At 40.0% G+C, this 144179-nt stretch overlaps 1 protein-coding gene and 1 pseudogene across 1 annotated transcript; both read right to left on the bottom strand.

Moving 5' to 3' along the window:
• Positions 1-9363: 9363 nt before the first annotated feature.
• WIF1 (WNT inhibitory factor 1) lies at positions 9364-85732 on the bottom strand. Its single transcript, XM_004602641.3, has 10 exons — positions 85318-85732; positions 84613-84752; positions 43275-43383; positions 30705-30845; positions 29673-29768; positions 28465-28560; positions 24298-24393; positions 16747-16842; positions 15621-15716; positions 9364-10216 (listed from the first exon to the last, which is right to left on the bottom strand). Exons 1-10 carry the CDS (start codon positions 85463-85465, stop codon positions 10095-10097), a joined length of 1140 nt encoding a protein of 379 aa, XP_004602698.2. The 5' UTR covers positions 85466-85732; the 3' UTR covers positions 9364-10094.
• Positions 85733-107804: 22072 nt separating this feature from the next.
• On the bottom strand, positions 107805-108637 carry LOC129399173 (ubiquitin-conjugating enzyme E2 S-like; annotated as a pseudogene).
• Positions 108638-144179: the final 35542 nt, after the last annotated feature.

A 144179-nucleotide genomic window follows, 5' to 3' on the forward strand; every position in this document is an offset into this window, starting at 1 on the left:
TTTGGTTGAAGGTCTTGATGTTACCCTCTTGAAACGCTAAATACTTTCCAAGAAGGAACCACGGTTTTCATTTTGCTCTTGACTGAGAGTAAATCGCATCCCTGGCCCTTTCTGCTCTTCAGTCCATTAAATCTCTCTGTGGCTTCTTGCTCCTGTCTCCCTGCTGTGTCCATTGGTCCCTTGGGAGCATGCTTTTTGCTGGATGCTCCAGGGCCATGCCACTTAAAGCAGGTGTCTTCATCCTGCCTAAGTGATATTCCACAGTTCTCCTGTACAGAATTCAGTAAGGATTATCCATTAACTCAGTTGTTTTTCCTAGTTTGGGCTTTTTATAAATGTCAGGTAAGTAGATAAAAGACCAAACTTGATAGCCTCTCAGTATCTATATTGCAAACCACAATGCCCCAAAGTTGAGTGTATGGGGGAAATAGTCTGCTGTAGAGGCACGAGGAGGGTTGGAAAGTGAGGGGGGTGGGGGTGGGGGGTGGGTGAATTTATTGATGGGGAGAATGTGCACTGGTGGAGGGATAGGAGTTCGATCATTGTATTGAGAAAGAAAGAAAGAAAGAAAGAAAGAAAGAAAGAAAGAAAGAAAGAAAGAAAGAAAGAAAGAAAGAAAGAAAGAAAGAAAGAAAGAGAGAGAGAGAGAAAGAAAGAGAGAGAGAGAGAGAAAGAAAGAAAGAAAGAAAGAAAGAAAGAAAGAAAGAAAGAAAGAAAGAAAGAAAGAAAGAAAGAAAGAAAGAAAGAAAGAAAGAAAGAAAGAAAAAGAGAGAGGAAGGAAGGAAGGAAGAAAGGAAGAAAAGAAGGAAGGAAGGAAGGAAAGAAGGAAGGAAGGAAGGAAGGAAGGAAGGAAGGAAGGAAGGAAGGAAGGAAGAAAGGAAGGAAGGAAGGAAGGAAGGAAGGAAGGAAGGAAGGAAGGAAGGAAGGAAGGAAGGAAGGAAGGAAGGAAGGAAGGAAGGAAGGAAGGAAGGAAGGAAGGAAGGAATGTCAGGTAAGCTGGACAATTGTGCCAACTGGACTTGATGAGCTTGATGAGGAAGGGAAAGCTGTTACTCAGGGAAAACTGGTGAAGCCAAACCTTAACAAAATGTTTTTCCTTGTGATCTATGAACTGTTATTGACAATAAAGTAGCTGAGGTGTGAAATCTATCTATGTACATTAGAATTTGAAAATATCTTCCCAATACACCCAAATGCTTTGTTATACAATGACCACTTCCTGACTGTGGTTTAAATTTTCATATAGTGTCATGTAGGGTATATATACAATATGCCTATTAAACTTTAACATTGTACCACTGACATAAACTGTCTAAAATGATGATGTTGAAATTCCTGCCATTGCATAGTTTGTTTGCTTTTTAAAAAATTATTTTTTATTAAGTCACGGTGAGATATGTAGTTACAAAGCTGTTCATGGTTGGGCTTCAGTCATACAATGTTCCAACACTCATCACTCCACCAATACACATTTCCCACCAACAATGACCCCAGTTTTCCTCCCTTCCACCCCCTACTTCCAGTCTATCTCTATGGCAGGCATCTCTCTCTCCCTCCCTCCCCCTCCCTCCCTCTCTCTCTCTCTCTCTCCTCTCTCTCTCTCTCTCTCTGTCTCCCTCTCCTTTGGGGCATTATGGTTTGCAATACAGAATACAGATACTGAGGAGTTATCACGTTTATTACTTTACCTACCTTTAGCACACAGTTCTTATACAGAGTGATAATTTCCAACTCTCTTTGTCATAGTGGTCCCTTCTCTATCCCAGCTGCCTTTCCTCCAGGCAATTGAAGCAGGCTTCCAACCATGGACCTATACTGTTTCTTGTCTTTTTTTTTTTCATTTTATTGACTCAGAATAGTCCTCAGAAATGACCATGTTTTCCATTTACCCAGTATAAAAACTGCTGCCTCACAGTAGCCTCTGCCCCTCCCACTTTGCTGATCAGCTATTATTTATTTGTTATTAAGTTTTAATCGAAGTCTCAGGGTTCACAATAATATTGAAGTTGTACAGTTGCAGAGCTACTACAGCAGTCCCTCCCCCAGTATCCCAGGACCCTTTCCCATTCTCCCCTCTCTAAGCTTTCTCAGTTCCCTGTTCTATTTATTTATTTACTTTAAAAAAATTAGGCACCATAATTCACAATACTGTTAATAGCAGAGTTTCAGGTTCATGATGTTTCAGCTCCAAATCCACCACCCGTGTCTGCATTCCTCTACCAATACCCCAAGCTTCCCTCCCATCCCTGCCCTGCCTAATTGCAAGCACATTTTTTTCAGTATTTTTATTTTATTTTATTTTATTTTTTAATTTATTTTTAAATTGAGTTACCATGAGAACAGTTACAGGACTTTTAGGATCGATCTCAGTCATAATATGCTCAAACACACATCCTTTCACCAGTGCACATGTTCCACCACCAATAACCCCAGCATACCCCCCTCCCACTCCCCCTCTGCCTGTGTGGCAGATGATTTTCACTTTACTCTTTCCTTACTTTGATTACATTCAATTTTCGACAGGAAACTCACTATCATTATTTGGAGTTTTTCCCCCAAACAATCAGACCTGTCGGAATGGCATCATTAGATTGTATGTTTTCTACTGTTGGTAACAAAGAGCATATGATGTTGCACGGTCATGAAAGCGGCCGCCCAGATTTGGAATTCTGGTATTAAGTCCAGAGGTATTTCTGCCAGCAGCCACTGCATTCCGAGATTTCTGTGGTGCTAGGATCATGGCTGTTCAAGAGTGGAGGAGTTGTTCATGGGCGACCGCTCGGGGTCTCATTTGGGCAGGAGGCAGTGCCGGTTCTGACTCCCCCATCGCCAGAAGAGCCCGGATTCTTCACTGTTGGTTGTGGCAAGACGGCACTGAAGGCAGGTCGAGGGCGTGACTTCTGAAGGCCGGGCGAATTGGAAACTGGGCTGGCGGCGCCCCGTTCCAGTGTCCCCTGCGGTTTGGAGATGTCCCAGTCCCGCACACCGGAGCCGAGTTAGTAGAAGCTCAGTGTTGCCGGGGCTCCATCTGGAGGAGGCGTGCGGGCTGTACCTTCTCCGTCTGGCACCCTGGTGTTGTTGGCCTGGTCTGGGGTTCGGAGCAATCTCTGGCTACATACACATTTTTAAAATGTTAACTATTGTAGTATCTAATACTTGACCAATGTGCTTATGTCACTTCCAGTGACACAACATTCCTCCTTGGCCCACCTTAGGTATTCTCAGTACTAAAACGCAGCACCAAAGGTTCGTCATTGGTACCTTCCATTCCCTTGTATTGCTGCTCTGGACGCCACAGAGGAATGAGCTCAATTTTACAACATTTTCTATTAAATGGCAGTTTAATGTGATCATGTCTGCCTTCTTGGAGAATATGGAAACAAATGATCCTGTCTGTTGTTATCCTCTTTGTAGTAGGAACCACTGCATATCACACGGCATTCTCACCTCTTTAGAAAGGCCCACGGGGAGAATGCTCTGTGGTGGCAGGGCTAGGCCTGTTAGGATAAAGCCCTGTTAAAATTGTGTTCCAGGACTCACTGTACATGGAACTAGCAGAAAAAAATTAAGTCACTGAAACCCCTTTTTGAGAGGAATACTATAGATGATTGAAAGGAATACTTTGGGAAGCCACTTGGAGAGATGTTCAGAATTTCAAGGGGGTAGGCTGAGGAAAATGGTTCAAAGGGCTAGAGCACATCCTGTCTGCATGAAGCCGTGCACCACAAGGCCCCTGAAAATCACAGGGTGGGGCCCTGGGAGCTTGCCAGTACCACTGAGTCTGAGCAGCACCACATCATGGGACCTGAACACTAAATTATCCAGCAGGGTGGGCCCGGAGTATTGCTGGCAGTGAGAGTGCCCCCCCTGCCAGGCCATTGTTTTGGAGGCTGTGCTGAATTAACAATGGTCTCAGTATATTTCCCTCTGAAAAACCTTGTCCGGGTTTAATAGGACCACTATTGTCAGCTGGTGGATGAGAAGCTGAGCCCTGTCAGCAACATTTAAAACCTTTTTTTTATTATTATCATTTAGGTAATATGGTCACAATAGTTATTTAAGTTTATAGTATTGATGTATAAAGTTACTGCACCTCACTGCGACTAAAGTGTTCATGATCTGCCACCTCTGGTTCCATCTTATATCTTCCCAGTCCTCTCCCTGCCCACCACTGTCAGCAACACTTTTTCCTCTTTAATGATTGGTTAACAGCATTGTAGAATACCAAGGTTAGCTTTACACTTCTGTTATGTGCATAAGACTCTCTCGACTCACAAGCAAATCTTGGGAGAGAGCAGCATGCTGAAGAGATGCCCCTGGACCCTGTGCCAGACAGATTTCACTGGGGAACCTCAGAGGGGAGCATGCATAGTCCCTCACCTGCTCCAAATGAACCCCGGCAGCCGCAAATCTCCAGAACCCAATCGAAAAACCCCGGTATGTGGGACCAGTGACTGAAAACTCCAGGCCTCACAGAGTCGGGAATGGGCTACCTCTTCCTATCTCCCCGCCCTTCCAGTTTCCTGGCTGTTGTGCCCACAAACTACTTCCGGGTGCCATTTAAGCCCATTAATAGCCATAATTCAGAGACTCACAAATGAATCTCGAAAGAGAGCAGCATGCTGCAGAGATGTCTCCAGACCCCAATTTTTTTTTTTTTGCTTTTTGGGTCACACCTGACAATGCACAGGGGTTACTCCTGGCTCTGCACTCAGGAATTACTCCCGGCAGTGCTCAGGGGACCATATGATGCTGGGAATCGAACCCGGATCGGCCGCGTGCAAGGCAAATGCCCTACCCACTGTGCTATCACTCCAGCCCCTCCAGACCCAACTTATTTAAAATTATAGAATTCCAGGAGTGTGCGGCTGCAAAAGCAGCCATATGACATCTCATACTATTCATAACAAGCAACACAAAATAAATTATTTAGCATCTGCCTGTGGGGCAGTGTTGAGTGGTGGTGAGAAAATTCAAAATAATGGTGGTGGGAAGGTGTAATGGTGGTGGCATTGGTGGTAAAATATTGAATGTAATCAATTATTGTGAACAACTTTATGAGAATAAAATTTAAAAATTATAAAAAAGACTCTGCATGTCTCATATACACATATATATACACACACACATACCCCCAAAACTCTTTCCACTACCAAAAAATCCTTTTACCCAATCCTCCCACACCCTGCTCTGCTTCTTTCCAATAACCACCAGTTCCCACCAAATTTAGCAATTCCACTTTTATTGGCAGGAGACACGCCTGGAACTGATGTCAAGGCTTTTTCTGTTAGGGTCCTAGCATTCTCACACTAGGGCTTATTCCTAGCTCAAGGATCACTCCTGGTAGGATTCAGGGGACCATATGAGATCCCAAGGATTAAACGCAGGTCAGCCCAGATCAAGGCCAACACCCTACCCTGGTATACTATCATTCCAGCCCTTATTAGCTCCTTTTGTTGAGAAACATTTTTCTTGGCCTCTACCATGTAGATCCTTTGTAAATAAATCTGAGAGATATATTTTAAGAACGGTTGGCTTGAAGGATTGTAAAAAGATGGCTTTCCACTGACCTCAGCATCTCAATCTAGTCCTAACGTAAGTTTCTTGTACAGTTGAATTTTTCCTGAGCAGCTACTGTTTTGTGTTTATGGTCTTTGGGACTAGAGCAGTCATGTATACTGAGGGACGGAGCAGAGCTCAGAGTTAAATGCACAGCTCACCTCTCACAATTGTGCTCATGCCTGGATTCATTTTCTCTTCTAATGTTTAGTTCCTTTTACTGAGTTTTTCTACTTATTATAGCTGATAAAATGGTATATATCTTCTCAGAGTGCCTTAATTCCTTACTACATAAGCATAGCAGGTGGCACCATAATCCATACTATTAACCTTTGTTTGAAGAGATCTGTCCCACTTGATGTGATTCTATATATATCAAAGGGTTACCAAAGACTGTGTTTTGGGTGAAGATTTAATATAATATAGATGAGAGACACTCAGCAGTGAAAAAAGCTGGCAGGTACCACAACACTGGAGAATTCTCTGGTCTCCATACTGAGCCGATACCTCTGGGACCCCCAGATGGAGCAGGTGCAGTCTCCCCAATTGTCCAGATAGAATTCCGGTGACCATGAGCTTCTACAAGCATGGCTCCAGTATGTGGCCACAGGACTATTCCTCAGAAGTGCATGGCCGCTTATGCAACTGCGTGACCTTTCATGGTATGCAAAGTGAGCAATGGAAAATAAATGATCTAGCGTCTGCCCCTGCCCAAAACTAGAGAGAAAGTGGTGACACTTGGGGCCTCAAGGGATGGGGGGGGTGGAATCAGCCCCTCTTCCCGCCCCTATGAGACCCAAGTTGCCTCCCATGAACAGCTCCTGGCTTCTGAACATCCATGATCCCAGAGGCACACAAAACAATCCCAGAAACCCAGAGGCTTCTGGCAGAAATGCATCTGGACTGAGCATTAAAGTATAGTGCCATGCTACCCTGGTGGGGAAAGGTGTTTGTCCCTTCCGCCTTTTCTCCCTGGCAGCATAGTGGCTGCCACCTTTTCAGAGCCTATTGGACAGCCAGGTATGAGACTGCAGTGATGTGACACTCAGGGCCTCACAGATAGGGGTTGGAACTGGTCCCTTCCCCGCCCCAATGAGGCCCCAAGTTGCTGCCCACGAACGGCTCTGGCTTCTGAATGGCCATGATCCCAGAGGCACACAAACCAATCTCGAAACCCAGTGGCTTTTGGCAGAAATCCCTCCTTTAGACTTATTACTAAAATATCAGAAATCCAACATGCTCTTCATATCAGCAATAGAAAACAAATTATCTAATGATGCCTTTTCGGCAGGTCTGATTGTTGGGGAAATTCCATATAATAATGGTGGATCTTTTGTCAAAATATTGAATGTGATCAAAGTGGAGAGAGAGTAAGGTAGAAATCATCTGCCACACAGGCGTGGGGATGGGTGGGATGGGGGGTATACTGTGGTTCTCAGTGGTGGAGGGTGTGCACTGGTGAGGGGATGGGTGTTTGATCATTGTATGACTGAGACTTGGACTGGAAAGTTTTGTAACTGTTCTCACGGTAATTCAATAAAAAAATAAATTAAAAAAAGGAAAGTAAAAAAATAAATAAAATAAAATATAGATGAGAGTGGAGGAGGGTGCAGATTATGCTTAATTGACTTGCCAAATAGGAAAGGCCATACTGACATACAAATAAATATATGTATAAATATCTTTAGGTAAATAGCAAAGAACAATTAACTATAGAACATAAAAACACAAGTAAATCATACTGCTTTTCATCACTGTCACTGTCACCCTGTTGCTCATCGATTTGCTTGAGCAGCAACAGTAATGTCTCCATTGTGAGACTTGTTACTGTTTTTGGCATATCAAATACTCCACGGGTAGCTTGCCAGGCTCTGCCATGCAGGTGAGATACTCTCGGTAGCTTGGCAGGCTCTCTGAGAGGGGTGGAGGAATCATCAATAAAAATTTTATGTAAATTTATTAAAAGCAAATCGCCATATAAATCTCCATATAATCTTCATATAATTAGTATTACTCATTTATAATATGACTAATAATTAGCAAATTATTGGCTTAACCTCCTAACTGTATTTCTAAGTGATTTTAGGCATTTTCACCAAGATGTCACCAAAGTGCTTTAAGCTCAAAATCTTCTGAACTGAACCCAAATGTGGAAATCTATGCTTTTGTTACTTAGGAACTTGCATTACCATTGGTCATCTGGTCCTGTTTAGTTTCGAAATCTGTGTCCCAATTATCTAACTCCAATGCCATTTCAGATCTTATTTCTCCCTTTATTTGAGGTCTGTCTGAAGTATATGTGTACTCATGGGTATCTATAAAACCATCTTGGTGTAAGTGAAAAATAGAAGAGATATAACTCTGTTCTAACTCTCCATCATTCTATTATTCATCTGAGTCAATACAACTAAATTCTGGGGTAAACTAGATAGCATATACGTTTGCTCTTGTTATTATTTGAACTATTATTTTAGACTCAAACTCAATTTTCTGCCATGGTCATAGAGCTTCATTATTGTGTCTGGATTTGTAGGGAAGGACGGAGGTGCAGTGTGCAGAAGGCCTGGGGACCCCAGTGGCAATTCCCTTCCACCCAGATTGTCAGTTCAAAGCAAGGTCCAGAGAATATGATGCTCCTTGGGTTCCAAGTGCCAGGGTACCTGAGCTATCCCAGTGATGATCAGGGAGCTCCAGAGCCACGCCCAGTGGTGCTCCGAGCACCATCTGGTACAAAGGGTTGAACTTCACAGCTGCATTTTCTCCCAGTCAGCCCCATGGATCCTAACTTAAAACGTAAAATAAGAAGTTTCTTACATTAAGATCTTAAGGTTAGCTCCCTGGTTCCAGGTCATCTTTACCATGTCTGTGTGACCTCAGGCAGAAGCTCAGGGCTCACACTTGTTAGAGGAGCGACAGTACTAGGATCTGGCACCCTGATAAGATAGGTTCACTTCACTCTCGGTTTCTCCCTTCATCACTTCCAGCACACACCATCATCATTTCCCTAAATCACACACGGACCCTGCCACTTGCAGGGTAAGAAAACTTCATCACATTAGATCAACTATAAAAAAGAGGGTACATTCCCTTGGGAGAATGAAGAGACTAACATAAATTGGAAAAGAGCTAGGATCTGTGAAGTTCTGTGCTCTACTATATTTACTGATAAAAAAGGAAGGAGAAGAAAGAGCAATGTTTGAAAGTTTCAGCCACATGATGTGGATTCAAATTCATCCCTATCACATGATGAAATGTTGGGAAAATTATTTATTGCTACAAACTTCAGCATTAAAAAAATCTGTAAAATAGTATAACAATAGCTCATAGGATTGTAAGACAACACATGTAATTTTTAACAAATGGCAGCACTTGATGTGACACCTTTAGAAAGTCTCTGAAAGCTTTTTCATGGATGAATTATTTATTTCCCTTGGCTGGGAATCCCGTACAGTGGGGGCAGTAAAATGCCCTTGGAAACAGCACCATGGTTTGAACTTGCAGCCTTATGCTTGCCAGACTAAGCCACTAAGCCAATCTCCAGACTCCTAATGAATTTCTAACACTTCTGGGTTAGAGAAGACTTGAAAGAAAAGATACCCAAACTGGGAGGGAATAGGAATAGAGTTTTCTATGTCCTGGCTGGAGCAGAAGCAGAACTGGGAAAGCTAAGAAAAGGCCAAAGAATGAAGTAGATGACTTTTTTTTTTTTAACTTCTCAAATGATACTGCAAAGTTTTATCCACCACTAATTGCAACCAACTTTATTTCCATAAGATAGCACATGCACAGACCATACAACACTCAGAAAACGAAAGCAGCACCTTTATTTTATACATACAAACAGTATAAAGGGTTTATTAAGTAAGGGCTGTGTTTTGTTTTGTTTACAATATATTATATTGCTTCAGCCAATGCAAAAACGTTCATACATTATAATCCTTATTTTACTGTTTTTACAATATATTATATTGTTAAAATGCCACTACCACAGTGTTATTTCTTTTTCTTCTTTTACTACTGAATTCTCTGGAATCATGATAAGGTCAAAATACACTGTATTGAGAGATTTAAAATAAGAGCAATTTTCAAATGTGACAAACATCTTCATACTTGACAATAAAATTTGAAATGCTGTAACTTCAGCATATTTACTGCTTCATTCACATCCCTGCGACTTATGCATTTTTGTTCCATTTACCTTCATTAATCTTGCCTCAGCCCCAACACCACAAATCCATTGTAATTTTGGAAAGTATCCACCAACTACACATTGAAAAGACAAATTTTTAACTTGATCAACTGACATAAGATCTGTCCCAAAGCACTGAAACAAGAAAATCTATACCATCATGCTACAGACATACTTAGAAAACTTAAAAGGAAGAGTAAATATCAGCCCAATGATTTATAATGAAGCTAATAAAATTCAGGCCAGTATTCTTAACTGTAATGAACATTATTTGAACATTCAACACATGAAAGGTTAACAAAGGCTATGAACTTGGTGTAACTTAAAACATTTCAGATGTCGGAGTTCACCAGACGTAATTGGATTCAGGTGGGTCCTGTCGCTCCTCAGCCTTTTTAACTGAAGGCGTGTACAGCCTGAGTCGGGTGCCGGCTGGCCTCAGGGCATGCAGGAGGCTGGCTCCGTATCCTGCAAAATTATTCACAGCTTAAAAGAAAAGAAACTACAAAAACAGGCTCTTCAGATTACTTATTAACCATTCCAATGAAATCCATTTTCCCTCTGCAACCTGAGTGCACAGCCACAGCGGCCACCAAAGGCTACCTGGAGACAAGATGCTACAGGTCCAGTATCTCTGCTGAGATCTCACAAGGATTTTAGTACAGGTGACCAAATTGTTCAGCCCCACCCATTATCCCACAACCATTCTTTGGCAACATTTCTGAAAAACAGGCATCGTCTACCGCCAAGTTTTGACACCAGATATGTATGGGGCAGGACAAAGGTTCGTCATTTGCTATGAGGAGAATCACTGATGCTGATGAGTCTGGTAGAGAGGCTGCTCTGACTTCCGAGTGCTGTCTCTGGTAGTACTGATTTTGGATGATAATACTTTGGGGCTTGAGTTTGTTAATAATTCTCATTTGTTCCTTGCCCTTGGGCAAACCAGTCAACTTATCTGAGCTACATACACTTAGGGATTCAGGCAATTTATCTGTTCCTTGAGAAAATTCTAGTGCTGGGATCTACCTTAAATCTTACTTCTGCCACTCCAAGTCCTCTGAAATTTCCTCCCAATTCTCTGTAGAAGATAGAACTTGAATATTCTCTTTTCTGGGGATCCCCTTTCTTTCCTCAATTATTGCTTAGAAGCATTTATCATAAAATCTTCCTAAGCATAAAATTTTCCATGTGTTAAAAGGGGAAAAAAATCTACCAGAAACAGAACATAATAGCTCAACAAATTTCTTGTCAGAATGGAAATAGTATTAACTAATTTAAAGGCATGGCATTTAAAAACTTAAAGGAAACCCATTTTATTCCATTAGATCTGGATTTTATTAAATATCTGAATCACTGTATATTTTGGCCTGGACAAATTCTTTATGCAAAACTTGTATGAATGTTTGGATGGCTGGAAGAATTTCTAAGAATCTAGCACTGAGGTCTCAAATGCAGAGATGCTTTTGCAGGGAATCTAATCATTGATCTTCTCACTGTGTTGCAAAGCCAGTTTTGTGACTCGATGTTGCAATCCAATATAACAACCCACTTATTTATATAAATAAATGATGTGGAGCAACCACTGAATTTATAGAAAATTGGAATTCTGTAAGAATTAAGGAACTTCCATTACATAGATTAGAAAAAGGTTTATGGCTTGAAATGACTCCCTTCAATTAGATTTGTGAGTTTCTTTCAGGATCAGCATGTAGGCTGGAGAAACTCAAAGGACTGGAGCACCACATCCTGAGTACTACCAGGAGTCACCCTGGTGCAGTCATCCTGAGCAATAAACCAAGATTAGACCCTGGGCTTCCCTGGCCATGGCCCCAAAGCCTCTCACCCCCAAAGGCACCATCCATTTCCAGCTTAAGTCCTAAGTGGAGAACTTGAGACTTTTATTCCTCTGTTTGTGAACTATTGGAGGCGCTCAGGACCCTGATTCATTCTACTGATTTCCTAAAACTGAAAAAAAAAAATCTGTCTCCATGTCTTGGTGCCTTAGTCAGGTTTGGCATTACATTTGTTCCCTGCGGTTTTTAACTGCATGTTAGCATGCCACTAACCAACGACTGAGAACAGAATACTTCATTCCTGAATGGGTTTCTTTGAATTGTCAGTATGTAGGCTAGTTGCGCATAGAATGGTCAAAACATGAGCCAACAATGCACTGGAATCAATCCCTCCCCTTCTGCTTGTCCTGCCACCCATGAAGCCCAAACCTCCCTCTGGAGTCTGTCTGCAGTCTCCTCCTCCCCACAGGATGTCCGGGTGCCTGGGACCTCCCAGTGTGTCACCCCACTGGGAGTCTGCTTTGTGCCACAGAGCTTCCTGTCACCTCCCTTGAGTCAAAATAAACCCTTTCTTTCAGCTTGCTTTCCTGAACTGGTGTACAGTTGGGTGGCCGCTCCTGAAGGCACACAGTATTTCAACGAAGTACCAGTTTCACCTTTTTGATCTGATGAGGGTACATGAGGACAAAAACCTTTACCAGCTTGGTTCATGGGAAGATGGAGATGTTCTTTGGGGACTGGTGAACCTGTTACACTTGCTCACCTTGTCTACTGAAGGGTCCCTAACTTTCTCTCTTTGGGGAAAAATGACCCGCTCTTTCAGCAGGAGGAGGTAATCCTGCAACCCTGTCACTCTCTAGAGTGTTCTCCAGAGGCGGGGTCCCAGAGCACCTTGAAAAATGAAGACCTGGAATGAGGAGTCTGACCTCAAGTCATATACAGCCTCAGGATTTCTTGGAAGTCAATTTGATTTCAGGAAAAGCCTCAGGGATTGTATCTGACTGAGGGCGGCACAAAGGGTCTGGTCTATTCTTTTCAAAGTGGCTCTAGAAATGGTGAGTTTTCTATAGGCCTTTTAGTACAAAGGTTTCCCTGTAAGAAATACATGTTCTCATGACTGGAGTTATAGTACAGCAACTAGGGCATTCGCCTTGCACGGGGCTGATCTGGGTTCAATCCCCAGCACACCACATGGTCCCTTGAACCTGCCAGGAGTGATCCCTGAGCACAGAGCCTGGAGCGTACACTGACAGCTGTCGGGTATGGCCCCCAAACAAAAACAAAACCAAGTCTTAACAAGGATATTATTCGACCACTAACACCTGAGTAGAGGGTTTTTTTCTAAAAGAGAGGCACTTCTGGTTAAACTGCGCCCACCTGCAGCCAATTTCATGTAGCCTGGGGGAAAAAACTCAAAACAATGTCTGAGTGTAGCCTGCAGACCAGATGTCAACCTGCCTTAAGTTAAACAAACAATTCAATGTATATACAGCTACATATCAATGTATTATATAGAACCATTGGAGCAACATATGGATACTGCAAAATTGCACCAAAAAGAAATCAGGCTGGGCATATAAAAATATAGCCTAATATATAGATAATATGTCATATTATCTATAATATATAAAGCACTAGCACTGTCATCCCATTGTTCATTGATTTGCTCGAGTGGGCACCAGTAATGTCTCCAGTGTGAGACTTGCTACTGTTTTTTGGCATATCGAATATGCCAAGAGTAGCTTGCCAGACTCTGCCATGAATATATAAATATATATATTAATAAATATAATTCAAACAATATATAAACATTACAGATATGGTTATCTATATATAGTTATAAATAAAATTTATTTTATAACTACTTAATAAATATAAATATATTTATTTATGTTTATAAGTAAATATATTTATTTTATTTAATATAAATATAAATAAAATAATCACTGTCACTGTATCACTGTCATCCCATTGTTTGTCAATTTACTCGTGCGGGCACCAGTAATGTCTCTATTACACTCAGCCCTGAGATTTTAGCAGCCTCTCCTTACTCGTCTTTCCCAATGATTGGAGGCTCTTTCAGGGTCAGAGGAATGAGACCTATTGTTACTGTTTTTGGTATATTGAATACGCCACAGGTAGCTTGCCAGGCTCTGCTGTGCAGGCAGGATACTCTCGGTAGCTTGCTGGGCTCTCTGAGAGGTATGTATATATTTGTTACTGTACTTGGGATATGAATACGCCATGGGGAGCTTGCCAGGCTCTCCCAAGTGGGCAGTGTCAAAACTATTTTAAACTGTTTTCTTTCAGCATCTGAGTGGATCATTTCTGCACTCACTAGAGCCCTTGGGACCCATCCTTTAAAGACCAGGATCTAAAAACACATCTAAGTGATTCACTCTACTGGAATCCATTTTTTCCTTGAGGGGACTCCCAAGTCATGTTCAGGTGACACTCCTGGCAATCCTTGGATAACTAGGCTGAATCAATGCTAGGCCTGGTGACATGATGCTTTTGGGTCCAGTTGTTCTGGGGACCTCCATGGCTACACATGGTGCAGGTGATCAAACAAGGGACTTTGCACATACAAGACTTGTGCCCCTGAATCCCATTGTATTTTGGAGACGCAATATGATGGATACAGTTTGGCCTGACACCTGCCTTTACAGAGGAAAGTGGACAGTGAGTCTACTCTTGGTACCCATCAAAACAATGTTTGGAGAGCTCTAAAAGTATTTTATAGATCTTGGATATTAACCCTTTGTTGGATGAGTGGTGGGCAAATAAGAACTGGTCTTTAGTAGGAAGCTTACCACTGGAGCAGGGAGTGAGCTGGGAGGTGGGAGGAATAAGTCAGGGAAGGGAACCAGGACAATGGGGGAGGGGGTAAGTGCCTGCCATACTGGCAGGCTGGGGGTTGGAGGGAAACTGGGGACTGGTGAGGAATTGGTGTTGAAACATTGCACACCTGAAAATCACTCATAGATATCTTTGTAACTTTGTTTGGGGAACTGGGGAGATAGCTTAGCAGTCAGGGCTGCATGCTTACCTGCTTTTGCATTGAGGCCTGCATTTGAACCCTGGCACTACATGCCCTCTCCACCCTGGTAGCCCCCAGCCCTGCTGGACTGAGCACTGAACCATTTGGCCCAGTTGGCCAACTATCAATGAGTGGCCTTCAGACCCCAAACATTGCTTAGGCAGCCTCCTCGGCAAATCCCAAACCTGAATGGCTAAATGTATCATGTTACATTTTGTGTTTGAAATAGGTCAATGGTTTATTACCTAAATAACTAGGTCACTTTAGCTGTCAGGACATTTGAAAAGTGCCAATTAGAACATCTTTTCCAGGCTTCATGAACCTTTTTTTGCCCTCAAAATAACTCATTTAAAGCATATCATAACCGATATAGAGATTTTAATGATAAAACTCTGTGTTTGAAGTTTGTTGATAAATTTTGAAAGATAAAATCAGAGTCAAGTAGACACGGAGTCTACATTAGATGTAAAAGCCCCAACTTGCCAGTTCTTTCTATGTTTATATACTGTAACATCAAATCAACCTTTATTACTAATTTAACCTAGAAAAGATTTGTGATAATATTTTACAGATGAGACATTTTTACATATGCTTCTCTTGATTCTCAAAGGCTTAGACTTAAAGTAGAGAAAGTTGTGAAGATGAGGGTATGAAAGGCAGGGATAAAGGTGGAAAGGAGAAGAAGAAAAGAAAAAAGAATGGGCAGGGGAGGAGGAAGAAGTGGAAGGAGAAAAAGAGGAGAGGAGGAGCTGAAGAAGGAAGAGGAAGAGGTGGAGGAGGAGGAGGAGGAGGAGGAGGAGGAGGAGGAGGAGGAGGAGGAGGAGGAGGAGGTGGAGGAGGAGGAGGAGGAGGAGGAGGAGGAGGAGGAGTTAAAAAGGAAAAGGAAAAAGAGAAGGATGGGTAGGGTGAAGAGAGGAAGAGGGACCAGTTGCTTTTACTGAAAAAGAAAGCAGGGCTGAGTCATGGGTTGTCCTTTAGCCTCCAGAGCCAAAACTAGTTAGGAAGTAGCAGGGCCCCCCAGCTGGCTTGCACTCACTTTTATTGCAGTGTCTTCCATGCCAGCCCTCTTGACATAGGCATTTGTTGGGCTCATAGCAGACTCCGTGTTCACCACAGTCAGGCTCACAGACAGCTAGAATCAAAAGAGATAAGAAGAACATTTCCAGAGCCTTTGTTTCATCAATAGAATCACACAGCTGCTAAAGCTCTTTAGAGTGTGAAGAGCCGAAATTTCCTGAAGGTCTTTAGAATGTGTTAGTCTTGGCCTCACCACTCCCCAATTTTTTTCCAAGTCAGTTTCCTGCTATAATCTGGTTGTTCAAAACTTTTGGAAAACCCGGTGTTTCAAAAGTTTTCCCAGGGGCTGGAGTGATAGCATAGCGGGTAGGGTGTTTGCCTTGCACGCGGCCGAACCAAGTTCAAATCCCAGCATCCCATATGGTCCCCTGAGCACCGCCAGGAGTAATTCCTGAGTGCAGAGCCAGGAGTAACCCCTGTGCATCGCCAGGTGTGACCCAAAAACCAAAAAAAAAAAGTTTTCCCAATAATTTTGAGAGAGATTCTAAACTAAGCTGGATACTTCTCTTTTACAAAAGTACTCAGGAACTTTAAAACTCCTTGGCAATGGAAGTTTATTTTCCTAAAGAAAACTCTTTATATGTGTGCTACATATAAATATGTACATATATAAACATACACACATATATGTGTATATATATTAAGGTACTGTGTTGTACAAAGGTGTTCATCATATAGTTGCAGTCATATAATGATCCAACCCCAATCCCACTACCAGTGTCAAGGCCCCTCCACCATTGTATCCAGGTTCCCTCCCACCCCGCGCCTTTTCAAGTTTGATTGTTGTAGTTTGGAGTTACTGACTCTGTGGTTTAGATGTATCCACGTGCCTCGCCTCTACATTACCCACATACCTGAAGCCCCTAGCCCTGCCCCTGTTATCTCTTCTTTTTTTCCTCTCAATTTCAGTCCTCCACTGTAGTTGTGTGTTGTTCTTATGTGATGGGCTTCATACAGTGCTTCGTTATAAGGAGTGTAAACAAGTCTTAGTGCAGAAGGGCCGTAGGGATGCCTCAAAAGCACGTGGCAGGCATGGAAATTACTGTGTGAGACACACATTCTGGTTAAGTGAAAAGGTTACTTACGCTCAGAACACAGGTCTCCTTGGTAACCCTTGGAGCACTTGCATTTGTTTTTGCCAATGCATTTACCACCATTCTGACAGGGTTGAGAGCATTTACCTGAAAAAGAAAAGAGTGTGACTAAGCAAGGAAATCTCTCAGAGGTAATTACATTTTCAAAGTAATTCACTGTAAGGCTTTGAGAGAATAAATGTTTTTTAGATGGTAGTAATTTCCATTTATTTTAGATATTTTCTGCTGTTTAAATTTCACTATTGGAACCAACAGATCAGTATTTTCACATAATAGGGTATTGTATATTTATCTTCTTTACTCTGATGGCCAAGTGCCACTATTTGTAGTCCGTTTGCTTTTATAAACTAAAAATAAATAAATGATGTATAATTTTTATAAAAACTGATTCATAATGTATCTAAGGCAACCAAACTTTAAGATCTGAACAGCCCTTAAATGTTCTTTAATGTGAGTTCTGACTTATGAATATGATTTTTACTTAAAGCAAACCAACACCTGGTCTTGAGTGTATCAGACTAGGATTCCCCAGAAAACTGGACTTACTGATTATTCATTCATTTATAAAGCACATCTATCAACCTTTAAAAAAAAGATAAATGTATATATTGTACATCCAGATAGCTCTAATTCTGGTCTTATTTGTTTATCCACAAACATCTCTCATGATCAAGTCCCTGAATGATGTTCGGCAGGTACCAGCTCTGATAGAAACCAAAGTAAATGCTTGAGGAGGTGAATCAAAACCTGAAGGGTGTAAGGTGTAAAACAGGAAAGGCAGGAGAGCCAACACACAAATGTGTCTGTGGTTGAACTTCAACAGGAGCCACCAGATTCCAGATTCTGCTGGGGCCTGAGGCACCATGTGGGTGGCACCTTCAATATGTTGGAAGAAAGAAAAGGGAACATTCACCAGCTTCTGTCTCACACAAGTAAGGGTCCTCCCATGGAATAGTACTTCTGTTCTATGACTGTGAATGGAGGCTATATTAACGTTCTTTTTCTTTCCTTTTGTCTTTAAGACTGGGAGGAGTCTCTGGGTGCAGAGCAAGAGAAGCTTTGGACAATTGCGGTATAGCCAGGCTCTGACTGACTGTGCCTAACAAATTATAGTAGTAGTGGCTGGAGTAAAAGACTGTTGAGAAGGATTTATGGGAAAAGACTTGATAGCACACTAATGCCTTTTCTTTCATGGGCCGTCATAGGTCCTAATAATCCATCACTCTTTCTTTTATCTCTGTGCCAAACGAATGGTGCTTGCTTGTTGTTGTTGTTGTTGTTATTTTGGTTTTCCTTTTAATCACAGGATCTTAGAGTTAAAAGACCTTTAATGTGAAAATTATATAACTTTCTTCTTTTGCACTCCAGAGGTTTTTCATGCTCCCTCCACAATGTTGGATTTGCCATCCCAAGGCTAAATTTTTTTTTAGATTTAATTTTTTTTTTATTTAGACACTGTGATTTACAAAATTATCCGTAATAGTGTTTAACACATACAGTATTCAAACAGTAATCTCACTATCAGTGTCAACTCTATAACAATGTTCCATGGTTCCATCCAATCTCCCAGCCTAGTGTAGAAATGTATATTATATATTAGTCTCGGCATATCCTTGCATACCACAAAAAATATATATAAATTAAGACAAATTCTGATATAAGTAAATTATGTCATTAACCAATTCAAAGTCTTACGTGATAGAATTGTAAATATTCCTAGATTTATGATAGAATTATAGCTTGACAAATCCATTGAAAAATAAAATATTGTGACTTGAAAATGCATGAATGCATCTAAGGTACTGACATCATAACTTAGCCTTAATATGCTCAGGACATTATATTAGCTGATAAAGGAATGAAATCATTTAACAAAAATTATTTTACAGTTAAATATTGATGATCTTGTGTATTTTATTGAATACATTATTATGGTAAGTAAACCATAAATAATGTAAAGCAAAACCAGAAAACATAGCATCAAAAAAATGTTGAATACTGAGTAATTACAGTGTATCAATTTTTTTTAGTTTTGCTTTATTATTTTGTAACATCTCCACTTTATTAATTTATTTTGCTTTTTGGGTCACACCCAGTGATGCTCAGGGGTTACTCCTGGTTCTGCACTCAGGAATTACTCCTGGCGGTGCTTGGGAGACTATATGGGATGCCGGGAATCAAATCCGGGTCAGCTGCATGCAAGGCAAAACCCTACCCACTGTACTATTGCTCCAGCCCCAACATCTCCACTTTATTTGATCAGTTATATTTTATGTGCCACATTTTATGTTCGCTGCAGTTTCTGAAGTCATTTAGATATCTCATCTAGATGATTCATCTCATCAATCAAATTGTCTTAATTTTATTGACTTCATTCAGCTGACAATGAGACTTCATTCATCTTTCCATAACTGGTTAGATTTTCTCAAACTTTTAATGCTTAATTTTTTTCTTTTTCCTTTTTGTTTAATTTCTAGGTATTTGAATTCTTTTCTGTTTTTTACTGTAATTAGTTCTTTTTTCAATGCATTGTGATCTTAGAGACTGGGCAGAATATCAATTGTTTAATCTCAGAATATTGTGACTTTTTGTGAGCTGCCACTTGAAGCATCTCTATTTTCTGTCACCATACATTTATTTTTATTTTTTAATATATATATTTTAAATGAATCATCGTGAAATACAGATACTACAAACTATTGTGAAATACAGACTTACAAACTATTGTGATTACGTTTCAGTCATATAATGATCAGGTACCCATCCATCCCTCCACCCGTGCCCATTCTCCACCATTAATGTTCCTAGTATCCCTCCTGCCACCCCTCCCCCCTCCCTGTCCCCCGCCTCACTTTGCCCCTGTGGCGGGCATATTCCCTTTTTTTCTCTCTCTCTCCTTTTGGGTGTTATGGTTTGCAATATAGGTACTAAGTGGCCATCATGTTCAGTCCATAGAGAGTATCATACTAAGTGAAGTGAATCAGAGAGAGAAAGGGACAGACATAGAATGACTATGGAATAGAAAGTAACATAATGGAAGAGCAACACCCAGGGATAATAGAGACAAGGGCCAGGAGGATCACTCCATGACTTGGAAGTCGGTCTCACATGCTGGGGGAAAAGGTAGCTGGGATAGAGAAGGAGATGCGTAAATTTGTTTTGGTCGGGGGGCATTCCCAGAAATTATTAGTACTTACTCCTGGTTTTGCATTCAGGGATTACTCCTGGAGGGGCACAGGGAACCATACATGGTACCAGGATTGAACCTGGGTTGCCCGTACGCAAGGCAAGTGTCCTACCATTTTACAATCTCTCCGGTTGGGGGCTACATTTTTTGAAGTATGAAGGATAAGGGATTATTCATTCCAGGCTGAAATCACATCCTGTGACAGGACCATCACGTTCCAGAGAGAGCAAACAGCCATTTTATTTAGGAGGTGGAGGAATTCAGACTTTTTTTTATTACTGTTATTGTTGTTCTTTCTTTTTTTCTCTTCCTTTATTTTTTTTATCTTAGCAGAATACTCTAATTATAAAGGCCCTAGGACATAAATAAATCTTTGAAAGAAGTGAACTTCTAGAGATTTTTACCAGTAAGTACTATGCTTTACATACGTGAAATGAAGTCCATATGAAAATTATTTTGCTACACTTTATTCTCCTTGTAACATATCTTAAAAGGATTTTCTTTGTACATAAATTGACCAAGGCAGCATTTAGTCCTTTTGGAAACACTATATAAGCAGAATATTGACATGTTAGAGTCTCTCAAAAATCTGGAATGGCATTAGATATTTAAGATTTTCTGATGTAGATGAGTTCAAGAAACAGATATTAACACATACTTATAATACATTGCCATCTTTCAACTGAGCATTAAAAATCCAAATAGGACCTTCCTGCTAGGATTGTGTACAAGAAAAACATTTACTATTTGATTAAGACATCAGCTCTCACCTCAAAGAAATACTTAACTTTCATTTGCATCAAACAAATGTCTGGCCCCATCATATACATGAAATTGGATCATATCACAGTACTCGGAAATGCTTTTGGGTTTTTCAAGTAAACAAGATGTGGGACTATAATTATATGGCAGGAAAGATAGAGTACTTATTGTGAAATACTTGGTGAGTCCGAATTTTCCCATGTTCAATGGGAGTTGAACTTGGCAATCAGGAGTAACACTGGGAGTGATGAATAGAGAGAGCCTTGTTCACTGACTAAAAAGATCTGTTTTGTTTTTGTGGCCATACAGAAATGAGGGTCCTTCAGTTTACTCTAGCCAGGATGGAGATATTGACAAAAATCAAGACAGTTGATTGCAGTTCTCCTATCTAGCTTATTGAATTGTAGGATAAAATTAATTTGCAAATCCAATTCTCATAGAAAATAATTTTTTAAAAAGGAGGGTGTGTGAATAGGAAATGTCAATAATGGCCATACCTGGGTCTTAGGATTATAGATTATTATTTTGTATCCACTGCTATAATTTTTCATTGTATTTTTTATAAACATATATTATATATACATTTTAGTGCCAGGAATTGAGTTCAGGTCTCATACATGCAAGGCAGGTACTTGATCACTGAGTCATATTCCTAGCCCCATCAAAATATTTTATATAGAGAAGTTTTATAATAACAATTAATTAAGTTATTCAAACTCCATCTATAATATAGTATAAACAATTTGTGTGGCCTTTAAGTTGAACATTCATTAAAGATGCTTGAGAAATCTATATGCTTTTAAAAAAAACAAGATAAATGTGTATTCTACATCCAAATGACTTCAGTCACAGTTTATTTGTTAGCATACAAGCATAACTCACAATCAAGTCAGAATGAAGTTTTAAAAGATATCAATTTTGAAAGAGGCCAGGAGGACAAAAAATATAAATAATAGCAGAATACATTTTTCATAACAAAAATAATGACAAGTGCTGGCAATGATATGGAGAATTAGAACCCTTAGACACTACTGGTAGGAATGTAAAATGGCACAGATGTTTTGGATAACAGTTTGGCAGTTTCTGAAAAATTAAATGTAGCATTAACATATGGTCTAACAATTCCACTTCTAGGTATCTACTGAAGAAAAACTTAAAGCATATGTTCATATAAAACTGTGTACATAAAAACTGATAGCAGAATTATTTATGATAGTCCAAAAATAGAAATAACTGGAAATTCATCAACTGATTTAAAGAAAAACAAAATGCAGCTGGCACAGAATATGCTGGAATACTAGTCAGTAGTTAAGAGGAAGTACAAATGTCTGCTACAATTTGAGTGAATCTGGAAAATATCATGCTAAGTTAAAAAAATGACAAAAGAGGTCATTTATGATTCTATTTCAATGAAAGGTCTGACATAGGTAAATCTGAAGAAACAGAAAGAAGAGCAGTGGTTTTTTGCTCTTAGGGGAGTGGGCAAGGAAGAGTAAGTGCTAATGGGAACTGTTTTTTGGTGGAGGGTGATGGCATGTTCTGAATGAAGGTGAAGGGGTCCTGCACAACTTCAGAATATATACTGAACACTGAACGGTATTCTCTTTTTTTGGTGGGGATTGTGTTCACATCCAGCTGTACTCAGGACTTACTCCTGGCCCTGTGCTCAGGGATCACTCCTGATAGGACTCAGGGGTGCCATGGACTGAACTCAGGTCAACTGCATGCAAGGCAAATGCTCTACCTGCTGCACTATCATTCTAGTCCCGAACTGTACTTTTTAAAATGGTGAGTTATTTCCCAGTTTAAAAATAAGAATACATAGTTCAAATTGTTGTGTTTAGTACATTTAGAAGCACTTTTTAACCGAGGACCATTTCCATAGTTTACTGGTAATGTGAGCCCTGGAACAGGAATAGGAAATTCCCTTTAGAGATCTGAGAACAACTTGTGATAGGGACAATAAGAAGTTTTAAATTCCCTCATTTTATGCGCAGTTATGATGTGGGGGAACCCCACAAAGAAGAATAAAAAAAAGTGCCTCTGCCCACGTTTAGCTCAGAAATCTCAAGGCATGAAAAGGTACTCTTAAAAAAAAAAAGAAAAGGAAAGGTACTCTTAAATGAAGAGAAACAAGACCATGAACAAAGATCCATAAACATGGACTGCCGAAGTATGTGAAGTCTGAAAGTAAGCAAGGGGAGAAAATTGAGGGGAGTTAGTTCAGAGATATCTTTATCAGGGCAGGGTAATTAATAAGAACAGAAACCACATCCTGACAATTAATTACATGTTCCATGGAAACTTCAGAGGCATTTCATTTGAACTCTATAAAAAAGGTTACTTCATCTACTAGTCATTAAAGTACAAAAACCCACAAATAAATTAGAGGTCGAAAGTTAAAATAGGAAGTCAGTTTTCAGTCTGGAACCACTAGGTTACAGAAACTATGGCGGGACTAAGCACCTGGGGTGTTTTACAGATATGGGCCAGCTGGAAGAGAGAATGCCCCGCCAGCCTTCCAGCAAGGCAGGAGCACAGAACCCTTGGCAGAGAGACACACACTCCTTTTCCTCTTTCCTAGGCAGAGTTTTAACATTATCTGTCCTGGATGAAAAAGCAATCTAAGATGGGGCTGACCCATTTCTGGGTTTACTAGGTTTCAGAGACTCATTGAGGACTATAAGGCTGACAGATAACAGAGGAACCATCAGTTTGCTATCCTATTCCGAAACAATGATTATCTACCAGTGCCACTCTTAGCGTTCAGCTCATATTTTGGATTGGAGCAGGACAGACATATTGAAGGCATAATAAGGGGTGGACATAAGTTTATGTAGCTCAACTCTTGCTTGATGTAAAAATACATAAATACTTAGGGGATGCTTTGTCAATCAAGATACAGACCATTTTCTGCATTCCCAAAGGGTTTCTTTGTGATCCCAAGCACAATTTTTTTTCTACTTTTATTCATTAATTGCACCTGTTTTTTTGAACCTGTGAAAATGGAATCTTCTTGCATATACTTCTTGGATAACTAGCTCCTTTGATTTAACATAGCAAGTTAGCAATTTATGCTATTTTGTGTACTATTAGTTCATACTTTTTTATTGTTATGCTCCCTTTGTTGTTCTTTTATTATGGGTCTTATTCTGCTGGATGAACAACAGTCTTCCTTGTAGTTTAGGAAACATTTCAGTCACAGAGAGAATCCTTTAGGCCTGTAGGTGAGTGAGCAAATCCCAGTTGCCCACTGCACTGGTCTAATTTCTACGTGAATCCTAGTGGTTCTGCATCATGAGAAGGGACCAAATAACTGGGGGGAAAAAGTCACTCCATGTGCTGAGTAGCCCAAACCCAGACCCAAATGAGTCTGAAAGTATTTGATGTGAGTCATCTGGCCTGGGTTAAGTCACTCTTTGCTCAACGTATAGCCAAAATGAGTGTCAGCTCAGTTGACTGGACATTTGGCTTAAGACCTCTGATGAACTATTCTTTCTCTTAGGTTTCAGGCTCTTCACTGACAACAAGAAGGGCTTAGAAGGAGTTCCAAGCCCCCCCCAAAGCAAGAATGCAGAAGGTCAATAACTCACTTATTTCACACTGTTCTCCCTCTAGTCCTGGAGGGCAGATACACTTTCCAGGGAAGAAACAGGTCCCTCCATTAAAGCAGGTAGTTGAGCAATTGGCTGTTTGGATGAATAGCAGAGCGTTGCATGAGACATTTGAAGTATAAAACAAAAAGTCATGTTAAGTAAGATAATTCTTTCAGGCATCTGCTATTTGCTGCTTACTTACCTTAGTAAATTAAGCCACTTTACAAATACAAGAATTGTGAATTCTTGCTATTTCAACAATATGATAAGATATCACATGTTTTACATAGCACTCATTCAAGGAATTAATACCTTAGTGAAAAAAGGGCACAGTTAATAGAAATTAGTTTCCAGCAAACATATATTCCTCTAAAGGGATTAAGCACATTATAAATTTAAGAAAATATCTTTTAAGACAAAAAAGAGGAGAAAACTTCCCTTGGAAGAGAAGTCATAAGTATTAGACTTAAAATATGTATTGGACATAAAATAGTTATTAGGCAAAAATTAAAATACTAGACATAAAAATTGACAAGGCAATACAGAAACTTTTTCCAACATAAAATAAATATTCATCTTGTATTGTTTGCATTTTTTTGCAGGGGGAACCACCCTCAGTGATGCTAAAGGAATAGGAACTGTTGGGGATCGAAGTTCAGGTCCTCGTCCAAGTGAGGCATATTACATTCTGCTACTTGAGCTACAGCAAATTATTCCCAGGAATATTTTTTGATAGATACTTATGATGTTTGGAGAAAGAATCAGTATACTCAGGAAAAGACAGATTATAGACACTGCGAGCTATCGTCAGTAGGGAATCAGCAGCACCCTGAATGAAGAAATGAGATATAGAAATGGGGGAATCCAATTATCTGGGCTATTCATGTAATAATTATATTGTTCATGATTCATCCTAAAGCTTCTCCCTTGGTCCCAACTTCTGGAACTTCAGTAATTATGGGGAGGAGAGCAAATATCTGAATACAGACAAGATGGCTCATTCTCTGAAGGAGCTGAAATGTAAGAACCTGAATTCTCAGCCTACTTATTCTTGTCCCATATGAAACAGGCCAAATTGGCTCTAGCTGAACAGAAACTGATGTTGAACTTCCTGTAGGAAAACCAGAAAGGAAACCCAAAAGTTATAAGTATATATTTTCTCCTTTTATGATATAAAAGAAATCCAATCAAAATGTTCTATAAGCAAATGCTTCTTTAATAATAAAAATTTTTGAGGGTTTTTTGTTTGTTTGCTTTTTTACTTTTTTGTTTGTTTGTTTAAACTCATAAGTATGGCCCAGCTTAAGCCAATGCTTCGCTGACTGAAGAAACGGAGCCTTTTGGAGCCAAACAGAACAGCAGCACTGAGGCACAGTGGCCCAGAGAAGCAGTTCTCTGGGCTTCCTTCTTGCTGCTGGCTACTGACTGACTAGGGCCAGACAGTTATTTCTGGAAGTGTGTCCTGTCTCCCAACTTGTCCCCATTTCTTCACTGGAGAAAAAGAGATGAGAAAGTGTTGGGATCAGTGCCTGCCCGGCTGATGCCCTGAAGCGACACCCTTCACCAACACAGTGAATACCATTGGGAACTTAACTGAAAGTTAGAAAATAGGACAGATCCAGGTCTAGGATTTGACAGTCTTATTATGTGTATAACATTTTAATATGCTGACCAAGCTTTTCTAAATTTCTGATGTGCAGTGTAACTCCCAATAAAGAAAATGAGTCTGAGATACTAAGTAGTTTTCACTGGACAGAGGTAATGCTAGGTCAATGCTTAGCTAATCTCTTAAAGTTTGGGACAGATGGCACAAGAATCAAGAGAAGTGAATCTTAAATATTCCTCAAATACACAGTGTTAAGGTCTAGTTTCATGCCAGCAATTAAACCACTTTGCAGACTCTCTAAAGTTCTGACTGGATAACAATTGTGTTTTGCAGGACTTTAGATTTGGGGGCCACATTTGGTGGTGTTCAGGTGCTACTCCCAGCATGGTGCTTGGGAAGCGGGCTCACTTGTACAGTGCTCAGGGGACCAGAGTGCCAGGGATTAAATCTGTGCCTCCTACATGCAAAACACATGCTCAGTCTTTGAATTATCTCTCTGACCTGCTATTTTTTCTGATGTTGTGAAAAACATTACTTCTTAATGTTCCCACATTTCCAATGAGTCCCTATGGAATGTCAGCAGACTCCTCAAAGAACTTCTTATAATGTCTAAGGTCTAACAAGTAGGAAAACCTTTCACCTGAAAGGCAAAATATTATAACTATATGATGTACTGAAATACAAATGTTTCTTCAATATATCCATGCAATATTTATGGTACACAGCATTACCAAAACATGGCAACTGACATTCTATTTTGCAAATCACCCCACAATAGCCCCCTCTATAGGAGCAGGCCTACACATGTTCCCATTAAATACACCTTCTCCTGTTATTTTTTTCTCACCTCGAACCAGAAAATTAGACCAGTGTCCAGTCCCCCTCAGCTATTTAAAATAATACTGAATAACCCCTGAGCATCACCAGGTGTGACCAAAAAACTAGAGGAAAAAAAGGAAAGAAAATATCATAAGAAGTATCTTCATGGTATATTCTTACAGGAAACCTTTATTTATTTATTTAAAATTTATTTATTTAATATTTATTTCTTTGAGACATTGCTCAGGGCTTACTCCTAGCTCTGCACTTAGGGATCACTCCTGGTGGGCTTAGGGGGTGATATGGAATGCTGGGGAGCAAACCTCATTCAGCCACGTGCAAGGCAAGCACCCTACCTACTATACTTTGGCTCTAACCCTATTCTAAAGTATCCTTCCACTCAATTATATGTATTTTTGAAATTTTATCATGCTGAGATACACAGTTACAAAATTGTTCCGGGTTGTGTTTCAATTATACAATATTCCAATGGGAAATGCACAGTGGGAAACATACAGCGGTGAAAGGGTGAGTATTGAAACACTGTATGACTGAAACCCAATCACAAACAATCTTGAAATTATCATTTTTGTCACAAGAACAAGTTCATTAGATACAGATACTTTGCAGAAGTAATTTAATTTTTTTCCCATGAAAGATGTCAACTGGGCAAAATAGATAAGTCCCTTGTAAGGACTATGAACAATCCAGCGTTAATATAAGGCGAAATATGAATTAACTTTCTGACTAAAAGGGTGTAGTGTCAAGGAGAAAAACACTCGATGTCTCAGGGATCTGATCTGTGAACAGAGCATCAAACTGGAGGTGGGGAGGAGGTGAACTTCTAGGTCAGACAGTGGGGAGCATGTTGTTTCATATCCTTCTTAGAAGCTCACCCATAAAATTGATTTAGGACATACCAAAACTGCATGTGGCAGGAACAGCTAAGTGTTCACAAAATTCACTCTCCCTCCCATAAAGCTGTCGGTGGGAGGCAGCTGTCCAGGCAGGAATGACATCTGTCTGGCGCACATCTGGATGGGACCATGAGGTTAATTTCTACAACTGAAGCTGGGTGGAAGTTTTGTGGGTCATTTCTGAGCAGGAATTTTTAAAAAAGCTGTTTATACTCTAATCTCTCTTCCTCTGCTTATTGACTGGCTCCAGAGAGCTCCAAACTCCCACGGGACTCTACCTAGATCTCTATGTCATTGTGGGGAGGTGAAACACATACCAGCACAGCCCAGTGACCAGTAATTAGAGCACTGGGGCATTCAGTGAGTGAAAAAAAAAAAAGCCCTCTAGTCTGTTACGATACACTAGTGTTATAGACGCAGGCCTAATCCAAGTGATGCACTCTATTTATAGAACTGTTTACAAAGAGCACTGTAGCACTGTTGTCCCGCTGTTCATCGATTTGCTCGAGCGGGCATCAGTAATGTCTCCATTGTGAGACTTGTTGTTACTGTTTTTGGCATATCCAATACACCACGGATAGCTTTCCAGGCTCTGCCATGCAGGCGGGATACTCTTGGTACTCTTGGTAGCTTGCCATGCTCTCCAAGAGGGACGGAGGAATCGAACCTGGGCTGGCTGTGTGCAAGGCAAACGCCCTACCCGCTGTGCTGTGCTATCACTCCAGCCCTCTGGGAGTTTGTTAACATACAAAGAGTAATGATATGTTAAATAGATTTCTTTTCATCTAGAAAAGATCCTTGTTCTTGAAAAGAAATTGGTACCTTTATCACAATTGATGCCATAGAATCCAGGCGGGCAGATGCAGAAACCAGGAGTAACGCAGAGACCGCCGTTCATACAGCGTGGTGTGCAAAGGGCTAGGAGGGAGAGACAATTTGTTAAGTCCAAACAGGCTTTCAGAGGCAGGACCATTCTAAAATTGTTTCAGTTTAATGGGACAGCATTTTTAAGTTCTGTAGTTGACTCTAAATGGGTTACTCTTAAGGGTTTTAGTAATCTTGATTAATGTGTGTGTGTCTCTGTGTGTGTGTGTGTGTGTGCTTGTGTGTGTGTGGTAACAATCAGGCTATTTTTTTGGATAATTTTCAAAAAGAGAGTTTTGGGCCTGTTATATTTGAATGACTTATTTTCTGTTTCTCAGAATCATTATTTGAACTAAGATTTTTTCCCCAGGACTAACATTTTTTCCCACCCCTTTTTTCTTGATATCCTAATTCCAAACAAGTAAATATTCTTCTTGAATATGAAAAGGTTATTTTACTATTTTGGCCAAATAAGGTATTGACACTTAAGCATCTTGTAATTAATATACATTTTATTGTTTACCTTCTTTTCATATACTTTTTTTTGGTTTGGGGGCCACACTTAGCAATGCTCAGGGCTCAGGAGACTATAGAGGGGGTCAAACCCATGGGATAGAATCCAGGTTGACCAGGTACAAGGCATGTATCCTATCCACTGAACTATCCAGCCCAAATTTCTTTAAAATAATTTTAGAGAAATGAGAGGATTGTACACAAGCGACTTTCATCTTTTTGAAGGAGAGAGCTAATAACAAGTGCTTAACACAAATGTAGACATAATTATAAATTAAGGTACATTTCATTGGAATGAATAGTTTCAAATGAATCAGAATGCTAACTTTTAAAATCCAATTTTAGTGGAAGAAAGAAACTCTAAAATTTTAATAAACTTGTGCCAAAGAACAGTGTATCTAATTGTAAATTTGCTGGGGAGCAGCTTCACAGAGTATAGCATTTGTGTCAAAGTTCTCCATTCCCATCACTACATATTAGATCTCACAATTAGAAGAACTGCTTTCTAGTTTCTCTTCTGTGGCTTTTAAAGATTTCACCATTCTTCGTAATGTGACCAGAAAAAATCACTTAAGGGGAGTCCTTGAAAACACTGGTGGAACTTCTGTGAGACCCATGTTGAATAGGATGCAATGGAGAGAGACTGGACTTACCTTTCTCACAGTGAGGTCCATAGAACCCATCAGGACATTCACAGACACGTCTCTCGTTACAAAAGCCTCCATTTCGGCACCCGCCTGGACATTCCGCTTCACCAAAGAGAAACAAGGTTTAAATGAAATGGAAGAGGAAAGTGTTCTCAGTCGTTTCCCCTAGTCCCAGTAGACTATCACCATTCACTGAACACCAATATTCCTACTCCAATTCCCTCTTACACCATTTATACTACTATTACACTGTTTTCTTCAAAGCAAGATTTTGCCTTTTTCAATCCTATTTCCAAAAGCAGAGACTCAGTGAAAAAGACAAAGCAAGCTTTATTAGAACTTCCTTCTTCCCTATAAACCAATCTTCCTCCCTCCCTTTCTAATCTCCTTAAATTCACACTAGACTAAAATGCATATTTTCCTCCGTGTTTACTTTCGGATGGTGGGATGTGACTATTGTTGAGAGCACAGAATACACTTGAGTTGAAATGCTGTGCTGTAAAGCTGTATGGGAATAGGGAAGGAAGCAGGCCTTCGGGCATGAGTGAGCATGCAGAGCACAATGATGGGGTGATTTCGCCTGATAGGGATTGGTGGCATCTGGTCCTGCATGGAAACCACTAAAATGAAACTTTAAACCAGGGTCATGGGTAGTAGTCTTACCCTGATATATGGCAACTGCTGGTAATAAGGAACCAGAGCAAGAAAAGGTGAAATTCATGACCACAGTTTGTGAGAGCTCTGGAAATTTCCAAAAATTGTACAGAAGGAAGAGAAGGTAAGAATCAGGAAAAGAGGCATTGTGAGGAGTATTAGGGTGCCTGACCTCATGAGTGAGGTCAAAGCAGAGAAAGTTTGTCTTAGTACTATTTTTAGAGCCTATGTTTAACATCTCTCACCCTACTGGTATGGCCAGAGTGGTTATAATCATGAAATTATCTGCTCTGTCAATCATTTTTGTGAGATTCAGATCATACTAGGTGTAGACCACACCTGGAAATCTCAGGAGTTCTTTCTTGAGTCTCCATCACCAATTACCTTGTTGACATGTTTTAAAGAAGATGGCATTTTGAGGTGTCTGCAGGATGGTGTTCCCTTCAGCATTCATTACAATCACATTCACTTCAAAGGCTGCCACTCCATCTTGTTTTCCAAGACAAGGAAAGCCAACTTGAACAACTAACAGAAAAAGAAAGGTTGGAAATATTTTATCTCATTGGGTCTTGTTTTAAAGAAATCTTGTAAGAGAAACAAAGTAAACTGTTCACATTTCATTGATATTTCTGAAAATCCACTGGACATACAATTCTATTTTGTTCATCTACACATTTGCACAGAATTAATTAGTTAATATTTTCTTGGGCTCTTTGTTATTAACACTTATTCACATTTTGGGATTCATATGGTTCCCGAGCACATATGTTGCTGCTGCATGCATGTGATGCCCCTTCATTGTCACCTGCATCTCGCCTCTTGAGATACATACTTTCATACCTTCACACTTGAAGACTGGGATGTGTACCACTGGGCTCTCTCCACTCTCGAGAAACCTGCATTCTCCCTTCGGTGAGTCTCTCTCTCTCTCAATCTCAATTTCTTTTTCTCCCTTGCTCCTACATGTGCGTGCACGCACACACACACACACACACGCATGTACGCGCGTACACAGGCACAAAAATTTAGAACTTCCGAATAAAATCTGTCTTTTACTTCACTGCTTGTCTCTTTTGAAATTCTTTTCTTTTTTTTTTAAACACGGCCATATTTGAGTCTATTTTTGCCTTAAATTATTTTACCAACTGCCTGCTTAGAATGACATTTAAAAATTTTATTTTTATGTAAAATAAAAAATTAGGGGCTGGAGTGATAGCACAGCGGGTAGGGTGTTTGCCTTGCACGCGGTCGACCCGGGTTCGAATCCCAGCATCCCATATGGTCCCCTGAGCACCGCCAGGAGTAATTCCTGAGTGCAGAGCCAGGAGTAACCCCTGTGCATCGCCGGGTGTGACCCAAGAAGCAAAAAAAAAAATAATAAAATAAATAAAATAAAAATAAAATAAAATAAAAAATTATTTTATTATGATTTTTATTTATGGAAAAGTATTTACAAACTTTTCTTTTTTAAAAAATTTTTTATTAGAGGGGCCGGAGCAATAGCACAGCGGGTAGGGCGTTTGCCTTGCACGCGGCCGATCCGGGTTCGATCCCCGGCATCCCATATGGTCCCCCCAAGCACTGCCAGGAGTAATTCCTGAGTGCAAAGCCAGGAGTAACCCCTGAGCATCACTGGGTGTGACCCAAAAAGCAAAAAAAAAAAAAAAATTTTTTTTATTAGAGAATCACTGTGATGTACAGTTACAAACTTACTAACTTTTGTGTTTGCATTTCACTCATACAGTAATTGTTTACCCATCCCTCCACCAGTGCCCACATGCTGGGGGAAAAGGAAGTTCCTCATATACTGGGGGAAAAGGCAGCTGAGATAGAGAAGGGAACACTTAGTAGAGAATGTTGGGAGGACCCACTCGGGTTGAAAGCTGCATGCCGAAAGTAGACTATAGATCGAACATGAAGGCCACTCAATACCTCTATTGCAAACTACAACACACAATAGGAGAGAGAACAAAGGGGAATGCCCTGCCTCAGAGGCAGGGTGGGGTGGTGGGGGATGGAATGGGGGTGGTAAGAGGGATACTGGGATCATTGGTGGAAATTCTTTTCTGAGAGGCAAAGGTGACATACCCAGAAGACCTGGGCAAGGTCTAGGGATGACTTTCCTTTCCAATAAGGAGCAAGGCTCACAGCAAAGTTTATCAGCCCTAGATTTCCTCAGCTATTCCCAGGGTGGCAAAGGTAGACAGAGAGAAAACATCAGACTCCCTTCTCAAGGCTGCCATCTCTCTCCTCCCCACTTTATATTAAGTCACCCCCACTGGCTTCATTAAGCAACATCACTTACTATCACTTATTCTCTAACGACAAGTCCAAATCGACACAATGAGTTATCATTTCATACCAGTGAAAATGGTACATATCAAAAATAGTAGGAACAATCTGTGTTGGTGGGGATGATGAAAAAGAAATCTCATCCACTGCTGGATGTGAATGTTTGGTTTAACCCCTATGGGAAACAGTATGGAGACTCCTCAGTAAACTTAGAATTAAACTGCAGTAAACTGCAACTCTGCTTTTGGGCATCTAACTCCAGGACTTTAAAAAAAACATTCATTCAAAAGGACATATGTGGGTCTGGAGTGATAACACAGCTATTAGGGCCTTTGCCTTGCACACAGTTGACCCGGGTTTGATTCCCAGCATCCCATATAGTCTCCTGAGCACTGCCAGGAGAATTTCTGAGTTCATGAGCCAAGAGTAACCCCTATGCATCACCAGGTGTGACCCAAAAACCAACCAGACAAAAAAGGACATTTGCACACCAATATTCATTGCTGCATATAGTACAATAGCGAAGATGTGGAACCAGGTGTCCAACAACAGATGAAGGGATTATGAAGATGTGGTAAATATATACAATGGAGTACTTATGCAGATGTAATGATGATATCATGCAATTTGCTGTAACCTGGTTGGAACTGGAAAATACTGTGTTGAGTGAAACCAGAAGAAAGACAAACACAGGATGTTCTCACTTATCTGTGGTATATAGAATAACTGGATGAAGAAAATGTATTGTAGTAAAGGGAAATGCCTAGATAGACCCCAGAGTTTAGAGAGGAGGAGAAAAATCAAGGGGGTAAGGAAGAAGAAGAGAATAGGAAATAATGGGCAAACAGAGATCAGTGCATCAATTATACTGGTGATGTGGGAGAAGTTATATTCACATATCAAAAACACAGACTCAACAACACTGAAAATATGAGATCCAAGCAGCAGCTACCAAATTTTATAATGTTCCTATCAAGCTGACAGGTGGGATAGGGGTGGGGATGGAATATGGGAACACTAGTGGAGGGAAGTTGACGCTGGTGGTGGGATTGGTGTTGAAATATTATATACCTAAAGCTCAACTATAAACATCTTTGTAAATCATGGTTTTTTAATGAAATAAAAATTATTTTAAAAAATTTGTAAAACTTGTTCACATCTTGAAGATCTAGAAGGGTTTAGCATTATAAAATAATCTCATTGTAGACTCATATTTAATGATAGGGGTTCTTAAGAACGGTACCTTGACAAATGTAGGTGTTGACAATAGATTCACTATCAGGAAGAACCAATGCGGCTTCTGTGCCGAGGGAGAATAGATAATCAGCTGGGGAATGCCCACCCGTCATTGAATGCAAACTGGCTTATGTCATTTACAGAGAGACTGATTATGAAAGTTTTAAAATTTCACTGGATTATGATAAAATATCCACTGGGTAAAACTGGTCAAATTAATCCACTAGACAGTGTTTCCTTTCAAAGTATAAGAAATATTGTTAGGAGTTAGACACATGAAATTTTGCTTGATGTTTTTTCAGCATGGCTGGCTATGGTTCTTGCAAACTTGGGGAAAAAATCATACCAAGCCAAAAACAATCTTTCCTTTTAGAGTTTTCATAAACATTTTCTCTAGGTTTATAAGAAGAAACAACCTGGAAATTGGTTTAGTCTTTTCCATAAAACACTACACACAGGCTGGTTATACAGTTTTTTTTAACTGGCTTGGCAACCAAGAACAACTCTCAGAGTTTTGGCATTGTCAGTGTTCACTAGTGTGCCATTCCCCAAATAATATGGATTTCCCCTCTTCTTTGAGATCTGAATATTATGATCATTTAAGTGATAAAACTAAAATACAGATATTTTATTATTTTCTTGTGTTGTCATTATTTTTGGTATTTGGGTCACAGTTGGCTGTGTTCAGGGCTTACTCCTGGTTTGGTGTTCAGGGCCCACTCCCTGCAGGGCTGAGATTGAACCTGGTTGGCTGCATGCAAAGCAAGAACCCTATCTGCTATACTATTTCTCTGTGCCCCTCCTCCAGGTATTTTAATGAAAATATAAAAAGAATAAAAATCAGAATTGTGTCTGAAGTTCTAAAACAAAATTGTCCCCATGAAAACTTTGGTTGAATGAAGTCTTACATGTGAAAAATGCTAATTAACAAAACAAAAATCCTGGGGCTCCGGGATGTGGCTCCTTATAGCATGCCTTCTTTGTGGTTGTAAAACTGTTTGATCCCTAACACTACACACATCTGCTGAGTGTGACTTCCCAGCACTGCCACTGAACTTCTGGCCACTACAACTGTGAACACCATAACAAACTGTATAATCCCTGAACATTGTTACTATGACAACAACAGCAAAAGGAAAAGTAGGGGGAGAATTCGTTTAGATGGTAACATTTGTCATGTGTGCTCTAGCACAAAACAAGTTTTCTTAAAGATAACACAAAAAATCCACTGATAAGAATTTCCATTTTAGAAGTAGGAGGGTCTGACAATTTCTTTCAATTATTCACTCTTCCATTGTAATTATACTTTGCCCAATTATAAAATTTTATTTATTTTTCCTATAACTTTTTAACATGGATAAGAAGGCTAAAAATTCAAAAAAATATAAATGGATAGAAAAACCTGAAAGGATAAGTAGAAAACTATTAGGAAGTCCCTCACACATACCATTGTTCTAACCATTCTTTTCTAGGTCTTTTTTCCTGGACCTTTTTCAGTCCTTCACTTATCAGCCACTTTTATAAGGCACTGCATATTTATCTTAGCATCCAACATCTTGGTAAATAGAGAAAGTATTTGTAAGTAAATTGTTCTTCATTTCTGCTCTTCAATATTGTGAAATTTTAAAACACATCTTAAAATTAAGTATAAAAATGTCTTACTTAGATATATGGAAAATTCAGTTACATATGCCCACTTTTCAAGTTTAAGACTTTAATCATTTTCTACACACTTTAGTTCCGTTCTTTCTTTTTCATAAATTTACCTGTAAAACTAAGAAGAATTATAATGAAACAACTTTGAAAAAGAACAAAAAATAAAAGTACTGTCAACACCAATTGCTGGCAAGGATGTGAATCAACAGGAATTTATTCAATGCTGGTTGGAATTCAGAATTGTATACCAGTTTTGAAAGACAGTTTGGCCTCTAAACATACCACAAATTCCAAAACAAACTTTTTGGGTTATTTACCCAAAAAGATTTAAAAACCTATGTCCATACAGAAGCACGTGTAAAAACACTTATAGTATCTTTATAAACCTTGAAATAAACCAAAATAAATTTTATTTATTCTTGGTCAATGGATAAATAAAAAGTGGTACATGCAGGCAATGGACATTCAGCTTCAAAAAGAAATAGGCTAAAAATAATGAAAAGACAGGGAAAAAACTTAAACATGTATTACTAAGAAAAGCCAACTTGAAAAAGCTACATATTTTAAAGGTAGCTGCACAGTTTCAATTTAATGACACTCTAAGAAAGTCAAAAGTATCAAGACATTAAAAAAGACTTGTTGACAAGGATAAGGGAGGAATGAATACAGAACACAGGAGTTTTAGGACAGTAAAACTTCTGCACATGGTACTATCATGGTGGGCACATGTGATTAGATATTTGCTCAAACTCATCTAATGTCCATCACCAGGAATGAAGTGCAATGTAAACTAGGAATGTTGGGTGATTATGATGGATTGAGACAGATTCAATTGTAAAAATGTTATCACTCTTGGGGTAGGTGCAACATAGTTGGGCTTTTATGGAAGGGCAGGAATTCTATGATAAAATTCTATAGCTTCTGTTTAATTTTTCTGTGATTATAAAACCATTCCAAATAAAATCAATAGAAATAAAACTAAACAAATACAATGACCTGATTTGACCTCACCTCATCTTCAGAAACAGCCCTTTGTGCCCAATGAGATCTCTCTCAGTCCCTAACATGCAGAATGCAGCCCCAGCACCACACCCAACTTGCTGCTTCAGTGTTCTCTTTCCTGGCCACTATCTACCCACTTGAGATAAAAGCAAACAATACTTGCTTTCTATAGCTTTCCCCAACACGCCTCTCTCCTGCCTAAAAGGAGAGAGGCGTGTTGGGGAAAGCTGTAAATATGTAAGTAAAATGAAAGTAAATCATTTTACTTTCATCTCTTTCTGATACTTCCATATGTAATCGCATGATACAGATTGTTAGAATTTTGCATCCTTTGCTCAGAAAGGCATTTTCAAAGGCAAGAGCAGTATCCTATTTGTTTTTGTAATCTCAGCCCCTAGCATTTGGTCTGTCACACACTGATACATACTAAGATATAATTATAGAAGACACACCCGTCTGTTAACATTGGGTTGTCCTTGCTCCTCCCGAAGGGAGCTTAAGGTTTACTGAGTTAGTTTTACAACAGTGTCCCTGAGACACACCCAATTCCATCAAGCATTAATAATCCTACATTGCTTTTCTCTTTCCTTTATGTCATTTGCATGGTTTAGCAATGTCCTTTTTGTATAGACACATGAAGACAGTTCATGCTATGCTTTTGTAACATGGGATTTAGTTTACTCCGAATGATATTTATTCCTGGGCATTCATCCGTATTTACTTGACTTAAGCCTCAGTTGCCCTTAGTTCCGAGGACTCCAAGAGAAGGGTCCCGACGAAGGGACTGGATAGACCCAGGGCAGGTGGTAAGCTCCTCTGGCATTGGAAAGGGACAAGCTAAGTGCCATAAGAAGTATAATAAATTAAGAGCATGGTCATAGGACAAACTCTGTCATGACCCCCAAAAAAGTAACTGAATAAGGACCCTACTGGGATTAGTGAAAATTAACCTGGCCTGAGGACTAAAGTTGGGATGTCCCCAGGAAAAGCCATCTTTAAGCTTAATATATCTCTAACTGCGCTCATAGAAAATGACTAGAAATATTATAAGAAGTAACATTTACTATGATTGTTTAAGTGGATTACTAGCTGAGAAAAGGATAAAGCAAAACACTCTGGATGGAATCCCGCCCTTGGGCGGATCTCCTGCTAATCTGGAGTGCTGAACCCTCAGATGAGATTTTGTCCTCTGATTTTGTTAATCCCCTAGAACTTCCCCTGAAGGAGTGACTTTACCTCTGTCATTACGACAATGTTCAACCCCACCTATGTGTATGCCACCCTTCATGATTGCTATATAACTATGCTGTAAGGGGTAGGAGGGGAGAAGACTTCGAGATCTACTAGGAGACTGTGATGATGGAACTCTGATGACTGGGACTGGGACTAAAACTACAACTGATTGTGCTGTAAGGGGAGAGATCAGACTACACTGGGGAAGGGAGAGAAATAAACTGACTATCACTATTGGCCAGCCTGGGGCTATGTTTCTCCATTACCCCAGTCCTTCATCTACCTGTCACCATGGGCCAGCCAGGGGAGTGGTTCTCAGCCACCTAATGCTGAGTTCCCTGTGCGCCCACACTCTTTCTTTTGGAAACTTATACTTACACATACATCCACATGCTTGCACAAATGCACACCCACACTCATATACAGCCAGAGACAACAAATTTACCATAGGCCATGAGGGGTAAAGATAAAAAGTATTAATAATGGGTACTCCAATGAGAGACATTACTGGTGCCCGCTTGAACAAATCGATGAGCAACAGGATAACAGTGACAGTGACTCAAAAAAAAACCTATGCATAAAGTAAAAGTGCTGTCAAAAGTGCAGGATATTGCTTTTGCAATATTCAGCATATGAGTTAAAAGCCACTTTTACCAAAAGCCAAATTAGGCCAGATGTTAAATCCAGTGGAGTCTAGCTTGTATAATCTAAATGGAGACTAACTGAAACCGCTCAGAAGAAAAAACAACATATTGAATGCAACTATTCTTAGGACATTCAAACACCTATTGCTGTGCAATTGATTACACATAAACAACTAAAATATGAAAGTAATGGTGACTTATTCTGCCTGAAAACCTCTTCCACTGTCAGGCAGAGAAAGAGCTTGTAAAGCTTTAGCCTCTGATCTTGGGGTCCGTCCTCCAGTGCATGACATTTGAATGGCAGACCAGACCTCATCCTTAGCACCGCAGGATAAACGGCTCCATGACTAGAAGTTGCCCAATGGAGTCAGTCATCAGTGCTCCCAACTGTGCTGGCAGCAAGTGATATTCTCAGCAAGTCTAACCTGAGGATCTATTTTGGGTTTCCCCTTTGCAGAGGACGGGAATCACCAGAAGATGATGACTCTTCCAGCCTTAGCTATTTCAAATTTATGACCTATTTTAAATTTCCTAGACAGTTGGGCTCCTGCCTGTCTTGGCTGAAAAATACCACAGCTCTGTCACTTTCATGGTATGACTGAGCCCATGTTCAAAGAGGCAAAGTCTTGGCTTTATGGAAACTGTTTTTTGTTATACAACTCAGTAATTTTACTGAACCACCCTGCAGTTATATTTCCTGTTTTTGTTCTCTTCAAATGCCAGAAGGCAAGCACTTCATAGCTGTTAAAGATCAAGCATTTTCTTCTCTTTTCGTTTCCTTTCTTTTTTTCTCTTTTTTTTCTTTTCTTTTTTTCTTCATGCAATGTTTAAGCATATAGGAGTCTGGAATAAAAGAATGGCTTAGCGGCTTGAGGGTATAAAATCGCCCTGTAGAGTAATGAACATTACCTGGATGCTTAGGAGCAAGGACACACTGATTTGGTTACTTTTTAATAATTCAAGGTAACTTCACTGTTCTTAGTGTGGCGACTGAGCTAATGAGGCTAATGAATAACTGCCTGGCAATGACTAAAACTCCCATAAACTTCTTGCACCTGCATCTCTGCAAACAAATCCTACATCTGCCTCCAAAAACTTCTGAGAGGGAGGTGGTATGGGTTAGGGGGAAGGGTTGTACATGCAAAATGTGCATATGTGCACAGATCATGTTGTTTCACAAGAATATGATAATATTTAAGATAATGTTTTTCTAAACATAATTAACTGAAATAGTGTCACATCACATATTCACACGTGTTTCCATATCCTGATAGGACTTACTATGTTTTTTTTAAACTGGATACAAAAAAATGATTAAGTTGAAAAGATTTAGGATACAAACATTAAATTAAAAATGCACAGGTATAAGATTGGAAGTTGAGCAGGTGTAATTGTTTAACTTAAGGGACAAAGTTTGATAAGCTTATATTACTTTAACAGAGAAAAACAGAGGAAAAAATATATATACCGAGAGATGCTATGGATTTATTTGTGACTGCTTCTACAAAAACAGCAATGCATATGATCCAAAACATTTTTTATGTAAAATTATCAACTGGAAAGAAATATGTGGTAGAGCATGAGACTGAGAGCCGGCCATGCTGTAAAACATGGGTCCAGAACATCTGTTTCATGCTGTAGTAAGCCCCAGCAACAACATCTGAGAGGATGTGGAATACTGAGCTCTCTGGAATAATATATCCATATCCATGAGCTACACATCTCAGGTAAAGCAAAACCTATGGCTTCCTCGTTCTTTCACACAAGCTCTCTTTCTTCAAATGCATCTCGATCAGAAGCAAATCTTCCAGCAGTGCTGATCCCCATGATGCAGCACTGGGATGATGCAAGCGAAACTTGATCAAATTGATACTTCTCCTGACTCCACCTTCTGTCTACATTGGCATTTATGCCAAGAAATTAGAAAAACTGCACTTAATGACACCAGATCTTATATTGCTGGGATTTCAGGAAGTAGTAGAAGATTACTGTCTGGGAAAAAGCTGACACTCACTGGTTTTGGGAATATTTTATGCCTGAAATTCTACTGTGAGTCATATAAAGCATTATGCCTTAATAATACAAAAAAGCATACTAAAAAAAGAAAAAATCACCTAAAAATGAACATTAGAAGAGTGCTAAAATTGCTAAATATTTCCTAGATTTAAATAATCTCTTAATGATATTTGCAGTTGATAAGAACATTCTGTTTCTCAATATGACTAATTTTTAAACAAAATAGACTTAAAATAACAATGTTTTAGAAATATAAACTATAAATATTACTTTATTAGGACAAATAAACTCTAAAATAAACTATAGGAAGAACTTAACGTAAAATTTAGAAGCAAATTTTAAATCAGTTCAACACTGTAAACACATTGCAAATACTAATGATACAGAAAAATCATTCAGTTGCAGAACTATTTCATAATATTGCTGAAATATACATTTAAAAAGTACTAGAAGCTTGTGCAAATTGTTACTAAATTGTTTCTTAAAATAAAAATAATTGCCAAGCATAAATATCACAAGGAAAATTTTACAAAGGAAAAGAGTTTTGGTAATAAGGGATGTTAAAGCCTCTATGGATCTCCCCTTTCAAAAATAAAAATTAAATATAAATAAGAAATTTGAAAATGCAAGAGAAGGTAAATAATAAATCGTGGGCTCTTAAAATCAATGAAACACTATTATTTCAATATAAAAGTAAGCATGTAATATTAGGAATGATGAAGTCATGAAATTTGCTTATAAGTGGATGGATAGAGACAGAATCATGCTAAATGAAATGAGTCAGAAAGAGAGGAACAGACATAGAATGACTTCATTCATTTGTGGAATATAAAGTAACATAATATGAGACTAACACTCAGGGACTGTAGAGAAAAGGGCCATGAGGATCGTTCCACCGTTTGGAAGCCTGCCTTATAAGCTGGGGGAGAAGGCAGTTGGAATAGAGAAGAAACTAAGTCAATGATGCTTGGAGGGATCGCTTGGGATGGGAGATGTGTGCTGAAAGTAGACTAAGGACCAAACATGATGGCCTCTCTGTATCTTTATTGCAAACCATGATACCGAGAGAGAGAGAGAGAGAGAGAGAGAGAGTAAGAAGGAAGGTGCCTGCCACAGAGGCAGGAGGTGGGGTGGGGGTGGTAGGAGGGATATGGGGACATTGATGGTAGAAAATACACACTGATGGAGGGATGGGTGTTCAATTTTTGTATGACTGAAGCTCAATCATGAAAGCTTTATAACTATATCTCATGGTGATTCGGTTAAAAAAAACTAAGCATGTACATAAATATTTTACATGTCTAAGAGATACATAAAGATATATTCTACCCCAATAGGAACTAAGAAATTATACTTTAAAAAAAACACTGAGAAAATGCTTTTCACTAATTTAAGTTAGCAAAATGCTTACCATGATTAATAACTTCTGTTGATAATATTACAGTTAGCAAAATTATCTCCCGTATTTCTGGCCAGGATGTACAACCTTAATGGAAGTGTAGAACTGTGTATTTTGGAAATTTGTTCTAAGAACCTTTTCACAAGTTCATAGTTCACAACTTTTGATATTCTATTTCTAAAAATTTATCTAAGCAAAACAATGAAACCAGTTCCATTATTTGGGTGCACATATCAATCCTGCAAGTATTTTCTGAATACCAGATCTGTGCTGGGCCCTTGTGTTGGCAGTCATGGTGAATAAAACTCTAGGCTCTGGGCCAGTGACCATCATCGCTTTAAAAAAGGATGCCAGTGATATTTCAAGTTTGCAAATCTTGAAAACAATCAAAGGTGAATGAGTAAATACATTGTAAGTTCACACAGTGGAATATACTGGAAGGGCATTAAGACAACTTTTAGAAAAATCTATTAGTGACACAGGAAAATGATTATATAAAAACATTAAATATAAAATACCACAAAGAAAAAACAAATGTATAGTATTTCCACAATTATGTGCACTATATATTCATCAAATAGAAGGAAATATTTTAACATGTTCACATAAGCTATCTCCATATTTTTCTAAAAGTCTGTAATCCTGGTTCTATTCTAAGTTTTCATCACTTACTACTAGTACCTGATCCAGGGAAAGTCAGTTAAATTTTATGCACTTTAATTTTCTAATTTTTTAAATGGAGCTATGATTCTGGTCTTGACTTCATACCAGAATTTGAATTTAAAATAATGCATAATGGGTACTTCATAAGTTGAAAAACTCTTATCAACTATCACATACGATTACATTCTTAGCAAGGAAAGATAATAGTTCTGAAAGCCAGATTCCCTTCTTCCATTCTTCTGTATCTCTTCTTTCTCTCAAATTCCTATTGCACACACTGCTTGTTTTCACAACTGATTCAACTTGCCTCCATGACTCATCTCGCCTCTCACATTTATTATAGAAACTACATGAATGCAAAATTACTGATCAGATATGTCTCACCTGTAAACTTCTTTCTTGTTTTAATCCAAAATCACTTGTGAGTTCCAACAGTGTAAGTTTTTAGAAAATTATGAAACTGCCATTTCTTCATTCCCATCTCAGTCTTTTGTTTAAAGAACGTAATGATGGGGGTGGCAGCAGGGAAACTGAGGACACTGGTGGTGGGAAATGTGCACTGGTGAAGGGATGGATATTGAAACTTTGCATGATTGGAACCTGATTATGAAAAACTTTGTAACTGTGTATCTCATAGTGATTCAATTAAAAAGATAAAAGGATGTAGGGACATAACAAATAAACCATACAAACATCAACAGAGCTTAAAAAATCACCCCACAATCCTTTTTCTGGATGATATCTGGGTCTTAAATATTCTCATTACCATTACATTTTAACTGTGAATCTCTCTCTGCAATGAAGACCACTCACCTGATGCTTCATGAGGCACTGTTCCCAACAGAGGGACATTAATGGTTGGATCTGCCATGATGCCTTTATCCAAAGAGCGCAAGGACAGGAATTCATAGAAGTATTCTGCCTATAACAAAAGGCATTGACATGAAGTGCCATGGAAACCACAGAGGGTGAGAAGGCATTTTCCAACTCATCGCTTCTCTGCAGGGAGAGGGACATGTTTTACTACAGGAACTCTGCAGCACACGTCTGAAATATGGCATAAGCACAACTCTTTTGGTTTTTTAGAACTCTAGAGTTAAATTGTTTGGAGAGAAGTGACACTTAGAAAATTCATCTTAGCTTTGTCAATAATGCTTTAATTTTTTTTTAAGGTTGAAATGAGTATTTTGACCAGAATTTAGAAAGTTGAAATAAATAAAGGGTATTGAAAATAATAACCAATCATCAAATAAAGATATGAAAGCCTAAAATCTACTAATTGTGGCTGTAACATTTATTTCCTTTTAAAGATTTATATGTCAGGCCAATTTAAACAAACTGGAGAGAAAATTCTAATACAAAATTGACTACCAAAGTATGACAAGTCATAAAACTCCACATTGTAAGCTTTTTTCACTTCCTCCACTGTTTGGTTGAGAAAATGATTACTGTTACCTAAACAGTCAAGAAATATTGAAAGTAGTGAGGTATAAAATTTCCCCATGAAGTTTTGCTGCTTAACTGCTTCTGAACCAGGTTACTAAAATGGATTTCTAATGAAAACAATATGTTCTTGCTTAGGAATTAAAAAAACAATCAATAAATAGTACAGATGCTAAAATGAGAGACAAATTGAGTGATGCTGCAATTATCTGTAGAGATATGCAAAATTTGAATGAGTTGATTAATAAAATGTATTACAGAAATATGAGCCTATAAGAGGCTTAAAAGAAATGATAGTCTCTTTTTATATGCAGTATCAAATTGATTTTTCAACATGGAAGATATTAAGACATACATTAGTACATGATTGCACAACTAAATTGCAATGTCAAATGTACTTAGCATTGAGAACTTCCTATGAGACTAATCATGTAGAAAAGATCATCTCACCTTCTATCAGGATCCTGTTAACACCTGGATGAGTCAGAAAACACTTTCTGGTTTCATTAGATTGAAAGGTACAAACTTTCTTTGACTAAATGTTCACTACAGCCCCTTCTCTGAGCTGTGGCAGTAATTGTAGAAGGCCACAGTGCATACTCTAGGTAACAGAGTTTCATGAATTAATTTTACTAAATTCACTCACTTGAAGTACACTAAGAATAAGGGTTCTCAGACAATTCCTACCATTTCTAAGAGTAGACAGTGGTTTGCAAGAAGTCTGATAAAGGCAGAGTCCTCAGGAGACATCATTCAATTTAGAACAAATTCAAGAGAATATAAAACCCAATGACTATTAAAAGTGGACTACTTAGATATCATTTGATAGGCCCGGGTATTTCATTTATTTATTTTTAAGTACACTGAGTAATCATATTTCTATTTGTTTACTTGTTTGTGGCATCAGGGATCAGATCCAGAGACTCATAAATATAATGCATTCTCTCTACTGCTGACTTTCCTAAACTCTAGTGTTTTCACTGACTTCTATCAGATGCATTTCCCACTAGATATTAACAACTAATATTTACCACTGAAAATTTTATTCCAAAACATACTTCAGTTGGCATCAGAAAATATTTATTCTTGGATGCCCCTATAGTAAATAAGATTGGAGTTAATTATATCGACAAATACTACAATAGCATCTAGCAATGATAACACAACAAACACCTGTGTGATGTGTACCATGTGCCAAACTTAATCTAAATATTTGAATTTACAATACATAGAAAACACTGGAAAAAGTATTATATTGGCTGACACATGTTGGTCAGGCACTGCCTAATCACTCTGAGCAACTTCAAGACCACCTTGAATGCAATTTGCAATTTACAATTTGAAGCTTTAATCTCACAATTGCAATCTCAATTACAATTTACAATCTTACTCCGGAACTCTATAAAGAGTCTCCCTATCAAGAATTCACTGCCCATCTTGTGAAAACCAAGCTAGAGTCTCCATACTGAAGACCCGGGCTCCAATTGTGACATAGGTACTGTAGATTTGAAAAAAAAAAAAAGATTCAGAAAACTTAACGAGCACTAACTAGCCTAGCGGATCCTCAGAAAATGGTTTCAGTAACACCAGCATGATATGTAACAATTATCACAAATTGACTTTTATAGATCTGTTTTAATAACACCATTTGCCTTTGTGTTGTAACAAACAATATGAAGTAAATTTGTTTGTGTCTATAAGGGGGCAGATTGGGGTGGTGGGTGAGAAACTGGAGACATTGGTGGCTGGAAGTTTACACCAATGGTGGTGTTGGAACATTTAATACCTGAAACAACTGTATTATGAACAACTTGGTAAATCACGTATTATAATCAAATTTTTTTTAATTAGGCAACTTAGTATTTTTTTAAGGAAGGAACTGGGCATCAGTTTCACAGGTATTTTAAAACAAAAAATTGATAAAGTAAAATACTTTATTATCCTATATTATCTAAAACACATGTTATCATGTAATGCCCCATTACCTCTTTGAACTTTACCATGTTATAAATGAGGCCTACATTTATATGAATAATATATAAATATCACATTTATACAAACTAATAATTTCAGAAAGTTTTAAAAATTATTTTTGTACTGGGTCTGTGCAATAGTACAGTGGGTAAAACAATTGCCTTGTCCTCAGCCGGCCAGGGTTCAATCCCCGGCATCCTATGTGACCCCAAGTATGCCAGGAGTGATCTCTGAATGCAGAGCCAGGAATAAGGCTCTGAGTACTACTGGGTGTGTCCACCCCAAAATAATTATTACAATTTTTTTGCATTGAGTTAAAGAACAAAAGACTAAAATAATGATTGTATAGGATTGATGACAACAGTTCTTTTTCTATTTTCCAAATTTTCTACATGCCTTTCCAATGAAATAAATTTTTTAAAAACAAACATTAATCATGTGCCCTGCTTTCAGATCTATGTGGCTAATGATAACCACTGACTCTATTTGTATAATTATATGATCATAGATGAAATATTCTTCTTGGACTTCTAGTTAGTGTTGCTGCACTCATGTGACAATTTGATTGAAATCTTGCATGTCTCTTTCAAAGTGTGCTTTATGAAAACAACACTCAGTACTAACATGGCTTCTGTGTCTACGAAAACCTTTTGATAATGTTCAAAGAGTGTGGAACTGAAAACACTTTACTCAGAGTACAGAAACATAATTTCACAGAGCCTTCAGATTTCTGGTTGTTGCTTTTAGATATGGAAACATGAAAAAGGCTGGGAATTGTGGGATCCATAATACACATTATCAGAAGGTTTATAATCAGCAGCCACTTGACTGCTCAACATGCTATGCCTAGGATTAATGGGCTTCTCTGAACAGCTAATACTTTGATCTTATCAATAACAAATTTCATATTATAGCTTCTCTTTGATTTCTTTGAGAATCCACAAACATATGACTTTTCTGTTGCAATTCTAAGACCTGTATCACAGAGCACAAGTGGTTCAAAAAAATTTCGTGAGTCTTATCAACAAAAGGAAGTGGATGGATTAAAATTTTTTTCATTTGTCTTTCTTATTGAAAAAAATTATGCTGTTACCTCTGAAATATATCATTTCCTTTGTACTTAACATAAAGGACAGTTATCCACGCCTTTAAAAAAAGTATGTTTGCATTGCCTTTAAAAAATGTCAACTTGAAAACCAATTATAAACTGACCCAATCCTTTGTCTCTGATCTTGGCATTAACTTCTTTCAGAGTTTTGTATTGTCATTACAGAGATTCCACCCATAATATTCCATCCATTAATACAAAAATATTTCTGCAAGTAAATTATGATCACCGTGAGGAAGAAATAAAATATTTTCTTCATGTAATTTAAAGGTTCTACTGTTTTCCTCAATGTCACAAAAACAACCGATGAAAAAAACGATAGATTTATAATGACATATTCTAACGTCTAGCCAGGAATTTCTGTTTTTACTTCATTTATAATATAATAAATATTCTTAGTCCCAAGATTCTCTACTGGAAAAACTTATTTGGGGGCAAATAAAACCTAAATTCTATTGCCAAAGAGAACAGAGAGCTCTCTTTAAAGTTTGGGAACAAGTTACACAAACTGTAGATTTATTACTTAGATAAAAGGAACTCAGAGCATAAACTGTAGCAGGGATGTGGCCCTTTGGAGGGTTTGAAACCTCTATTTGGAAAAAGTACATTTTGTTTCATTAAATGACACTAGTGGAAACTGAGGTAGATGTGAGTAGAGTGCTTACTTGGGAAACACATGAAAAGGTCGCCTTGTATTCAAACAAAGAATGAGTCTATTCAGGAGAATAATTCACTTCTAAATTAAGTTGCTAAAAAATTGTTTTGGCCTGATTTTCCACTCAGTAAATTTTCTTTTCATGGAGAAGTACAAAAGACACCCAAATATTATCAAGAGAGGAGTGCTAGAGGCCATCTATCCTGCTTTCAAACAAGTTGGCTGAGTATTAAGGTCGTTCCTTCCAGAAAAAAATGAAGACATCATTTAAGCAAAGAAAAAAATGGGACAACTCAAAAAAGGCCTTCACTGTCATTCTTGGGTAGACAAGGAGAAAGGAAGCAGAAAATTGCAGTAACCTTTGGGAGGAATGGAGAAAATCCAGTATTTCTTTTCCACCTTTGAAGTTCTAAGTTTATGGTGCATATTGAACCTAATAAGCACAATAATTGCAGTAACCTCTGAGTTAAGACTCAAAAGTTCTTCATAAAACCATGGTTCTCAAACATCTAACTTTATACATCAGGATACTGACCAGAGTATTCCAGAGTAATCACTGTGGGGGAGTGGGGGAGTCATATTTGCCATAAAGATTTCACATAATATGTAACAAAAAAAATCGTTGCTGTAAGGTTTGAAAAGTCATTAGTAATTTTTGTTTAGGATTTCTATACTCCAGTCACTGTCAATTAAAATTTCATAATAACCTACTATTAAAATAGAAGTATGTTAAGATTAACAGGACAGTGAGAATTACTGAATTACTGTAGCTACTACACTGTAGGGGAAGGTCAAGAATAAATAAACTTAAAATAAGCCAGAAAGGAAAACAGTTCAATGTTAAAGTCCCAAACAAAATGAATGAACATGTCTAATGCTTAAAATAATCTGAGGCCTGAGTGTCTAGACCAAAATTTGCCAGATCTCACATTCTTCCTTAGCATTCTTCTTGTCACCTCTCTACAAAATTTTTTTCTTCAAACTCACAACTCATTATGCCTGGGTTTCTGGCATTCTGATGACTCTTCTCCCATGTCTCGGTTTCCTTACATTTTCTCACTGACTCTCTTTTCAGCGCATAATCCTAGAAAACCACTAAGAATCAGGTCTTAGCCCTTTTCTCTTTACTCTCTTTTTAGTTGGCTCTTCTCTTTATTGTGTCATAAAGTTCATGTACTTTCACAGCTGAAATTATTTTCTTTTGGGCAATGACACTCAGTGTGAACCATGAACACACTTCATGGCCATTATTTGTCTACATTTGGAGTTGAATTCATTTTCTTCCTGAACCGTCTCCCCCCAAGAACAGGATGTTGCTCCTTGTTTTTTTCCCTTTTCTCCAATAACCAGACACCAAAATCTTATCCTTTCCCTTTCAAAATGTCTTTTGTCTCTATCCTTCCTTTTCACTCGCTGCCTCCAGCATAACTTAGACTCTGTATCCTCATATTTGCATTATCATAACATTTTAAAAATATCTTTGCTGCCTTATTCTTCAAAATATGTGTTTTAATTCCAATCAATACATCTAATTAATGTATCACTTTTGCTATCTCATTACTCTTCTTGTCTCCCCTTGTCTACAGGATAAAACTGATCCTCCAGTGTTGGTTTCAAATTTCCTTTATTTCTTATTATGCCCATTAGAGATCAATTAGCCTGCTCTGAAAAAGTCATGGTCAGAGTATAGTCAAAGGCTTTCACCCACACTTACCTGCAATAGGACTTACTCCAATCTGACCCTTGGACAAATACATTATTATTATTATTATTATTATTATTATTATTATTATTTTATCTGTGAAAAATTTATTCTCATGATTAACATGTATTCTTATGTATATGGTTGGTGTTACACTTTTATGATGCCATTTGATATTGTTCACAACAGGTTATTTAATAAATATTGTCTGGTTGAATGAATGATCTACTAGGAAGCATCCAAATGTGTAAGCTCAGCACAACCCAGAGCAAATTATAGTGGTGAAATAGCATTAGCCTCTGATTCTCTGACAGGAGTCAGCTTTTCTCTTCTAGCCATTGATGAACAATGTTCCTGGGTCAAGAGAATCTCTTTTTGCTTTGCGACTTGTCACCATAGCACGCAGAAGAGAATAGGAAACATTTCTGAAAAAACTGATCAAATGAATATTGACATTTGATATCCATCCAATCTGTGGGTAGAGTTTATAACTATTTTATGCTTGTTCTCAGACAAAACCTTGGCAATGAGATTGCCAGGAAGAATGTAAGAAAACAGTGTAAAACAAGATCCAGTTCCGAAACATCACTGCATCCAATGCTCTTCTGGTTTATATTTCTCACTTGGCTCTATTTCTAAAAATTGCATGTAACTATAATTATCTATAATTTATATGGTTTTTAAAGTCTACACATTTTGTGAAATCTCAATTTATGTCAGTTTTTTCTATCTCTAAGTCACAGTATATAATTACAGCATAACTGGGATTGTAAAATATTGACAGTGACTATTTCCTTGCCTCCTTTTGCAACTAACTCTATGAAGAATTTATTTCAGAAACCAAAGTGAAAAGTACCTTCTCAGGCAAGTAGTTATTGAATTATTTCACCATCCTTGCCTTAAATTGACTTTGAAATGAACGTTGCTTAAAGAGAAACTCTCAATCGGCCTCATTCTTCTGTTCTTGTAATTGTTTTTATACACACAGGCTAGACCACAGTCAGTGGGCCGGGTTGAGGGAGTCAAGTTATTGGAATATAATGGTAATATTAAAACATAAAGTCCAAGTCAACGCATCCGGGACCATGAGAGTTTTGTAAACTAAAACTGGCAGGAGATCACACAGTTTGGCTTCATATGAATCTAAAATATCTAAGACATTTTTCCATTTTCTCCTCCTAGGGTTTGGAATCATCTTTGCTCATGCAAACCAGAAACAGACCTGGCTATCTGACAAATCACTGGCTGGGGTTCTTCTCTCTTAAGATCCGAAATATAGGAAAGAAGTAGAGCACCATATTGTAACTTTGTATTAGACAAAACCTAACGCTCTTCTTGGTTTTACATTGGTTTTGTGTGTGGTTCTGTGTTTTTGGTTGTGTGTGTGTGTGTGTGTGTGTGTGTGGTATGTGTGTGGGGGGCATGATAACTAGAAAGAACGGAAAAGCACTGGGGAATAGAAAGAGTCTTCCACTTCACCCCACCAGTTCTCTCCCCTTTGTTGTAGTGATGGGTCAGAAATTGCGCATTAGTTGCCATGCTGGCACACTTTTGTTTGAAGTGCTTGCCAGGGGGTCGCACACCTTCAGCAGTGGTGCTTGCACTCATGTGGTTATAGCACACAGGAGACAGCACATGGTGTTGTGGCATAGTCAAGGGTCTCAAACAGCAACGCTCTGTGAGTTTACTTTCTGTGTGGGTTGGGAACAGGACTCATGTCTCTGGCCTACAAGGGAGGTACTCTATCGTCGGAAATATCCCTGGGCCCTGCAAAATATACTTTCCTTTTCAGTTTTCCTAAAGAATAAAATAATAATTAGTGATATAAAAGCAAAGGATTTACAGAAAAATGCAGCCTGGTTAACATCGCTTTCACCAGACTGCCAAAATTTTCAGTAGGAGACACGACGTTGGCAGCAGAGAAATCTGTGTAAGTCCCCCTCCTCTTCATTCTTCTGAGCTTTAGAACACGCACAACCTCCTCCACCACACTGCTCATTCCAGCATTTGAAAAGTTACATGTCAATGCCAGCCTGAGAACTGGGCACAGGGAAGGCAAGGCCCGGGCAGTATTGGGTGGGATAAGCAAAGGGAAAAGAGAAACCCACTCTTTTTGGGCAGTGGAGCGGCTGGCACTTCAGGAGCAAAGACGAGTCACAAGGGAAGGGTGGAGGGACTGGAATGAGCGGCTCAGAGTTTCTCGTAGAAACTGAGGAGAGTTATTGGAGACCACAGTGAGCTCGCGAAGCAACACTATTAATGCAGTGCTTTTCCAGAGGAGAGAGAAGAACGGTATTTCTGTTTTGAAAAAAATCAACCAAAATGGAATACTTGTTTACTCATCACAAGTTTTATATTTGAGTTTTTTTTTTTAAAAAAAAACTTCAGAAATAGCTATTGGGTAATCATTGATCTGGAGGGAAAAGAGAATTGTACTAAGATATGTTTCTTTAATAATTACTATAAAATGAAGGACTGGAGTGATAGCACAGTGGGTAGAGCGTTTGCCTTGCGCGTGGCCCACCCAGGTTCGATTCCTTGGTCCCTCTCAGAGAGCCTGGCAAGCTTCCAAAAGTATCCCGCCCACACAGCAGAGCCTGGCAAGCTACCCATGGCGTATTCGATATGCCAAAAAAACAAGTCTCACTATGGAGATGTTACTGGTGCCCACTTGAGCAAATCGATGAACAACGGGACAACAGTGCTACAGCGCTATAAAGTAAATTACCTTTATACTTCATTTAGTGCTTTTATACTTTGACAGTGTCTCATTTCCTTGTTCTCTCTTCTTCAAGCAATTCAAATGGCGATGCATTTCAGCACACCACTTTCTAAAATATGATATTACATATAAATGAGATTTATATGTAAAAGTAAAATTTGGTAACACTGGTAACTAGCTCTAAAGAAGAAAAATTAATGGGTTCTGGGGTGACCACATAGACAGAGATCAGGGTTTATTTCTGGTTCTGTGTTCAGAATCACTCCTGCTGGCGTTCAGTGGGCCATATGTGGTGCCAGATATGGAACCAAAGTCTGCCATGTGCAATCGCCTTATTCTGTGTTATCTCTCTGGCCCCAAATATTGCATTTTTTAAAAGATTCTTCATAACATTAAAGGTGTGTATTTATTTCATGTGACTGATAAAAAATGTGTCTGAAACTTTCAACTGACTTAGAAATATGAGGAAATATTCTGAATAATATGGACAACATTCAATTACTTCTTTGATAAAGCCAAGAAATAAGGGGCTAGGAGAGGATATACCAGTTAGAGCAGATGTGTAGTGTGCCTCAGACCCAACATCTATCCCTGAACCACATGGTCTCCAAAGCACTGCTGGGTCAGCTCTCTAGCAGCACCCCCAGCATGATGCCATGTGTCTTTGAGGACCCCCAGCACCAGCAGGATGGCGCAGGTACTCTCAGCCTTGCAGGGCTAGAACAGAACCATGTGCTCAGGCCCTCGTGCTGATCTGCCAGGTAGGTCAGCAAAGAATCTCCAGTAGGGGCTCTGGGCCTCCTGAGCACTGCTTTTGGAGGACAGCCCTCAAAAGCAAAAATAAAACTTTTCTACAAAACTTCATTTTGGAAAAAAATTCAATAAATGCAAGGTTATGGAATATGTCCTAATTTGACTTCTTTATCCACATAATGATAATTTCATTTATCAGAACAGCGACATATGAGATACCCTCCGGTGACCAGTTTTTTGTTTCTATTTAAGAGCAAACTAGGAAAAAGGAGTTAGTAACTGCATGATTACAGATTCTCAAAGTCCAAAATTTCAGAAACTTCAAATCACAGTCATCTTTCTACATTTTTATATTTCAGGAAAAGTCCTTGCCAAAAACCTACAGAACTATTGACCTTTTAAATTTTTGAAATCTTTAAATAATTTATGTTCTAAATTTGTGATTCACATGTGCATTTCAGAAAAAGAAAAACTGAGGCAGAACTGAAATAATTTATAACACTTATGATAATAATTCATAATTTGAAGGTGGTTAAAGTTAGTGGCCAATCCCCTGATTATTTCTTTCAAGCAACCAGTGTCTCTTTCTTCTTCCTATTCTTACTCAAGTTGTCACAGAAAATAAGACTGTGAGATACGGATTTCCTCAACTTTTCCTCTATCCACATACAAATAGACCACATTTACAAGCGGTACTACTTTCTTTCATACCCTCTGAGACTTTTTTATAAACTATGTCAATTTTCCTTGTATAGATGAATTTAACAAATTTTTTTAATTGAATCACCATGAGCTACAATTACAAAGCTTTCATGTTTGAGTTTCAGTCATACAATGATTGAACATCCATCCCTCCACCAGTGTACATTTTCCACAACCAATGTCCCCAGTATCCCACCTCCATGTCCCTCGTCCCACCCCTCCCCCTGCCTCTATGGCAGACAATTTCCCTCTTACTCTCTCTCTACTTATGGACATTATGGTTTGCAATATAGATACTGAGAGGCTATCACGTTTGGTCCTTTATCTACTTTCAGCACACATCTTATCCCGAGCGATCCCTCCAACTATCATTGACTTACTGATCCCTTCTCTATCACAGTTGACTGAAATTTTTAGAAAAGAAAATCAACCCTGCCCCTATCTGACTTCTTCCTTCTTTCCATGTTTCCACAGGGGTATGTACTTATATACTTGATTTCCTGCCCATCCTTCTATTGCCACAGTTATAAAGAGAATATTTTCATAAAATATCATTAATGACCTCTGAGTTGCTAAAGCGAATGAGCATTTTTACATTTTAATTTTTACTCACACCCTAAATTTTTACAAAATTAATTTTTGCAATTCAGCATATAATTTCACCTGGGTAAATACATATACCACACTACACTCAGCATCAAAGTTCTAGTACCATTCACTGCTACCAAGTTGACCACCCCCATCCCAGACTCTCATCCCCTTTTCTTCTCTAAGGGTACCTACTGTTTTGTTGTCAGAGTTCAAGATTTATTTTTGTTGAGTTTAGTTAGTTTTATTTGTTTCTTTATAGTTCACATGAGAGAATCATTGTAGCTGTCTCTCCCTTTCTGACTTGTTTTCTTAGCATAGGATGATGACATACAGAAGAATGATGTTAGATTAACATCTATGCACAAACATTAATGGACTTTCATGAATAATGTTAGATTTTAAAATGAGCTATTTTTTAATATGTTAGGATTAAAATTGGATTAAAGTCTTCAAAGTAAGACCCATAACCATAACACACAAGGAGGACATCCAGGCCCTACACTGCATGAGAATGGACCCAGAAAAGTCTTTGGGGACTCAACTCCAGTGACGGGGAAAAAAAGAAAAATAAACAAATAAAATTCTTTTTATCAAAGTTCACTTATATTCTCTTATTTTATAACCTACATATAGCAAGAGTTTCTGAATTTTCTTTATCTGACTAAACATTCTCTTTGTATGCGTCTCTCTATACATTAGAAATAGTGTTGAATCCACAATGGACCAGACACATATGATTTTTCTTCTGGAAACTAAATACTAACCTTTAACACATTATTTGATGAAGTCCAGAACTTAAAAAAAAATTTAAACAAGCCACCGACTTAAACATTGTTGTTTCTCAGAAGCAATTACTGGCCTGCTCCTCTTCTGTTCTGTTTTTGAGGCAACTTTTCCATGGCTTAAATTTAGGTGCTTACATTTCAATGATCTCTCAATTTTTGTCCCCAGTTTGTATTCTTCATCTAGCCTCTAGATTCAAATTGACAGTTATCTACTATGTATTTCCCCTTGAACTTATTTAAATCAATTTCCCTCTTTTGTAAGAACCTAGTTCTTATTTCTTGAGAGCACTGTAAACTTGGCTACCCAACATATAAACGTGGGAGTCTCTTTTTAGATTCCTAACTTCTCTCTCCTCATCCATCACCACAAATTCTCATTGACTTTTCAAATCTATTACTTTCTTTTATTTGCTACTGTTACTCCCCAATTTTAGACAGTTGTCACTCATTCACCCATGTATCCATGTACTCTTAATCTGTCACTATAAACCTATGGCCTCTAGATTTATCAACTCCAAATGGATATCATTTAGGGTTTTCTTCCCTAAATGTCTATTGTAAATGCCACTGTTCTTATTTAAACCCTTATTTGTAGTCATAGGGAAAAAGTTTCATTATGTCGCATGCTGGCTCTGCTCAGCAGAGCCAGTCTCCCGTCAAAAGCCTTTGACTAAGTCACAGCAAGCTCAGAGTTACTAAATCACTTACTTCCTCCTCTGTACCTGGAAATTCTATGTCATGCCTTTGTCCACCAAGCAAACTAACATTCCCAGGTTGGGGTAGAAATTGACTTTGGTAAAATTTTCCCTCACCCAGATGCTCTTTCTTGTACTCATTCTCTTAACTCCTGTACTTAAAGAAACAGTCTATTTACCTGTCTTTCCTATTAAACTTTTCTCTGTGGAAGAAACTTTGTCTTTTCTTATTTCATTTTTTTATTTACATTTTAGGGAGGGAGGTTGGGCCACAACCAGCAATGCTTGGGGCTTACTGCTGACTCTGTGCTCAGGGATCACTCCTGTAGGGGCTCAAGGGACCATATGGCATAAGCTTTGTACTATCTCTCCAACCCTACTTTATATTTCAGGCTTGGTTTTTATTTGTTTATTTGTTTGGGGGCTGCATTCATCAGTGCTCAGCGCTTACTCCTGTTCTGCACTCAGGGATCATTCCTGGTGGGGCCCAAAGACCATATGTGGTGCTAGGAATCAAACCTGGGTCAGCCATATGCAAGGCAGACCTCTACCCATTGTACTACTGCTAATCCTTTTCATCTTTTAATCTTTAGGAATAACATATTTTTGGTGGTTCAACACCTGTTTATAAAAAAATGCATGCAAGTTTTTGAGTCAAATGAGTTATATATCTAAATAAAAAAGGCAGAATATATTTTGCCACATTCATTCCAAGCCACAAAACTTCTAATTTTCAATGAAGCAGGAGCCAAAGTATACTTTGGAGACCTGGAATGGGAAAGGCAAACACTGGATTCCCAATTACAAGTCAGCAGAATATGAGAGCTAATGAACCTAACTGAACACTGATCCTGAGCTTATGATCCAGAAAGATGCATCACCCAAGTAACAATGTTCTCAAGAATTTGGGTGAAGTATGGGTTACATGCAGATCAAGTTGGTTTGCATTTTAATTTCACTACATAGGGTTAATAATCTTGGACATCTCAGCTCCTAGTCTCTCAGCACAAATGCACTGTCATCAGTAGTACTGTATATGCCTAATATTGTGAAGATAAATACAAACAGATCTAATTGCTTGTCTTTTAAAAATTATTGAGATTCTATAGTTTGCTATACTACTAACAATAATTTCTCATGCACATAATTCTAACACCACACTCATTTCCTGTGTACCTATCTCCCACTCCCAAGGACCCTTCTGAAACCTCCACTTCCCACCCCAACTCAATTGTGTGGAATAATTCACCCATTATATTGTTGTTGGACCTTTGTTGCCTACTTACCATGTGTCTTAAAGTCCCACATATGAGAGGGATAATTGGGATTCACCCTGGTGGACCCCAGGACCACTGAGTCGAAAAAGCATCAGGTTTTCAACACCAACCACTTAGATATCAGACCTGTCTAGCCAGACCAAGAATCACCAGGAGTGGTCTCCAGGTCCCCTGAACTCTGCTTAAGGACCTAGCTCCTCCCCCACACACCCCAATAACAACAAAAAGAAAGTCAGTGCAGGACAGAAAAGCAGGATTGTGATTGCTTAACGAGCAGGAGTTAGAAAGGTGAAAGGTGGACAGTGTTTCCCATGGAGGAAAAACCAGGTGCATGAAGGGCAGATAAAGCTTCAACAAGCTGAGTGACTGAAGGAGGAAACACCTACCCAGAGTCCAGAAGACTGTAGCGAGGGTGGGGGAAGACATTCGACTATGACTGAAGATCAGAACTTGACTACCAAAAAGAGAACATGTTCATTGCAAAGTGAGAATAGTTGTAACATGAGAGCAAACAGAATATTTTACTCTCTCCTGGGGACAAGGGACACTTCAGGATCTGCTTAAGGCAAACATCTCTTCTCGGGTGAACTTGCAGGGGAAGACTCACTGGCTGTCATCAGACATGGAGGCATTTTGCTTACTGACTCCAAGGTTTAAGTCTTTAGCTGCCAATCTAAAAAAAATTTTAGGGGGGGTCACACCCGGCAATGTACAGGGGTTACTTCTGGCTCTGCACTCAGGAATTACCTCTGGCAGTGCTCAGAGGACCATATGGGATGCCGGGAATCAAACCTGGTTTGACCACATGCAAGGCAAACACCCAACCCACTATGCTATTGATCTAGCCCTCTAAAGATTTTTAAGACCTAAAGAGGAGAAGCATATTTTCCATTTATGTTAGCAATATTGCAGCTTTCCTATTTGTGCTCTGAGAACATGCCAGAATATTAGGATTAATCCGAGCTCTCTACTGTTACTTTTTTCATGTTATTTGTTGCATGTGAGCATTCTCCTGCCTAAAGATTGCTGCCTGTGAGTTCCTGAGGACTCGCAGTCCTCTTGGATTTAAACTTAATGATAATCAGTCTCTTCCAAAAGCACAGTGGATGACAGTGCTTTACAGTTCAAATAAACGGTTATGAAGCAGCTCCCAGCAGACACCATAGTTAGTCAAGCTGATTCATTAGGAAAAAAAGGCACATTAAAGCTGAATCAACTGTCATCTTCTAGTGATGACTGCTGATCTGATGTGATGAGAGAAAAGTCCGTGCACGTGGATGGGTGGATGTGCTCCCGGACAGTCTGGAACATCATTAACTCATACAGACGGATTCTGGCCAGGGCTCAAAACTTCCAAGGCTTTGTTCTCAGGGCTCACAGGATAGCTTTGAAGTTCTGGATAAAGCTCTTCTAACACACCATTACCAAAGAATAACCTTTTGATTATGATCTCATGAAAGTATAATCAATAACTTACATAAGTTAAAACCATGGCAAACAGTGACGGTCCTGTAATTGGACCTTTATGAATTCCATATGTGGCAACCTTGGCATTAGCTCGAAGTCTTGCATAATACATAGATCTCTTCCCAAAACAGAGCCGTTGAACTTTCTTAAAAGGCTATGAAACTTTTCACAGCTACTGTCAGCCTTGAACTCTTCTGGTCTCTAAGCTTGGATATGAGTACCTAACGGGAGAATTTCTTAAAAGGGGAAATAAATATTTCCCCCAAGCCCAATCGATACTTACTTGTAACCAAAGTCAATAAAGTTTTACTTCTGTGACTTTAAAAAATATATTAGGGGAAAAGGCTTCCAATAAATCATTATTTAAAAGCGTAAGTGGAAAATATATTCATTTAGCAAAGTTGTGTTCTAATGGGAAGTTATCAAGTAATGGGGATCTAGCTAAGGATCAATGATGTCATTTTCTAAGTTTTATTTTTATATCTTTCTGTCTCTGTCTCTCTGTTTCTCCCTACTTCCTTCTTTCCTCTTCTTTGGCCCTCTCTCCTCTCTCTTCCTTTCCCCCTTTTCTTCCATCTCTTGCCCCTTTCTCTCATCGATGCTAATATTATTAGTATATTTCAAACATGTGTATTTAGTGTAGCTCAATTAACTTCACTTTGGGAGGAAGGGCAGCAAGCAAGCAAGAGAGGATTTGGGAGGAAAACCATCTAACTCAAGCCTATTACAGTTTTTGAAAAAACATAACCCAACAGAGTTCCTGGTCTATCTATGGAACAATGAAAAAGTCTGGAATGAAGAAATGTTTTATGACAGGACAAAAGATATACGAAGAAAATTAGTATCATTCATTCATTCATTCATTTTTAAAAAATAAATAGCAAAAAGGCACATGAAAAAATGTTCCACATCACTAGTCATCAGGGAGATGCAAATCAAAACAACAATGAGATATCATCTCACACCACAGAAACTGGCACACACTCAAAAGAACAAAAGCAACCAGTGCTGGTGTGGATGTGGGGGAAAAGGGACATTCTTTCACTATTGGTGGGAATGCTGACTGGTCCAGCCTTTCTAGAAAACAATATGGACAGTCCTTCAAAGACTAAAAATTGAGCTCCCGTTTGACCCAGCAATACCACTTCTGGGAATATATCCCGGAGATGCAAAGAAGTATAGTACAAGTGGCATCTGCACCTATATGTTCACTGTAGCACTGTTTACAATAGCCAGAATCTGGAAAAAACCCGAGTGCCTGAGAGCAGATGACTGGTTAAAGAAACTTTGGTACATCTACACAATGGAATACTATGCAGCTGCTAGGAGAGATGAATTTGTGAAATTTGCTTATAAATGGATAGACATGGAGAGTATCATGCTAAGTGAAATGAGTTAGAAAGAGAGGGACAGACATAGAAGGACTGCACTTATTTGTGGAGTATAAAATAACATAACATGAGGCTGACACCCAAGGACAATATATACAAGGGCCAGCAAGATTACTCCATAGCTGGAATCCTGCCTCATGAGCGAAGAAGAGAAGGCAGCTGGAATAGAGAAGGGGTCACTAAGAATATGATGGCTGGAGGAATCTGTCGGATGTGAGATGTGTACTGAAAGTAGATAAAGGACCAAACATGATGACCTCTCAGTGTCTGTATTCCAAACATAATGTCCCAAAGTAGAGAGAGAGTATGGGGAATATTGTCTGCATGGAGGCAGGGGGAGGGTGAGAAAGGGGGGTATGCTAGGGAGATTGGTGGTGGGGAATGTGCACTGGTGGAGGGATGGGTGTTTGATCATTGTGTGATTGTAACCCAAACATGAAAGTTTGTAACTATCTCACCGTGATTCAATAAAATTAAATAAGTGAATAAATAAATAAATAAATAAATAGATGAATAGCAGATCCAGGGTGGGAGATGAGGACAGAAAGCCCAAAGCAATAAACATAGAGAGGGAACATCAAGTGAGCTATTTTTGCATCTTGGCTCCCTTCTTAAATACTATTACCTGCCCCTCACATCTCCAGTGTCATTTTACTTTGTTTTATTATTTGTTATTATGGATTTCCACCCTTTTCCCACTTTGGAAGCATATTTGAAAGCAAAGTTCATTTTCAGCAAATTTATACACCTCTAGGTCAAGATATTTCAACCTTTTCATAGTTGCAGACCAAGCCCCTGATCTGAATACCTATCCATGAACCAGCAGTTCAACCAAGGTGGTTTTCATTCTTTCTATGCCTGAGGACTGGCACTGGCACCCGGACCTGGAGTTGAAGAATTCTGCTGTAGCTACCAAAACTACCAAAATAATCTTTGTGTCTCTACTGTACTCTAGTCTTTGTGATTCCACTATGTATAATTTAACCAAAATAAATAATAAATAAGGTGCTAGATTTGAGCTATTGACACACCACAGATTCACCATACTCATCTACATAAAAAATTGATTATAACTTCTGAAAGTAGATACCATAACAATAATCTATTTTTAATATTTACTTTTATTGTAGTTTAGGTAACATTGCTATAATAGGGTTAGTGTTTATGGTTTTGAAGTACAAAGTTACTAATCTACTTTTAATGTCTAATTTGTTATTATAGAAATAATTTCAAATGTCTTGTGCACACATACATAGATAAAAAGAGATAACTGGCACCACCACCAGGGAGAAGAATCAGACTATTTTGTTTCATTTTTGGTTTTGTTATTATCTGGTTCCAGGGGGTGGGGCTAAAGAGTAAACAGTGCTCAGGGCACTTGGGGACACACTTTCGGTACTACTCAGCCAGCAGGCCAACGGGTCAGTATTTGGACCTGAGGATGTGGGGATTCTCTGGCCCTGCATTGCCACAATGCTCAGAGGGCCCCCAGAATTACACCTGGTGATGAGATCAGGTGATATCAGGGATCAAACTGTGTCAAGCACATGCCTTGTATGCACCCTAACTTGTGTATAATTTCTCAAGCCCCTGGGCTATTTTAAAAATCAGGACCACGTTCAGCAGTGCTGGGAGAGGTATAATTATAATGCAATAATAATGCAGTGCTGCTAGGTCGAGGGCTGCTGGCACTCTGGGGCCTCCAGGGATCTATCTGTAGGTGCTGAAGAACACGCAGCACCTGAGATTGAACACAGGTCCTCACACATTCTGGGCATGTTTTCCAATACAGGAGCTCTTGAGGATTGGACTTTTAACATCTTCAGTTTGATGGCTTAAAAAAAAAATAACAAAAGATCAATGAACTGGGTGTGACAGAAGATAATGGGCTGGGCTACTAATGTGCAAAAGGAGTAGCCAGGGGGAGCATTAGCACTGCAGCACTGTCGTCCTGCAGGATACTCTCCATAGCTTGCCCCGCTCTCAGAGAGGGACGGAGGAATCAAACCCAGGTCGGCTGCGTGAAAGGCAAACGCCCTACCAGCTGTGCTACCGCTTCATTAGAGGTATGCAAACAACAAGACTGAAGTCATCTGAATCATGGGTTTTTTTGTGAATGTTTGTAAATGAAAAGGCACGGTGAACTGGGTCTCTTGTTTGGTTTGGTTTTGATCCCGCAACCCCTCCCCCAAAAAGAATACTGGAAATTAAACAACAATTAGCACCAATATGTTATCCTGGCTCCCTTAATATCTGAAAGAATAAACTTGATACTATTAGCATAGAATCACAAGAGGCAGAGTGCCATATTTGATGTCCTTCTTCAAGAGAGAGTAAGAAGCAATAGAGTCAACTTTTATTTCAAAATCACTATTACTTTCTACCCACAAATGGTAAACTATTATTAGGAATGGCCAAACAATTGATTTGAGTCATTAAGGTGAACATATTGAGCATTTATTTGTTCTGATTGGTCTGAGAAACCAATCTATCAGGTCATTGTTGTTTTGGATACTTGATGGGCTTTCTTTTCTCATATCATTTAAGAAAGTCAGTTTACTTTCTAGAATGTAAATGAAGTTTTGCTACCTGGCTGTTGTTGCCAAGGCCTTAAAGATGTAACCAAAAAATAAGAGTTCAGAATCCTAAGGAAGACTATGAATGGGTAGAAAGCAGAACCATGAAATTCTGAATAGCCAAATACTGAAGTTCCCACAGAAAGTATTTAAGCCCTGGGTACCTTCTGACGGGGTGCAATTTCTTTCGCTAATTTATGGAAGACCTTCAGAGCCTCATGTTCTCAGTGGTCTCCCTATCAGCAAGTCCTTCCAACTCTAATCACCACTCCCCCCATCAGACTGCGCCCCCCCATGGACTAGTTATTTTTCATTGATTTGTGTAAGTTACTGGACTAAGGAGAGGAGAAACCCCCTTAGGTGGTATTTCCCTCCCTTGAGCCTGACTACTGATCAGGAAGGGCTTTGATATTTGTGCTACTGGGGGTGTGGTGTCTACCTCCAATGCGGAAAGTTGGAGACCAGGGCAGCAGGATGGAGTGCGGAGAGACTAGCAAGGGGGACAGAGGGAGAAGAATGCAGGAGAAAAATTGCAGGAGCAGACGTGTGGAGAGATAAGAGACACGGCTGCGAGAGGGAGCATGGAGAGACAAGCAGGAGAGATAGGAGGAGACAGGAATGAGGGACAATGTGAGACTAGAATGGGGAACTTAGTGAGACTGGAACAGGCGCATGGGGAGAATGGAATAAACGGCAACTGATCCCCAACCAGCATGGCCCTCATTTCCTCCTTTGTCTGCCCATGGCCTTGACTGTCCCAGGTGGGCAAGTGGCCCAAGACCACCGAAGGCAGGCAGACAGAGAGAGAGCCACCAGGGTTTTCCTTAGCCACCTGGAGATTACACAATTTTATACCTGTCCCTCTGCTTCTGATTCATTTCACTCAGCATGAGCATGATACTTTCCATATCAATCCACTTATAAGCAAATTTCATGACTTTATTCTGCTTAACAGCTGCGTAGTATTCCATTGCGTAGATGTACCATAGTTTCTTTATCCAGTCATCTGTTCTTGGGCACTTGGGTTGTTTCCAGATTCTGGCTATCGTGAATGGTGCTGCAATGAACATCTAAGTGCAGAGGACATTTCTGCTGAGTGTTTTTGGATCCGTAGGAGTATATCCCTAGAAGTGGTATTGCTAGGTCAAATGGGGGCTCAATTTCTAGTTTTTTGAGGAATGTCCATATTGTTTTTCAAGAATACTGAACAAGTCAGCATTCCCATCAACAAGGAAGGAAAGTTCCTTTCTGCCCACATCTATACCAGCACCCAGTTGCCCTTGTTCAGGCATTAATTTCTATGTTTTTGAAGAGAATAAATATTTATAAAGAGAATAAATATTTCCACAGAATTCCTTTCATCTGACATTTTTAGAGTCACCTGGACATTACTACTTTTGCATTTCTGTCTTTGGTGTTGTTCATCAACGTTCTTTGGTTGTAATATTATTAGAGGACATGCAGTAGAAGTTCTAATGCCGTGGGTAGAAATTGTGTTTACTAAATGGAAAAAAAGAGGAAAGTAAAATAAAATAAAGAAAATAAAAAGAAAGAAAATAAAAAAATTAGGGGTACTAATTCTAGGGTTGGTAGATTCTTGGGGAAAGAAATCATCTTTAAAAAAGAGCACAGCGGCCACTCAACACCTTTATTGCAAACCACAACAGCTAATTAGAGAGAGAGAACAGAAGGGAATGCCCTGCCACAGTGGCAGGGTGGGGTGGGGGGGAGATGGGATTGGGGAGGGTGGGAGGGACGCCGGGTTTACGGGTGGTGGAGAATGGGCACTGGTGAAGGGATGGGTTCCCGAACTTTGTATGAGGGAATTATAAGCACAAAAGTGTATAAATCTGTAACTGTACCCTCACGGTGATTCTCTAATTAAAAATAAATAAATTATTAAAAAAAAGAGCCAACAGTCTAAAATTAATTTAGAGAAGGATGACAGAATAAAAGGGGTCAGTACATATTATGCTCACAAATAACTTTCTTCCTTCATAGTCAGTGGATAAAAGACAAAGTTGATTTATGAACCCAGGCTTTTAGAAGCAGGTAGCATGGGGTCAGGTCATCTTTTCAAAGTCATGTAAAACAGTGCTGTTCAGAAAGATATATGTTATCTGACTCGTTGGTACTTTCTCTGATTGAAAAAGAATCTGTTCTTTTTTGATGCTGTTAGAATTTCCACAATAAGGAATCTCAAAGAGCTTTGTAAACATATCAGTCCTCAGAAAATCTCTCAAAGATTAAATGGCAGAATGTGCCACTTTAGAATTTAAAATTCTAAGGTACCAACCATGTGGAGGGTCAGGAAGATAAAACTTCATTTCCAAGGCTTTTTAGTCAGAACTGGGCTCTCTGTGCTTTCTATGATTTCCTTACCAACCATTTCCACTATGCCAATATTAAAATCAAAGGGTAAAAAACTAACACTGATATTAATCTGAAATTTGGGGGACTGTTTATTATTTTTAATTACCTACCACATCCTCATGCTCCAGGTAGAATATATTATGGTCATAACTGAGTGGTAATCAGCCCATCCAGCTAATGTCCTAAAACTTAAACACTAAAATGTGTGGGCATCAGTGTGTGTCAGACTCGATCACATAAAAAAGAGATAAAAGAATTTTCCCATACTGTAATCCAGGAGAAATTTGCAGGTAATCTTTTTCCTTCCAAATTATAGGGGAACCATTGAATTGCGATGGATTGATATTGTATTCCCCCATAGCTTCAAATTTCTGACTACAACAAAGTGGAAAGCTCTGCTGTGGTAGAAGTTCTCTGCTTCTTTTTTTTTAATTTCCCTCTGTGATTGTTAGAAAGTCAGTCACCATCTCTGGGACTCAGGCTTCCTTCATCTAAAAATTAGGAATCTTTAAAGGAATCTTAGAAAAACAAGATTCAGAGTAGAATCTTGACAAATTTACCAAGATTTAACATAGAATTAAGTGTTAGAGAGAAAATAAGATCAGGAATTAGACTTCATAAAGTGAGTTCAGAATGTTAAAATCTGGGACCAGAGCGATAGTACAGCAGGTAAGGTGTTTGCCTTGCATGCAACTGACCCAGGTTCAATCTCTGGCATCCCATGTGGTTCCCTAAGCACTGCCAAATATAATTCCTGAGTACAGAGTCAGGAGTAACCCTTGAGGCATTGTGATCTAAGCTAAAAAATAATGCCCCCCCACCAAAAAAAAAATTCAAACTGTTAGTCTTTGAAGACCGGAAGATAGCCCAATGGACAGACCACATGCCTTGCATGTAGAAGCAGAGGGTTTGATCTCAAGCACTGCAAAGTGGCCCAAGCACTTCTGGGAGCAACCCTGAAGCCCAGAGTTTGGGGTAGTCCCTAAGCACAAAAAAGAAGAGTTGAAGTCTTAGAACATTTGTTGAGTGCTCCTAATGACCTAAAACCCAATTCTCAGACACACATGCAAACCTGGAGATGTTTGCAGATATCCTTGCCTGTACATTTCTGCCTTGATTAATTCCTGGTATCTTCAAATACATAGATATATATTGATATCAATTTGATGAGATTACTTGTCTCAGCCAAAATGATTTCCCTTCATCAGATCTGCCCACTACCTTTCTGTTTGCCACGTGTTCACACCAGGAAATCTTACTCAGAGAAATCTGTGAGGCTCCTGTCTTTGAAGTGGCCACAAGTTTCTAGTCATTTGTGTCTACCTTGCAGGCTCTCCCTACCCCCACCCCTGCTCCCCACCATCTATTTTACTCCAAAGAAAGCAAATTGAGCAGAAGTTAAAAGACACTTTGAAGATGAAAATGCAGAATATTTACACAGATATCAAGACTTCTGGTTCAAGTGAAAGCAGCTCTTTGAGTGCTGGGATACTTTCTCTTAAAGACTTCCCGAAATCAACTCTCTCCTCCTTTACTTGGTTGTACTATGCTGGGAGCTGTAATTTGGCAGTCAATTTGTCTTCTCTCTTAAAAAACACCCATAAAAGTATGTTTACTTTTGTGGTATGTTTGATAAATGCAGCAAGCACACCATTCTTCCTCTTTGAAAGTACTGTGTTCTAACCACTGATGACAGTAGAAACTTTGAAGTTGACCTATTGGCTATCCCCTTTCTAACTGGTCCCTGTAAAACACGAGGAAATGATGTCACTGAGTTCTGGGAGCATAAACCATTTAGCATACAAAAAATTAAAGACTATAAGTGCTATTTCAAATTGTTCCTGATAAGAGCTATTTCAAAATATTTTTATAAAGTCCATTTACTTACATAGATACATTCATGTGGAGAAATTCATATAAATGTCTGTTCATATGTATATAAAATTAGTAGGAAGTGTGTTTCCTTGCAAAGAATACTTAGTTTATTCTTTAGAAATCACACACCAGTTTTGTAGTTGTAGATTTATAATTAAGATCTGTCTGAGAATACCAAGTTCAAAACCAATAATCATCCCTCCACAGAGTCTTTTCCTCTCAGGGACCTTCCTATCCCTACAGGGAGAAGGGATAGCTACCCCCTATCTCCCACTGGCCCTACAGCATAAACTTCCCACTGAAATAAATGTGTCAGAACTTAAAAGGTGGAGGGTCAGATCAAGAGCTCTCAGGATCATTTGGAATACTTCACTTGGAAGCTTTATGAAAGTCACAAAGATTACTCAAAAGAATATCCTCGCATAATTCTATGGAAAAAAAGGAATCACTGGTACAATCACTGGCACATCAGTAAAGATGTGCCAAGAGTGTGTAAAATGATCAGGTCCATTGACTCAAAAATTCCATGTGTGGAACTCAGCCCTTAAGGATGTGATATGAAATGGAAAGTTTTATGCATCAAATCAATCTTCATAGTGTAGTTATAATAGTGAAAAATCAGAAGAGAGAATCTAAGCAGAACGGTGTTTAAGAAGCCAGAGAGTACAGCAGGTAAGGCATCTATTTGCCTTGCAAATCTCTGATCCAGGTTCCATCCCTGGCACCACATAGGGTTACTTGAGCACCACCAGGAGTGATCCCTGAGCCTAGAACCAGAAGTAAACCCTAAGTACTGCCCAGTGTGTCACAAAAACAAACAAAAAAGAAAAAGCATTTATGTAAATCGCAGAATATTGCAGAGTTGTAAAAAAATCATAGAATATAAATAATATAAGAAACTATCCAACAATCCTTAAGCAAAGAACAAACTTAAAGAGACACACAGCTATTTCTTCAGAGGCAACACACTGAAAAAAATCGCTGAAACATTAGCTTGTGTGTGTGTGTGAGAGAGAGAGTTAATTATATATGATGTTCCTTCTTCCATTCTTTTTTCTTCCTGCTTTGTATTTTTAAAAAATTAGAGCATGTTCTAATTTATAATGGGAAAAGTAATGAACTTAAAATTTGTAGCACTGTAGCACTGTTGTCCCATTGTTCATCAATTTGCTCGAGTGGGCACCAGTAACATCTCCATTGTGAGATTTGTTGTTACTGTTTTTGGCATATCGAATATGCCACTAGTAGCTTGCCAGGCTCTGCCATGTGGGCGGGATACTCTCGGTAGCTTGCTGGGCTCTCCAAGAGGGACGGAGGAATTGAACTCAGGTCAGTAGCATGCAAGACAAACTCCCTACCCGCTGTGCTATCCAAAAACTAAAATACTACAAAAAGACACAAACCTCAGCATTGATTTTTCAATTCATTTTAAGAATCAAGACAGACATAGGTGTCAATAACATCTAGGTAGGAGTTATTTCTTATATATCTTAAAATATAAATATTAGTAATAGAGTTGTCCTTACTATGCACCTCAGAGTTTAAACCTGAAAGTGAGTGTGTGGGTGGCTGAAGTGAAGTGAACGGGAAAACCAGATGAAAGTTGCTTCATATAGATTCTGGTCAATCCCTACTAGCATTAATCAGACAAACATTGGTTTTAAAAGATATTTCTGCTCCAAGTTTGATCTATTTTATTACAATAAAATGCAGTGTCCAAGCAGATTTTCTGTGGTCTGAGTTCAAACACTAAAACTACAAACAACGTGGAAATGATAATGATGAATCACAGACATTTTAGCACTACGAGGAACCCCCTTCCAGTTCTACAGACGAGGAAGAAAATGAAATGCTTGTCTGAGGTGACAGAGATGGTGTGGGACCAGGCCAGAAGCCCAGTCTCCCAGGCCTGCTCGGTGTGAGCTGAAAGGGGTCGCCGTTGCTTAGAGTGGGATTCGGGCATCCCACCAGCTAACTCCCAGCCTGGGAGTCTGCAGATTACCTTTCTCTGGCTTCCTGTCTCCCACTCAGCACTAATCGCTCATTAGTTCAAAAGGAAGAAAAGATCCCGCTTATTCAGGGCTGACTATGTGCTGAGTACTTTGTACACACTGTGCAATTGCATTTTTCTGCCGTTACTTTTTTTAAAAAAGAAAATTAATAATTTCAGTTAAAAACTGGAATAAGCTGAGGTCCTGAGAGTTTTAGCTGATCAAGCTTTGACCTGGGCTACCTTTTGTTTCTCCCACTCTTAAGCAGTTTAGACACAAAACATGGCATCTTTGTCAGAAAGCTCATTAGAAGTAGAACCAATGGGGTGGCGGGGGGGGGGGGAGAGGAAAAGATGGTTTATTATAAGAATTTGGTCCAAGTGAATCTCCAAAATTTGTGGTCATCCCAAAAAGAGATCTAGGAGAGTCCAAGGCACAGTTGTAACCATAGTATGAGGAAAACCAAGGGTGTAAGTCCCTCTCTGAAAGTCATTAGGCTCAAGGCACAGGACCGCCAATATTTCATTTTAATAGGTGTTCAGGTCAAGGAATGCCATCTTAATCTTAGTCTCTATCTTCTAGTCAGGCATTCAACTGATTGGATAAGGCCCACTTGCACTGTGGAGAGCAATCAACTTTTGTTAGGCTACCAATTCAAATGTTAAATTTCATTAAAAAACGTCCTCACAGATACATCCAAAAAATGTTTGAGCAACTGTCTGAGCATCCCATGGGCCATCCAAGTTGACACAAAATTAAACACCAATATGCTATTCTACAATATATTTAGACTAAGGGAGGCCAATAAAGCGCAAGTAGTGTGAATTTGCAGAGACTCATTCCTAGGTTCACACAAATACCCTTAGCACCTTACTAGCCTCACCTTGGTCCTGACCCGTGTCTCACTCAAAGGAAAGCCCAGAGTCAGGGATACAACTTCCTTCCCTCCTAAGAGGCAGTTTAACCTTTGACACTAAGAGTGAAGACTTCTTAAATATGAAGTGTTTTATACTGGAGGAAAGACTTTCAATAATCACAGAAGTACTATTTCTAAAGAAGTTTTAGGTTTAGAGAGTTTCTCAAGAAACTGATGGCAAAAAAAAGTCTGAATACCAAGCATGAAAACAGATGAAGGATAATTATCTCTAATTACTAACTTCTAATTACTTACTATGAAATGGAAATTCACTTATGTTTTCCACTGAAACATTTCCTTATAATTAAAATAGTATTTATTTAATGGCTCCTTATTTATTTTTATTGAATGTGAAAGCATTTCCATAAAACCACAGGCATATGAATTCTTGTGCATTATAGAAAAAATATGACTATTAAAGATTAAGATTGAAATGTTTTACTTTGTGCTAGAAGCTAACATTGGAAAATGTCAGTTTGTCCTTATCTATAATTCCATTGATAAGTGATTCTTTAGTTACTGAGAGGACACAATATAGAAAGTTGTTATAGCTTTTAATTAAGTAATGCAACAACTTTTTGCTTGCTCTCTCCTGACCTGGATTTGATCTCTAGCACCTCACATGGTCTCTAGCACCCTACTGAACCCACCAGGAGTGATTCCTGAGTCAAAGCCAGGAGTAAGTCCTGAGCACCACTAGTGTGGCCCCAAAACAAAACAAAGCAAAAAAGATTTTAAAAAAATGTAATAGTACAGTGATGCACGTAGAATTTTCTTCTACCCTCTTCCTTTCCCTTTGTTGTAATGTCCAGGGTGTGTGCCTGTGGTTTCGGTGCTTGCACATATGTGACTGTAGTGGCCTAGAAACTGCAAACTGGCTGTGGCACCAGGGACCAGAATGGAAGTGCTGGGATTGTGCTCATTCATACTGGCCAGGGATCAAACCTGCAGTTTCAGAGGTGCAAATAATGCCCCCTGGTAATGAATCCTATCCCGGGGTCACATTTCCCTTTTCCCAACCCCACCCCAGATTTTACTTCCTCTGTTTTTTTCTCTTCATCTTCAGTATATTACAGATTTACCGAACAGAATACAAACTCAGAGTTGTGGATGAAAACCTAGCCAAGAATTCTTTCCTCTTCAGAACATAAAAAGCATTGTACCTGCAAGTTCAATTTGTCACAATTTTATACTTGTCATAAGTATTTAGGAGTTAAGTTTGAAGAAATGCAGAATTGCTTAGGTGAGGCAGATGGAGAAGTAGATGCTCGAAGTGGATGGGTAAGTGATGTGAGTAGTTTCCAGGCACTTGTGAACTGACTGCAGTCAACCTAAGGGAAGACCTTTGCCCTTTGAGTCCAGAGGTCAGGGAGAAGAGCAAGACCAGGAATGAGAGCTATGACTCTGCAGAACCGCAACTGGAATGTGGGATTCAACTCTAGTACTTGGAATCTGTGGTCGGTTTCCCTTGGCATTCGTGGGACTCCAGAAGCTGCTGCTAAAAACTAGTGCATGCAGTTACCCAGAGAAGAAGGGGACAGAATGTAAGACTGTACATTTTGTCCTGAGAGCCTCTGAAGTCTGGCCACCAATGAAATTTGAAGCTAAAATGCAGCCTCCTCACTTAGGGTTCCTCTGTAGCAGACATCTGCCTCCAGGATCCACGTAGAGGAGCCTGAGGACTATAGAAAGATCTTCTCTCTCCTTGAAAAGATATAGGAGCAAACTGAGGTTAGAGAGATAGTACAGTGGGTAAGGTGCTTGCCTTGCACACAGCTGACACAGGTTCTAGCTCTGGCATCACATACAGTGCCCCAAGTTCCACTAGGAGTGACTCATGAAACCAAAGAATCAGGAGTAAGCTCTGAGCATAAGTGGATGTAGCCCAAAAACAGTGAAGAAAGAAAAAGACAGGAAAGAAGGAAAGGAAGGAGGGAGGGAGGGAAGGAGGGAAAAAGGAAGGAAAGAAGGAAGGAAGGAAGGAAGGAAGGAAGGAAGGAAGGAAGGAAGGAAGGAAGGAAGGAAGGAAGGAAGGAAGGAAGGAAGGAAGGAAGGAAGGAAGGAAGGAAAAAGAAAGAAGAAAAAAAGGAAAGGAAAAAGAAGGGGCTGGAGCAATAGCACAGCGGGATAGGGTGTTTGCTTTGCATGCAACTGACCCGGGTTTGATTTCCAGCATCCCGTATGGTCCCCCGAGTACCACCAGGAGTAATTCCTGAGTGCATGAGCCAGGAGTAACCCCTGTGCATCGCTGAGTGTGACCCAAAAAGGAAAAAAAAAGGAAAAGGAAGAGGAGTCAAAGTCAGTGAGTCCACAAACCCATCCCTCTGTCAGCAAAAAGGATGCAAGACAGTGTAAATGCAACTTCAGGCTTTAAAAGCAAGGCATTTTAAATACTAATACTGCCTAATACTAAGTTCATTGACTGATAAAGTTCCTGGGATACTCAGATTATACCAGGAATGCAGTTTGGGGCCCATTATTTGAAGAATACAATAAAAAAAATTAAAGAAGGAACAACCTTAGTCAGTTCCCTTTCACCAAATATGCTTAATTAGAGTCAAGAGACTACAATTCCTACAGACTTCAGAGAAAGGTTGAGTTACATGAGATGGATGAGCTCTCAGTTCTCCTAATTCTGCTAGTTTGTGTCTGCTAAAGAAGCAGCCAGAAAGGGTAAAACAAACTCGGATGAACATGAACAGAGAACTCAGAACTTGACTTCTCTCTGAAACCCAGCAATGATTTACAAAAAGAAATATGCCACTGTTGAATAATGAAATCATTCATAGTTTTTAGTTATTTTGAATTTGTTCTCAATGTACAATGAGTTTTATTGCTCTGGTGGCATTGACTTTGAGAATGTTCACCTTCTAATTTATTGATTACATAGTCTATTGAAATGAGCCTCACTTGGACTAGAATACCCCACAAATCGGTAGCTGTTCCATAAAAAGAACTACCATAGCATACAAATGAATAAGGTAGAAAATGCACAAAGAAGTAGTTCTTTTAAAAAAAAAGATATTTATTGCTTTTATAAATGTTATTTTTTTGAAGTTTAAGTAATGTGGTAACAGTAGTGTTAATTTTCATGGTCTAAATGAACAAAGTTATTGTACTTTTACCAGCATCAAAGTGCCCAGGACACCCCCTGCCCCACCCCCGCTGTGCCTTATCACTATATCACTGTCACTGTATCACTGTCATCCCGTTGTTCATCGATTTACTCGAATGGGTACCAGTAACGTCTCCATTCATCCCAGCCCTGAGATTTTAGCAGCCTCTCCTTACTCTGTGCTTCATATCACTCCTAAAAAGTAACTTTCACATTGCCATCTGCTGACTACTGCTTAAAGTGACAGCAATGCGAGTACAGTATCAAATCTAAATCAAATTTCAATGAAAAATAGGAATATTGATTATTCCTTGCTAATTATTACTTGCTAACGGGCTCCTAGTTCTCAATCAGGCACCCCATTGTCCACCTTCCATATGCCATCAAAGTTACCCTTTTGGTACATGTGACTTTATAATTCATTTTATTATCAGAAACTTTCAACAGTTCCCAAAACAGTTGTTTTCCATAAGACAAGTCAATTATGGTATAGAAAAGTCACCATCATCTTTAATGTTTTACTGAACCCCAGATAAGTGGGCTTTTTCTCCTTTTTCTCCCAGATAAGGAATTCCTAAAAGGGAGTTGGATTAAGACCAGAACCTAAGATATTGTTCAGTGTTTTTTGAATTGTTATTTTTTTAGAAGAAGTTCTTCCAGAAGCTACCAGAAAAAAAAATTTAGGAAGAAAGGACACTTGATCCAATTCTGTTTATCCATACTCAGAGTTGCTTGGATGACCTCTGACTATATATAAAAGAATGAAGAGTCTTTTCTGTGAGTTCTAGTATTTCTCCACCTGACCTTTACCAATTAATTGGCTGGCTTCTTTCCATCCCTTTCCCCCAGTTGCAAGCAGTTGATGAACAGAATAAAGTCCATACTCCCTCAAGCTTACCTTGTACAAGAGAGTCAAATAGTAAAAATATAACAAGTATTATCATTATTCTAAGTGTCATGAAGAAATATATAGTGGAGAAGACTCAAAGTAACCAGAGGTGGTTTTATAGAAGGAAATCAGGCAAAGCCTCTCAGAGAAATGACTTTTGTCCAGAGATAGAGAAAAGCCAGAAAAGTGGCAGGGGTACATTCCAGCGGAGGGAAGTTCAGGTGGGAAGAAGGGTGAGCTGGAGGGTGAGAAAAAGAAAGGCTGATGAACAGGACTGCTGCCAAGTTAGCAACGCAGAAAGTGGAGAAGATGAGGTGCCCTTATTCCAAGCATTTATACTTTCAGATTTTCATCTTCTTAATGTTTCCCCAATCCATTGTTGCCCTCCTCTTCATTCCTAGCTGTCTTTCATCATCTCTGATTTCTTTCCTGGCTGTCCTAGTCAATACTGCACAAAGGATAAAGTACATATATGTCTGACTCTGTCGTCTTTGCTTTATACTTTTTTATGAACTTTCTCAATGCTGCCTTTGGAGTATGTCCAAGATCTTAACACAGTTAACAAATCATCTAGGACCTACAACCTACTACTCTTAGCTTCTTATCATGCATGCACACTCCAGCCACAATAAAGCACTTATCCTCTAGGCAATGTATATCTGGTATTTAAGCCTTGCTTCAGAGCATGTCCTCTTCCTCTTTCCATGTTTTTTGCTTGTCAATGTCAATAGTCATTCTGTTTCTGTTCTGGAGTTACTTCTCCTCTGTGCTTTCATTTTAACCTGGGGTGTCTTCTGTACTTCTACGAAGTCATTTGCAAGAAATCATAGATACACACACACACATACATATATAATAACCTCAAATTATGTCGGGGTCAATGATTTGACTCAGTTATATTCTGCCTCCAGGATATGATCTGAGATTGAACCAAGAACAGCTAAGCAAGAATGCAATCATCTCCCTTCTCATTGACCAGCTAAATGCTCACTCTCTAATCTGTCCCTGTGTCCCAGGTTTATAACACATGTAGCTGTCCTGTGAGGCTTAGATTTAGGTGTATGAGTTTCAAAAGATGCCCAGTTATTTACAAGATTCTTTGATTACATTCATTCACAAATCTAAAAAGATGAAATGATTGGCTCAAAAGAGTAACTAACCATACATCTATCTGCTCAAAATAAGGAAGAACAAAAATTATGCTATAACTTTAAGATTTTAACTAATATTAAGTTTGGTTTTTTTTTATTGTTTGCTTAGTTGGTTTTGGTTTGGGGGCCATACCCGGTGGTGCTCAGTGCTCATTCCTGACTCTAAGCTCAGGGGTCATTTGTGGCAGGCTTAGAGGATCATATGAGGTTCTGGGCATCAAATCCGGGTCTGCCACATGTAAGACAAGCACCCTACCCACTATACTATAGCTCTGGCCCATTAACTAATATTAAGTTTTAAGAGAAAACTAAATGAAACAAGCTTATTTTAAACAAATCACTTTCTAATAGTCAACTTTGTATTTAAACAGAAAGACCCTCCATACCATTTTTGTACATTTCTTGATATAAAAAAGGCAACATGGGAGTTGAGAATAGATATAGTCAATGCTTTTTTCCTATTAACATTATTTTATTTATTTGAGCTGCATTCACACTAAGTTCAAAGTTCTCTATTATATTAGAAAATCAAATAGACTTTTTTTTTATCTCTATGCACTCATAAAATGCAATTTTATGGAGGGCATACCTGTTACTGCTCAGGGTCTACTTCTAGCTTGGTCCTCAGTGGTTGCTCTTGGCTGTGCCATGTGGTGCCAGGAATCAAGCCTGGAGCCTCTACATACAAGCATGTGTCATGTGCCTTTGAGCTATCTCTTCAGCCTCCCCTCAAAATTTTAGGACTCCAGACCCTAACAAGAAGTTAAACCTGAAACTTAAATTGTCACACAGCATTTCAAAATGTAGTAAGAATCAAAAGTGAAATATTGGTTGTGGGGAGACCACTGTCCATCCAACTATATAGCAAAGATTTACTGAGTCCATCCCTGGGGCAAACCTACAGATCTTGAGTCCAGTCTCTCCACAATAGAGGAGAAAGAAAACTCCCTGAATAGTTTCCATTTTCTTTTTTTCTTTCCTAGAATCCTTGTCCATTACTTGACCTTGACAAATCCTTCTTCATTTGACCTTGACATCCACTTCACTGAATATCCATTACTCTCTCACTGATCACTTTCAAAGGACCCTTCCCTTTCCCATGGATCCTGCACCTGAATCACCGCCCCCCCACCCCACCCCCGACCCCACGGTGCTCTCCACTTGGAAAGAAGTTTCGCAGGTCTGAAGCTTATGCACCTTTCAAAGCAAATCAGTCACCACCAGCTCTCAGAGATCCCAGAAATCCTGGGCAGAGAAACATTCCCTTCCTCCTTTTGGATGCTCCCAGCCAATCTTGTACCTTCTAACCTCATCAGTCAGTGTAATGAATATTTGTGTCCTAGAGTATGAGTTGCTTGAGGGCAAGAACTTCTCTCCCTTCTTCTTTGAATTCACCATTACTAATTCAGGGTCTCGTTAAAAGACTGAGTGATTAAAAATCAGCCTGGGAGAACAATTCCTCACTTGCTTAAGGTGAAAGAGGAAAGAAATCAGGCTTGGCAAAGGAAGCAAGTCAGCTAAATTACTGTAGCAAAAGAAGCAGTAACCAAAGAGATGTGAGCTGCAGGATGAAGGTTATTTCCCCTAAACTCTTAATCCCCCAAATGTTTCCCTCACGGCATTGATTCCCTCATCAGGGACATTTAAATTAACTGAGCTTAATCCCAAACAAAATGCTTTCCTGAGTATCATTCCTTTCTGCTTCACCACAACAACCTAAAAGATTTTTATTTGTGTGAGCAGTTTAAAAGTCAGGAATAAACACAGGAGAGGGTATCGGTGAAGGATCTGTTTACGCGCCTTTACACCACCGCACAGAGAAGACAGAGTCGAGTTTACATTTATGCCATGTACATCGCTAGAGAACCAGATGTGGCTTACAAGGTACCTTGTAACTCATCTCCTCCAACCAATAAAGCCTTTTTTTCTGGCCAAAGTTGGAGAAACTTACTGCTGTTTTCTATCAGCAGATCCAACAGATGGTTGGCACATGCCGGCCTCGCTAAATGAAATGGCTCTCTGCAGAATGACTCTTTGATCCGCAGTGGCATGCCCACAACACCACAATGCAAAATACCACAGCCTACTAGAATCTAAACATTAAAGGTTTAAAGCTGTGCTTTTGATATGAGTACCTTCTTTTAAAAATCATGGCCACAGTATGTAAACATAATCACATTCCCACTTTGAAACCAGGGAACAGGGGTCAGAAAATAAGGCATTTCCTCCATTTGGTGACATAAAATTACCGCAAAGGTATGACAGCAAACCCCAGGAGTTGGAAGGTATGCAACCACTTGGGTTGTAACTTTACCAAAACAATCATAACTCCATTAGGAAAAAATGTGGACAGTTAACATTAAGGGATTTAAATAATAACAATAAGTGTTACCATAACTTTAGAATTGGAAGGAGGTGTTTCAGTGTATTTGGCAGTTCCTTTGAAGAGACAGAGGAAACACTTGAATTAAAATTCACCCTCTGTTTAAAATTCACCCTCTGTTATTTTTCTTCGATTTGTGTAAAGGAGAGAAGGAAGGAAAAAAACACATTTTAATACAGATCTAAGTTCAAAGGTACCAAGAGAGAAATTTAAGACCACAAACCACAGCCTATCTAATGTCACTAATGTTATATCGTATCAAACACTACATTGAAAAAAATAAGCTATCTGGAGCTTTAGGAGCATTCTGATGACAGAATTGGATTATCCAGTTAATATTACAGAAATATATCAGTAGAATTATTGTACTTTTTAAAGAATTAGCAAAATGTGAGTCAGCTCAAGAAAACAACTTGTTTCATATTTCCCTTATTTTTTTAGTACGTACTTTTCTCATATTAAGGTTGAATTTGAGTGCCACAATTAGAATTTTTCACAAAAACACCACATTTTCCTTTCATACTGCCAACTCCAGATCCCCAGAACTGCATTTGCTCCCCTGAATACTACCAGGGTCACTCCTGAGCAGAGTCAGGAATAGCCCGCTGCCTGGTGTGCCCCACCACCACCATGAGAAACAACTAACCAACCAACCAACCAACAAAAGATGTGATGAGGATGCTCCAGCAGCCCATTTGCACCGTGAGGACCAGCAAAGTTTCCTTCCTTCCTCCCTCCTTCCTTCCCTCCTTCCCTCCCTTTTTCCCTTCCTTCCTTCCTCCCTTCCTCCCTCCCTTCCTTCCTTCCTTCCTTCCTTCCTTCCTTCCTTCCTTCCTTCCTCTCTCCCTCCCTCCCTCCCTTCCTTCCTTCCTCCCTCCCTCCCTCCCTCCCTTCCTTCCTTCCTCCTTTCCTTCCTCCCTCCCTCCTTCCCGTCCTTCCTTCCTTCCTTCCTTCCTTCCTTCCTTCCTTCCTTCTTCTCTTCCTTTCTTCCTTCCTCCTTTCCTCCCTCCCTCCTTCCCTCCCTCCCTTCCTTCCTTCCTTCCTTCCTTCCTTCCTTCCTTCCTTCCTTCCTTCTTCCCTTCCTTCCTTCCTTCCTTCCTTCCTTCCTTCCTTCTTCCCTTCCTTCCTTCTTCCCTCCCTCCCTTCCTTCCTTCCTTCCTTCCTTCCTTCCTTCCTTCCTTCCTTCCTTCCTTCCTTCCTTCCTTCCTTCCTTCCTTCCTTTATTCCTGCCTGCCTTCCTTCCTTCCTTCCTTCCTTCCTTCCTTTCTTCCTTCCTTCCTTCCTTCCTTCCTTCCTTCCTTCCTTCCTTCCTTCCTCTCTTCTTTCCTTCCTCCTTTCCTTACTTTTCTTTCTCTATTTCTCTCTTTCTTCCTTCTTTTTCTTTCATGTTCAAGGGGTAGCTTCTGAACATGCTTGGGGGGCCATGGGGTGTCAACGATCAAACCTAGACCCCCTGCATGTAGGACTGAGCTATCCCGCTGATCTCTTAAGAGTTCTATTTGAATTTGTATTATTATTTTTATTAGAGTCACTTCTGGGAGTTTTCAAAACCCAAGACTCTCTCAGTAGGAAGGGTTATAACTTATTTGTAATTAATCTTATGTATTAGAAAAGATTTCACTTGATACAATATATACTCAGTGTATCTAGTATTTCTACTTTCAGTTGTTATATAAAACAAAGGAGTAAGTTTCTGTAGATTAACCCAATAAAGTTAATTCTTCCACAATATCTACATGACTACACACATCCCCAGGGCATCAAACAAAATTCTCCCCTCCCTTGCCAGCATTTACAATGATACCTTAATGCTTTATTTTTAAGCATCTTGAAATTTTGAAAAATGAAGCTATACTAGTAACCTCCGGCAGTTAATTGTTGATTAGCTTATTGTTGATTTACTGTGGCACTGTAGCACTGTCGTCCAGTTATTCATCGATTTGCTCGAGTGGGCACTGGTAACATATCCATTGTGACACTTGTTGTTACTATTTTTGGCATATTGAATATGCTACAGGTAGCTTGCCAGACTCTGCCGTGCAGGTGAGATACTCTTGGTAGCTTGCGATTTCGTGAAATTTCAGATTAGCTCTATTCATCTATATGTGTGTCACCACTTCCACAATTGAGAGAGAGAGAAAGAGAGAGAGAGAAATGTTTCCCATATGTGTGATTAAAAAAATAGTGAGAGAGCAACAAATGGTCAGAGACATTGGAACTGGAGATTTTTGTCTAGAAAACTGAGTTTACAGTTGAGGGTGTGACTGACAGGGGCTCTTGGGCCGCTGGTAGAGGGCAGCAGGCTCTCAAGTGATGGTATTGGAACAATGTATGTATGAGAAGTATGATTCACAGTATTGTAAAGCCCAGTAGTTCAATAAAAAGGATTTTAACAAAAAGGACTATTTATTGAATTTTAATATGTCAGAAGAAACTGACAAGAATTTTATCCTGCATGCAAGATTAAAACCTTCTTTAAGATCTAGACCTGTTGACTTTAGGGGAGAGACTCTCCAAACAATAATAGTGAGTTTTGTTGAAATATTGTATGCAATCAAAGTGAAAGTAAAGTGAAATTTATTAGTTACACAAGCGGGGGGGTTAAGGTTGGGGGCCTAGGGGCGTGGGGGGGTTAGGGGTGTGGGGGTGCGGGGTGGAGCTATACTGGGATTCTTGGTGGTGGAATATGTGCACTGGTGAAGGGATGGTATTCGAGCATTGTATAACTGAGATTTAAACCTGAAAACTTTGTAACTTTCCACATGGTGACTCAATAAAAAAATTTTTAAAAAAATAAATAAAATAAATAAATAAACTTACATAATTAAAAAAAAAGATCTAGACCTGTTGCTGCAGATGTTTAGGTTTGCTTAGTGCTCCCAGTTGATGGGTTTAAGTTAATATTGACCAACTGTCTTCATCTAGAGATGGTCTATTCTATAAACACCAACTTCTCACCAATACTTGCCAACCATTCAATAAATCCGGGCATTTGGTCACAAAAAGGAAAAGTAGGACAGATGGCTCAGCATAAATCCATCAATGCTAAAGAAAAAAGGCCAACATAAAATGTGATGTGTTACTAACTAGGTACTAAATCCTTGGTGTCTGTATGCAGGTAACACAATAAGATATTTTAGTTTGTAATATCAAGGCTGTATGCTCTTTATAAAGATCTATTTATAGGATTTATATGATTTCTTGGCCTTTTAATTGGTTCATTGAAAATCAGCTGTTGTGTCCTAATATTATAATTACAATACAGATTTGTCCAACAGAACTTCTCATTAAAGTTTTATTTGAAAGTCATTAGGTATAGCTGGGATATTTTCCAAATAAAATGTTTAATTAGTTCCTAATTTAGAAAACAAAAATAGTTACTCTTAGGCTTTAACTATCTCAAATTTAAGGAAATTTTTGAATAGGGAATGTCTCATTGAAAAATATTTTCTATTAAAAAGTTATTAAGGGGCTGGAGCAATAGCACAGCAGCTAGAGCATTTGCCTTTCACACAGATGACCTGGGTTCGATTCCCAGCATCCCATTTGGTCCCCCGAGCACCACCAGGAGTAATTCCTGAGTGCATGAGCCAGGAGTAACCTCTGTGCACCGCTGGGTGTGGCCCAAAAAGAAAAAAAAATAATAAGACAGACTATTTCCCTTAATTACTAAAAGTACTTATAGCATATGCCTCTTTAATTCTTTTGTGTGATACACTTGAGAATGGACATGTTAGAAAATGAAGATTTTAATGGGAAGCAAAGTGTGGAGACAGGATTTTCCATGCAAAAAAACTGGGTTTTAAGCGAAAGGAAGAAGTCAGGTAATCTGTTTTAAGTTAGTAAAGCCCTATCTGTGGAATTTTGAGGATCTCAAAAGAAACTGACAAGTGAGAATCAGATAAACAACATGAATTCTTTGGACTTCAGTATTACAATAGTTCATGAAAACCATTTGTTTATCATCTTGTTGAGTGATGTGTACTATGAAAACAATATTTCATAATAAATGCCAGCACTTTATAATATAGAACATCATACAAACTTTTATGTACACTTAATGTGACATCATGTAAAAATACAAATCAATATATACTGTGGAAAAATAAAAACAGGTATATGCAGGTGTAACTAATGTTACCCTTGAAGGAGGCATTTTCCTTTATATCTGCATACATACTTCATAATGGTATCAAACAGAATATATTGCTCTGAAATACTGACTTGTCATGAGCATCTTTCCATGACAACTATGTGTGCACGTGATCTGTTTTATTATATATACATGCATATATATGTATGTATATATATATAGAGAGAGAGAGAGAGAGAAGAGGTCTCCCAAACAGTGCTCAAAAGACCAGGGTCCCACCAGGGATTCTCCAACAACCTACAGGAGTACAACACAAGGGTCCAAGGATGTGAGACTGCCCCACCCTTCCGTGCTGGGGAAACCCAGGATGCCCCAGTGAGACTGGGGCCCTCCGGAGCTGCAATGGGTGATTGGGATGGCAGAGTGCCAGGAACTCAACCCCAGCCAGGAGCATGTGCTCTAATAGCTATGATTTTTTGGCTCCTACAGATTTTTCTTTATTTCTTTTCTCCTTCTTTACCCCACCCCCGGTATTTGTAGTCAAACCCAGCATCTCCCACAAGCAAGGCACACATAGTCTCATCCGGTGTCTTTTATTTTCTTTTGTTACTGCAGTTACATGTGGAGGCAAACAAGGGCTTATGATTCCCAAGAATATCTTGGGTTGACTACACTAATCATTTTTTGGATAAAGAGAACATAACGCCCTCTAGAAGGTCCTCAGTTTACAGTTATTTCATCTTTTCCTACATATTGTGAAATGCTTAAATATTTTTTCATTAATCAACTCTATGCCCTATTTGTGTTGAAATGTCAATGTTTGATATTCTTTTGATGAACTACTAGATAATGGAAAATCTTCATTTTCCATGTAGATGCTCTGATGTGGTTTGGCTTTACCCAGAAATGTTTTTCAAAATATCTAATTGGTATTGAAGTTATTATTTTTCCTATCTCCAAAATGCCCATGCATTTCAAAATTTTGTAGTGTTGGATTGGTCAAATTTAAATATCTTAAAATAAAACTTGCTGTTTGCATTATGTAGATCCTACCCACTTTGCCATCCTGCCTTCTAAGAAAACAGACACCAATTTTTATAGTTACCTGTGGTGACCTATCCAAAGTAGATTCAGAGATTAAGATAACTGAGTTGCTAACATTGTTGGTACAATAAAATAATTTACATAGCTAACACCTAAAAGGAGAAAAAAAATTCTACAAGTTTCATGCTATTTCTACAATGTTCTCTGATCCCCAACCAGAAATATTCTGGATATTGTGATAGCTCAATCCACTTAGTAATCAACAGTAGACCAATGTTTCCAACATACACTTTTCATTTCCCCAAACTTATTTGTTTTACAACCCTGTTTTTAGGCAGATAAACTCACATTCAACACCACCTGCCCTCCAGAATCTACTTTTTTTCCATGAACAAATACAAAACATGCCCCCTAAATTGCATTCTAGGCAGCTGTGACCCACAGAGGGCGGTATTACCCACTTTGGGAAACACTGCTTAGGAGAAGGAGCAAGTTCTCCTTAGCAATAGGAGACAACGTGAAATTTAAGTCTATGCCTCAAGACCCAGTGTTAAAAAAAAATAGACCTTGTAAAAAATTAAAATAATAGACAAATAAAGTTAATAAGTAAATTGACATTTTCTGCAACACCAACAGTAACAAATCATTTTGATAAAGGAGGACAAATCAATCTTTTAATGATTCTTATGAATTCCTAAATTTTGAGGTAAATGAAATATTCTGGAGCCAGAGAGAGAGCACAAATGACACATATCTAGCATGCTCAAGGCCCCGGGTTCAATCCCTAGCACTGCATGACAACCTGAGCATCTGCTTCCCAGCTGCAGCAGTGGCAGCTCCTAAGCACCTGTCCTGTGGCAGGACAAACTCTGTAGGAAGGGGCCCAGAGCCCCTCAGCCTACCAAGGGGGGCCCTATAGGGAAAAATGTTTTTTTAAAAACAGCCCTCATCCCAATCGTGACTGACAGGTGGTCAAGTGAATAGATTCAGGCAAAAAAAAAAAAAAGGAGATCATGAAAGACCACTCACCGATTTATTACTGGTTTCATAATATTCTAAAATTAATTGCCCATTAAACATCTATAAAGAGCTGGAGAGATAGACCAAGAGGGAAGACACTTGCCTTGCATCAGCTGCCATCCTGGTTTGAATTCCTAGCTCAGCATCCAGTCCTCTGAGCACAGGGTTCACTCCTAAGCACAGGCCCAGGAATAGCCCCTGAGCACAGGCGAGTGTGGCCTAAAGCCCTTCCCCTCAGTTCTATTTCTAGGGAATTATAGGAGAAAAAGGAATAATCTTCGTATAGAAAAACAGAACCCTCAGTGAGCGTATCTGCAAAATGGGGGGTTCTAAATAGAGAACCCTCTGGTCATGAACTTCCATGATTCTAAAAAAAAATCTAATTTGTATGATAATAAGAGGTGTTGAAGGGTCTGACTTAAACTACTTAGAAAGGAAAGGGAAAACAGTCCTGAGGGGTAAAATGACAGTTGGGGGTAGCCATGGCATAGTGTGTAAAAGGCAATTAGAGGGAACCAATGTGGTTTCTCATCTCAAAATAGTTCACTTTTCTTAAAGTGTTTTCTAGATCACATTTTCATGAAAATGGTCATTGAAGTAAGTTTATGGAAAAAATCAAAACATGTGATTTTTAATTATAATCACAATGACTGTCATAGTAGACACATTTGACCAACTAAGGGAGCAAAATAATGTGTTACTTACCATTTGTCCCCTAGAGAAATTTTCTAATTGCACAACAGAAATTAAACTCACACATCTTATTCTCCCTTTATTTCCCGAACTAGAGGCCATTTATGTAATATAAAAACTATAAAACACACAAAAGAAGCTGAAGTGCTGTAAGAGGAATAGTACTTGGTTAAAAAAATATACCTCACACTTTTCTTTTTCCATATGATAGTATTGAAAAGATAAACGTCAATATCCTGCAATATTTTACAAATGTTATGTGACATATTTAGTTCTGTGAATTCTACCAGAAATATATTATGCTTACTTTATCATTCCAGCAAACAACATTCAACATATCATTATTTTTAAATACACATGTCAAAAGTACTTAGATTTTTAGTATATACTCTGAAAAGGAAAGTTTTTGAAATCTGACATTAATTTTAATGTCAGTGGTCACCAAAAGAAGTGATGTTGGTATCTGAGTCTCCGGCACCTTGAGGACACTGGTTTTGGGACAGCATTCTAACAAACACTGCTCACATTTTCTTTGGAGATTCTTAAATTGACAAATAAATAAATAAATAAATGGGAGGTAATTCTTCATTTGCTCTGCAGCTCTGGTAAGAAATCACTCTTAAAAAACTTTTTATTCAGTTTAACAGTACTACTTCTGCAGAGTATTATTTCTACATAATATCATTTCTACCTACCACAGGGCAAAGGGTATGTATTCTTCTCAATGGGAAGGGTAGTTGTCTCCGCCTTTTCTGGTTAGAACTCACCTTTCCTGCCGCTTGCCAGGTAAAATTCATGGAATGAATATTGACAGGAATGGCTGGCATCCTCTGCTGTGCTTTTCTGAAGTCGTGAGTGAAAGGGGCCATTTTCCCCTCTGAAACAATCAGGATATCTTCTTCAAATCCTGGTTGGGGGGGGGGGGAAAGCCAACTATCAAACGAGGTGGGCTTGAACTCAAATCAGATGAATGCTGCAGATACGCATTGGTCATCTGCGTTCACAAAGCACCTGCTAGGGGACGAACCACGCAACGGAGATTAATTTCCCTCTCCAATGTGGCCAGCACGATGCCAAGAGGCGCGTGCTTCCGAGAAAAGGAACACACAAGGTTTGGACGAATACACACACATGCCCGGTCCCCCGGTCCCCCTGTAAATAACGCACGGTTGCTTGCTGCTAGTGGAAACCAGGAACAGCTTCATCAGAATACCTGATCCGTTTTGGTTTCTTAAGAGAAGTTTGTACGTTTTCAGATTAAATAATAATAACGATAATAACAACAACAATAATAATAACAACAACAATAATAATAATAAATAGCTCATCCATAACAAGCGGGGTGAGGGAAGCGCAATCTTGCTTGGAAATGAAGTTTTAAGCGCACACTAAAGGCATGCATCCCACTTTTAGTGAACTGGAGGAGAGCGCGAAGACGCAGGCGGGGGAAGGTGCTGAGCGCAGGACCCTACCTATAAGCACTCGCGCCTGGTGAGCATCGATCCACAGGTACAGGCTCTCCTCCGCCGGCGGCCCGACCTCCGCCCGCAACAGCAGCAGGCACTGGAGGATGCTCCAGAGCCCGAGCGCGGCCGCCGGGCCGACGCCGCTCCGGGCCATGCTGCTGCCCCCCGCTGCTCTCCCGCGCTCGGCGCTGCGGACGCTTCCTCCGGCCCTCCGCAGAGGGCAGCGGCTAAGCTGTCGGCGGGGTGCGCGGAGCTTCGGCCGGGGCTGGGTGCGGAGAGCAGACGAAGCAGAGCCGCCGCCCCGAGGAGCGAGCGCGGCGCGGGCCGGAGACGCGGCCGCAGAGGCGCGAGACTGGCAGAGCGGGGGGTGCCAGCGCGCCGCCGGGACCCACAGTCCGAGGGTTAAATACGGCGAGCGCGAGCGCGGGAAGGGCTGGCGGGGCGAGGTGCGAGCCAGGAGTGGCCAGGCGCGGCCGGCAGCCACTGGGGGGCGCGCGGGGGCGGGACCGCGCCGAGTCCCGGGGGCCGGGTGCGCCCGGTGGGAACGCGCGCTGGGCTGCGGCGCGGACCGTGGCTCCGAGGGCCTCTGGGGAGTCCCTACCTGCAGCCAGTGAGGGCATGGGCGGAAAGGACACAGCAAGGCTTGAGCGAGCGGTGGGAATAAAGAGATTGCACCCTCCTGTCCAGTCGGACGCTAACTCGAAGGCAATGTTCCCCCCATTTCCCCTGTTCTCCTGCATCCCATTGCAAACGCTGACTTCTCTGGGCCACGGCGCTGCGCCTCCCCGCGCCTCCCCGCGCCTTCCCGCGCCTTGCCAAGTTGACAGCCAACTCTCCTGATTCCAGGCACGGGCGAGGCTCAGACTTTAGTTCTGCGCTGGTCGGGCCTGGGTGCGGCCGAACCCCTTGCTAGCCCGCAGCACCTGACAAGTTCTCTGGATTCTGAATGTCGAACCTACCTGACCTGCCTTTGGGAACAGGGCGCCTCAAAGTGAAAATAACTATCTGTTGGTGTTTCAAGGGAATCTGGAGTAGTGCGGAGAGGTGGACGGGCTGTAGAGCGAGCCCACGGGCTGAGCGCATGCCTAGCATGCAGCAAGCTCGGCTTAGATCCCTGGCTCCCAGCGGTCCCCCAGCGGGATGCGGGGAACGACGCCCGAGTACAGAGCCAGGAACGGCCCGAGAACCACCGAGTATGTCCCCGGCAATAACACACAAAACGTTGGAGGCACTCCGTGGTACTGAAACAAGTCACAGGCATTTGAAATCAAGGCCCCGGCCTGGCCTGTGGGAAGCGCAGGGGGCGGACCCGGGTCGTGCACAGCCCAGCACGATCGGGGGACCCCTTGCAGAAATTGCTTCCGTCGCCCCCCTTGGATACGCAGAGAAAACGCAAGCAAAAGGTTAAAAAAATATATTAGTGGAAAGATTTCAAAGTCCAAATAAGGGGCTGTTTACTTGTCTTTGTTCTTTAGCTCCCAGATGCTGTGACAAACGCCCCAAGGATCCTGTGTCTGGAGCTGGGCGTGGTGTGTCACTCAGTCCTTTGTGGAACAGTGGACACCTCCAGCGGGAAAAACAAACAGAAACAACAGCAGAGAAGAAGTCGAACATGTGCATACATTAAGTTAACTAAATGTCAGGTCGTGAGAAGTTACTAAACAGAACGGAATGTGCATTTCCAGTTATGAAATATTTTCAGCTGTACAACTGTTGATCTTTAAAAGGAATTAGACAAGAAGTCTGTCTAATTATGGCTGGTTTGAATTTGCAGTGTCTTAATTTTAAAAGTACTTTTTATTTGAAGTGCTTACTTAATCCTTACAACTCTTTTAAGTTGGTACTATTATTATTCACATTTTACTATGGGAAACAAAGCTCTGGTTGCCTGTGGTTACTCTGCTGTAAGTGGCAGATTTGGGCTTAAATCTGGCATTCTGATTTCAAAGCCTGTTTTCTTAGCCATGATACTGCGTACTGCTAAGCAAACCATAATTCTCTTTCCAGCCCAAGCTTCACAACCATTCTTTAAAAAAATGTTTAACCTCTCTTCAGACAGTTCAGTAGTTTTTATTTTAGGGAAACTAGATTTAAATAATGTGTTCATATACGTAAGGCAGCCTTCAATGCATTAAACACTGCAACGCTAATTCTCTTCCAGTTAAAGATCATTATTAGATACTTAGACCAGTAGATACTTATCCCTGACTCCTGAAAGTTTGATTTTAATTGAAGGTTTCCCAGCTCAAAGCCTATGGCTCTTGGTGCAAGGATGCCCTCTACAGGTTGTCCTAATCAAGTACTAATTGACACAGAATGAAGAGAAAACCAGGGGCTAAACTCTTTCCTAATCTGGTTGCTCCTGAGTGGATTCTTTTGGAGCAGATAGATATATTTGGTCTTGAAATAATAGTAAAATATGTTGCTCTACAGAATTTCTTTTCCTTCCAGAGAAGTTGGCTTCTGTTCACTTCTCCCCAGCAGTGAACATAAAGAAATATATCTTATAGAGAGAAATGCTATCTTTCGAAATCTTGAATTTGAGCTATTTGGGTGTTCTAAAAGAAAGAGTGGAGAGTATTTTACACTGATGAGAGATGGGGGGTAGCTGAATTAAACTAGACTCTCCATCTTTTGATTCCTTTTGTTTTGTTTTGGGATTACACAAATTTGTACACGGGATTGCATTTGGCAGTGTTCAGGGTTTACTCCTGGCTCTGTGCTCAGGGATCACTCCTGGTGGCATTTGGGGAACTTTGTGACATGCCAGGAATTGAACCTGGATCAGTTGCATGCAGGGCAAGGGCCTTATTCACTGTACTATTTCTTCAGCACCTCTTTCATATTGTTAAGAAGAAAAAGTGGCTCCTCCCTACCCCCACCACACACACACACACACACACACACACACACACACACACCTTGTTTAAACACTGTGGTTTACAAAGAAAATTGATTTTCTTTTTTAGACAGGTAATACAGGTAATGTTTTTAGTTGTCTCTACCAAAAAATATAATATTTATTTTCACAGAATACAATTTGGAAATAAAATGCTAGTAGGTATTACAAGTCTGTTTTGTTTAGTTTGGAAAACCTACCATTTATTTTCTAGTCTATTATCCTTCCCTCCTTGTGAAAGTCATTCTCATAAGTTATATTCACAGGCTTGTGAGACTTGTTGTTACTGTTTTTGGCATATCAAATATGCTACAGGTAGCTTGCCAGGCTCTGCCATGCAGACGGGATACTCTCAGTAGCTTGCCGGGCTCTCCGAGAGGATGGAGGAATCGAACCAGGGTTGTCTGTGTGTTACTGGTGCCCACTCCAATAAATCGATGAACAACAGGACGACAGTGCTACAGTGCTATATTCACAGGCATTTTCATGGATTTGTTCATTGATTCATTCACTCATGCAATAAAAAATTACTAAATACCTATTTTGTGTAAGGCACTGTCCTAGAAACTATAAAAAAGACAAAGGTAGTAAAAAAAATTTCTTTAATGTAGAAAAATATCACAAAGCTACATAAAAGACAAAACGTGATCCCCAGTCATTGGATACTACAGTAGTATTTATAATGAATAAGGCAACACCCAAGTAACAATAATATAGGGCAGAATATTATGGAAATCGACAGAGTAAAACTCATCTGAGATCCTGAGAGTTTTTAGTTCATTCTCGAAAGAAAACATTGACTATTTATGATGTAGACATTGCACAGGCCCAAATAATAGAAAATCAAATTAAAAAGATAACCCCTTTCCCTTAAAGAACTCTGTTTTCAGGAAAATGGTAGCAGTGAACAAAGGGACAGAGGCAGTTGCGCAAAGGACTTGAGCACATGCATTGTATGCAGAAGCCTGTGCTCACATGGTCCCCAGAGCATCACCAGCAGAAACAGTCCCCACTCCCCTCATCTCCACCCCTGCCCTAGTACCATGTAGCCCCTGAGCACTGCTGGTGTGGCCCCAAATTAAAGAGAGGCAAGAGAGGGAAGAGGAGGAGAAGGAGGAGGAAGAGGAAGAGGAGGAGAGGAATAGAGAAATGAAATTTTGTGACAGGGACACTCACAATATATTTTATATTTTGAAACTCAGAAAAACCTTTTAATGCAAACTGGGTTGAGGGAAGAAGTCCTGGGATATAGGTATTTAATATTAAACCATAACTAAATCTGTGCTAAGGCACACCGGATGCCGGTAGGGAGAAGGAAGCAGGAGTGAAAAAAGAAGAGAGAATATGTGCACTACCACCTTCAGGAGTTCATCTGTATGTGCTGAGCCCAGAAGTAGAGAGCATGGTATCATGGGAGAAATATGTGGAGCAAAAAAATGGGTACAGTCAGTTATAGAAGATTTATCAGGAAAGAATGTGAATAACTTACATAAAAATTGCGCTCAAAGAGGTGAAGGATGACTGTTCACCCCTTAAATGGAGGCCATGCATCTTGATTTCCTTTCAGAGATGTGCAGTATGTATAAAAGGAGAACAATAAGTTTACAGTTAGAGAAACCCAACAAACATGACCTCATGAAGGTAATCAAGGTCAAGATTAACAGTGATGGGTTCTGTTGCTAGCATGAACCCTTGACCTGATATGATGAAAATGGCTCTTTATCTTTGTGATCTCTCTCCTATCAATGCAAATAACCCTGGTCTAGTCGTGAGAAAAAGATTATAATGCCTCAATGAAAACTATTCTACAAGAACCTGACCAATCATTTTCAAAACGGTCAAGGTCATCACAAACAAATTCTGAGAAACAGAGCCTTAAGTAGACTTAGTGACAACTAAGTGTAAACTGATCGATTAAATGGGATCCTGGTACAGAAAGAAAGAACATCCAATTAATATGGTCTTCTTAGTTGTGGCATGTATACTATTCTAATGTAAATGTTACTGATAGTGAAAGCTGGATGGGACATATACTGGAGCTTTCTGCATTACCTTTTTGCCATGTCTCGGTACATTTTAAGCTGTTCTAAAAATACAGATTCTTTTGCTGCCATTTGAAAATCAAGTTTTGTCATAAAAATTCTAATTTTTAGCTTCTTGGGTTTTTTTCCTACTTTTTGTGGTTTTTTGAAGGACAATTTAGAAAACTGGCAATATTACCGGTATCCAGGGGACAATCAGGTGCTTTGAGGGGTCCCTATCATTCAGAAGGGGCTCCAGCTCTTCGTTTCCTGGCTCTTTCCTCTAGCTGTCCTCACTCGTCTACCTAATACGCTAGGTTTCTGAGCTGACTACTCAAGTCTGGTCTGGAAAGGATTGGAAAGGCAGGGAGAGGGGTGGGCCCTCATCCTGGGTGTGCTCTGGTCGGAGAACTGAAGCAGAGTGCTTGAGGGAGACCTTGCCAGCTTCAGCCCAGAGCTTAATGGAGAGGCTGCCCTCCTGCTGGCTACTACTCGGCTCTGGGCTCTGGTGTTGGCCACAGTCCTCTTGGCGAGTTCCCATACTGGGACTGAGATGGCATCCTATCAGCTGTACCCCACGCTGTATTTGGAGAAGGCAGGACGCAGGTATCTCTTTAGAGCTCTGCTATGGAAAGGGAGTAAGTAAAAGCAAGTGGCCAGGCATTATTTTCAAAGGCAGTTCTGTTTTTCAAAAGCAATATGTGTAGGCATATATGGGTAGATACACAATATCCAAGATGTTACATACAAAAATATTACCAGCAGTTATCTATAGGGAGTGGAACTAGGGCTAGAAAATGATCTTCACTCTGTGCACAAGTATTTTCTGATCTTAAAAAAAAAAAGAGCACACATTCTTGTCATTAAAAACTATTTTTAAGTAGAGAACAAAGTCATTTCTTTCCTGTTTCAGCTTCTCCCAAAATAGGCAGCTGTCACCACCCCGGACCAGCGCCTCCCGCTCTGCTGCTTGCATAGTTTATCACTTCAGAACTGTACATCACAACCCTGACAGCTCATTACCGCAGCTCGGCACAGCCTGCCCGGTCCTCGGCAGCCCGTGTCACACTCCTGCTCTCCTCTCCTCACTTGACGGCATTGCCAAGCAACCCACCCTCTCTAGTCTCTCACTAACCAGGTCCTTTATTCTCGCTTCACCCATCTGTTCATCCCTGTGACATTTGACAGAGCCTTTTTTTTTATGATGGGGAAAAAAGAACAATTGTATTGTATTGCTCCACATAGGAGCTCTGTAACAACAGACTAGAATGTCATCAGAGGATGAAATATCATTGAACTATTAAAACTGGTGTTATAACATGCACTCAATCATGAAACTCTCACCACGATGAAGAAAACAGATACTGTTGTAAAATTTAAACAAACGCTTAATTGAAATATGAGCACATTTTAGATGTCAACTGTACTTCATTAAATCTGTTTTTAAATTTTTACAAAAATAAAAAATAGGGATGATTCATCAGCAACAATAATACTAACTGTAAAAGAAAAAAGTAAATTAGACTATAATATTAAGAATACCTTCTGTCAAAATATGGTAACAAGAGTGACAAAATCAGCCATAAAGCAGAAGAAAATACTTGGATGATATCTTAAGACTTTCCAAGAATATAAAAACATCTTATACAAGTCTGTAAGAAAAGTAGTTTTTTAAAGGAAAAATTTTTTACATGGAATATACAAGAATTCTTTATTTTGCCAAATAAAAAAGTTGAGCTTAAAATATATAAAATTCTGTACAAAAGCATAATATATAAGTCAACACTATACATAAGTCAACACAAGATCTTTCACTACATTCAAAACTCAGTACATCCACTCTCTTATATTGACTTCAATTAACACCTTTAACGGTCCTATTTTTTTATAGAATGTTCCTACATTCTATAAAATACTGCTTTTATAGAATGTTCCTACATTCTATAAAATACTGCTGCTTATTCAGTCATTGATTAAGCTGATTGAATTGGGCATGAACTCCACATTACTTTTTATTTTATTCAGAATGTTAATTTTATTATTATTATCATTTTAGTATTATTTATTATTATCATCATCATCATCATCATCATCATCCCCCCTTTTTTTGATTCACTGTGAGATACAGTTCAAAGCTTTCATCTTTTTTTTTTAATTTTTTATTGAGTCACCATGTGGAAAGTTACAAAGTTTTTAGGTTTAAATCTCAGTTATACAATGCTCAAATACCCATCCCTTCACCAGTGCTCATATTCCACCACCAAGAATCGCAGTATAGCTCCACCCCGCCCCCTCACACCCCAACCCCCCCCACGCCCCTAGCCCCCTCACCCTAAGCCCCCCCCCCGCCTGTGTAACTAATAAATTTCACTTTACCTTCACTTTGATTGCATACAATATTTCAACAAAACTCACTATTATTGTTTAGAGAGTCTCTCCCCTAAAGTCAGACCTGCTGAAAAGGAAGCATTAGATAATTTGTTTTCCATTGCTGAGGATGAAGAGGTATGAGGTCGAGTGACCACACTTAGCGGCCTCTCAGTTTTGGGTTTCTGTAATTTAGTATTTTAGTAACTAAGTCCAGAGAGATATCTGCCAGAAGTTGCATCGTTGCCAACTTGTACTTCTCAGTTACATTATATTCCACATATGAGTGCAATCTTTCTATGTCTGTCTCTTTCTTTCTGACTCATTTCACTCAACATGATACTTTCCATGTTGATCCACTTGTATGCAAATTTCATGACTTCATGTTTCCTGACAGCTACATAGTATTCCATTGTGTAAATATACCAGAGTTTCTTTAGCCAGTCATCTGTTTTCGGGCACTCTGGTTTTTTCCATATTGTGGCTATTGTGAACAGAGCGGCAATGAACATGGAAATGCAGATGTCATCTCTACTATACCTTTTTGCCTCTCCGGGATATATTCCCAGGAGTGGTATTGCTGGGTCAAATGGGAGCTCAATTTCTAACTTTTTGAGAATCGTCCATATTGTTTTCCAAAAGGGCTGAACCAGTCGGCATTCCCACCAGCAGTGAAGGACAGTCCCTTTCTCCCCACATCCACGCCAACACCGGTTGCTTTTGTTTTTGGGGATGTGGGCCAGTCTCTGTGGTGTGAGATGATATCTCAATTGTTGTTTTGATCTGCATCTCCCTGATGATTAGTGATGTTGAACATTTTCTCATGTGCCTCAGCCATTCGGATTTCTTCTTTGGAAAAGTTTCTGTTCATTTCATCAGCCCACTTTTTGATCGGGTTGGCAGTTTTCTTCTTGTGGAGTTCAACCAGTGCATTGTATATCCTTGTTATCAACCCTTTATCGGATGGGTACTGCATAAATATCCTTTCCCATTCTGTAGACTGTCTTTGTATTTTGGTCACTGTTTCTTTTGAGTTGCAGAAGCTTCTTAGTTTGAGATAGTCCCATTTATTTATCTTTGTTTTCACTAGCTTAGCCAGTGGCGTGTCAGCTTTGAAGATACCTTTGGCTTCAATGTCGTGGAGGGTTTTGCTGACCTTATCTTTAATGTACCTTAGGGATTCTGGTCTGATGTTGAGGTCTTTAATCCAGTTTGATCTGATTTTTGTACATGGTGATAGATGGAGGTCTAAGCCCATTTTTTTTGCATGTAGCCGTCCAGTTTTGCCAGCACAATTTGTTAAACATGCTTTCCTTGCTCCACTTCACATTTCTTGCTCCCTTATCAAAGATTAGATGATCATATATTTGGGGGTGTATGTCAGAGTATTCAACCCTGTTCCATTGGTCTGCCGCTCTGCTTTTGTTCCAGTACCATGCTGTTTTAATGACTACTGCACAAAGCTTTCATCTTTGACCTTTGGTCATACAATCATCAAACACCCATCACTTCACCAGTGCACATTTTCAACCACCAAAATTCCAAGTATCACCCCACATCCCTGTTCCAACCCTTCCCTTGCCTGTGTGGCAGACAATTTCCCCCATACTCTCTCTCTACTTTGGTTAGATTCAATATTTCGACACCAGTCCCACCACCACTCAAACCTGCCAAAAAGAAAATGCTAGATGATTTGTTTTGTATTGCTTATTATGAATAGAATATAATGTCCAGGAAATTCTGTGTTGTTCTTTTCTGGGAGTTTTAGTTTATAGTCTCTGGACCTTGGCTATTGATGAGATTACATGGCGCCTAGGAATATTTGTGGGTGTGATTGCCAAGCTTCTGGAAAACTGGGGACCTGGGGGAAGGAGGCCCAGTCCCAATCCATGTGGGCTTGGAGATCTCAGTCACGGGTTCCCGCTTGCCTGGGTTTTCCTGCAGGTCTGCTTCTCTGGTGAGGTCCATCCTATCTTGGGTGAGGCTCGTCCTCTATTGGGTGAAGCTTGTCTGAGCATGTGGAGGGCGGCCTTGGGCATGGTGGCGGTTGGGTTCTCGAAGTTTTCAGCTGTCGGATTTCTGTTTGGGGCAGGGAGGGAAATTCAACCCGCCCCCCTCCGAGGCGCCCTGGTGAAGACAGCGTGGCACAGGGCCAGGATGTTCTGCGACACTCTTTTCCAGGAGTTTTAGTTTATAGTCCCTGAGTCCCGGCTGTTGATTAGATTACATGGCACCAGGGGCAGTCAGTGAGTGTGACTGCCAAGCTACTGGAAAACTGGTGTCCTGGAGGGAGGAGGTCTAGTCCTGGTCCTGGAGATCTTAGTCACGGTTTCCCGCCTACCTCCGCGCTACAGGCCCTAACTGTGTCTTTTTATCTCTTTCAATATTTATGGGTCTCTGTAATAAGGCCAATAAGTGAGCTTATTTTTTTAATTTATTTTTTATTAATGAATCACTGTGAGGGTACAGTTACAGATTTACATATTTTCATACTTGTGTTTCAGTCATATAATGCTCAAGTACCCATCCCTCTACCAGTGTCCATTCTCCTCTACTGATGACCCTAGTATCCCTCCCATCCCCCCATCCCATCCACCCCACCCCACCCCGCCTCTGTGGCAGGGCATTCCCTTTCGTTATCTCTCCCCTGTTGGGTGTTGTGGTTTGTAGTAGAGGTATTGAGTGGCCATCATGTTCAGTCTATAGTCTACTTTCAGCACGCATCTCTCATCCCGAGCGGGTCCTCCAACCACAATTTAGTTAGTGTTCCCTTCTCTATCTGAGCTGCCTTTTGCCCCAGCATGTGAGGCCGGCTTCCAAGATATTGAGCAAACCTCCTGGTACATATTTCTACTATTCTTGGGTGTTAGTCTCCCATTCTGTTGTTTTATATTCCGCAGATGAGTGCAATTCTTCTATGTCTGTCTCTCTTTCTGACTCATTTCACTTAGCATGATACTTTCCATGTTGGTCCACAATAAGTGAGTTTATATAGCTGAGCTGGATGTGGCTTCCACACACCTAACTTTTGGCCATTTAATTTCTTGGTAAAATTGGCCCCAAGTTGTTGGGGTGTGGCCAAAGGCACAGAAGAAGTTAGAGGGTATCTGGAAGTCTGAAGACACCATCAGGCTGTTGATGCACTCACCCCACAGGTACAGGTTGACCTACTGGTGGCACCATACCCCTGAGAACAGTAGTTTTGAACCTTTACTTCATACATGAAAAAAGCACTATCTAACTTTACAATTAACACATGAACAACTGCTGCACTTTATTATCAGAGAAATATAAAATAATAACACAGTGGGAAATAAGTCCACACCTATCAAAATGATGAAAACTTTAAAAAGAAAGAGCATATAAAGTTGGTGAAGATGTGAAGTATATATTAATGACAAAAATACAAATTGATACAGTCATTTTGAAAATTATTTGCAGATAACTTCTGAAGTTCAATTCAGTAATTCCACAAAGCATGAGTCCAGCCAAATAAAAACTTCAGGGAAAACATATGCATCCAGAAGTGTAGATGGATAGATAGGTAGAAGAACAATTAGTCTTGTATCCCCAAATGGAAATAACACAAGTATCTATTAATAGACAATACATTAGTATGACTTACATACACAGTAGCACTGTAGCACTGTCATCCCATTTGTTCATCAATTTGCTCGAGCAGGTACCATTAACATTTCCACTGTGAGACTTGTTACTGTTTTTGGCATATCTAGTAGGCCACAGGTAGCTTGCCAGGCTCTGCTGTGCGGGCGGGATACTCTTGGTAGCTTGCCGGGCTCTCCAAGAGGTACATGCACAGTAATGAAAAGAAAAATAAAATTAAATATTACACAAATTATACACCCGGGGAGGCTGGAGCAATAGTACAGCCTGTAGGGCGTTTGACTTGCACGAGGCCGACCCGGGGTTCGATCCCCAGCATCCCTTATGGTCCCCTGCCACCGCCAGCAGTAATTCCTGAGTGCAAAGACAGGAGTAACCCCTGTGCATAGCCAGGTGTGAAGAAAGAAAAAAAAGCAAAATAAAAGCAAAAAACAAAACAAAACAAAACAAATTATAAACTCTGAAAATCTCTTACATACATTGTAATGAGCTAAATAAAAGTGTACATACTAGATTTCATTTACTGAAAAAAAACTTAAATTGGAAAATATCTATTATATTAGAAATAAAAATGGTTATTTTTTATTTCTAATATATTATTATTTTTCTAATATATTATTATTTCTAATATATTTTTATTTCTAATTATTCTCAGAGAGTGGTAATGTTGGAAGGAGACAGTAAAAGTACTTTAGCAGTAGAAGTAGTGTCTTGTTTCTTGATCTGGATGTTAGATGTACGGGATGTTGATTTTGTAAAGATTCATTAAACATCACTCACATAATTTCTCTACACACATTTTATATTTAATAAAACATTTACTAAGATTAGTTTACAAAAAAGGGCTGGAGCAATAGCACAGCGGTTGGGCATTCACCTTTCACTAGGCCGACCCAAGTTCGATTCCTCTGCCCCTCTTGGAGAGCCCAGCAAGCTACTGAGAGTATGGAGCCCGCGCGGCAGAGCCTGGCAAGCTACCCGTGAGTATTGGATATACCAAAAACAGTAACAATAAGTCTCTCAATGAGAGACATTACTGGTGCCCACTCGAACAAATCCATTAGCAACGAAGTGACAGTGACAGTTTACAAAAAATTGAAAGAGATACAGAAGACAGGTGAATGTGCTTATAAGCATAGACTGGGGCAAAATTTTCTGAGAAAAATATTTGATAATTATAAAAATAGACATACATATAATTGTCCTGAAAGCATATTTTAAATAGCCAGCTGCAATTGAAATAAAAATTAGCAGGCCAGAGAGGAAGCACAGGATGAGGTAGTGCCTTGCTCGCAGTCAAACCTCCTTTGATCCTGGCACTGCATAGAGTCCCTTGAGCTCCACCAGTGGTCACTCTTGAGCAATCGAGCACAAAAGCCAGGATTCGCGCCTGAGTGGAGTCAGGTACGGCACTCAAACAAATAATAAATAATTAACTTAAAAATTAGAACCTAGGGATAGCGAGGTGATAAAGTGCCTGCCTTGCAAGTGTGTGGCTGATGAGGTTTTGAGGTTCATCCCTGACACCGGTTTGAATATGATCCCCCAGCCTCTGCAGGTGGAGCCATACAAAGAACGCAATTTTTAAGGAATGTGAAGCAAAGTGGGGAGATCACAACCCAGTGTGGCCTAGTGTGCTGGTGAGCACGACAACCAAAACATGCACAACCCCTGACAAACTCACCCAAAAATGAGTGTGAGTACTACAACCAGATACGATGTGTTCCCCAAGCAGAGCAGAAACAACAGAAAGAAGGGGGCAATGTAAAAATTCACCAAGTAAAAATTGCAAAGCCATAAATATAATATTTGGGGAAACATGTGCAAAGAGTTCATTTCCAAAATGCATATACATACCAGTAAGCATGTTATTTTATAGAGGAAAAATGGAGAAAAAAATAAGTATCTATAATAAACTAAGACATCTAACTCCATTCATAAAGTGGTCCAAGCCAAAACAATGATATATTGTTTTACTAATTGTCTAATTTATAGAATTTGAGTGATTTAAAAGTAGATCAATTAAAAATTAACCAATTTTAATTCTAGTATTGCCGAGGATGTAGGATAGCAGATAATCTCTACAGTATTAAATGGTATTAAACAATATTAAATGAGAACAAACTCATTTTTTAAAAAGAACAACTGCTCATTTTTATTGTCTACCAAAATTTCAAATTGTGCTTTCCTTCAATTTAATATTTTTATTGTTAGTCTCACAATGGGCATGTTACTGGTGCCCCCTCGAGAAAATCGATGAACAAGTTACAGACAGTGTTACAGTGCTACAGTTTCTATTTCATCTGTACATGAAATAACACCTGTCTGCAGTATTCTTTGTATATTTTTTATATTCAATAAGAAGAAGAAACTAAGAATTTGACACAATACAAATCTGCAATTGTAAGAAATTAGACAACTAATGGGCTGGGGAGAGAGTACAGATAAAAAGGCACTTGCATTGCAATTGGCCTACTCAGATTTGATCCCCAGCATTTCATATGACCTCACAAGTCTCACCCAGAGTAATTCCAGAGCACAGAGCCGGAGTAAGCTGTATGAGCACCACCAGTGTGACCCAAAATTAACAAAAAAATGAAGTAAAATTAGACAAATAAATTGTGGTGTGTATAAACAGTGCAGGATAGTTATTATGAGATAAAAGATTAGCTGTATGTTCTTACCATGAAAATGTTCTGTGCTTTATTATGAACAGAGATAAAGTAAGATGCCAAATAGTATATAGTGTGTGTTCTTTAGTCTAGTATACAAGGTACTAAATCAAATATAAACACAGATGGATATGTGAGATAGATTAAGGACTGAATTAAGGACTCACGCCAGTCAAGCGGTCCAACCAGGCCAGGATGGTGACTAAGGTGTGACGTGCACGCATGAAGAGCCAAGTTCAACCCACAGGACACCACATTGCCCCTCAAGCAATGCTGGGTGTAGCCCTGGTTGCCTATGAGTGATGGGGAAAATAGACCCCTGCCACCATTTTCAGGTAGGCTGAATCAGTGCGGCAGGAACTGCCAAGGGGCAGCTGAGTCTGGGCCACATGACGTGATGACCTTGAGATGGTCAGAGTCTCGCTTTGTATCCGTGGCAACCTGGATATATTTGCAATATGTTGCAAATGTGCTCATGTCCTTAAGATGGTCTTGTGTGGAGAGCTGCCACGGGACCGTGCTTCGTGGACACCTGTTTCTTGTTAATTGCACCGTGCTTCGTAGACAACACCTGATAAGGAATCAGGATGTCTTGTCACGCCACGAGCTGTAACTAGTCTATCAGCTGCAGACACCTGGGCGTAAGCAAGCAGCGAGGGGTATATAAGGAGGGAAGCTGCCTAGCTAGGTGTGGTTCCTCCTTCTCTTTCCCCGTTTGCATGAGAACGTCTCTGAATAAATCGCTGCCAGAAGAATCTCCGGGTTGCGTGTTTTCTTACAGCTGGCGTTCCTGGGTGGGCCCGAACTACCAACTAAAGGTAGTTTGGTGCACCCCACTCTAGAAAGTGAGCGGGAGATCAGGATTTTTTTTTTAGTGTGCTGCGGATTAGAATCCGAACAGCAATCCCCCACTAAGATGGGGCAGATTCTGGGCCTTCTCAAAATCTTTCATATTTTCTCGAGCCGGACTGAAGAGGGCAAGTCATTTATGAATTTGATTCAGTCTCTCTCCCGCAGAATAGGAGACCCGGAACTCTACATTTCCATAGACCAACTCCGGTCCTGCCTTAAAGTAGTTTATGAGGTTAACCCATGGTTCCCAGACGAAGGAACTCTAGAAAGCAGGATTTGGAGACAAGTTAGGAAAAATGTCTATAAGGCATCTAAGAAAGGGACTAAGATCCCCTGGGAATTCTGGACTACATGGGAGATTGTTACTTCTATTCTCCTATTTTTGAATAGTGCAATTGATATGGAGAACATTAGGAATAATACGGCCTCAGCTCCTCCCACAACTAAGTCTCCAAAGGGTTTTAATAGTAAAAATATTTCTGAAGCTGGTGAATATAGCTCTACTTCCAGTGCATTAGATAGAAGTGATGCAGGTTATGAGTCTGCTGCCACTTACTCAGATTCTGAGTCTAAGAGTGACTCAGCCAAGTGGCCTCCAGACCGCTTGGGACATGCTCTCAATCGCCCAGTCCAGGCAGAGAAGAAGCAGCATCCATCTTATCGCAGGTTAAGGATGGATTCTCTCAGTCGTTTCAAACAGGCCTGTGTCTCGTATGCCTTACAGAGACAAGCTCAGAAAAGATGTTTTAATTGTGGAAAACCAGGCCACTTTCGTAGAGATTGCAAAGCACGTCCTGGGCCCTGTCCCAGGTGTAAGAAGAGCACGTCCTGGGCCCTGTCCCAGGTGTAAGAAGAGAAACCACTGGGCCAGAGACTGCAGAGCCAGACTTACACCTCCCGGGCCCTGTCCCCGGTGTAAGAGAGGAAATCATTGGGCCAAAGATTGTCGCTTTAATTTTGATGTAGTTGGTGAGCCCAATTCGGGAAACCTGCAAGGGGGACAGCCTCAGGCCTCACAAAATCAGGGGATGTTCCCAGTTTCAGCCCCTTTCCCCAGTGTAGAGTTTCAGAACTCCAATCAGTATAATCGCTGCAGCCAGGGATAGCAGGAAGCGCAGCCTATTTCCTGCCCCGATACAGTTACTACAACCCCTTTTCAGTATAGAACACTGCGGCTTTAAGCCCACCACCTCTGCATCTTCAGTGGACATATGGAATGTTAAATCAAATACAAAAAAGAGGTATTTTCTCAATTGAATGTAGCAGGAAAACTCATTCAAGGAAAAGGCTATGCTTTTGTTTCAACAGATGATAACCCCACTAAGAAACTTTGGATCCCTTTACGTCTCATCAGAAGCAGAATTCAACCACCTGATTTGGATCTCAGACCTCCAGAGACTCACAACCTTTCAATTTCCAGCTCAGATTCATCACCAAACTGATTTCAGCTGGAAGTCACAAGGAAAGAAGAGGAGCCAGCGTCAGAGGAACTAGAGCAAAGGCCTCTAGCTCCTTACACATTTCATGAGGTCACATTAAGACCTTTCCTTATACTCTTATTTTACAGGTCGTGGATTGGACAATGCCAGGCCTCCATATTTTGAATTAATAATACTTTACTTTTACCCTTTCCTTGAAATTCACAGGTTCCTGAAGGAGAAAGGAATGATTTAACAGGAACACCTTCTCATTTATCTCTAGGATATCCTTTCGTATTGGAGCTTCTCTCTGACTTTTTCTATTCACAGGTATGGAGACAAAAACCCCAACTGCGAAAGCCTCTAATAACTTTAAAGTGTTTTTTCCAAACATAAGCTAGGTTGTACCTAGGACTGCTGAGGCAACCTTACTCAGATAGTTCAAGGACCTCTTCTATGGATTCATCCTAGGGTCTCTCCAGCGAAAGCCGTGGAGTTATACCCTGCAGCTGTAGCCTGTTTGGCTATGATTGGTATTCAGGACTGCTTGCAATACTTTGGAAAACTTTCAGATACTCTTATAACCCCCTATAATTCCACCCATATCCTTTCTGGTGAATGGCACGGCCCGGACCCTGTGTTAACCTGGGCCAGGGGTTCTGTTTGTGTTTTTCCTCAGGACAGGGCAGAACCAGTGTGGATTCCTGAACGCCTGACATGGAAGACCGCGCCTCCAGTAGACCAAGATGTGCAAACTGGTGCTCCTGCTCAGCCTGGTTCCTGTGTCTATACAAGCTGAAGAAGCAGCTTCCTGGGCCATTGCTACAACATGGCCTGCTCTGATGCCTGTGCACAGATTATCCCCTTCCTTACCCATCTTGATAAAACCAGAGTAGAAAGTCCCCTCCATTTTATCAAAGAGTGGATGGGGGTGGGAGCAATACTATCCTTATTGCTTCTCGCTGCTTTGGTTTTTTGCCTGGTGTCTATACAAAATGCAGCAAGAACAACTATTTACAAAGGCGTGGTATTTACAGGCATTCCCGGCCCTGGAAGCACAGCTTTGGCTTGCAACACTGAAACAATAATCTCGCTTAGAACAATCAGGTCTAGCTGGATGTAGCAAAGGTATTATGCAGCTGAGAGCCCTTAACTGCAGGGGACCTCCTGTAGTTGAGTTTGAAAGGGTGCATTATACCCCACCTGACCCTTGGACCAACATAAGACAGGGACCTACAAGCGAGAGGGCTCCCAATGACGGGTAAGGCCAAGGGGGCCGAGGTCGCTACACAGACTTGCTGTTCTAAAACAAAAAAGGGGGAACTGTGGAGAGCTGCCACCGGACCATGCTTCGTGGACACCTGTTTCTTGTTAATTGCACCGTGCTTCGTAGACAACACCTGATAAGGAATCAGGATGTCTTGTCACGCCACGAGCTGTAACTAGTCTATCAGCTGCAGACACTTGGGCGTAAGCAAGCATTGAGGGGTATATAAGGAGGGAAGCTGCCTAGCTAGGTGTGGTTCCTCCTTCTCTTTCCCGTTTGCATGAGAAGGTCTCTGAATAAATCACTGCCAGAAGAATCTCGGGGTTGCGTGTTTTCTTACAGTCTTGTCCTTGCTTTGTGAAAGACATGCTAGAGAATTTCTGCTTCTGTGCTCACCTACCAGCTGCCTACAAATACATCACCCCACATCAAATATTCTATAAAATGGAACTTTTTATGTGAGGGTTAATAAATCTGAGTTCTCCCAGCTCTCAGAGCTTAAGGTTTTTTTTTTTGTTTTATTTCATTTTGTTTTGTTGCTGGCTCCCAGTGAGAATTTCCACAATTGGAGCACCAATTGTGAGACCCCTATCTCCTTTCTCTCTCTCTCTCTCTCTCTCTCTCTCTCTCTCTCTCTCTCTCTCTCTCACACACACACACACACACACACACACACACATAAAAGAAAGCCAATTTGTAAACTCTTCAGTTAAACAATTTCCCCTAGTTCTGGGTCCTCATGGCCAAATACCAGCAGTTTATAAATGCTTACGAGTCAGATAAAGTCCCCCAAATGCACCTCTCTCCAGCAAGGCAAAGGAGAACTCCTAGTCCTGGCATTTGTTTATTCAGCTCTCTGATCTTCCTCGGATATAGTAATGAGCAACTCTGCCACCTTCCTGGGTGCTTGTGCTGTAGCGCTCCACTGGGCATGCCCCATCTGCCTGGAGTGCCAGATGCCAATCTTTCAAATCATGTACAGCAAAGCCCAACTAGAAATACAGAGATCAGTGTGCTGTGCATTCGGAGACTGAGGGCAGCATCTTCTAGCAATGTGTAAGGGAGTCACTGGGCTGGATGGATGTTCTCAACTTTGTGTGCTCAGATTAACCCCCTGATCAGGCTCCCTTCAGAGAACCATCCAGAGCACAGTCCTGCTACCTTCTTCCCTTCTCCCACCAGTTTATCCAGGAAAGAGTTCTGGTCTTCTGTAAATTTCTACTTGAGAGCCAAAGGACCTGAATTTCTATAGTACAAACTCACAAAAACATAGACATATAGACACAGTTGCACACATCCACACATAAACCATACATTTATTTGAAGTAAAAGTACACAGAGAATTGGAATTTGATTTCCCCTGGGGAAAAAGAACTATGGGTTCAACATTATTTAGCAAGAAAAGCTTTTTCTATTCTATTTTTTCTATTGCTTGAAATGTTTTAGATATACAGTTGCATTCTGCTTTTTGAAATGTTCATAGTAATTACTTTGCTTTTCTGTGCTTTTTTTTTGTTTCTTCTTTTTGCTGATTCACAGGTCCCAAAATAAACTCTGGGTCCTAAGGCTGGCTCTGTGACAGAGTGCCTGCCTTGTGCTTCAATACAAAGTTTGATCCACGGCACACCAGCCCTCAAGCAGAGTCCTCCTGCAATGCCATTTGTGGACCCTGGTGCCACAATCAAGTGTGGACTCTTTAGCACACCATGATAAAAGTGCGCGACCCTTAATCAGTGCCGCAGCCGAGGGAAGGAGAAAAAAAGAAAATTTTCATGTAATATTAAGTACAATATATTTTTATTTGGCTTATTTTAAGTGACATTCTAAGTCAATGTCATTTATTGTCATTACTTTTTGATAGCATGTATAATTTTGAATAAAAACAGAAACCTGTAATATATTGTGTAATAGACAAAAATATTACAAAATGCCCTGATATATTAACTAGAACTAGAAAATTCCCATGTAATAACCAGAACAATATACTTACATAAGAGGAAAACCAATTTTCTCTCTATAGTTCTAGGTTTTTGACTGAGATGGCTCTCTCTTCTAGTAAAAGACAGATTAACAGGAGAAAAACATAAGTTTGATAACATGTTAGATATTGAGAAATGGCCCAATTCACCAATTTAAGTATGGTCTTCAGCTAATGACAAAAGGTGTCTAGCAGGGGGGAGGAATGAAGGGGATGCAGTTATTGGAAGTTATTAGGAAAAGCACAATCACTGTATCACTGTATCACTGTCCTCCTGTTACCCATCAATTTGCTCGAGCGGGCACCAGTAACGTCACCATTGTGAGATTTGTTACTGTTTTGGGAATATCGAATACGCCATGGGTAGCTTGCTAGACTCTGCCATGTGGGTGGGATACTCTTGGTAGCTTGCCGGGCTCTCCGAGAGGGGCGGAGGAATCAAACCTGGGTGAGCCACGTTTGAGGCAAATGCCCTACCCGCTGTGCTATCACTCCAGCCCAGGAAAAGCAACAATAATTAAGGATTTGGTTCTTATGCAGATTTAGGTTGTTGTCTTGCCCACTGAAAAATTTTTAAGGATGTAAAAGTATGCTTCTTTGGGTAAAAAGAGAACTTTTATCCTTTCAAATGAAAACTTCTTTTAAAAATGTAAATATTTCTTCTAGATGAGGGAACTTAACTTTTTAGAGTTTTCCCTATGTTTATTGTTTCTTAAAGATAACTAATTCGGGCCTGAGAGATAGATAGTACAGTCAGTGAGCCACCCTTGTATGCTGCCTACCTAGACTGGCTTTCCAGGACCACAGAGTCCCTTAAACTCCCTTGGAATGATTCCTTAGCTCTGAGCCACAAGGAGTAAGCCCTAAGCACCCACAGGTGTGGCCCCCAATCAAAAAAGTTTAATAACAAATTCAAAATAATTCATGCCAAAGCAGTACATTTGTGTAGAAGGTGTGTGTGGGGGTGGAGGGGCTCTGGATAAACTAGATACAACTACTCAGAATGTCAGCTAGAAATAAATGAAATAATGTTGAGACAACTGACTCCTGCTTGAAAGGAAAAGTAGAAATACTTTATACTGTTCAAAAACAAAATTTATCAGGATAAATTTAGAGAGCTAGTGGGATTTGTTAAACAACTGATGGTTATCAACATAAATGACTCTATTTAAAATCTGTTACTTCTTTTCTTAACAATGGTATATTCCAAATAAGTGTCAGAGATAGGAGCAGTAAATAATACAGCAGGTAGGGCGCTTGCCTTGCGTGTGGTCTTCTCAGGTTTGATCCTTGGTACCCCATGTAATCCCCTGAGCACCTCTAGAAGTGCTCCCTGAGTGCCAGTGAGAGGTAAGCCCTGCTACCCAAAACCAAAAAACAAACCAAAAATTGTCAGATCACTGCTATGTGTTTGAAATATATGCACTGTAGCTCTGTCATCCCGCTGTTCATTGATTTGCTCAAGCAGGCACCAGTAACATATCCACTGTGAGACTTGTTGTTGCTGTTTTTGGCATATCGAATACACCATGGGGAGCTTGCCAGGCTCTGCCATGCGGACGGGATACTCTCAGTAGCTTGCCAGGCTCTCCGAGTGGGATGGAAGAATCGAAACTGAGTCGGCCACATACAAGGCAAATGCCCTATTCACTGTGTGGATAAACACAATAAAGTGAAATTTACCAAAATGAGATTAGCTGTGAGAAGTTAAGGGCTGGAGAGAGCAAAAGCTTAGCATGTGCAGGACCCTGAAGGTCAGCCCATCACCAGTCACCACCTCTACCCGCCACATCACGGGAGATGGCCTCCGAAAATAAAAAAAAAAAAGCAACTATTACTTTTTCTTTTTCTTTTTGGGTGACACACAGCAATGCTCAGGGGTTACTCCTGGCTCTGCATTCAGGAATCACTCCTGGCTGTGCCTGGAGAACCATATGGAATGCTGGGAATAGAATCTGAGTGTAGGATAACATTGGGTTTGTCCTTTTAGCCTTGCCGCAGGGAACTTACTTTACCTTAAAGCAATGTCCTTTCTGTATGGACACAGGAAGACAGTTAATATTATGCTTTGTAACTTGGGAGCTGATTGACTCTAATAATATTTATTCCTGGGCATCTGCTTTCTCAACTCAGTTGCCCTTAGTTCCTAGCACCCCAAAAGCAGGGTCCCAATGAGGGACGGAATGGACCCAGGGCAAGCTGTGAGCTATTCTGGCATCAAAATGGGCCAGGCCAAAGCGCCACATTTCTCAACTATAAGTTGAGAGCATGGTCATAGACAAATGTTATCATGATCCAAAAGTAAAGATGAGACTAGGACCCTGAGGTTAGGAAGACTAACCTGGCCCAAGGACTTTGGTCTGGAATATATAGTGAATGTCCTCAGGAAGAACCAAACTTTAAGTCTGATATCTCTCTCTCTCTTTTTTTTTTTTTTTGTTAAGAAAGCAGGAAAGCTGGAGACTTTAATTTAGGGCTTGGATACCAGGCTTAGTTAGTTGTACATACAGTCATGTGAAGCCCAGCCTACGACCACAGAATACCCAGCATCCCTCAGGAGGGGCAGACAGAGGGCAGGGACTGAGAAACAGAACTACCTTAGGTGTGCCGTGGGGCATGCATGCTCAGTGCTACTGGGTCTCTGGCTGCACATGGTCCAGCCACTTACCCTTTGGTCATGCCCAGGCACCCCTCACCCAAAACTTTTTTCTTTTTGTTTTCTGGATTGCACCTGGCGATGCAGAGGTTACTCCTGGCGATGCTTGGGGAACCATATAGGATAATGGGAATTGAACCTGGGTTGGCCGCATGCAAGGCAAACGCCCTACCTGCTGTATGATCTATCAATCCAGCCCCCCAAACCATTTTTTCTTTTTGCTTTTTGGGTCACACCCAGCAATGCACAGGGGTTACTACTAGCTCTGCAATCAGGAATTCCTCCAGGTGGTGCTCTGGGGACCATATGGGATGCTGGGGATCAAACTTGTGTCAGCTGCGTCCAAGGCATCACCCAAACCTTTTAACTGGCAAGACAAAATTGGCCTACCTGACTACCCCAGTCCAAGAGGGACAAGGGCCACACCTGCTTATTAGCGCATGTAGGTGGAGGTGGAAGACGCCAGTGAGGGTCTATGGTGCCCCAGTACTGGCCAGGCCTAAAGGAAGGCTGAGGGAGAGGGGAGCCAGCCCTGGGCTATTGGAGCGGCCTCATTCAGGAATAAGTACAACGGAAGAGCACCAGCCCAGTGTAGTGAGACCACACAGGGACTGACCCTGGAGGGCAAGGTGCGGATGTGGGGCACCGTTCTGGGATCAGCAAGGCCCAGCAGCTGCTTTTCCAACTTTATTTAGAAAAACAAATCCAGGTCCCAGTGCCCAGCCCTCCCCATCCCCGTCATAACTTAAATAACTTAAGAGAGAGAGTTGGGGGCGGCCGGGTCAGGAAAGGGGATCCCTACAGCCGCCGCAGCGCCCACTTCTTGTCTTTGTCCATCTTTTTCTTGGCCACCAGCTTCTTGTCCCGCTCACCTGCGTGCTTCTTCGCCATGGGCCCTCAGCACCCCCCAGGCCCGCAGCGGTGGCTGGGTCCCCCGAGGGCGCCGCGGCTGTACTTGGGCCACGCCACGGATCTCCGTGAGCAGGCGGCCCGCGCTGCGTACTCCGCGGAGTTCTCCAGCAGCAGCCGGCCCGCCTCCTCACTGAGGGCCGACTCAGGGTCTGGGTGGATCAGAGGCACGTGACGGTCAGCAGCACGTGCCGGATGCCCAGCTTGGCCGTCCAGTCCCGCTTGAGCACGCTGATGCAGATCTCCCCATTGGCACCCACACTGGGATGGAAGATCTTGGCCCGGAAGAAGCCCTTGGGCGGAGAGGCGGGAAAGTCCTTCCCCAGCAGAAGCGTCATGCGGAACAGGCCTCCGGCATGGGGGTGCCCTCAGGCCCCTCGATGGTGACTTGCAGGTCGGTGAGGTCCTCCTCGTTGGGGAAGACTTGGATGCCATCGGGAGGGTCGGCGGTCAGCGTGGCCACCTCCTTGTATACCAGGCGGATAATGTGCGGCGGCAAGTTCTCCACGTTGGAGTTCATGACGGTGGTCGGCCGGGGGCGGGTCCCCCGGGCCGTTCCTGCGCTCCTCGGACCGCCGGCTGCTGCCGCTTCGGCCCTGGCGTGGCCCGAGTGGCCCCACTTCGCTGTCCACCGCCGGCCCGCAGGTACCGAAGCCCTCCTTGCCCCGGTGCCTGGCCGCACTGAGCCCAAAGTCTGATATATCTCTTACTGTGCTCATACAGAATGACATTGCTAGAAATATTTGAAGTAGATTTACTATAAATATTTAAGTGGATTACTAGTTGAGGAAGGAAGAAAGGGACAGACCCTGACACACCCTTGTTTGGATCCCACCCTTGAGCGGATCTCCTAGTAATCTGGAGTAATCTCCTTAGGTGAGATTTTGTTAATCTCCAGGAGGAGTGGTCTTAACCCTCTTTGTTGATTTGTTAATGTCAACCCACCTTTGTGTCACCGCCCTGTGTGATTGCTATATAAACTAAGACTGTGGGGGAAGAGATGGAGACAGCAGAGACAGAAGAAGAGCAGCAAGACAGACAAAAGAAGACACAGCAAGGAGAAGACACAGAAGCGAGGGAGAAAGACAGAGGCAAGACAGAAGCAGCAGAGAAGACACAGTAGCAGAGGGGGAAGACACAGAAGAGGCAGTAGGACACAGACAGAAGAAGACACAGCAAGGACAGAAGGGCAGAGGCAACACAGGAAGGTATATACATATATATACACATATATTTTTTAAATATATATTGCTAATAAAATGTTGATAAAATTGCTAATAAAATAACAAAATACTAATAGAAGGATGAGTTAATACTAACCCCAAGAAAGGAATTACCACTTAAGTTTCACCATTAAAGGCAGAAACATGTAAACGCATAAATATAACTACAATATTAATCACTGCTGTGTTGGACATACTCCAGTAATTTAAAAAAAAAAGAAAAAGTAAACTACAAAACACATAGATGTCCAATAGTCAATTGTGGATTACAGACAAATTTTAAAATAATTGTTGTCAGTGGGGTAAGTGCCTGGTTAGATCACGGCTGGTAAAAGTCTCTACTGAGCTTTGGCAGGGCATGTACCAGCCAGGATTGCTTACCACCTGGCTGCACCTGAGACCCCCTGGGCTGGCTCTGTGCAGGGGGTAACTGACCCTTGGCTGGCTCTGTGCAGGGGGGTAACTGATTCTTAGTTGCATAAATTTTCTGGGTGATGCTGGCTCTCCATGGGGAAAGAAAAGTTGGTTTTTAATCTCTATTTGATGTTAGGTTCTCAGGGCGTTTGCAGCAGAAAAGAATCCCGAGAAGACAGATAGTCGAGGGAAATCATTTCATTGTCAGAGGCTAATAATTCTAAGGACAATGAATTTCCAGAGAGAGAAAAGCAAAACAATGAAAGGCCAAAAGTAAGGGGAAATTATGCCCTAAGGGGTGTGGGCAACCCCATGGTGGAGTCAAGGAGAAATTACATACCCAGAATTGGCATGCAGGTGAGATGTCCAGGTGACATTCCCAGAGTGGAATGTCCTGAGTCTCTTTGGGGAACTGATCATACGTCTTTTTCAATTTGTGTAGGTTTGGACCACACAAAAATTTCTTGTAAGGACTTTCTCAAGGGAAAGAGATGGAGACCTAGTGGTCTTCTGAATTCAGGGTATTATCAGGTTTTTGTTTCTGATTGTCTTCTTAAGGAGGATGGTCAATTGGGATAGGATGAGTCTTAGCTCATCTTGAGTTGGGACCTCGGGTTGGTCTTAAATCTGGCTGGGCATCTTGAGAGTCTCCACTGGGGACTAGCAGAAGGCAGAGTAACCAGCTTGGTCCTATGCCACTCGTCTGCTTGCTTTTTGAGTCTTCAGCCAGGCACCCCTTCTTTGACTGCCCACTTCAATTTTGTATAAACTCAGGAATAACTATTTAAAGACAACACACTTACCAACATCGATGGTCATGGATGAGGAGAAAAAGTGATGTTATACAATGTCATATGCTCTGACACCCTCTTTAAAGGGTGTGAATAAATTAATACAGGAATAATACTAAAAACTGATCTGATTTTGTTTTTCTTAATTTTTTTAGTGCCAGGGATCAATTTCATGTCTGCACATCTATAAGTTAAGTGCTCTGCCATTGAGTTACTTTTCCAGCTCCCAATCTTTCAAATGGCTACATTTCTGTAGCACCATTAATTATAAAAACAAAATGGAGGAAACAACCCAAATGTGTGTTTAGGTATAAACACAATGTACTAAATAAAATGCAATCGAATATTAAATTGCTTCTTTTATTTTTTTTTAAAAAAGTAAGAGTTCACAAATGGAATCATTCATTCTTGTGGTAACCCACCAACACTTAACAGCTACCAAGGTGCAATTTCAGCTTTACCCAAAAGTGGAAATTGAAACCAATCAATCTGGAATTTCCTAGTCAGCATACAATACATTTACCCCCTTCCCCTTCACCCCTTTCCCTTCAGGAAGGAGGGATTTTCCTATACTAATGTGTTTTTTTTTACTAATAATCATTTTTGTAGCTTGCCTGCTACCCGTGGCGTATTCAATATGCCAAAAACAGTAACAATAAGTCTCATAATGGAAACATTACTGGTGCCTGCTCGAGCAAATCGCTGAGCAATGAGATGACAGTGACAGTGACATTGAATCTCTTTTTTTTGGGGGGGGGGTGGTCACACCTGGCGACACTCAGGGATTATTCCTGCCGGTGCTCTAGGAACCATATGGGATGCCAGTGATCAAACCCGGGTCAGCTGCATGCAAGGCAAACGCCCTACCCCACTGTACAATCTCTCCAGTTCCCTTTACTAATAATCTTGTTCCATCTTCTTTAGGATTATAAAAATCTTCCTTTTGTACAACTCCTCCAAGAGTCTTTCTACTGCCAGATGGGATGCTTCCTGTTTATTTAGTAAGACCAATCTAACCTCTCAGTTTCTTTGAATAAATCATGCTTTCAAACACTCTCAAAAGGAAGTTGTTATGCATATGACAACATGAATGAGTCTTGAAGACATTATGCTGAAGGATGTGAGGCAATCACAAAAAGACAACTACTGCATAATTCTACTTTTATGAGTACCTGGAATTGTGTGAGACATAGAGTAGAATAAGGGCTGGAGAGATTGTACAGTGGGTAGGGTACTTACCATGCATGTACCAATCTGGGTTGGATCCCTGGTACCCTATTTAGTTCCCCAAGTCCTACCAGGAGTGACCTTTGAGCACAGAAGCAAGAGTAAACCCTGAGTACAGCACAGTGGGGTATAGTCCCCAAACCATAAAAGTAGAATGGAGGTTCCGAGGAGAAAAAGGAGAATGAGGATTTATTGTTTAAAGGGGTTTTGGGTGATTGGAGCGATAGCACAGTGGGTAGGGCGTTTGCCTTGCACGCGGTCGACCCGGGTTGGATTCCCAGCATCCCATATGGTCCCCTGAGCACTGTCAGGAGTGATTCCTGAGTGCATGAGCCAGGAGTAACCCCTGTACATCGCCAGGTGTGACTCAAAAAAGCAAATAAAATAAAATAAAATAAAATAAAATAAAAAATAAAGGGGTTTTGGTTTTAGTTCAGAGGCAAACATTAGTGATGGTGAGTCTACTTAAACTGTACTATTAAAATGTTAGTGATAGCCATCTCAAGTTTTTCACTTTTTCTCCTTATTTTTTCTTATATTTCTTCTTTATTGTTATTTTCTGACATTTCTATACCAAAATGGTTCTTTTTTTTTTTTATTGAATCACCAAGTGGAGGGTTACAAAGTTCTCAGGATTATGTCAGTTATACAATATTCAAACACCCTTCCCTTCACCAGTGCCCATATTCCATCACCAACCCCCCCAGTATATCTGCCGCCCCCTCCCACCTCCCTAGTCCCCACCCTTGTACGTGATAAGTTTCACTTCATTTACGCTTATCTCGATTACATTCCATGTTTCAACACACAACTCACTACCGTTGCTGGGGTTTCCCCCCAAAAAGAAAAAGACAGTCCTATTGCCAATGAGGCATTTGATAGTTCTCCATTACTAAGAATATAGAGATATTAAGTCCTGCTGTTTGTTACATAACTTTTCTTTTTCCCCCTTAACCCTGCGCCACTGAGTTCACGCCTGTTTAGTAATCGCCACGCTGTCTGACAAAGGGAAAAAAACCGAAGAGGATGGTTATTTCCCGTCATCAGCCGGCGTGGGGCTCTGGCTTAGTTGATAGTCTAGTAGAGTGTCTGCAAGCAGTTTCTGGAACCAAAGGTCTTGCGCTGATATCGGCTCCGGCTCGAGATACCACCAGCGTCCCGCTGGTCCATGTACCTAATTTTTCCCCTTATTTCCCATTCCCACGCCACCAGGTCTGTTTGCTTAATGGACATCACACTATGTTTGACACCACGCCACATTTCTTCCCGAGAAAGAAGGATATTTCTTCTCAGCCGGCGTGGGGATATAGCTTAGTTCAGTCTAGAGAGATGGCTACCATTTTGATTGCCTTCAATATTTCAACAAAATACTTATTATTCTTGTTAGGATCACCCACAAAAGTCCGACCCATTAAGAAGGAACCATTACATATTGCTGATACTAAGATGACATTAGGTCGCGCGGCCGCTGCCGCGCGGTTTTGGGTTTCTGTCTAAAGTCCAGGGAAAAAGTTGAAGGAGAGAGAGAGAGATTTCCGCACGGAGGACCTGGCGGAAACTCTCAAGTCACATACTGCAGGTTGCTGGTGGGCTGCTGGTGTCCCAAGCAGCTCCCTCCTCTTCGTCAGTCATTCTGGGGGTGCGGGTGCGGAGAAATGGGACCAAATGGGACCAAAATGGTTCTTAACTTTTTTTTTGACAATTGCTATCTTAAAATTATGTATGAATTTGGGGGCTGGAGTGATAACACAGCGGGTAGGGCATTTGCCTTACATGCGGCCGACCCAGGTTTGATTCCCAGAATCCCATATGGTCCCCTGAGCACCGCCAGGGTTAATTCCTGAGTGCAGAGCCAGGAGTGACCCTTGTGCATCGCCGGGTGTGATCCAAAATGTAAATATATATATATATGTATATATATATATTAATTCTAGGGGAAGGAGCAAAGGACTATGGTTTTGTGAGCACCTAATACATGTGAAAGCATTTATTCCATTGAATTAATCCTCCTACAAGCTCTCTCAGAAGACATTAGGCCTATTTATACAATGTATAAATAACGTTATATAGTAAATGCTCTGCAGAAGCAGTGAACAAAGCAGGTAAATTATCCTCTACCTCTATCTCCATGTCATTCCACGACATGGATTATGACAGTGATCTTTTAAATCATTAGCGTCATGTCTCAGTTAAATCCGTAACTAAAGTTCCAACAGACATTATGGAAAAACATCCCTTGATGAAATTATGTCAGGAAGAAATGATTCCTTGAAATGAGAAATAGGGGCTGGGAGTATTTGAGTGGGATGCTGAGGTGCGGGTCCATCTATGAGTATAATTTTTCAGGCAAGAGATGGAAGAATTGAAAAGTAATCATAATCAAATGTGTGGCTTCAATAACTATAATTCACGTGAGAGCATGCTAGAAGCATCAAGCCTCTCTAATAGCTGGCATGCTGTGAATTCTGGCAGAGGAGTCTGAATAATTATGGTCCAAGGCCTGACATATTGCTGCTCTCTTGCCTATGGATCTGCGGTAGTCTCAGGACTGAGGATCAAAGGGTCTTCTAATCACTGAGCTCTGAAGTTTACTGAGTACTCTGAAGCCTTCGTATTAATTCTCCCTGACATTTGCTAATCGGAGTTCTAGCCCTTCTTATGTTTCTCCATCCAGAGTTATCCAAATAGACATCCTAGAATACTGACATTCAATACTCTGAAAAATTCCACCAACAACAGGAAAACTATGCAAAGTTGCTTAATTTACAATGAGCCTCAGAGCAAGTCAATTGGACTTAGTGCTCTGAGGAGGTGATTTTGCCTTGTGCAGGAGCACATTTTCATTGGTCCTTGTGACAGAGCTGATTGAGCGTTGGCAGGAATGTGACTGCTACCATCTCGAATTAACCTGCTCTTCCTTCCCCAAATTCCTTTGTTTGGTGACAAGATAATGTGGTAGAGGGGAAGGATTAAGTGAAGATCTGTAGTTCATACATACTTGGTAAAGAATTTCCTTAGAAGAGAGAGGACCTTCTAGAGAGAGAACCACTATGACAATGAAAGTTGGAAATAATCACTCTGGACAAGAACTGAGTGCTGAAAGGAGGTAAGGGGATAAGCATGATATCGTTTCAGCAACAGTATTGCAAACCACAGTGCCTAATAGGAATATGAAGAATATGAAAGAGAGAGAGGAAGAGAGAGAGAGATAGAGAGAAGAATGTGTCTATCATATAGGGAAACTGGGGACATTGGTGGTGGGAAATGTGCACTGGTGAAGGGATGGGTATTGGAGCACTGTATGACTGAGAAATGGTTATGAAAAACTTTATATCTCATGGTGATCCAATAAAAAAAGAAATATGCACACTATGAATAATAAAAAGAACTTCCTTAAAGTGTGTAAACATTCTAGAAAAAATTAAGGTAACTGCTTGGCAACTTTATTAAACTAAAAATACCAATATATATATACACATAAATCCATATAAAGTTTATAAATATGTATGTCTTTGATATTTATATACATTTTATATTATATACATATCAAAGTCACATAGAAACATCTTATCTCTAATACTTCTGTATGCAAATAAATAACTCTAAACATGTATCTATAACTATATCTATATCAATAAGCTCAATAACTATAGCAGAAAAATACAAGAAGCAACATTGAAAAAGTGGGGTACTGAAGGATCTCATGTTCGGTTAAGATTCTTGGTATAAGGCAGTTTTGCCAAACATTTTAAAAAACATATAAACATGCCAGTACAAACGTGAAAAGGTTTCAGATAATTCCCCCAAACCAATGGAAAACCTTAGTCATTTCACACTTGTTTGGGGGCCACAACTAGCAGTCCAGGGGCTACTTCCCACTCAGGGGAAACAATAAGTGCTGGTGACAGTGTTGGGAACTGAACCCGGGGCCTCCCCATACAGAGCTGCCCTCCCCATCTGGATCTGTGCACCTCTTCCTTTACCCAGACTTGTATTTATATACATTATTTCCCTCACAGCTCAGCTATTTCTGTTGCTTGATTATGTCATATGCAAATGAAGTTTTATGGGACAGCTAATCAGCAGTGTATGATCTACATAAGAGAAATTTTATGGGACAACCAAACCTAGCTCTTGATTATCTGGTCCTCCCTCCTCACTTCCTCTATAATATCACTCACTGTCACTGTCACTGTCATCCAGTTGCTCATCAATTTGCTCAAGCGGGCACCAGTAACATCTCCATTGTGAGACTTGTTGTTACTGTTTTTGGCATATTGAATATGCCACAGGGAGCTTGCCAGGCTCTGCCACATGGGAGGGATACTCTCGGTAGCTTGCCGGGCTCTCCGAGAGGGGCAGAGGAATCAAACCCGGGTTGGCTGTGTGCAAGGCAAACGCCCTCCCTGCTGTACTATAGCTCCAGCTCTAATTTTCATAACAGTGAAACTATTTTGTATACTACAGTGGAGACAGCATTATATATAGATCAAAACTTATGGAACTTATATAAAAGTGAAATCTGCAGTACAGTATGAACTTGGTGATAACAATGAGTCAAATGTAACTAATGCAGGATGTTGTTAGGGAGGAAGTAGAGAGAGCTATTATGGCAGCTGATACATGTAAATTGTATGTATTTCATGCTCAATTTTGCCGTGAATTTAAAAAATTCTTTTTGAAGCACATCGCAACACTCAGGGCTTATTCCAGGCTTAGGTTCGAGGATCTTTCCTGGCAGAATTCAAGGATTATATGGGGTAGGAGAAATTGAACCCAGGTCATTGTGAGTGAAACAAGCATACTACTGTGCTCTCTGGTCATAAATCTTTACTTTTTTTAAGTGAGGACAGGCTGAAGAGATAGCACAAGGATTAAAGCACTAGTCTTGCATCCCAGTGACTCTGCCTCAAACCCCTGGCACTGGATATGACCCTCTGAGCACTGCTAGAAGAGATTCCTAAGCACAGAGCCAGGAAGAGACCTTGAGCACCATTTGATGTGTGCTGTGCACCAATAAATCTTTATATTTAAAATCAGGTGGTCAAAGGAAGATCTATGTATGAAACATGCATATTGTGTGTACCTTTATGTGTGTGCTTTTATTCAGCCTGATAGGTAATAATGGTAACTGGTCAAATCTACCAAATTATAACTGTGAGATGTCACCATCATCCTCACTATCCTGATTTTTAATATTAACTTACACAATTCTCATACCATTTTATACTTACTCTAAATATGTGGAAAATATGGCTTAGAGAGTATGTAACTAACTTTCTGGTAAGTGGCAGAAAATGTTTGAATTCAGGTTTCCCTACTTTCATAATAGAGTATAATGTGATAGTGATGATTTGATTGAATATTATTTATTAGAGACCGGCTAGCTGTAGTTGTAAATGTGTTTATTTACAGTTTTGGGGTTTACTTTACTGGAATAATATCACTCATATTCTGAATAAGCTTCTTCCCCTACCCTTTTAAATTAAAGGTGGCTTAGCCTGAAACAATTCTCTTTTTCTTTGCTGATAATAGTGGTGGGAGGAGAGGTCAAATGTCAAATTTAGAGATCTAGTTGTTGGCCTTATTAAATAATTAGAAAGTATCTAACCTAACAGGAAGAAGATATAAGCCAGGAATATTTCAAAATAGATAGTAGAGCCTGAACCACAGTATAGCAGGTAGGGAGCTTGTCTTGCACTTGGCCAACCCGGGTGTAGCCCCCAAACAAAACAATAACAAAAAGGGGAGAAAAGGGGAAAAATGCAACGTAGTTTATGCACACAGAATGGGAACAGGGCAAGGTGTTTAGCAAAAATAAATAAATAAATAAATAAATAAATTCAAGATAATTCTAGATTCATTCATTTAAGATTACACTTTGGGGAAAGGTTGAAACCAAAATCAACAGGGTTTGGGCCCATGGGTATACTTTTATTTTGGAACATTTTTCTATTTTTAACATCTGTTGATCAGACTCTCAGATTAGCCTCGAAGTTTTGATCAAAATTTAAGGCACAAGCACGACTCTGAGCAATTGCTCCCCATGTGACGAGACGAGCTGAAGAAGCAGCTTCCTTCTAATGGTCTTCTTGTGTTGTGTTCACATAGTCATTTAAATCATGTTCACATTCTTCAAGTCCTTCTCAGCCTTCTGAAGTTCCAGTCAAAGGGAGATTTTTTGGTGTGGTGGTCAGTGGTGCAAGCACAAATCCAATGCTTCTGATAGAATACAACACTCCAGGAGAATTGTTAGAACTATAAGCAAGGTCATTGCCAATGTTTGATATAGATTTTGGAACCAAGATCCTGAATACTCAAATCAACTAAAGAAAAGCCTCACTAAAGGAATTGCTCTTTTAAGGCAAGTAGCTTGTTCAGATGTAACGGAGTTTCAATTTCTTCTGGAGTACTAATCCATGTGTATCACATGGTGTGGGTTATAACACACAGTATAGGTTTATAATTACCTAAGCCAGAAAGTCTAAAGACTTTTGCTGGGAGTTGTTACTTTAGTTTCAAATTATATAATATTGTCAAGAGTTGTAGCTGCAGAAACTCCTAAAATATAAGTGTCTATCACTCACACAGGCAATCTTATTCTGATTTCACTTGTCTTTCTCTACATAGAACAGGGATGCAAGTTTCCTTGCTTGGGTTAAGATCCTAATAAGGAAACAGGAAAATCCACCCCCAGGGTTAGGAAATTGTACACACAAGAGAGGGTTTGCTTTTGTTCCAGAGAAGGCAAAGCACTGAAAATCAAGAAATTATCATAGGATAATTACAGAATCATCATGCTCCAATGGATAGATTTAAGTGTGATGAGGGGGAGAAATATTTTAATAGAGTTAGTGACAAAGAATAAACTGTATCTCAACAAAGTTAGGAAGTGTTAGCAGTTAAGGTGAAAACAGACTTATTCTAGTGATCCTTTACTACACCATCATGTCTCACTAGTTCTGTGCTAAAATGGGAGAGCACAGCTGAAAATTTAATAGAGTACCGTTTTAAAATATAGTGACGGCCAGCAGTAAAGTTTCCACGGCTGGTGAGCTCTTGCTTTGTGACACAGGAGGAATTGTGTGGCAGAGCTGGGTTCAGAAATGTCCCGTTACTCCTCGGAGTCCAGGGGAAACAAGCCCCAAGTGGGTGAAAGCTGAACCATCATCCTGAGGACAGCGAGGCAGGTTCCTTAAAACGGTGACTCTGCTGAGGGCTGTGTGGTTTCCTGCTTCTGAGGTAGGTCCAGGTTATACGTGGGGTCTCACCTTGTGTCTTGTCCTTATAAGGTATGCAGGAGGTGGTCATTAGGATTCAAAAGTCTCTGTTCAGTTTCCTTCCCTGTGGGGTGGACAAGAGATGCGGCGCGTTGGAGAGCAACGCCCCCTGCAGGCCAAGACTGGCTAGTGCATCCAGACGCTAGAGCCGCAGGAGCCTCCTTACCCCCAAAGGGATCCTGCACAGATTCTCCGTAAACGACCAAGGGGAAGGAGAAAATAGAGCAGTAACACTAACATTGTGAACGCTTAAGCTTTCCCATTTAATACCAGTTCTCACATTACATTACCACCTGGATTTACTAAGTGAATACAGAGAGAGAGAGAGAGAGAGAGAGAGAGAGAGAGAGAGAGACAGACAGACAGACAGACAGACAGACAGACAGACAGACAGACAGATGGAGGAGATTTGGACTGGGGGAGGGGGAGAGAGGTAGAGGGAGAGAGATCATTTTATCTTTTAATTTTATTTTATTATTATTATTATTATTATTATTATTTTTTAGTGTCTGGATCTTGAGCGATAGCACAGAGGGAGGGTGTTTGCCTTGCACGTGGTCACCCGGGTTTGATTCCTCCATCCCTCTTGGAGAGCCCGGCAAGCTACCGAGAGTATCCTGCCCACGAGACAGAGCCTGGCAAGCTACCTGTGGCGTATTATATATGCCAAAAATAGTAACAAGTCTCACAATGGATACGTTACTGGTGCCCGCTGGAGCAAATTGTTGAACAACGGGACAACAGTGCTACAGTGCTATAGTTTCTGGGTCACACCGAGCTATGCTCAGGGCTGACTCCTGGCTCTGCACTCAGGAATTACTCCTGGAGGGCTTGGCAGACCATATAGGATGCTGGAGATTGAACTCAGGTTTGCCCCGTGCAAGGCAAGAGTTCTATCCGCTATAGTATCTCTCCAGCCCCAGAAATAATTTTCTTAATAACATCACCACTCGCATCCATAGGAGAAAATCGCACTGTAGTCTTATTTCTATTGACAGAGAAAGCAAGTCTCTTGTGCTTTTACAAGGTGTTTATAAGTAGATAGGTGTTCCGTTATGGTGCTAAAGACTTTTTGCCATGTACACTACTCCGCAACTACTTTGGAAATTTTAACATATAGGAAAAGTTAACATGCAAATTTTGGGTGATTAAAATATCTAAGACAGGAACATTACCTAGTAAATGCCTTAATTTGGATAAATTCCAAGTAATAGGTGTCAAAATGATGAATGGTTAGCTCTCTAAATTTTCTTGCCAGAAAGTTGTTCAACCAATTAAGCTATAAAGAATAAGTAACAAGAGTCTAACATTCTGATAATCATTAAGTCATACCTTTATGCTAAGAATCTGTAACTTGAATCTATGGTATGTTGACTTCCAAGTAATGTCAAGTTAACATATTTGCTTCACAATAACTAACACTAGTCTGTATGCAGACAATATAATTTTTTGAAGATCAAAAAAATTGAATACCTTTATTGACTATAAACTGCACCCAAAGACTTGAAGTATGATCGATATACTTGTGTCCACACCATCAGCATTTGTGGCACACATTCAACCTTCAAGTTATATTCCTGTTTCAATCACTGCTAGCTACACTTACAGTGATCCCATTAAACATCAGTTTAAAATTGACAGTGTACCTGAGGGCAGAGAGATAGTACAGAGGCAAGGCATTTGCCTTGCATGTGGCAGACCCTATTTAAAATCCCCAGTATTGCATTCAATTTCCTGAGCACTGCCAGGAGTAAGACCTCAGCATTTTGGGGTGTGGCCCCCAAAATTCAATAACTGATATCCCCTACCAAAAGAAAAATAGTTGTGCCAATGATAAATCTAGCAGGGATGAGCATGAAGGTAGAAACATAAAAAATAAACCATGAATAGATAATTAAAATGAAATACTTTCTCTGCTAGCTGTTATGAAGTAACTGTATTAAACAAAGACTTACACTGCCAACATCTAGAAAAGGGAACAAGTATAAGAAACATCTGCTTTAAGATATTGGATAAGAGGGAGAGGGAGGGTGGGAGGGAAGGAGGGAGGGAGGGAAAGAAGGATGGAGGGAGAGAGGAAAGAGAGAGAGAAGAGGAAAGAAGAGTGGAGGGGAGGGGAAGAGAGTTGGAGAGAGAGGAGGAAAGGGGAGGGGAGTTCTAAGTACCTAGTTTAAATATGCTCAAGGCATTTTTTTTAGTTTTATTGAATCACCATGAGCTAGTTACAAGCTTTCATGTTTGGGTTACAATCACACAATGATCAAACACCCATCCCCCACCAGTGCACATTCCCCACCACCAATATCCCCAGTATACACCCCGTTTCCACCCTTCCCCTGCCTCCATGGCAGACAATATTCCCCATACTCTCTCTCTACTTTTGGGCATTATGGCTTGCAACACAGATACTGAGAGGTCACAATGGAATACTATGCAGCTGTTAGGAAAGATGAAGTCATGGAATTTGCTTATCAATGGATAGACATGGAGAGTATCATGCTAAGTGAAATGAGTCAGAAAGAGAGGGACAGACATAGAAGGACTGCACTCATTTATGGAGTAGAGAAAAACATCACATGAGGCTGACATCCAAGGATAGTAGATAGAAGGGCCAGGAGGATTTCCCCATAGCTGGAAGCCTGCTTTGTGAGCGGAGGGGAAAAGGCAGATGGAAGAGAGAAGGGATCACTAAGAAAATGATGGCTGGAGGAACCAGTCAGGATGGGAGATGCATGCCGAAAGATAATAGACCAAACATAAATATGCTCAAGGCTTTTAAGGAAAACATTAGTACAATGGCAGCTATTCTAGGAGTACAATTAAAAATCCGACACTGAAAATCTCAGTATCTGAAACTCAAGTTTCTTCCCCAAAAAACATTATTTGGGAAAGAAAGTCTCAGATATTTCTGAATAAGATGAAAACTATAAACCCACAGAGCTAAGAAGCCAAAAAAAAATCAAGCAAGATCAACATAAGGAAAATGACAACAAACCAATCAATCAAATCACTGAAAACAAGTACTAAAGACAAAACCCTTTTTTATTTCCTTTTTGGGTCACATCTGGTGATGCTCAGGGGCTGCTCCTGACTCTGCACTCAGGAATTACTTCTGATGGTGCTCGGGTGACCATATGGAATGCCAGGATCGAACCCAACTGGCAGAGTTGTGTGCAAGAAAAATGCCCTACCCACTGTACTATCACTCCAGCCCCTATTAATTAAACTGAAAGAAAACATTTTAAACAAAATTGAAAAAAAAGTTACCAGAAAACCTGCATACAAGAATCACAAAAGAAGTTATGTAAGAAAAATTATATCAGAGGGAAATCAGAAATATAAGTAAATAGCACTGTAGCACTGTTGTTCCGTTGTTCATCAATTTGCTCAAGTGGGCATCAGTAACGACTCCATTGTGAGACTTGTTGTTACTGTTTTTGGCATTTCGAATATGCCATGGTAGCTTGCCAGGCTCTGCTGTGCAGGTGGGATACTCTCAGTAGCTTGCTGAGCTCTCCAAGAGGGATGAATAATTGAACCCGGGTCAGCCCTGTGCAAAGCAAACGCCCTACCTGCTGTGCTATCACTCCAGCCCACAGACAAATGCAAAAAAAAATAATAATAGTTTAAAAGTAGAACTCAGGTGTCCACTGACTGGCAAAGTGATAAATATTACCTATCCACACAAGGATTTTATTTGGAAATAAAAGGAAACCAGAGATAGGAACCAGAGATATAGTTCAATGGTAAAGTCAAACTTAATGCAGGCACACATACAAGCCCACATTCACTCTTAGGGACCCATGATGACTCAATGACAAAATCACCTGCCTGCAAGCATTTATCAGATGAGGTTTCCAGTTCAATATCTGCCACCACTTCATGTGACCAAGTATGATACCGACATATCAGCTGTTTGGGAAATCCAAAGTACCACAACGAAAATGATCAATCTCTTGCAAGTACTGCAACAAGTATACTAGCATCACAATCAAGTATGTGATCTATGGCAAATACCACAGCCAAGAAACAACCCTCTGGTAAACACCACAGCCAAGTGCAAACATCACAATTAAGTGTGTGCAATCCCAATAATCACAGAACCATCGACAGTGAGGAGGGAAGAGGGGAAAGTAATTTAAGGAAATGAAATACTAAGACAACTACATTGTGGATGGATCTTGAAAATATGCTAAGTGGGGCCAGATTGATATTACAGCACATACTATCATGCAGTCAACCTGATTCGATCCCCAATGTCCTATATGGTCTCCCAAGCCCAACCAGGAGTGTTCCCTGAGCAGAGAGCCAGTAATAAACCCTTAACATTATCGGGTGTAGTCCCACAACAAAAAAAAAAAAGGAAGAAGAAAAGAAAATGTGCTAAGTGAAAGAAGGCAGAGATAAAACGCAATACATTTTATAATTTCATTTATGAGAGATTCAATTTAAGGAAATTATGAAAGTAAATTAATGGTTGTGGAGTTGAGGAAACTGAGTGAGTCCACAACCATGAATGTGATAATGGTTTGCACAATTTTGAATGTCCTGATAATCACTGAGCTCCAAATGAATAAGTTGCATTTATCTCCTAAAAAAAGCTATTAACACAAAACAAAAAAACAATTGCCCGAGTATCCATGATAAATGGAAAATAACATATAAAACACCCAAGATCATCTAAAAGAAGATTTTTAAATATCTAGAACATTTATTCATTAAGCAAATATTAAGACCTGATTTAATAGTCATTAAAAGACTTCTCATAAGATTTTTTTTTAACCTTAAGGAGAAAATGGTACTAGGTGACCTTTTTAAAGCTTACCAGTAATTTGAAGTTGTGATTTCATGGTCAGGCTACCCATTGAACCAAGTTGTCATCCACTGTTAGACATACCACCAATAAGACAGCAAACCATTGGAGTCACTTCTTTTGGTTAAAGCCTTAACCAAAAAAGAGTAAATAGGTAAATATAATTTTTTCACTTTAAAAAATCTTTCAATAATTGAATCTTTAAAAAATAAGAGCAATATATTGTGAAGTTTGTGACATATTAAATATATAACAATGAAACAAAGATGACAAGGAGGAAGCAGAGATATAGTGTTATAGTTTTGGTTTTTGGGTTTTTTTTTTTTTTTTGCTTTTTAGTTGACACAGGGGTTATTCCTGTTCTGCACTCAGCAATTACTCCTGCCAGTGCTAGGGGGACCATATGGGATGCTGAGGATAGAACCCGGGTCGGCCACGTGCAAGGCAAATACCCTATTCGCTGTACTATAGCTCAAGCTCCCATTTAATAGATTCTTGATTGACTTCAAGGTAGACAATACTTTCTGAAGGAAGACTATGCTAATTAAAGGTGTGTACTGAAAATTCTAGGAAAATGTGCCTGCCACAGAAGCAGGAATGGGGAGGTAGCAGGAGGGATACTGGGAACATTGGTGGTGGAGAATGGGCACTAGTGGAGGGGTGGGTACTCGATTATTGTAAGACTGAAATGTAAGCACGAAAGGTTGTAAGTTTGTAACTGTACCTAATTAGTGATTTACTAGTGATTCAGTGATTCACTAAAAATTAAAATTAAAATAAAATAAAAGTTGCAGGTGGATTTCAGTCTATGGTGTTCCCAGAGTTACTACATTTTTGAAACACTGTATGATTAGTTTACATTTTATAGCAATTTTTTTCAAATAGCACAGTGGGTAGGACGTTTGCCTTGCATGAGGCCAACCCGGGTTCGATTCCTGGCAAGCTACCAAGAGTATCCTATCCGTAGGGCAGAGCCTAGCAAGCTACCAGTGGGTATTAAATATGCCAAAAACAGTAACCAATCTCACAATGGAAAACGTTACTGGTGCCTGCTTGAGCAAATCGATGAACAACGGACGACAGTGCTACAGTGCTATTCAAGAAGAGAAAGTTTTAAGTACAGAAATTTTTATTTTCTTTTTTTGCAAAAAGAAACAATTTGAAAATGGCCAGACTGAACTTGGTATATAATTTACATAATAATGAATTGTTTCACAGAGAATTTATATAAATGGCAGCTAGCCTAATATAGAAAAAATTGTCATTCAACTTCTGTTCTCTCCATTGTTACTTATTATCCTCACAAGATTTCACACAGTTTATCACAGAGAAGCATTATTTCCGATCTCAGAGACGGCTTTGAAGATAAGCATTACACTTTGATTTTCATATTCACAAGTAGAAGCAAAGTATCTACACTTATTTTCTCTAATTCATGAGACTTTTTTCAATAATTTCTATCAGGACATGAAGGATAATGTTAAATAAAACTTTATAAAAGATTACAAAAGCATCTAGAGATTTTATACACAATATACCAACATTTATTTAGTAACAAGAAAGTACTTTCCCCAATACAAAAACAGTTTCATGTGTTTTAATTTATACCTTGACAGTTTTATATAACGAAATGGCATATATTCGGGGAGGGGAGAAGGTTTGGAATCCATTTGGTGGTGCTGGGGGCTTATTCCTGACTCAGGGATCACTCCCAGTGGTGCTCAGAGAACCATAGGTGGAGCTAGGTATAAAACCATGCTGGGTCAATCTGGCAATCAAAGTACAATTCCACTCACATAGCATGTGAATGTGTGTGTGGGGGGGTATAATCACATACACGTATATTCCACAAAAATAAATTTGTGGATTATAAAACCAATTAGTGGTTTCCAAATAGGAGGTGAAAAAGAAAGTGGGTAATTAAGGTCAGAGGGTCAAGCATATCTTTTTTTTCTTTTTGGGTCACACCCAGTGATACACAGGGGTTACTTCTGGCTCATGCGCTCAGGAATTGCTCCTGGCAGTGCTCAGGGGACCATATGGGATGCTCAGAATTGAACTCGGGTCAGCCGAGTGCAGGAAAAACGCCCTACCCACTGTGTATTGCTTCAGTGCCTGGTGCAAGCATATCTTGAAAGGTAGAATTAAAACACTTAAGACTGGAGCGATAGCACAGCAGGTAGGGCATTTGCCTTGCACGTGGCTGACCCGGGTTTAATTCCTCCGTCCCTCTCGGAGAGCCGGGCAAGCTAACGAGAGTATCCCACCCACAAGGAAGAGTCTGGCAAGCTACCTTTGGCGTATTCGATATGCCAAAGACAGTAACAACAAGTCATACCGTGGAGATGTTACTGGTGCTGCTCGAGCAGATCAATGAACAAAGGTACAACAGTGCTACAGTGAACTTAAAGTAGCAAAGTTAATTTTCAAAGCTGCAACAAGAGATAGTGTGATATTTGGAAGATATTTAACTTCACAAGTAAATAAATGAGTTCTAGATATCCAAAGTAGTTTTGTGGTATTCAGTCAAATGGTAAGTCTGAAATAAAGCAGGCAATTAGGATGGGGAATTTAGTTAAAGATGTGCTTCTTAAGCAATGGAGAAAGTCACTGGTTTAAGATTCTGTGGATGATTTTAAAAATAAAGGGAATGATATATTGTGCATGCAATAGCCAAGATATGGAAACAACCCAAATACCCAATTACAGATGAATGGATCAAGAAGCTGTGGTATATATACATGATGGAATAGTATGCAACTCTAAAAAAGAATGAAAAGCAATTTTCAGCAGTACGGATAAAACTAGAGCATAGTATGCTGAATGAAATTAGTCACAAAGAAAGGGATAGAGACAAAATTATTTCTCACATATGTGGGACCTAAAGACACACAATAAGGTAGCAACAAAGGCAACACAATAGGAGAACTGATCCACACAACTGGATTGGGAGGGGAGAGTTTGAAAGGGAGGGGCACTGGGGTCCATGAGGGAGAGAGGTGGGTATACCGGTGTTGGGTGTTGCCTTGGAATTATGTGCATGAGAAGCCATCATTAAGAGTGTTATAAACCACAGGACCTCCATTAATAAAAAAAATTAAATACTATTTTGAGGCGTTGTTTTTAAAAACATTATGATTGGGTCTGGAGCGATAGCACAGCAGGTAGGGTGTTTGCCTTGCACGTGGCCGACCCGGGTTTGATTCCCAGCATCCCATATGGTCCCCTGAGCACCGCCAGGGGTGATTCCCGAGTGCAGAGCCAGGAGTGACCCCTGTGTATCACCAGGTGTGACCCAAAAAGCAAAAAAATAAAAACATTATGATTGCTTTTCAGGCATAAAATTATCCAACACCAATCCCATCATCAGTGTCAACTTCCTTTCACCAGTGTCCCCATTTTCCCTCCCCTGCCTATCACCACACTGCCTCATGACAGGCACTTCTTTGTTAAGGCACTGTGATTTAGAATACTGTTACTGCTAGGGTTTCATGCCTGACACTTTGACACAGTCTCCCACAGTGACCACCTCCCTTCACACTTGTCTCAGTGGCCCCCTTCCCATACATTCCCTCATCCTCTCCTTGAGGTTTGCATCTTAAAGTAAGTTCTCAGTTTCTGTTGCCTTTGGGAAATTCCTCTACCACGTTTTTGTTATATTTTGCATATGAGAGAGAACATTCCTTCCCTTCTGACTAATTTCACTGAGCATGATACTTTCTAGATCCATCCATGTAGCAGCAAATTGCATGATTTCATCTTTTCTAATAGTCAAGTAGTATTTCCATTGTATTATATATATATATATATACATATATCAAGATTCTTTATCCAGTCATCTATTCTTGGACATCTGTTCTTGGGTTGTTTCCAGATTTTAACTACTGTGAACAGTGTTATAATAAACATAGGAGTGCAAATGTCTTTTCCTAAATAGTATTTTTTGAGTGTTTGGGGTAGAGGCTAAGACGTGGAATTGCTGGGTCATATTGTAGCTCAATTACTAGTATTTTGAGAAGTACCCATATTATTTTTCAGAAAGGTTCTATATTCCCACCAGCACTTAATGACTGTTCCTTTCCCCACATCCATACAAACACTATTGTTTCTGATGTGAGCCTGTCTCTCTGGTATGAGATGATACATCATTATTGTTTTGATTTGTATTTACTGACAGTTATGTAGAACATTTTTGTTGTTGTTGTTATTGTTGGCACATATCTGATAATGCTCAGTGCCTATTCCTGGCTCTGTACTCAGGAATTACTCCTGGCAGTGCTCAGGGGCCCATATGGAATGCTGGGGATTGAACTTGGATTACCCTTGTGCAAGGCAAGTGCTCTGCCTGCTGTACTATTTCTTCAACCCCTGCAGAACACTTTTTAAATATCCCTTTTGGCTATTTGTCTATATTCTTTGGGAAAGTTTCTGTTCATTTCTCTACCCCATTTCTTTTTAAATGAGTTTTGTTTTGTTTTTTTTTAATTTTTTCTTGAAAGTGCTGCCATACCAGTGCTTCACATATCTTAAATATTAACCTTTTATCAGATAAATAGTGGGCAAATATTTGCTCCCTGTCTGTGGGTGTGTTTTTATATAGTCATCATTTCTTTTAAGGTACAAAATTTTCTTAAGCTGATGGAACTCTATTTGTTTATTTTTGGTTCTATTTGCTTGCCCTGTGGGATTGAATCCTTGAAGATTACTTTCACTTTAATGTCATTGAGTGTTCTGCCTATGTCTTCCTCAATGTAACTTATGGATTTAGGTCTGATATAAAATTCTTTAATACATTTTAACTTGATTTCTGTGCATGGTGTTAGGAAGAGATCTGAATTTATTTATTTATTGCATATGGACCAACCAATTTTCTCAATGTCACTTGTTGAAAAGCCTTTCTTTGATCCACTTGATACTTTTTCCCCCCTATCAAAGATTAATTCTCTGTTTACCTATGGTTCTGTCTCTGGCTCTATTCCATCGATCTGACAGTCTGTCCTTATAAATTTCTACAGCTTTATAGTACAGTTTGAAGTTGGGGAAAGTGAAGCCACCAATCTACTTTTTCTTCTAGGATTGTTCTGGCTATTCAGGGCCATTTATTACTCTGTGTAAATCTCAACAATGTTTTATTTATTTATTTAAAAGGTTCATACGTGTTTTTATAGGAACTGCATTGGATCTGTATAATGTATAATGTTTTGAGCATTATTGCCATGTTGACAATGTTAATCCTCCCAATCCTTGAAGGGGGTGGGTATTTTTCTATTCCCTGTGCCCTCTTTTATTTCTTTAAAAGTGTTTCATAGTTTCCTTTGTATAGGTCTTTCACTTCTTTTGTTAAGCTGATTCCTAAGTACTTGATTTTCTATGACAGAATTGTGAATGAGATTTTTAAATTTTTTCTCTCTTCTACTTCATTATGTATTTATAGAAAATCCATAGATTTCTGTATATTGATTTTTTAGCCTGCCACTGTACTAGACATGTTAATTGTTTCTAGAGCCTTTTTGTGGAGTTTTTATAGTTTCTCTTAGTATCATGTTATTTGGAAAAAGTGAGAGTTTGACTTCTAATCTGAATGCCCTTAATATCTCTCTCTTGCCTAATTGGCAGAATTTCAAATACTATATTGAATAGCAGTGGTGAGAGTGGTCAGTCTTGTCTTGTGCCTGATTTTAGAGGTAATGCTTTTGCTTTTTACCACTGAGTATGATCTTAGCTGTGAGTGTCTTATTTAAAAAAAGAAAGGGGGGGAAAGAAGGAGAATGATAAATGATTGTTGAACAGGATATAATGTGAACCTAGAAAGAGTGCCTGGGAAATATCCTTTGAAGGGTAATAGTAACAGTATATTTAGGTAAATTCTGCCCTGAACCTAGCAGGGTACTTGGCTGGGGAAAGAATTGTGGAAGGCAGATTTGTAACATTCTAATCCCTTAAATCTGAGAATATGTAAACCTATATGGCAAAATTAACTTTGTAGATGTGATTCGGTTAACTAAGTTGAAATGGAGAGATTATCCTGGCAATCTCAGGTTGCTGCCATGTCAGGAAGGCTGAAGAGTTATAGAGAAATACATCAGACCATAGGAGAGATTGCAATGATGTGTTTTGAAGACAAAGAGCAGGACCGCAGACTATTAAATGCAGGCAGCCTCAAGAAACTGAGTGATCCCTGAGAACAGAGCCTGGAGTAAGCCTGAGCATAGCAGGGTATGGCCTGAAAATAAAATATGAAAAACAAAGAAGTTGGAAGGAACTGGAAAACAGGTTCTCTTCCAGCACCTCCTAGTCCAATGCAGTCCTGGTTGTGTACCTTGACTTAATACACGGAGGCACATTTTGGACTTCTGATCCAAGAACTATAAAAAAGTAAGTTTTCTATTGTGTTCCTCCAATAAATATGAGCAATTTGTTACAGCAATAATAGGAAACTGATGCCAAAGTCAAGTTACAATCCTCATGAAAGTGAGAAAAGCATCTTTAAAGAGGAAAGGCCTGACCAAACAATTGGATATGTCACAAAGAGTCAGATTAATAAATTTGACTGTAACTTTTCCAGATAACCAAAATAGAAGACAAACAACAAACCAAGAAAAATATACCTGTGGCAAATAAGATAGTAAGAGAATACATAGTTATGAAATAAAGTTCTTCAAAATTAAAAAAAATATGTATCCCAGTGGAAAAGTGGGCAAAGAGCAAACAGATAATACCCAGGAAGAATAAAAATAGCAATAAACATACATTTATGAATCCCTTCCTGCTAAAGGAAGAAAGCAAATTCAAGCACAATTGAAATGCCATTTTATATTACAAAAGCAGAACATTTAAGAAATCATATTAGAACTTATCAAAAATTCCATCAGAATAGCAATCCTAAACCCTGCTGGTAAATTCATGAGTTATCCTTGAAAAACATTTTAATAAGTCTAATTAAAAGGCATGCAAATGTTTAGACTTTTGATCCAGTGATTTGATGTTTCGGACATGGAGCAGTTATTCTTTTACACCGCCTCCAGTGGCTTTTACTACTCAGTCTCTTGCCCACTCAGTCGGCATGAATTAGATTTCTGGACTTTGCTGCCTTCATTGGTTTGACCAATGAAGGCACTGAAAGATCAAAGGGCAGATGAAGGGATCTTTGGGGACATTTGCTTCCGATCCCCTGCTCCTTCTCTACTGTTCTTGTGAATGACTTTGCTCCTTTAAACCAAGGGTTCTCAGCGTTAGGTAATCAGAATCATGAATGATGGTTCTCATTCATGATTAGTAGAAGGTCTAGGGCCTGAGAATTTGCATCTGCAATAGTTTTCTAGGTGTTTCCTTGGACTGATGCTTCCAGTCTGAGGATAACACTTTGAGAAGCCCACGCTTAAGGCCACAGGTGATATTATCATCATTTCCTAACATTGTAGCCCCACCCTTTCTCACTCTGGTTTAATTCTAGGCAGTCTAGGGGCTTGTTTGTCAAAGCCCGAGTGCTGACTATTTCCCTTGATTCCCTTAACCCTTCCTACAATTCTTGTAATCACTTCATTCTTTAAAATCTCTTAAATAAACACTTTGAATATGCAAATGTTTCTATATCACTGGTTGATATAGAAACTTATTGTAGGAAAATAATCTAAGTTCTTATGTACTAGAAAGCTCTTTACAGCATAACTTACAACTAACAATAACATTAGGAACATATTTCAGTACCATAGGAAGATAGAATATGGTGCAGCTGTGAATGGCTAATAGCATAATTATAGTGTGTAACACAAAGAATGATTATTGCTTAAGTGATAAAAGCATATAAAAACCATACAAATTTGATAACTATGTGTGGATGTTAAGAATGTTTAAGTTAGATAAAATTAAAAAGAAATAGTACTTGCTTCAGCACTATTTGCTGAAGGATGACACGCAAATTCCTGAAGGGTTCCATATTTTTACATCAAGTAAAGTGTGGTTGGAGGACCCACTCAGGATGGGAGATGCGTGCTGAAGTAGACTATGGATGGAACATGATGGCCACTCAATATCTCTATTGCAAACCACAACACCCAAAAGGAGAGAGAGAACAAAAGGGAATGCCCTGCCACAGAGGCCGGGGGACGCTGGGGAGATGGGATTGGGGGGTGAGAGGGATACTGGGATCATTGGTGGTGGAGAATGTGCACTGGTGGAGGGATGGGTTCTTGAGCATTATATGACTGAAACACGCACAAAAATATGTAAATATGTAACTGTACCCTAACGGTGATTCACTAATATAAAAATTTAAAAGAAATAGTAGTTGAAATTACAGTGACTACATACATAATTTATTGGACAAAGATTTGATTTGCAAGTATATTTGTATTTTTCTGACTGAATATTTTGAACAACAGGTATAATCCAACATAAATGTCTTTCTTTATCCAAGAAGTTTCAGCATTAATACTGTGTTTTAAATATTATATAAGCATATTTATTTTATACCTAATTAAATCATTTATACAATTTTTTAAATAAAATAAAATGTGCTTAAATTTTAAAAATAGAAATAATTTTTGAGCAACCTAATTAATTCTTCATATTACAGCCTCTATCTATACAAGCCCTTTAAAATGAACTCAGAAACACTTAGTATACAAACGGAGATCAGGAGGATTGGTCCATGAAGGAAGCTTGCCACAAAGGGTACAGTTAGGACAGAGAAAGACCACTATGACAATGATATTTAGAAATGATCCTTCTGCACAAGAACTGAATGCTGAAAGGAGGTAAAGTGATATGCATAATACAGTTTCAATAACAGTTAGCAAACCAGAGTTCCTAAAGGAAAAAAAGAAAATGCAAGAGAGAGAGAAAGAGAGAGAGAAAGAGAGAGAGACTTGGGCTGGGAGTATGGAAGAAGTGTGGGAGGAAAACTGGGGACACTAGTGGCAGGAAATGTGCATTAGTTAACAGATGGGTGTTGGAACATCATATGACTGAAACTCAACCACAAACAACTTTGTAACTGAGTCTCTCATGGTGATACAATTTAAAAAATTTTAAAACTTAATATACAAATTTGTTAAATTTATATTACTGCTTTTAAGGCAGTATCTTTCCAGGGAAATACAGAAAATACAAATAAAGATGCACTATGGAAGAGTAAAAAGAATTCAAGTTGGAATTTAAATACCAGAGTTTCAGTCTGGACTTTTCACAACTACAATTAAACATCCCATGAAATCTTTTTCAGGGTATGTAGTACAGCATGAATTAGAGTGTTCAACCATGTAATCAGGGAATCATGAAAAGCTTTTTCATCAGTGTCTGAGTGCTGGGTGGCATGCAGGGCAAGTATGTATGTACCAAGTCAGAATTAACCTTACTCTATCCTTTTCATTCTTTTCTTCCTCCAAACAGACATCCTCATTGTTCTCAGTACATTTGTACAATTATGAAATTTTTGGCAAATTGACTCTATTGAGAGTGAAAATTCAAAACTCAGAGCTGGTGGTGGCATATTTGAGGGGAGAGGGAATGGAAATCTAATCCCAAAGTCTTCGTCAGGGAAGGTTTCCATCACGAAGACCGACGGGGCTATTTAAGATTCTATTTTATAGAAAATAAGAAAGTCAATGCTTGTATGAACCAGAGATGAAATTATTTTTAGAATTATCCAATAAGAAAATAGAAAATCCAATAATTAGTGTCATAAAACTGATCATGATTAAGGGGTTCAAGTAAAACTGGATGTAGGATAAAATGAAGCATGGAATGGGAGGAAATGAGCAACTGGATCAATAAAATGTCTAACTCTGGCTTTTTTCTTTCTGATCATAACATCATCCTGATAGTCTAATAATCCCCTTCTTCCACTCCTAAAGAGTCTAGTTAAGAGGCTCCCAAACTTCTTTGACCTGTCAACCCTCTTTTCAGAAAAAAATCACTCAGTTGCACCCCAACTCTTTCCCTCTCATCAAATCTACTCCTTTTTGTGGGAGAGGGGCATACCCAGCTATGCTTAGGGCTTACTCCTGGCTCTGCACTCAGGAATTACTTCTGGTGGTGCTCAGGGGCCCATATATACTGGGTGTCAGAGATCAAACTCAGGTCAGCCACGTGCAAGGTAAATGCCCTACCCCCTGTACTGTCGCTTTAGCTCCTAAATATACCTTTTAAGAGAACACAGGGACCGGAGGGATAGTATAGTGGTTGGGGCCTTGCATACCGCCAACCTTGGTTTGATCTCAAGAGCAAGTTAGTAATTTATTAGTGCAGAACTAGGAATAACCCTGAGCATAGCTGGTTGTGGCCCCCAAACAGAACAAAGCAGAGAGGGGACAAAGGGTGGAGGGGTGAGGAGTCAGTGAGAAAGAGAGAGGGGGGAAGAGAACAAACAAAGCTCCTAACGATTATTGTACCTGAGGTTGCTACCCTTGGCACCTTGTCTTTGGATCATCCCAGCTGCCTTCACTCCACCCAGGTGCAGTGTTAGCTACTTTGGGAATCATGAATAAGTTCAGCATTTTACTTTTTCCTGTTCTTTCACTTGACTCTCTAACCTGTATGATGGTGGTTGACTTTTCCGGTGCTCTTGTTTGAACACCAGATTGAACACCCTGGTCCCTGTATAAACTTGTGCCATAGTCTATTTGCTAGCCTCAGCTTAGGAAATCTTTCATGTTTTACTTTCCTTGCTTATGCTCTGAAGTTGCCAAATGTAGTTGTAGATTGCCTTTAAATGATGATAAAGGACATGATGAAAAGCATTTTTTCAAATTCCTCCTAATTAGCCAGGAAAACAATTAAATGAAGAAAATCTATGAACATATGGCAAAATTAAAAAGTCATACTTTTAAGAAATGAAATAGTCCTATTTGTAGGTGCAGTCAGATCAGAATCTACCAAGCTAGTTACTCACTGTTATGGTGACCATGACTCGGGACAGTGACAACTAATACATTCTGGGCTGACTAATTATCAGATAGGACATCATCAAATGACATTTTTAGTCAGCTAGATTCAGAAACCAGATTCCCAAATTAATAACCTGCATTAGAGCCCAAACATTTAGTCAAAATTCAGATTTAAGAAAAGTGGGCGCTTAAAGGGAGTTGGGTAAAATAAAAAATTTTAAAGATAGATAAATTATTGGATTTATGCAAATGGCACGCATTTTGAATGATTTCAAAACAAATGATTTATACTATTTAACATGTGATACGTTTTATGACTGTAGCCTAAAGAAAAAAGAAAGCAACCAAGAAGAGGAAAAAGATAAACATCACCAAAGAAACAAAAGGCCTGGACTCCAAAGTTTTCATAAAAGGAAGTCATCCAGAAGGAAGTAATGGGGCACATACTACTTACATTGCTCTAGATTTCAGTAATAAGATGGCAAACTCAGAGAATGTTTTTATTGAAGCAGGATCCTTTTCTTCTTAATTATTGTAGAGAATATGACTGGTTCACATCTTTAAAAACAGGAAAGAGAGGGGCAGTACAGAGGGTAGGGTACTTGCCTTGCTGACGCAGGTTCGATCCCCGCCATCCCAAATGGTCTGAGCCCGCTAGGAATGATTCCTGAGTGCAGAGCTAGAAGTGGCTCTTAAGTACCACAGGGTGTAATACAAAACCCAAATAAAATGAAATAAATAAAAGGAAAGGAATTAAACCTAGGAGACAAAAATATTTTATTTCTGTCACAATTAAAATGGTAATTCACTCTTATTTGGTCTTCTCGCAGTTGTCTAAGAAAATTTTCGAAAAAAAAAATTTTAATTTCATCATTTGCACTTTAACCATACACTTCAAATAGAGATAAAATTAAGTTTTACTTGACCCTACTCCTGTCGTCTGGATTACCTAGTAGTAAATGTGTGACTTAAATTGGGACAGTTCCAGGACCCGATCTCAACCCAGCGTTCAGAGGGCAGAGACCTCCGCCCCCAGACACCGCAGCAGACCCGGCGCTTCTTGCTTCCTCATCCAGGTGCGCCGGCTCTCTCACTGGGGACCCCAGCCCTGGTTGCCCCCGCATCCTGAGTGGCCCCAGGACCCAAGCAACCCAGCATCCAGCGGGTAGTTACTTCATCCAGGGCTCCCGCCCTGTCATTCAGGGCTAGAAAGGGCGTGGCCTTGTAGTAGTGGGCGTGGCCTCCACTGCAGTGGGTGTGGTCTCCGGGGTCAGATGTCCAGATCCTAGGAGCCCGAAGGGTTCCAGCTAGAAGAGACCCTAATAAAAAGACTCCAAGACATATCATATCATAGTCAGAATGATGGATGCCACAGATAGGGACACAATACTGCAAGCAGCAAGGTCAAAAAAAGAAATCACATACAAAAGAGCACCCCTTAGATTCACAGCAGACTTATCAGAGGAAACCCTCTAAACCAGAAGACAATGGTGGGATATTGTGAAAACACTCAATGAAATGAACGCCTCACCACGAGTACTCTATCCAGCTAAGCTCTCACTCAAACTCAAAGGAACCATACGCAATTTCATGGATAAATAACAGCTCAGCAATAGGACAGCAGGTAGGGCATTTGTCTTGCAAGCGGCTGACCCAGGTTCGATTCCCAGCATCCCATATGGTCCTCTGAGCACCGCCAGGAGTAATTCCTAAATGTGAAGCCAGGAGTAACCCCTGAGCATCGCCAGGTGTGACCCAAAAGCAAAAAGCAAACAAACAAAAAAGCCAGGGTGGCCATACTAGTAGCAGACAACATGGATTTCAGGTTGAAAAAGATTAGAAAGGACAGCGAAGGCCATTACTTACTAATCAAGGAATACGTACAGCAGGAAGAACTCACACTCCTAAATGTATATGCACCTAATGAGGGACCAACGAAATACTTAAAACAACTGCTAACAGATTTTAGAGAGGACATTACTAGCAACACAGTAGTAGTTGGAAACTTCAACACTGCCTTATCACCTCTGGATAGATCAACAAGATCAAAACTCAGCAAGGAAACACTGGCCTTGAAGGAAGAAATAGAAAAGAGAGGGCTAATATATCTATACAGGGCTTTGCATCCCCATAAAAAAGAATACACATTGTTTTCCAGTGCACACGGAACATTCTCCAAAAATAGATCATGTGCTGGGCCACAAAGCATAACTCCATAGAATCAGGAAGACAGAAATTGTATCAACTATCTTCTCAGACCACGATGCACTGAAGATAGAAGTTAATTATGCACAGACACAGAGAACCAAACCATACACCTGGAAATTAAACAACTCAATGGTGAACAATGAGTGGGTCTGGGAGGAAATCAAGGAAAAAATTAAAGGTACCTGGAAACAAATGAGAATGAAGACACGAGCTACCAGAACCTGTGGGACACAGCTAAAGCTGTGTTAAGGGGAAATTTTATAGCTCTGCAAGCATATCTTAAGAAGGAAGATAGGGCCCACATAAATAACCTGACCTCACAGCTCAAGACCTTAGAAAAGGACCAACAAAAGGAGCCCAAACCAGGCAGAATGGAGAAAATAATAAAACTTATAGCAGAAATCAATGATATGGAAACCCAAAAAGCAATCCAAAAGATCAATGAATCTAAGAGCTGGTTCGTTGAGAAAATAAATAGGATTGATAAACCACTAGCAAGACTCACAAAGAGAGAGAGAGAGAGAGAGAGAGAGAGAGAGAACTCTAATAAACCGAATCAGAAATGAAAGGGGGAACATCACAACAGAAACCAAAGAAATTCAAAAGATCATCAGACTACTTCAAAAGTCTGTACACCACAAAACAAGAGAATCTAAAGGAAATGGATAAATTCCTGGATTCTTATAGCATCCCAAGGCTGAACCAAGATGATTTGGAATACCTGAATAGACCCATTACTATCAAGGAAATTGAAACTGTAATCAAAATCTCCCCAGAAACAAAAGTCCAGGTCCAGATGGATTCACTAGCAAATTCTTCCAAACATTTAAAGTTTTTTTTTTATTTTATTTAAAGTTTTTTAAATCATTTAGCATTATTTTAAAAAGCTGGTGTTTTATTATCTTTGAAACTATCTTTATTTTTTTAATAAAAATTTTATTGTATTGAATCACCATGTGGAGAATTACAATGCTTTCAGGTTTAAGTCTCAGTTATACAATGCTGAAACAACCATCCCTTCACCAGTGCCCATATTCCACCACCAAAAAAAAAACCAAAACCCAGTACACCTCCCATCCCGCCCCCCACTTCCTCCCCCCCCCCCGTAACTGATAAATTTCACTTTACTTTCTCTTTACTTTGGTTACATTCAATATTTCAACAAAAACCTCACTATTATTGTTAGGAGTACCCCACTAGAGTCAGACCTGTTGTGAAGAGATAAGAGGTCGCATGGCCGCTACAGTTTGGATTTCTGTACTTTAGCAACTAAGTCCAGGGAGATTTCTTCCAGATATTGGATCATTGCACGCTTGTAACTCCCATCTGTGGTCGTCATAATATGGCGGTCGCCACGCCCTTCACCCCCAGCAAGGAAGAGGTGAGAGAGAGAAAGACCTTTCCCCTCCTGGGCAGGCATGGGGCCGCGGCTTAGTTCTCAGTCTGGAGACACTCTGCGAGGAGCTGCCCGTACCAAAAGTAGTTTATCTGGCCTCTGGAGTCATGCTTGTACAGCTGCGGAGGGGCTGCACGCGTGCGGCCCCCAGGATCACATCTTGGCGGCAGGCAGGGCTGGTGCCGTCTCTAAAGGTTTTTTTTTATTGCCAGTTCTTTTCAAGCTTTTCCAGGAAATTTCAGAAACAGAAACCCTCCCAAACAGTTTCTATGAGGCACATATACCTAATACCAAAAGCAAACAGAGACACCAAAAAAAAAAAAAGAAAACTACAGGCCGATATCTCTGATGAATATAGATGTGAAGATCCTCAACAAAATATTAGCAAATAGAATCCAACAACTCATCAAAAAGATCATACACAATGACCAAGTGGGATTTATCCCGGGGATGCAAGGATGGCTCAACATTCGGAAGTCAATCAACATAATCCACCATATCAATAAAAGAAAAGATAAAAACCATATGATCATATCAATAGATGCAGAGAAAACATTTGACAAGATCCAGCACCTGTTCATGATGAAAACTCTCACCAAAATGGGCATAGAAGGGAACTTCCTCAATATAGTCAAAGCCATCTACCACAAGCCTAGAGCAAGCATTATCCTCAATGGGGAAAAACTAAGGTCCTTCCCTCTAAGATCAGGGACAAGGCAAGGATGCCCAATCTCACCACTTCTGTTCAATATAGTACTGGAAGTATTTGCAATAGCAATTAGGCAAGAAAAGGGCATCCAGATAGGAAAGGAAGAAATCAAGCTCTCACTATTCGTCAGTGATATGATATCATATTTAGAGAACCCCAAAGCCTTTACCAAGAAACTCCTCAAAGCAATAGACTCGTATAGTAAAGTTGCAGGCTATAAAATCAATACCCAAAAGTCCATAGCTTTCCTATATGCAAATAATGAAAGAAAAGAAAGTGATATGAAAAAAGCAACCCCGTTCACAATCATGCCTCAGAAAATTAAGTACCTTGGAATCAACTTAACTAAGGAGGTGAAGTTATCTGTACAAAGAAAATTACAAAACGTTACTTCACGAAATGGAAGTGGAAGCACATCCCCTGTTCATGGATTGGGAGAATTAACATTGTTCAAATGGCAATACTTCCCAATACATTATACAGATTCAATGCGATCCCTATAAGGATACCCATGACATTCTTCAAGGAAATGGACCAAACACTCCTAAAATTCATATGGAACAGCAAACCCCCATGAATAACTAAAGCAATTTTGGGGAAAAAGAAGATGGGAGGCATCACCTTCCCTAACTTTAAACTCTACTACAAAGCAAATAATTTAATGTATTATGTATTATAATAATATTATTATATATTATAATAATATAATAATTTATTATTTATTATAATTTATAATAATAAAAATCCAAAATAATTTAATTAGCAATAATTAAACAAAGAACAAAGACAGAGCAGTAGACCAATGGAACAGGGTAGAATATCCCTACATACACCCTCAAATATATGATCATCTAATTTAATCTTTGATAAGGAAGCAAGAAATGTAAAGTGGAGGAAGGAAACCCTCTTCAACAAATGGTGCTGGCAACATTGAACAGCCACATTCAAAAAAATGGGCTCAGACTTACACCTAACACCATGCACAAAAGTCAGATCAAAATGGATTAAAGACCTCAACATTAGACCAGAATCCATAAGGTACATTGAAGACAAGGTCGGCAAAACCCTCCATGACATTGAAGCTACAGGTATCTTCAAAGAGGACTCACCACTGACCAGGCAAGTGGAAACAGAGATAAAGAAATGGGACTACCTTAAACTGAGAAGCTTCTGTACCTCAAAAGACACAGAGACCAAAATACAAAGACAGTCTACAGAATGGGAAAGGATATTCACCCAATACCCATTTGATAAGGGGTTGATATTAAGGATTTACAAGGCAATGGTTGAACTCCACAAGAAGAAAACATCCAACCCCATCATAAAATGGGGCGATAAAATAAATAGAAACTTTCTCAAGGAAAAAATCCAAATGGCTAAAAGACACATGAGAAAATGCTCCTCATCACTAATCATCAGGGAGATGCAGATCAAAACAACAATGAGATACCATCTCACACCACAGAGACTGACCCACATCCAAAAGAACAAAAGCAACCAGTGTTGGCGTGGATGTGGGGAGCAAGGGACTCTCCTTCACTGCTGGTGGGAATGCCGACTGGTTCAGCCCCTTTGGAAAACAGTATGGATGCTTCTCAAAAAATTAGAAATTGAGCTCCCGTTTGACCCAGAAATACCACTTCTGGGAATATATCCCAGAGATGCAAAGAAGTATAGTACAAGTGGCATCTGCACCTATATGTTCATTGTAGCACTGTTTACAATAGCCAGAATCTGGAAAAAACCCGAGTGCCCGAGAGCAGATGACTGGCTAAAGAAACTTTGGTACATCTATACAATGGAATACTATACAGCTGTTAGAAAAGATGAAGTCATGAAATTTGCATATAGGTGGATCAACATGGAAAGTATCATGTTAAGTGAAATGAGTCAGAAATAGAGGGATAGACATAGAATGATTGCACTCATTTGTGGAATATAAAGTAACAGAATGGGAGACTAACACCCAAGAATAGTGGAAATAAGTACCAGGAGGATTACTCCACAGCTTGGAAGCTGGCCTCACATGCTAGGTGAAGAAGCAGCTCTGATAGAGAAGGGATCACCAAGCAAAGGGTGCTAGGCAGGCCCACTAGGGATGGGAGGTACGGGCTGAAAATAGACTATAGACTGAACATGATGTCTACTTACAGATGCCTCTGTAGCAAACCACAACACCCAAAAAGAGAGAGAGAGCAAAAGGGAATGCCCTGCCACAGAGGTGGGGTGGGGTGAAGGGGGGTGGGGGTGGTAGGAGGGAAGCTGGGACCATTGGTGGTGGAAAATGGGCACTGGTGGAGAGATGGGTACTCGATCATTGTATGACTGAAACGTAAGCTGAAAACTTGTAAATCTGTAACTGTATCTCACGGTGATTCACTAATAAAAAAATTACTATCACATTGACCTATGCAAAAAGAAATTGGGACAGTTCCTAGAGCCTCATCATCCCCACCCACTTACCACACAGTCATGTAACATGGTCCTGCACACAGGGACGTGAGCATATGGCACAAACTGTGATTATCACACTTCTTTTCAAGGGTTTCAACAGGAACGGAGAGAATATTTTTGTTGTTGTTGTTCTTGTTGTTTTACCATTTTGGAAATGAAGCTGGGAAAAAAATGTGTTCAGTGAGATATGTGGAGAAAACAAGTAAGAGAGACGCAAAGAAGAACGTCAGTACAGAGAACTTAGATTGTACTAAGTGTCTGGCTCACTGGGTCTCTGTGGAACTCCTGCCCTTCCTAGTCTCAGGTGCCAGTGAATTCTCCATCTTTGCCTAAATCATTTCAAGATGAATTCCGCATTTTGTGACCAAATATATAATTGAAAGAATTATGATTTTAGTGCATAGCAGAGCCTGGCAAACTACCCAGGGCATATTACAATATGCCAAAAACAGTAACGACGAGTCTCACAATGGAGACATTACTGGTGCCCACTCGAGCAAATTGATGAGCAACGGGTGACAGTGATGATTGTAATAACTGTTTGAGTTTTGAATGACTGCATTAATGCCACTGTCACTGTCACTGTCATCATGTTGCTCATCGATTTGCTTGAGCGGGCACCAGTAACGTCTCCATTGTGAGAGTTTTTGTTACTGACATTTGTTTAATTCACTTCTATCTCATCAATCTATCAATATGTACGTTAATACTACACCATCGTGATTACTTTGTATAAATTTTGAAACTGGGAAATGTGACTCTTCATCTTTTTAATTTTTAAATTTTTATTTATTTATTTATTTCAGATTGTTTTGGCTACTTTGGGCTCCCTTGCATTTTCATATGAATTTTAACTTCTCCTTGTCAGTTTTTGGGAAACAAGACTGCAGTTTTGAGAATGCTTATTTTGAATTGTAGACTAATTTAAATATCCTTACTTGTAATTTCAACTTTATTTCCTCTTTTATGAGTTTTTTTAATGATGGCCTATTCTTTTGCTGGTATCTTTTTTTTTTCTTTTTGGGTCACACCCAGCAATGCTCAGGGGTTACTCCTGGTTCTGCACTCAGGAATTACTCCTGGCAGTGCTTGGGGGACCATATGGGATGCCGGGAATCGAACCCGGGTCGGCTGCGTGCAAGGCAAACGCCCTACCCGCTGTGCTATCGCTCCGGCCCCTGCTGGTATCTTTTTATAACAATAAAAAGTGTAACTTTGTGAGTTCCTTTGCATTGTGTTGAAATAATTTTTATTCTCTGATTCAAAATACATCTTTTGATGTTTCATAGTTACTTGAAAAAAAATACCATCAACACACAAACCATGTTGCCTTCCAAAAGACTGCTCCTCAGATCCCACGTTGTATTTTCATTTTCTATTCTAAATCACCACCTAAATGTTCTACCAGATCATCAAATCGAACATATCCAAACTAAATTTGCTCCTAATTCCACATTTTTTGTTAGTAAACAAATATTCTCCTTATCCTCTAAGCTGGAAACGTTGGAGATATCAGAGAAATTGTTGCTGCTCCTTCTGGTTTTTCCTAATCCCTTAGTGAGACAGGTAAGCCTGTGTTAACAATATAGCTATATAGTGTACTTTCTTCCTTTAATGTGAATACACTGCTAAGCTCTTTGAGAACTCTTTTTGGGGAGGAAGTTGGAGGGATTGGGTCACAGTCAGTGATGCTACGGTCTGACTCTGCCTTCAGATCATTCCCAGCAGTCCTCAGGGAGGACCGTATTAAGTATTTAGGTGCCAAGGATCTAACCTGAGTCAGCTGCATGCAAGACAAGCATTTTACCTGCTGTATTATTTCTTTGACCCCCTGTAAACGGTTTTAAATGCTGTTTCTATTTATCTTCTTTTCATAAATCCTTCATTCCAATGTCTTAATTTTCATTTACTATTGAATTAGTCTTCTAACCTCTCTCTCTCTCTCTCTCTCCTCTGCCTCTGTCTTTCTCTTCATCCTTCTACTATATTTACAGGTCCATCTTCAAATACTCTGCCAATAATATATTTGTTATTCAGAACCTACTCCAAATGTCCCTGTCAAAAAGCTTTCATTCAATCTAGGGACATTGGTAGAAGAAAATTGTGCTGTGGTGTGGGTGTTGAATATTGTATGCCTGGAACTCTATCATGAACAACTCTGTAAATTAGGAAAGAAGGAAAAGAGGAAGGAAGAAAGGGAGGAAGGAAGGAAGGAAGGAAGGAAGGAAAGAAGGAAGGAAGGAAGGAAGGAAGGAAGGAAGGAAGGAAGGAAGGAAGGAAGGAAGGAAGGAAGGAAGGAAGGAAGGAAGGAAGGAAGGGAGGGAGGGAGGGAGGGAGGGAGGAAGGAAGGGAGGGAGGGAGGGAGGAAGGAAGGAAGGAAGGAAGGAAGGAAGGAAGGAAGGAAGGAAGGAAGGAAGGAAGGAAGGAAGGAAGGGAGGGAGGGAGGGAGGAAGGAAAGAAGGAAGGAAGGAAGGAAGGAAGGAAGGAAGGAAGGAAGGAAGGAAGGAAGGAAGGAAGGAAGGAAGGAAGGAAGGAAGGAAGGGAGGGAGGGAGGGAGGGAGGGAGGGAGGGAGGAAGGAAAGAAGGAAGGAAGGAAGGAAGGAAGGAAGGAAGGAAGGAAGGAAGGAAGGAAGGAAGGAAGGAAGGAAGGAAGGAAGGAAGAGAGAAGAAAGAGGGAGGGAGGAGGGAGGGAAAAAAGGAAGGAGGGAGGGAGGAAAGGAGGGAAGGAAGGAGGAGGGAGGAAGGGAGGGAGGGAGGAGGGAGGGAGGATCTCCATCCAGGGCAGGAGTTGTGCTGCTCATGCT

The sequence above is a fragment of the Sorex araneus genome, chromosome 10 (genome assembly GCF_027595985.1).
Source record: "Sorex araneus isolate mSorAra2 chromosome 10, mSorAra2.pri, whole genome shotgun sequence".
Taxonomy (NCBI): Eukaryota; Metazoa; Chordata; class Mammalia; order Eulipotyphla; family Soricidae; genus Sorex; species Sorex araneus.

Excerpts from the sequence above, each read along its gene's own strand:
- WIF1 (XM_004602641.3), bottom strand. The coding sequence starts at position 85,465 with ATGGCCCGGAGCGGCGTCGGCCCGGCGGCCGCGCTCGGGCTCTGGAGC. Across the intron at positions 43,384-84,612 it reads CCTGGCAAGCGGCAGGAAAG|GCAGAATACTTCTATGAATT; the intron begins GTGAGTTCTAAC and ends CTTTTGTTATAG. Across the intron at positions 29,769-30,704 it reads CTTTAAAACATGTCAACAAG|CGGAATGTCCAGGCGGGTGC; the intron begins GTAATTGGTGAT and ends TCTTTGGTGAAG.